We start from the raw sequence: 144,179 nt of genomic DNA on the forward strand, positions 1-144,179 counted from the left end.
TGTGTGACCCTGGGCAAGTCACTTAACCCCAATTGCCTCACTAAAAAAAAAAAAAAAAAGAACTCAATTTAATGGTGTTCTGGCTCAGTTGTAAGCTAGCTAGAGTTGCTTTTAATGCTACTGCATAGTCCAATAGTCTTTCCATGTGTGGCCTAAGGAATATATATTTTACTAAACAATAATGGCTGATATTTCAGAAATTCAAGGGTCTATGGGTTTTTTTGTCCCCATAACTCCTTTATGACTTCATAAATGGTCTTCAGGAGTTATAATTGGTGAAAAGTAAATTATATCAGTGTGGTAGGAGATTGTTTGGCATATCTGTTACTTCATTCATCTTGTTACTGCTTTTGGTGCCTGCATCAGGCATGCATTTTGTATTTGTGGTACTGGGACCCTCATGTCAAACCTGTTGTAGTCTTTTCTTCCTTCCTCTGGCCTATTTGTCTTCCTGTCTCAACAGTACCCACCCCACCTCAATTTGACATATCAAAAAGGACTTGGGAAATGAGGAGGAACTGATTCAAGGCTGGTACTTTAAAGGAAGCTATTTGGATATTTTTACATATAACATATACAGATGAATGAAAATAAGAGTCAGAAATTTCACCCAAACTCTTGCATCCCTTGGGAAAATGCTGAGCTGGTTCTAGAAGAGGAGGAGGAGCAAGATGAGGAGGAAGAGGAAGAGTCAGGAAGGAAGAAAATGAAGTGAAGGAGGAGGGGACAGAGGGGACCAGTGTTTTATTGTCACTTTATTAATCTCTTATTAAATAAAGTTGTTTTGTATTGAATTTTCTAATCAAGGAATGCCTCATTGCATTTTAACCATCAAGTTTGAAATTTCTGGACTTTCCCCGAAATACTTTTTACCTACCTGGTGACGAGTTTCTCTGAACTTAGCCAAGTTAAGGGGTTTCCTTAAGTTCACATATCTAAGTGTCTAAGGCAGGATTTGAAATATGTCTTCCTAACTTTGAGTCTAGTACTCTATCTACTGTTCCACCTTTCTATAACAAAAATAGTGATATGATTCAGTTCCTCCAATATTATGTCCACTTAGTCACTAGATAATGATATCACACTTAAAATTCTCAGAACTTAATTATAAACAAAGTGTGATTCTTAGCACTCCTTGCCTTTTTTCCCCCACTGCTCTGTCACCATGACTTAATAAATAGAAAGGGATCATATAGAGCTGGAGATCATTTTGTATTTTTCTTGATTTCATGGATTGTGATGGTCAAATAGTTTAAACCCAAGTGTCCATCCTACAGGCTGATGCACTTCTCTATACTTATCTTATTTGGTCCTCAGAAGAAAGGACACCCAGTCTATTTTTATGACAAGACATGAAAGCTCTCCAATATTGTAAAACTTGCCACAGCATGGGTTCTACAGTCCTGGCTTTCAAGAAACACACAACAAGAAGAGTTCATAGTGGGACTTTATGAAATCCTGCTTTCTAAAATAACCAGTTTTGAGTAGTAACTTCTTGGCTTCTTGTTAAAATATTCCTCATGGATTCCCCTAGTCAATTACACTGAAAGGACTGACAGAAATAAAAATCAAAACATCACATTCAAATTCCCACACCTATTTTTAAAGCAAATGCATTGAGTTCTACCTTGCTCATGATTATATGACAAGAATTGTTCCCATTTAAGAAGATTTATTTTTTTCTTTGTTTCTCAAATGTCTTTTGAATTTATCAAACTAACTCCCTCAAAAAGAAACCTCTAACAATAGATCATTTAACTAATCAATATTTCTTGAGTTTTTATTATGCAAAAAGCAATATTCTAGAAACCATGGAGGATATAATCAAGTACCATCAGGATCCCTGCTATCCAGAACTTTGCATTTAAAAGCCTAAATTATCTCTAAAAATCACTTTCAATTTTAGCTCCTTGTGACATGTACATAAACAATTACAGTACAAAGCAAATGATGATAAATACCATAGGAATGTTTCAGACAATAAGTGTTCAGAAGAGGGAGAAATGCTCAGGGGTCATGTAACTAGATGATGTTGCTACAAAGGAAGAGTATCAAAAGGAAATAAGAATGATATTGCAATTAAATCCTTTGAAAAATGTATCATAGGTCTTCATATAGACTGCTTTTGACTGAACTATTTGGAAGAGCATATCCTAGTGAAATACAAAACAAAACCAACCCTTTATGAAAAGCATTTTCCTTATTACTCCAGGGTCAAAAAGAAAAAAAACTATTGTAATGAAAATGCATTCATAAGTAGGGAAATCCAGGCTTCCACTCATTCATTCTTTATTTTTACCTTAAAAGATTCGTTGATTTTTTTATATCTGCAGACATTAGTGTGTGTGTGTGTGTGTGTGTGTGTGTGTGTGTGTGTGTGTTAACCTCCCACTGGACACTTGGGATATTAATATTATCCCCTGAAACAATCAGCAGAAGAAATAAAGCATTTACGTAAATACTACAAATTAGATTAAACTGCAGTTCTGATGTAACCCTGTGACATACAGTTTCAAGTGAATTAAATGAAATGTACAAGTATTTAATGACTAATCCTTTTAGGTATTTTAATGCCCAAATGAAGATTTATTGAGGAGAAAAGAAAAGCATATGCAGTTTTCTGTTAGAGCCTGCCTGCAGGCGGAGGATTGAGCAGATTGGCTTTTTTTAATTAATATTTCAGTTCTTTGTGTTTTGGCGGGCCAGTTACACGTGGCTACTTGGTACTGAATGGACAGCTCCTTTCACCTCAGACTGTTTGGTAGGGGAAAGCAGGCTAAAGAGGGCAAAATCAGACCAAGGAGGAAGGGGACAAGGGTGAGGAGGAAGAAAGGAAATGAGACACAAGCGTCCACTCCCTAGGTCCCACGCAGCCGTCAGCTTTCCTCCTCCAGAAATTAACCTACTGATCTTTATTGAGGGAATTAGTCAAACTAGCAGCCTGCTCAATTCAGTCACAGAAGGGGAGGAGAAAGCTTGTCAGACTCTCCCTCCCTCCCAAGGGCTTACTACAAACAACTTTCCTAATGCTGGGGGGAGACCTTTGAAGATGAGAAAGGCGTGTAAGCCTGCATTTTAGGAATCCCTCCTGCAGATCAGTGGGTCCTAAACTAATGAAACCTTCAGGACCATTCTGTTTTTAATGTTATGAATCTTTTTCTTCCTATAGTTACAGATGCCATAGATATGTGCATATGTATATATGAATACATATGCACACATTTGTACACATTCGTGTGCATGCACACACGTGTGTACAAATACGTTTTTCTTTATTCACCAGCCAAAAGTATCAGTGGGCTTCTGAAAAGCTTCATTTCAACTTAATGCAGTTACATAGGGCCTTCCAGCATTTGGAACTTAGTTGTGAAGTTAGTTTCGATCTAAGAAGTAGGCATAAGGGATAACTGGACACCTGGCCCTAAAATATTCTATTTAGAGTGGTTGCAAATGCTAAGTAGTTATTTTAGGGATCTGAAAATGTCAATTTCACTGGGGCATTTTCTACACTACTCTTGAGTTCTAAATACTGATCTGTTTCAGGATATTTTCAGGGGGAAATTCTACCTATACATAAAATGAACTACATGTGTAGCCCCTTCCAAAGCATTTGAATTTAATGTACCCTCAAGAAGGAAAAATTCAAGCAACAGATGGTGTGTATTGTCCTTACTTTGGACATTGCAGAAGGTCTGGAACTGATAACAGTTAAATGACCAGTTTCTCAACCTGGACAAGGAAAAAAAATTATCAGTCAGAAACCTTGATAATGGTGATGAAACATAGGTGTTCCTTTTCTCTCTCATCTGTTCACTACAACATGAAACAATGATTTCCTAGCACAATTATACTTGAGTAAGAGTTGGAAGTTTAAGATTTTTCATTAAGGGCCTTGGTACCCAAGATTCTGGCATAGAGTATACAGATGAAACCTTGCAGCAACTCACTCTATTTATACATTAACTTTTTCCCCCTTTTTCTCTCTAGTGTCTAGTCTAGTAAACATCTCTGTTTAAGGCCTGATTCTGTGAAATGCTAACCTATCTATACAAAGCTAGATTTTATGGTTCTGTCAGAAACCCAATTATTTAACAGTACTCCAATTATTGTCCCACCTAGCCCTCTCCCAGATCACTGAAATAGGTTGAAACCAAATTAACATCTTTGTATCCTAAAAATGAAATATGTCATTCAGCCTGTTTTAGTGTGAGAGACTCTATATGGCTTGATTTTAATGAATTTTTCCTCTTGAACCTTAATGGATAATAGTTTTATTTCTTCATGAGGACTATATAGGAGACTTGATTCCACATTGCCTAAGAATAGTTGATGTACCTTCATCCTGTCAATCAAAAGAAAGAAGAAGGAAAATATGTGACTCGGCCAAGTATTTGGAAATCGCAAGTCATTCTTTGAATCTTAAGTGATTGAGCATCTTACATCCATGCATGGTCATGAAGCAAGTATTTCCCCAAGGTTGTATAATTTATACTTGAAGGGTCCTTTAGAATTCACCTAATCCAGTCTTCTCATTTTACAGAAAACTGAATCACAAAGACGCAAAACAATTTACCCATACAAGTAGTAAGTAGCACAGATTTTTTTTTAATTATCGGATCTGACCTGTGTGTAATTTAAAATTCTAAATGTAGGTTCTAATCTGTTCCCCCAGTTTTGGGGGAAACTGACTAAAATCACTGATAAAATGAGTTTAGATTTTTAAGGGTTTCTTGACATATAGAAAGAGAAAGATTGAGAACAGAATTCTTACAGCTTCACAATCCTATCTTTCCTTAGCTCCTCTCTGTCTTTCCCTGCCATCACCACCAAGTCAGGAACCAAAAAGACAGCGCTCTTCACACAGGCTCCCCTTTCCTCCTTCCTGTCCCCTCCCAGAATGGGGGAGGTTCTTCAAGCTGGTTGGTTGATTGGGCCGGAAGTTCAAAATTTTTTTAGATTCTGAGAACCATGCTCTCTTAAGTACTCTCAAGTACCCACCAAATGTGCTTAGAATCTAGTCAACTACTAATCCAGTCAAATCAGCCAGTAATCCCCTCACGTGGGCTCCTGAGTATCTGCCAAATCTCATCTAACACATTCCATTACTTTGAGGGCAAGACCATGTGTTTTTTCTTTGGCATCAGGAAGTGACGTTTGCTGGTGGGAGGAAGAAGGGGGAGCCTGGTGCTCTTTTTGTGTGGACTCTGGTGGAGAGCAGAGCTAGAAATGCGCTCTCCCTTTAATAGATAGATGAATGTAGGCCTTTCTCTCTCTCTTTACCAAATTCTTATTCTCCTTAATAAATGTTTAAAAGTCTAAATCTTGCTTAAGCTTATAATTTATTGGTGACCACTCATTAGATTTTAGACAGATGAGCTAGAATTTTAGCCTTTAACACCTGCAATCCAAAATTCTTCCATTTATACTATGCTGCCTCTCTTGCATTTCATTCCTGTCTTTCTTTTTGCTAATATGTGTGTTTCCTTATTTGAAGTGCTACCTAACTTGTCAACACAAAGAGTTCTTAAAACAATAATGTCCCCTATCTCATCCATCAGGCCCCCAGATAAGCCAAGCAAAGGTTATCCTCCCCACTCCCTTGCCCCAAGAAAAATTTTAAAAACTGAATGTGTTGGTCAGGCCACCTCCATCAGAGTTGTGTTCAAGGCTCTATCTCTTTCTAAATTGTAAATCAATTATTTTCAGTGAGAGATCCAATCTGAATGCTGCTTCACGGAGGTGGGCCTCCTATATTTAACTAGAGAAAGAAGCTGCTCATTCTAACTGCTAATGCATAAATATATGAAGAGTAGATTGTGTTCAATCATGCTGTATTATTTATTGGAATGTCTGCATTTATTATATATAATTCTAATATAAGGTACATCTTTAATACATCATAGCCTACAGATGTTTCCAGTTTCCTGTACCAGAGAGGTCTCAACACTAAATTCTGTCTCAAATCCAAAAGAGACAGGGAAAGATTTTTTTTCACATCTAAGAAATGCCTGGGAGGGAGGTACACCTCCACACCTCTCTTCTTAAAACAATGACCCAATATGGTCAATTTTATGACCTTAGCATGTTTCTAAAGTATACCCAATTTGAAAGGAGTCTAAAAGGCAACTGGAGGTTCTCTTGAGGGTTCCTGCTTTATTTCTACAGCTCCATGTCTCAGCTCAGGTGCTTCCTTAGTGAGAAAACAAAGATATTTGTTTCATGGAGTTGGAAAGCAGAGAAGAAGCTCACTGAAATAATAATTATAACAATAGCTATCACATGCTTTGAGATTTGCAAATTACTTTATAAACATTATCTTATTTGATCCATGCAACAACCCTGGGAGGTGTTATTAGCATCCTCTTATGGAGATAAGAAAGTGGGCAGATAGAGATTAAGTGACTTTCAAAAGGTCACACAGCAAGTCCTAGGAAGACCTTGAACTCAGATCTTTCTCTCACTCTAGGTCCAGCTCTATTAAATGAGCTACCTAACTGCCTCTGAAAGTTAATGCAGCTACAGAAAGGAGTGAAGGCATTGGGTGATGGAGCTGTTTCCAGAATTCTATCCCCTTTGGCACTTTTTGGGGAGGAAGAAAATGAGAGACAGACAGAGACAGAGACAGAGAAATGTCAGACATTCACCATTTGGGTAGCACTAAAATGAGATAGTGGATACATAATATGAAAGGGAGAGCCAACTAATTTAAAGAAGAAAGACATCTGGTTTGGAGGTCCTTGACATGGGAATCTGCAAGAACACATGTGGCAAGGAAAGAAAGAGTGAGCAAGCTAGCAATAGAAAGCTGCCATGAGGTAATTGCTCCATGCCCACCACAGAGCACTTTTCTTATTGGTTCTTAAAGCTGATGACAATTAGAGGCAGCCTACCAGCTCTGGATTAAACCTCAGAAAATAATAATAATAATGACAACAATAACAATATAAATATGTAGTGATGTTCATTAGGAGATGAGCTTGTTGGCCTCCTAAAGGCTACAACAGGGACCAAATTGTTGGCCTGCTAAAAGGGCCCTCACTATTTAAACAAAAGACAAAGTAGTACAGACAATTGCACTGGGAGTCTAGAGAACTGAGTTCTGGCCCTGAATCTGTCACTAACTGACTGATCTTGGTCAAGTCATTTCATTTGTCTTATTTTATCACAAGCCCAGCAAAATTGAACTAGATGGTATCTAAGACCACTTCCATTTCTAGCATTGTATATGCTCAAGTGGAGAATATTTTAGCAGAGAAGCTGGACAGATATATGAGGTGTGAGATATAATGATACATTACATAAATAAGCATAAGAAGAATGGCTTCAAAAAGATCCAGTGTGTTCAGAGGCATTATGGGTAGTAGACAGAGTGAGAGAGACCTAAAGAAAAATGTTAAAAAGGATGGGCCAGACAATTTCAAAACACAACTATTCAAGGGTAAGAAAGACAGATGTGAAGTCGAAACATCATAGAGAGTAAAGATTTGGCAAGATTACATAATGGAGTCAAGAGAGTGTAGAAGAAAACACCAGCACAGCCAGTTTGAAGAATGAAAAGGTAATTGCACCAGAGATTAAGATTAATAAAATGATAAGATATTATACCAGGACACAAGGAAGAAGAGGACAATGAAAAAATAAAAGGAGCCTCTCAGAAGCTGCTGAGATAACTGGAGAATCAGGAAGAGCATTTCATTTTTTAATTTTTATTTTATTTATTTATTTCCTTTTTATTTTATTCTTTTTTCCTTTGTTTATATTTTCTTTTTTCATTATTTTTCACTTTTTTACAATTCCATGTAAAGTTATTTTTTTTAATGTCTAAATTTTTCTCCCATCCTCCCTTCCTTCCCTCATCCCAAGGACAGCAAAAAAAATTGATATGGGTTATATACTACAATCATGTTAAATATACTTCTACATTTGTCATGTTGTAAGAGAAGAATCATAACAAAAGGGGGAAAGACACAAGAAAAAACAAACAAGGACAAGAACAAAAAAGCAACAACAAAAGTGCATTCAGAATCCATAGTTCTTTTTTCTGAATGTGGAGCACATTTTTCAACAAAAGTCTTTTGGCATTGTCCTGGATCATTGTATTGCTGAGAAGAGTTAAGTCTATCCCAGTTAATAATCAATGTTGTTGATATTATGCATAATGTTCTCATAGTTCTGCTCATTTCACTCAGCATGTATGTATGTCTTTCCAGGTTTTTCTGATATCCATCTGTTTATCATTTCTTAAAACACAATAGTATTCCATTACATTCATATACCACAACTTGTTTAGCCATTCCCCAATTAATGGATACCCCCTCAATTTCAATTCTTTGCCACCACAAAAAGAGCAGCTATAAATATCTTTGTACATGTGAGTCCTTTTCTCTTTTTTTATAATCTCTTTGGGATAAGACCTAGTATTGCTGGATCAAAGGGTATGTACAATTTTAAAGCCTTTTGGGCATGGGTCCAAATCGCTCTTCAGAATGTTTGGATCAGTTCATAGCTCCACCAACAGTACATTAGTGTTCCAACTTTCCGACATCTTCTACAATATCTGTCATTTTCTTTTTTTGTCATATTGGCCAATTGGGTAGGTATGAGATAGTACTTCAGAGTAGTTTTCATTTGCATTTCACTAATCAGTAGTGATTGAGAACAATGTTTGATATGGCTGTGGATAACTTTAATTTTGTCATCTGAAAACTGCCTGTTCATAGCCTTTGACCATTTCTCAATTGCAGAATGACTTGCACTCTGATATATTTTATTCAGCTCTCTATATATTTTAGATATGAGGCCTTTATGAGAAAGACTATCTGTAAAAATTGTTTCCCAGCTTTCTATTTTCCATCTAATCTTGCTTGTATCTTTTGTTTTTGCAAAAACTTTTTAATTTAATGTAGTCAAAATGATCCACTCTGCATTTTTTCATAATGTTCTCTATCTCATCTTTAATCATAAATTCTTCCCCACTCATTAGATCTCACAAGTATACTAATCCTTCCTTTTCTAATTTGCCTGTGGTATCACCCTTTAAGTCTAGATCTTGTACCCATTTTGACTTTACTTTGGTGTATAGTGTAAGATGCTGGTCCATGCCTAGTTTTTGCCATACTATTTTCCAATTTTTCCAGCAATTTTTTGTCAAATATCCCACAATCTGGAGTCTTTGGATTTATCAAACAGGAGATTGCTATATTAATTTACTGCTGTGGTTTGTGTACCTAACCTGTTCCACTGATCCACCACTCTATTTCTTAGCTAGCGCCAAATAGTTTTTATGATTGCTGCTTTATAATATAGTTTTAGATCCACTACTACTAGTCCACATTCCTTTGCATTTTTTTCATTAATTCCCTTGATATTCTTGACCTTTTTTCTTCCATATGAATTTTGTTATTATTTTTTTCTAGTTATATGAAATATTTTTTTGGTAGTTTGATTGGTATATGGTACTGAATAAGTAAATTAATTTAGGTAGAATTATCATTTTTATTATATTAGTATGGCCTACCCATGAGCAATTTATTTTTCCATTTGTTTAGATCTGATTTTATTTGTGTGAAAAGTGTTTTGTAATTGTATTAATATAGTTCCTAGGTTTGCCTTGGCAAGTAGACTTCCAAGTATTTTATATTGTCTACAGTTATTTTAATTTAATTTTTTTTTTGTGGGGCAATGGGGGTTAAGCAACTTGCCCAGGGTCACACAACTAGTAAGTGTCAAGTGTCTGAGGCCAGATTTGAACTCAGGAACTCCTGAATCCAGGGCCAGTGCTTTATCCACTGCGCCACCTAGCTGCCCCGTCTACAGTTATTTAAAATGGAATTTCTCTTTCTATTTCTTGCTGTTGGATTTTATTAATTATATATAGAAATGCTGATGATTTGTGTGGGTTTATTTTATATCCTGCAACTTTGCTAAAGTTGTTAATTTTTTCAATAATTTTTTGTTAATTCTTTAGGATTCTTTAGGTGTAGCATCATATCATCTTCAAAGTGATAGTTTTGCTTCTTCCTTGCCTATTCTAATTCCTACAATTTATTTCTCTTCTTATTTCTAAGGCTTACATTTCTAGTATAATATTGAATAGTAGTGGTGATGATGGACATCCTTGTTTTACCCCTGATGTTACTGAGAATGCCTCTAACTTATCCCCATTGCATATAATGCATATAATGCTTGCAAATTGTTTAAGATAGGTACTGTTTATCACCTTAAGGAAAGCTCCAGTTATTCCTATGCTCTATGAAGCATAATTTATACTGCTCTAGCCTTTTACCTTTACTCTGTGTGTATCTCTCTGCTTCAAATGTGTTTCTTGTAAACAACATATTGTAGGATTCTGATTTTTAATCTACTCTGCTATCTTCTTCTGATTTACAGGAGAATTCATCCCATTTACATTCATAGTTATAACTACTGTGTATTTCCTTGAATCTTATTTTTTCCCTTGTTTTCACTTTTCTGTTTCCCCCTGTCCCTTCCCCTAGTGTTTTGTTTTGGGGCACCTCAGTCTACCCTCCTTTATATCAGCCCTACCTCCTTTTTTTGTCTTTTCCCCTTACCCCTCCTAGTTTTACCCACCCTTCTATCAACACCCTATCTTTTTCTTTCTCCTTTCCCCTTTTACTTCCTTATAGGGTAAAATAAAATTCTATACCCAGTTGAGTGTGTATGTTATTCCCTCTTTGAGTCTATCAGAGGAGAGCAAGGTCAAAACAATGCTCACCCCTCCTTTCTTTACCCCTATTGTAATTAAGTCTTTTGTGCCTCCTCATGTGATGTGATTTCCCCCATTCTGCTTTCCCTTTCATCTTCTCCCAGTATAATCCTTTTAGTTACTCCTTAAGTTTTTGTTGTTTTTTTTTAATATCATCACATCAGAATCAACTTTTACCCACACCTTCTGTCTGTGTGTACTCCTATTTACCTTAATAAAGATACAGTTCTCAAGAGTTACAAGAACCTTCTCATGTAGGGATGCAAACATTTTAAACTTATTTAAACTTTTTTTTTTTACCTTTTCTTGTGTCTCTTCAGTCTTATATTTGTAAATTAATTTGTAAATTGAATTTTCTGTTCAGTTCTGGGCTTTTCATTAAGAGAGATTTAAAGTCCCCTATTTCATTGAATGCCCATCTTTTCCCCTGAAAATTTTGATTTTTGCTGGATAGTAAATTCTTGGTTGTAATCCAAGTTCCTTTGCCCCTTGGAATATCATATTTCAAGTCCTCTGATCCTTTAATGGTGAAGCTGCCAGGTCCTGTGTAATTCTAATTGTTGTTCTTTGATATTTAAATTGTTTCTTTCTGTCTGCTTGCAGTATTTTCTCTTTTACGTGGTAGTTCTGAAATTTAGCTGCAATATTCCTGGGACTTTTCCTTTTGGGGTCTCTTTCAGAAGGTGTTCACTGGATTTTTTCAATGACTAATTTTTCCTCTGGTTGTAAAACATTGGGCCAGTTCTCCTTCATAATGTCATGAAACATGCTGTCTAGGCTTTTTTTTTTTTATCATGGTCCTCAGGTAGTCCAATTATTCATAGGTTGTCCCTCCTGGATCTATTTTCCAGGTCTGTTGTTTTTCTGAAGAGGTATTTTACATTTTCTTTTACTTTTATTTACTTTTGATTCTGCTTTACTTCTTCCTTTTGCCCATTGAGTCTTTAGCTTCCATTTGCCCAATTCTGATTCTTATGGAATTATTTTCCTCAGTCAGCTTCTGCACTTCCTTTTCCAATTTTCCAATTGTATTTTTAAGCCATTATTTTCTTTTTTTCAAGCTATTGACTTTCTCTTATATAACTCTCGTTCCTTTTCCCAATTTTTCTTCTACCTCTATTATTTGGTCTATAAGTCCTTTTTCAGCTGTCCTAGGAGAGCCTTTTGGTCTCAAGACTAATTCTTCTTCCCCTTTAAGGCTTCACATGTGGTCATTTTATTATTGTTGTCCTCCTCTGGGTTTATGTCTTGATCCTATCTGTCACCATAGTAATTGTCAATGGTGGGTGTTCTTTTTTGTTTCTTATTCATATTCATATTTTTATATTTATTTTAGCCTCTTTTGTGCCTTTTAAGGTTGAGTTCTGCTCCTGGGATACAGCATGCACTGTCCCAAGCTTCTTTTACTGGGGGCTGGAGGCCAAGGCAGCAGTTTTCTGCTCTGAAGAGTCAGCAGCTTGCAGCTTGCACACTTCACTAGAGTGACCCAGATTAGTTGGGCCTGTTAAATAGCAGATACTACTGCTGGAAGATTGCCTTCTGTGTTGAGACTGGAGGCCTCAGAACTGGCCTGCTGTGCCACTAGCTTGCTGAGCTAGGATTATGGGTCCTCAGCTGCTTATCTGTGCTGTGTCTAAGAGCCTTTTGCTGGCTTACCCAGACACCCTCCGTGCTGAGCCGTGTTCCCTTTTTACCCAAATGAAACTGACCTTTCCTCAAGATCTTCTAGGTTATCTTAAGTTGGAAGATCATTTCACTCTTTTGTTTGTTTGATTTTTGTAGGTTTTGCAGCTCCAGAATCTGTTGAGAGGCTTAATTTAACATTATTTCTGAGGGAAATTTGGGAGAGCTCAGGCAGCTTCCTGGTTTTATTTACCATCTTGGCTCTACCTCCAGAACTCTTAGGAAGAGCATTTTAAATATCTATATCTATTTACATATATACATGTATACATATATATATTTGAAACATTGGTTGACCCCTGCCCCAGGTCCCCAAAGCAAGAATAACAGAGATTTAGAGACAGGACAAGTTTTAAAGACTATATCAAGGCTTTAATCATAGTTATAAGCTGTTATAGGAATAAACTAAAGAGAAAAGTTTCTGAAGATAAACAAACTTCACATGCATCCCCTTCATGGTTACCTGAGAAACTTCCAGGTGTCCTTGAGCAAAAAAGATGAAGGAAATGGGGGGAAGGAAATCATTTCATCTGATTTAAAGCTCATTCAATATAAGGAAGGAATTCAGCTACTGGAAAAGAGGGGAAGTCACAAGGGAAACCAGTTATTTTACACCTGGTATAGGCTGGAGGAAGTGGGGGAGGGGTATGTGTAAAGGACGTCATGAGGTCTCAGAAACATCATTTCAATGTAGTTCAAATTATAAAATAGACATCTGTTAACTAAATGAGAAGGGGGTGTTTATTAAGTGTATAACTTTCCAAAATGAAGGTAATCACAACTCAAAATCTGTGAAGTAGGTAACTCTCAATAGTTCTGTCAGGTTAGTGATGTGCTTCCAACACTGAGATCAAAAGTTCAGTCCTTAGAAGGACCAATGAGTTTCTTTATAAACCACCAGCTGGGGGCAGCTAGGTGGCACAGTGGATAGAGCACCGGTCCTGGAGTCAGGAGGACCTGAGTTCAAATCCAGCCTCAACAGACACTTAACACTTACTAGCTGTGTGACCCTGGGCAAGTCACTTAACCTTCATTGCCGAACCAAAAATTAAATTAAATTAAATTAAAATAAACCACCAGCTACAGACTGCACTGTTAACTCCACTGAATTTTATATATACATACATGTATGTATACATGGTCTTAATTAGCTCAATCCATTGCCACAGCTGAGGTGAGATCAAAACTCACCTCTTGGTGAAAGGGACCTTAGATTAGAAATCAACCAAATTCAACCTTTTCCTTTTGAAAAGAAGGAAACAGAAGACTAGAGGAGTATGTGAGGTAGCATATAACCTTGGATTTCCAGTTGAGGCTCAGGTTGAAATCCTGCCTCAGACATTTAATAGCTGGTTGACCTTGGGCCACAGTTCCTTCAACTGCAGATGGGAAGGGGAGGAGAGATGAGTGGACTAGATGGACTCTGAGATCCTTTCCAGTTCTAAGTCTATATGTAATCCTAAGATCTATGACCCTATGATGAACAACTTTCTCAGAAATCCTAAGGAGAGAAGCTAGAATTTGAACCCAAGGTCTGCACCCCCTCCCCATCCTCCTTACCACCACCCCCTTCTTAGTGTTCCAAAGAATTACACATTCTAGTTTTCCCTAATGTAGAATTAGGAGTGGAGTGTTGACCCTCCCTGTCTACCATTGTGCTTTACACATGGTGGGCTTTTAATAAATCTCTATCATCTTGAATTCCCTCCCACCTGACCAACCAAGAGGTACAAAGGAAGATCCCTTTATAACTATGGCAATTAAAACTTAACTGATTAAAACCTTCATCAGGTTTGGACATGAAAAAAAGCAGGGTCACAGGGATAAGGCTCTGAAGCCACTTGCTTTCCTCTTAATAGTCATGCTCTGGAAGCAAGAAGAGAGATAAGGCCTGTACCCAGGAGGCTGGATTTGTATAGTATTAGGGGAAAGGATGGAGGAGTCCAGATGGTTCTCAGAGCAAGACTTGGGAGAAGAGACTATCCTGAGTTGTAAATCACCAGAAAGCTGAGGAGGCCTCTTAATATGGAAGGGTTTTAAAGAGAGAGTGACATCAACCAGTGGGCAGAAAGTGCAGTTTTCTAGAGACCAGGGGATGCACTAGCTGACTTCCCTGTGCCCAAGGATCTTCCAGGAGGGCAGATAATTTAAAGAAGGCATAGGAGGAAAGGAAGGAGAATGAGAATCATTAGTGCAAAGTGTCTATTTGCAGAAATATACCCACAAGACTTTCCAATAGAGAACCAACACCCAAGAACCTGGCTGGCCTAACAGGGTTGGAGTTCTAGAAAATAGTTATGGGGCATCACACTCCCAGTCTTTCTTTTAGCCCACACCTTCCCATCTCCCCAGTTAAGCGAGAGTACAGAGTGTGAATGCTGACTGGAAGGGTAAGGAGGTTGGCCACAAGTCCTCTTGGCCTACCTATCACATATGCAGGCCCACCATAGAGCTAGACCCTCCTCTGAGCTAGGCCTGCCCTCTCCCTTTAGAACCAATCAGTTTTGCCCTGGAACCTCAGGCTTATGCTGGGCTTCAGCACCTAAAAGGTCTGCAGTTATCAAAGAAATTATTTCAGACATGAGCCTGTTGCCCCTCTTTAATTTCCTATTAATATATTCGTAGCTCTTTTTAATTGGTTGCAAATGCATTTTCTTTGGACCATTACCGAACCCATGTTGCCTCTCGGCTGCAGTGCTAAAGCGGAATACAGATCTAAGTTAGGCTTCTGACAGCCAGGCTGGAAAGCAGTGTTGGACAGAGCAGGCATGCATTTTTGGAGGGGGAGGCTGTGGGAAAAGACAGTAAAGGGGAATTTTTAAAAAACCAATGACAACTCTTAAACAGAAATGACTGGAGAGTCTGTAAGAAATGTTAATTTGCACTAAATACCCCAAAGCTCTTATTTTTTGGGGGTGAAAGCTATGTTCTTCCATTAGCAGTTAGGTGATGCTGTTTCCCCCAAAAGTTCTTGGTCTGCTGCAAAAGAATCAGAAGGGAGGCTAAAGGGATGTGGCAGGTCACATTACCAATGGAAGATGGGTCATCAACATCCTTTCATACCAGGGAAAGTTGATCATCAAATCAGCCTTTGCTTAGAGTTCCCTGTTGAGAAGAGTGCTGTGTCTTTCTCTAATCCAGGCCATACATATAGAGCATATAAATGTCCACACTTTTTCCTACTCCAAACACCCTGACCCAGATCACTCCCTTCCTTAACTTCTAGATCTGTGGCCCAAATTTACAGATTTCTTGAGTTTACAGCAAAATTCCAGTTCTAAGTAAGATTCAGATATTAGTGTGTTTGACCCCCACAACTATCCAGCCTTGAAGAGCAAATTTAACTACCAACAAAAGGGTTTGGCCTGGGATTGGCGTGGGTGTGGGGATGGGAGTGGGTGGGTAAAGACACTGCCTGTCTATCTAGTTCCCTGAGGGCTGATTTAAATTAAGCGCATGAGTTCCCACCCTTGGAAGAATATTGAGAGCTGTTTGGAGACCTTTGGGAACTCACTTGAAGCCTAGTTGAGGGAGTGGAGAAAGGGAGAGCTGCCTTATAATCATCAAAGGTAATGTTCCATAATTCTTGGATATTATGGTAGCCAAGAAAGTGGGAGGGAAAATATTCCTCTTATTCTGGCTGCAGAAACAAACCTCCCCAAGGATTTCACAACTGATTATCAATTCTCTTTCCTCTAATCTCCTGTTTTGTTTTCACCTCTCCTGCTGGAGTCACCACTTTCAAGCAGAAATTGTATTTATTTGGGCAATTGACTTATTTCTCCTGCCTGACCATAAACTCCTTGAGGGCAGGGTGTGTGTACATTATTCCCCTCAGTAGCTGTCTCAGTGCCTACTACAGTGTCTTTGCAAATAGTAAATTTTGGAATAAATTAGTATGGTTCTTTCTGCATAACATTTTACTAATTTTATATGCTTGCATTTACTATACCTGGATGGATTGTAAGATGTGTTCCAGGGTATGCACACATTGATGAGATCAGAGATCTACTGGAATACATACTTATTTACATAATGTGAAGAGAAAAAAAAAAGATGCTAGAGAAATGTGTTTAGAATCCTATTTGATATGCCTCTTCCTCATTTGATTATGTGAATATGAAAGATCTAGGGCTAATATCCTGAAGTTTATATTTTTAAGGTCTTCCTGGTCTCCTAAAGATGTCACTAATGTAGGGTTTTGGTGGAAAGTTTTGTCTTATTGCTTAAAGTCATGTGTTTAAGCCTGCCTAAATAACCACACATTGCCCCAAATACATTAAATTTTCACAAATGGCAAAAATTGTCCATTCATGTAAAATGAAGGCACACATGGAAATCATCCAAGAGTTCCAAAAGGAATTTTGAGAAGTGTTTTATTCTTTTATTCGGATATTTCAGAGAAGGGTGTAAAGATTGGTGTGGAGGGGGTTGTTTTTCGTGCACTGTCCAAATAATTACCTCAGTTCTCTACTTCATCTTGAATGCTTAATATAACCACAGTCTGTATGAAACATGGGTTTAAACCAAGATGGAAAACATTTGAAGAAGGAAAAGTGCTACTGGTAACTAGGAGGGGAAAAAAAGGCATGTCTAATAGAAGTGACTCGAAAGAAGCAAAATATGTCAATGTGGATGTTACAGCTACTCCTGAATAAGGGTGGCAGGCATTTTTTTTAATAAGGAAGATATGAGTATCTTTAAGACAACATTATGTTTGTCTGAAATGGTTTAGCTATGGTTCTTCCTGGAAGTGTAGAATTGGGCAAAGGACTGAAGCCTTCCTACTTTCTCCAAGTACCTTCTAGGATCAAATCCTATGATTCCCCAAGTGATCAAAATCAGTGGACCTCCAGCTCCATTAACTCTGAGACCTGAAAGTTCTTTAAATAACCTGAACTCCAGCTCTTATGGGAGTTACCCTCCATAGGGAGGTGCTGGTAACAGACCATTTCAAGATAGGAACATCTTCAGCCTAGCTCTTACCACCCCAAGAAAGAGCTACCTGCCACAGCACATGAGTCATTACTCCTGTATTAGCTAAAGGTTAGCCAAGAGAAGAATGTCTGGAGGGGGTATTATCCTTGGGGCCGAAGGCTACCAAATAATTTACCTAGTAAATTCAATTACTCCACGGGTTCCCTCCCATCTGTGTGGCCAATCTCTCACAAATAGTGTGGGGGGGGGGGGGGAAGAGAAATAGGAATTAACTGCTGAAAAGACAGGCCTTTGGATTAATTAATAAGTGCAACCCAGATTGACTCAGGCTATTAAGTAGGGGGGGGGGCCTGAAAGACGCACACACAACTGTCTAGATGCTTTTTTTTTGGGGGGGGGAGGAGACCTAAACAAACATAACGACAGATGGAAAGGAGAACTGACCAGTATGTGCATATGGCATGGCTGATTTCCTCAACTTTGCTTCAGACAGAAACAGCTTTTTTTTTTTTTGGGGGGGGGGGTTGGTATGGAGTGGGGAGGGAGGAGTTGTTGGTGATTAGATCCTGTTTCCTCTCAGTTTCAACCTCCTTTCCATCCTTCTAGAGCTGTCCGGGAAGATGGGGGAAGCTGAGGGAAGTGATGTGTAACTGTACAAATGAATAATGGGTGACCTAGCAAAACGAAGTCCTTATATAACTGTGTCCCTAATTTCAGTTAAAGCTTCAGGATCTCCCTGCCCTTCAAGCCTTCTTTACAGCTTCCCATTCCCAAAGCATGCATCCTCACCATGGTTTATATTCATTTACCTTTAGGAACTCCCAGGACCCCACATTATCCTCCACCCTTTTTTGAAATCAGAGGACTCCAGATACAGAGTCAAAATAGAAAGAGTCCTAAGGGAAGTCTAAAGCCAAGGGATACCATTTGCCTCCCTATCTGAGCACTCATTCAAAAAGTTCCTTTCCCCCCTCAAATTATGCAAATGGGGACAATTTGACTTTATTTTGTCTCCTCTAGCCCAGACAAAAATTTTGAAGATCAGAATTTAATCCCAAGGGTATCAGTAAAAGGTCTGGTTCTTTAGCAGAAGACAAGGATTCAATGTGAGAACATAAGCATTCAATTTATTTGATTCAATTCAATTCAATTCAATTGAATCAAATAAATTGAATCCAGTCAAAAGAGCTCCACATTTCTCAGTTTCTTTTCTATAGTCCTTGGAAGTCTTTCAATGCCAGAGGATTTTATTATAGTGTAAATAGTACTAGACTGAGACACAGCAAACATGGGTCCTAGTACTTATTGTTTCAATAAGTGTGTGGCCATTGCTAAATCACTTCATTTCCTCTTTTGCAAAATGAAGAGTGTTGGGCTAAAGATTTCTTAAGGGTTCTCCCAATCTAAAGTGCTATATGCTAGGGGTAAAATAGTTTGTTGGGACCTTCAGTGGCAGTAAGTCTGAGGAGCAGCCTGATGTACTGTGTTGGATTTGGTGTCAAAAAGCCCTAGTTATACAGGTACTAGCTCAGTGAAACTTGACTCAACCTATCTGAGTCTCAGTTTCATCATCTGTTAGATGGAAATATTTATAATACCTATCACTCAGGATTTGTTGTGAGAATTGAAAAAAAGATAATGATTATAAAGTTCTTTATACAGTCAAGGTATAATTATGTTGGGACTATAGAAATGAAGATGGTCCTAGGAAGAGGGTATACTTTGATTTAATCTGATGACTCTCAGAAAGTTCCCCAAGGGGAAGGATTACATTGTGTTTCTCTTTGAATTTCCAGCAATGACCAGTTATTAGACTCTTAATAAGTGTTTGTTGAATACAATGACATTAACTACCTAGAGATTTATCTTCATGCACCCTAGAAAAAAGGCTAAAAGCCAAGATGCCACATCACTTATCTAGTTATGTCTTTCTACCTTTGGAGAGGAGAATAAGTTAACCAGGACACCTCTTTTAGATGGTTTCAATGGGCTCAGAATTCTCCTGGATGGTCATGGACAAGAGTCTTCATAGAATCTGTTATGCTATTTATTTATTCCTTTGCTTGATGGCTTTGAGTAAGGTATTCATGTGACAACCAAATGTAATCAGCAAAAGAGCTCAGAACCACTCCTGAAGTACAATAAGGCCCTGGCAAACAAAGGCTCCTTTGCAGATATTTCAGAAATCATCTGATCACTGTCTAACTCATAATTCTTACCACCACCCATTCAGTTATTCACCCCCCCTTTCCCTTTTAAAAAATATTCTTCACTCTGCGTTCCCTTTTTTTTTTAAAGATAGGGTTCCTTCCTCTCCCCTCCCCACCCTCCACACACAATTTTGTCTTTATTAGGCCAAAATGAAGTGGAGTGGAGACAGGGAGAGGGAAAGGAAAGAGAAACTCTGCCATGATAAGAGGTAGCAAGTGTTTGCTGCTGACCCCTGTGCATGGCTGGATAATCGCAGTTTTCCATTTCAGACAATGCATTTCAATTCTTGCCGTGTGCCTTTGTCCATCTGTATAAAGAAAGGAGTGCTGAGTGACAGCTCCGGTTAGCCTGCATGAACAGATACCAATAAACCCTCCCAACCTGGACCTTTAAAAAAAAAAAAAAGCCACATGCCTGCTTGCCCGCGGCTTATTATTAAGACACCTTCACAGCTTAAACACTTAAAAGCAAACCAAATTAAATGGCAATTAAGAGAGTGCTAAACCCTTTCATAGCAACCAGATTAGAATTTGGAGATAACTCTTATCAGTTAAACTTGGTCAGAAGAGGCTAAGAGAACTGATTCTCAGTACATAACATGGGTATGGTTCCCCTATGACCGTCTCTTTCCCCATCCCCCACCCCCAGGGGTGCTAGGTAACTCAGTGGAAGAGAAGTTGGGGGGAAGAGAAGACGAGTTTTGAACGAAGTCGAGCTTCAGTGTTGTTTGAAAATAGATAAATCCATCTAGAAGATGGATGTGGACATGTGTTCTCTCCTCCTTGCCCCCTCTTTGAAAAATGTAACTTCCAGAAGCTTAAAGGTTATTTTGGTTAATGGTGTTCACACACCGTGTGTCAGCGCTAAATGGTCTCCACGAACCCCCCCCCAATTCAACGATATTTCAAAAATCAAAAAAAAAAAAAAAAGGAGAACACAAAAGAGAGGGAGAAAATGGGTTGGGTGGGGAGTGGAAGAGAAGGTTTTACCTAAATTCAGGCTCTTGTCATATGTCTCTATTCTGCTTGTATTAAATATATATAGAAAGATCTCACCGGTTACACTATTTCTTTATGATGAGAACTTGGGACTGTCCATCAGGGCTATTTATTTTAAAAGCTACCTCTAAGTGTAAGCCACTGTACCACGTTGCCTTTCAAAAGGGGGGAAACCACCCAAATTCGATGTAAATAAGGAAATACCAACATTGTCTCCACTTAGGCAGAGCCAGCCACCCCAAAGTGTGCAATATTGGTTTGGGTGCAGGTTGAAAAAGAGAGCTTTCCAGCTCCCAAGGAGTATAACCAATCGGAACGAACACTTACCTATGTAAAAGGACGCTTTAATTAATATATATATATATACTTCTATCTCTAATATTCACGTCTCTGGGCTAGATCTCTATCTTCACAATAAAATGTGTGCAAATTCTCTTCGCAGAGATGAGTCCCCACCATAGACTGTATAGAAAAGCATGATAAAGGTTGGAAAAAATGGATAAAAATGTTGAAAGAACCTACAGTTCCTTATTAGGCGAAGATACAATATTTATTCCTTGTCTCCTGGGATAAATCTCTTCTGCCTATTGTCCTCCCAGTACTCAGTGCTGATGCTTAATTTTCAAAACTTCTATATTACCAAGGGACCTACGACATCAGCCAAAGAAATACTCAGCAAGTACAAAATCTGTTCCAGGGAGCTGCTTTTGTGCAGAGGGAAAATTTTGTTCCTACAGGTTTTTAAGTGGGTACAAGGCAAGGAGATATCTGATCCGGGCAAAGCTATTACAATTTAGCTCTCTATCTATAGATCATTTTTTTTCCTTTAAAAAAAAATTGGAAAATACAAGAAGTTTGGATTTTTTTCCTGATTCTTTTTTGTAGGGGGAAATTGCATCGTAAGCTTTCGGAGAAACCCAACATGTCAACTACCTTTCCGGGACTAGTCCACGATGCCGAGGTATTATTACTTTTTTTTTCCCCTCCTTTTGCGCGCGTGTGTGTGGCGGCTGCGGCGGGCGGTGGCAGCGATGGTGGCAGCTTCCCCTGTCTCTAATCTATATTGGACCGTTAAGTTTAATTATAATCTGGCTTTGGGGGTACTTAAAGAAGGAAAGGGGAGAAAGTTCGTTATGACATCTGTCGCCAGGAAGGGCAACTCACGGACACGTTAAGAAACAGTTGCCATAATGAGAAGGAAGGGGGAAAAATAATCCTAATAATAAAAGAACTGGGAGGAGGGGTGGAGAACGAGATAGAGAGAGATAACAGATAGCCAGAAAGGCAAAGTAAAAGAACTGGTAAGGAGAGGGGGGAGGGGGCGGTAGGTGGACAAGGGGTGGGAAGAACGATCCCCTTTGGAATGGGCTTTTTCAAGTAGGGGGAGACAGAAACAAGGGGACTGGTTTTCTCCCCCACTCCGCCAAAAAGGCATAGAAAGTTAAGCTTTTTGCATAGGTTTGTTGCTGTTGTTGCTGTTTTGTTTTTGTGGGGGGGTTGTGTTTTTTAAAGGAGATATATACATAAACGGTAATTTTTGAGTACCACTAGCCAAATGGCCTTGGGGAGGGGGGATGGTGGTCTGCGAAGGTTTTTGTCTTTAGTCTGGTCGGAGCAGGTGAGCTGTTGACTAGATCAGGTCTGTTGGAGCGGGCCAGCCTCTCTTGTCGAGGCCACAGAACTCAGGAGGAATGGACTTGTTCCAGAAGCCCGACTTTGCTGCGCTCGAGGCGGAGCGCGTTTAGAAGGGGCTGAGCGCGTGTGTCACCCGCACCTATATAGGGTGGGGTGTGTGTATGTGTGTGTGTCTGTGTCTGTGTCTGTGTGTGATGTGTGTGTTTTTTTCCTCTCAACTGAGGACGTGGCCGCCCACCCCCAGTTCTCCAGCTTTCGTGGGTTCTGTGGCACAGTCGCCTTGCCCTGGCTCTCCCCCTAATCGTTGGCTAGGTGGCTATATAGATATCTCTCTAGCTCCATAATTACATCTAGATTTAGATGGATGGAGAGCAGGGCTAAGGGAGAGTTGCGCTTTGGTTGAAAATGACAAACCTCAAGTTTTTTTGCTCTCCTTTTTCCCCCTCTTCCTTCCAGATACGTCACGACGGATCAAACAGCTACCGTTTGATGCAGCTCGGGTGTCTGGAGTCCGTAGCCAATTCCACTGTCGCCTATTCCTCCTCCTCTCCTCTAACTTACTCCACTACTGGCACTGAGTTCGCTTCCCCGTACTTCTCCACTAACCACCAGTACACCCCGCTCCACCACCAGTCCTTTCACTACGAGTTCCAGCACAGTCACCCGGCTGTGAACCCCGACGCCTACTCTCTGAATTCGCTCCACCACTCGCAACAGTACTATCAGCAGATCCACCACGGGGAGCCCACCGATTTTATTAATCTGCACAATGCACGGGCCCTCAAGTCCTCTTGCTTGGACGAGCAGAGGAGAGAGCTGGGCTGCCTCGATGCTTACCGCCGCCACGACCTGTCTCTTATGAGCCATGGATCCCAGTATGGGATGCATCCAGATCAAAGACTCCTGCCAGGACCCAGCCTGGGGCTGGCCGCCTCGGGAGCAGACGATTTGCAGGTAAATAAGCATGCAGAGGATTTTTCTTTCCCCTCCCCCCTTACTCCCACCCTCTCCCTACTTCCCCCCCCACCCCGCCCATTGATGCCTCTTCAGTAACATTAGGATCTCTCTCTCTCTCTCTCTCTCTCTCTCTCTCTCTCTCTCTCTCTCTCTCTCTCTCTCTCTCTCTCTCACACACACACACACACACACACACACACACACACTCGCTCGCGCGCGCGCGCACACACACACACACAAACTTATGGAAACTTTTATCCAAACAGTGCTAAAAGAAATAAACCCTTCCAGTTCTCCTCATTGGTCCAAGACATTTCACCTGTGTTTATGTCCAATTGGCCCTGGCCTCCCTTTCAGTAGGAATAGGATGTATTTGTGAAGCTGCGTTTACTCCAAAGTAGGGACAGGGTGAACGAAAAGGTCTCACCTACTTTCCTCCAACAGTACCCAAAGTAAAACTTGATTAATTGACAGCCATCCAAGCCCCAATCAATACCTTGCTCTCTGGGTGTATCAGTGTGTGTAATTGTGTGCCTTACACTAGTCTATTATGAAAGCATTGAGATTTATTTGCAGACCTGAGAGTTATCTGAAAAATATAGGCCAGAAAACAGTATCTATGTTCTATTGTGACCCTCAGCTCTGTTGAAATTTTGGTCAAATGTTCTAAATTGCTCTGAAAACTAAATTTCATTAAGGATAGTACTATAAGGCACAGGACTTTTTAAAAAGTATCACACTAGAACCCTTCACAAGTTTGTGTAGCTATAACTATTCTCTCCATCCAGACACCCGGGAAAGGATTGTTTAGCTGAACTAAATACATAATTATTGGTTTTATTTTTTTCTATGTAGGTGTCAATTTAAATCTAGATATATTGATATCTCTAAGAAAAAAATGTAAGTGTATTGTGTCACTCTAATAGACCATCTCTTCCACTCTTTGTTTTATTCACACTTATATAACATTTGATATTATATTGTATATACATTTGAACGCATGTCATCTATCTAACTACATATGTATATATATTACATGAACATATTAAACCACTCAACAAAAAGAAAGCTACAGTTTCAACATCATTTAGTGGATGCAACTGCTCTCTCTTTTTTCAAGCAACCGATTTGTTTCTTTCGTCCCCACAAAACTCTCCAAGGTTTCCATAATCAGTCTGTGGGCTGAGTGATTGTAAAAGCAGAATTTTGGAGACGTAGGAGATCCCTTGTTACGCACTGAAAAGCTTTTCCCCTCATTTACCTCCGAGCAAGGGAATATTTTAAAATTAAAGAAAAAGCCCTTGCTGTCATAACAAAAGAATGTTAGCCCTAGGATCAGCACAGAGGAGAAAAGATTTGGCTTCATAAACCTTGACTTTCTACATTTAAATTCACTAAATAATTTTATACGCTCAGGGCGTTTTTTACATTTTCCACAAGGATCCCCTTATGTCTCAGGGAGGGAAAAAAAAATCTGCCATTCAATGCTTAGCTCAACTAAAACCTATTTACTTCTTTTTATAATCACGTCTGCTGCTGATTTTTTTGTATCTGTACAAATTTTTTTTCTGTGAGAGGCACAAAGCCTGGCATTTTTCAAAAGAGGGGATTAGAACATTTGCAAGTACCAGACAAAGAACGAATCCTGTGCAAAAGGACACCGTAGTTTATCCAATTTTCGACTTAGTGCCATTCAACTGGTCATTTATGCAATGTCATCCGACCAAACAACATGTTTTACAGGGAGGGGGGGAGTTGGTAAAGCTGAATGATCCACATTCGTTTCTTCTAAGAAAATAAACATCTTAAAAGGCTCTCTTGGAGAGATTCTAGACCCTATTACCTTGTACATTTCATACACTTGGGCATGTCCTCTCCCCCACCCCTTTTTTATATCCTTAATCTCCTTTCCTTCATTTCTACTCCAACTGGGGCAAACACAGAGATACTAAAAGAAGCATAACCTATATTTCCCTGTTCCCATGGAAGCACGTTTGTGCAATCTGTCTCCTTCCTTCCACCCTCTTGGACTCTGTTGACAGAATGGAAAGAGAGAGAGAAAAAGAGTCATAGCTACTTTTAAAAAGGGGGGGGGGGAGACCCAGTCTCTCTCTCCCTCTCTCTCTCTCTCTCTTTAATTCTTCCTTTTTAAAACGTTCATCAGCATATGCCTCATTTCAAATGCAACAAATGTAAATATACTTTTCCCTGAACAGAATTTTAAGTGAAAGTCCAATAGTTTGGAGGGCGGTTTAAGTCTGCCTAACAGATGCAAACAGTCTTGGGGCTTCAGTTCCATCTTTGAGTCCCCTAAAAAGATTTGCTATGGCCAACAAAGGAAACTGTCACACCTTTTCCCATCACCGCTTTAATTTATGCTCAGTCTCCAAGTTTTTTTTTTTTCATATTGATTTGATAATCACTTTAAGGCAGAACATTTAAAATAAGAAAGAGCCCGGCAGTGGGTTGAAAAGGGGGTCTTACAGGCTTGCTTCAATATGGTGAAAATGGGAAGGCAAAGAGGGAGCCAGGACTGTAAAGGTTGTTTTGTAAAGTGGGTTTTTATTATGCACCGACTCTCTCCGCATTTACTTAACTCTTCACGGGCTGTTGGGTAGGTTAACACCCTTCAAGGCCTCTTTCATGTCCAATACCTCGTTTGTTTGTAAAGGAAAATGAGCTTTTAACACATTTCCATTGAGCAAAAGTTTTTATTTTATTCTGAACCTAAAATGAGGGGGGGGAGAAACCCTTTCCTCACTCCCAATGCAAAAGGTTTCTCAATCAGGAAGGGATCCCAAACAAATGGGCAGCTCTGGAGCATGTGTCTGTGCCTTCTTCCAGAGACACACTTCTGTTGCCTCTCAGGGCTTTACTGCCTCTGGGGCGACAGAACCAATATGTTCTGAATGATCTGCATGTGATATTGTCCTTTGAGCCCCCCAATATGGGTGTGTGCTATCAGCACTTGGCATTGCCTGTGCCATTTGCTGAATACAGTAGGTGCTTAACATACAAGTTAATAGGTGTCTGTGTGTGTGATGTATGCATAGCTGGGGCATTTAAATAAAAGAATCCTCAGTATTGAGATAAAAGGAGGTATTGCTCTTACAAGGCTTAACTTAGAATTATGAAATGCATTCCTTGAGATTTACAGAATTGTCAGGTCATTACCACCACCCCCCCTTTAAAACATGCTTGCTGACACTCATGATTTTGCTACTCTTTTGCTGCTACTGTTAAATGTTGCTGTTAAATGTTCTCCCCTCCTCTAGGAGGGGGGAGAACGCTGATTGGTGGGGGATGACGAACCAGTTGTGATACCTATTTGTGTCTGTATTTGATTTCTTTCTCTCTTTTCTTTTCTTTCTTTTTTTTTTTTAAGGGATCAGTGGATGCCCAGTGCGGGCTCGTTCTTAATGGACAAGGTGGAGTGATAAGAAGAGGTAAGAATAAGTCACTCCTTCATGATCTCCGGTTAATTATTTTAAGTGGCTCTTTTATATCAGATTAAATGATTTATTTTTAAGGAAAAAATCCCACTTCTGATTGTTTTATGAGACTAGGAGCCCCCACCTATCTACCCAGAGGCATTAACATTTTTAAAATCTCCCATGTATTTCTTTAAATTTTTTATTTTATTCAATCAGCAAAAATCCTGCTTCCCTCCTTCCCATCCCCAACTCTCCTTCCAACTTGAGAAAAAAATTAAACAAAAATTTTGTTAGTAATATGTATAGTCAAGCAAAACAAATTTCCACATTGGTCATGTCCAAAAAGAGTATGTCTTATTTTGCACTTAATTCTTTACCTCCCTATTAGGAGGTGGGTATACTCCCATAGATTTCAACTGCTTTTCCTCTCTGAAACTAACAGACAGAACACAATCTGCAGGAGGCATATGAAGACTGAGACTGGAAAAGGGGAGGGGGTGATAGAGAAACCCACCATGATGTCCTAATGGTTTGCCAATAATGCATGTCACAATGACAAAAATCGAAGTTCAAGGCGAAAAAACTTCTCACACCCTCCGCCCCTCTGGAATACCACCTCCCCAAGCAGAATTTCGGGTTTCATTTAGTCCCAAATGTGCCAGCCACCGCCTGTAAGATTTCAAGCAATGGTGTTAAGTTGAAGCTTTGAGGGCTTGTATAAAAGGTGTCCAGGAAAGCTTCAGGGGAGGGTAATAAAACGCCAGTATTGTAGCCACCCCTATTTTCCTAAATGTTCTGAACATTTCTTTCTTTAAGGGAGGGAAAAAGGGAGGAGGGGGTGGTGTTAACTGTACCGGATAAAGCTTTCTTGTTCCCATCTGTTAACAAAAACATCTGAATCCAGAGTTACTCAGCTTAGAAAGGAATGGAGTGATGGAGAGGGAGAGAAAAGGAGGGGTAGGATTGAATTGCGCCCTTCATTCATTGTTATGGTTTCATATCTCTCTATCACAACAAAGGGAGTCATATAAACCTGGGTTTCCTTGAGACTCAGGATTTAATAGTCAAAGATCATAGCTGACTGACTGTACTAGTGGTCTAAGCTTATTCTCCCAATGATCTGAATAACCCAAGCCACAGACCAGGGAAGGGGACCAGCTGTTATCCTAACTTCATAAGAATTAATAAGACGTAGTCTATTCACCAAGACTAATTCCGCTTCGTGTTGCAGCTCTCTTTAGTAAACAGAATCGCTATTATGTACTGCCTATGCTGAAGACTAAGTCATTTCTCCAACTGCCATTAAATGTACTTAAGTCACTTACTAACCCTTTAATGCTTGTTGAAAGACCAGGTACTTTTTGTGAAAGGGAAATGAATTAGGAGAAATGAGTAGGGCCTTCAATGTTTGAACTACAGACAGCATAACCGGAATGGGGTAACTCCAAGTAAGAAATTTGGAACTTCATATAGGCCTACACATTCTGTCCAAGGATTGTTTTGTTTTTGTTTTTTAAACCATGCTGTGGTCACTATGCAGAAGGTGTGAGGATAAGAGGTCAAAGGAGCAGGATGTAAGCAATTTAAACACTGATTTGTTATCTAGGCAAACTCTTTTATCAGTGCAGTAGTGCATAAATCTAAAATAGGCATGATGATAATGACAATTTAAAGATATATGTACAAATCTGTAGAATTTAAGGAAAAGCACTACGAAGTAGTGACAGGTAACGTGTTTCGAATGAAGCCAATGGGGACTGTATCATTAAAGGTAAGGCAAGCAGTTCAGAGAGCCAATGGCTTGGAGGGTGCAGATGGTGCTGAAGGACAGCGCCACTAATTAGACGCCTTTACTCTGTTCCTTGGAGGACTTTTTGTCTTTGCTAGTCTAGTATTTGAGTTTCCTTCTCTACTTTTTTTCCCCTAAAAATCATTTTAAAATGCTTTGAATGGGTCGTGCTGAGAGAGATCAACTGATGGAATAGCTAGGAAAAGTTACTGGAAAGAAAAAGTGAGTGAGGAAAGGAATAAGGAAACATAATGGAAATGGCGAGGGGAAAGAATTGTGAGAAAGGTGTATGATTAGTTTGGATTCCATAAGTTTGGATTTAGGGGATCCAAGGTAATCTTCCTAATATAGAATTTGGTGCTTGCAGTAGAGAAGCTGAGCGCTGGGTCCTGAAGCTGTATGAAGAGAAAATGGTTTTCATAGGTGTTTAATTGCTTATCTCCTGTTAGAATGTGGCACTGTTAATTACACCTGGTTAAAGGACGTCAAGTCCGAGATTATTAACTTCGATTTGACCCTCAAGGAAACACTTCAGTCATTAGCAAAGAGAAGAGGAAAATATGTTGGGGTTCTTGCACTTATTAAGATTCATCTTCCAGTTAAGAGAGGTTTCCAAGCTTTCAGTTTTCTCCTAGGGAAGTTGTTGTTGTTGTTGTTGTTGTTGTTTTTCCATCTCTGAAGCTCTGGTTATTGCCATAACCGATTGTAGCCAGGGTGTGCGCGTGAGACTATATGAGTTTTCCTTAAAAGCGATCAAGGTTTTTGAGGATTAAAATATTGGTTACAAAAGAAATACAGCTAAAAAATAAGCAGCTTTCCCTGCTTCATTCAGGTGCAACTACTAGTTTCACTGTAAAGCTATCAATTAAAGTCTAAAATGCAGGAGGTAACGATATAGACATTTTTCCTATTTTCTGAATACGTGTGTATACACATACATATATACATAAGTGTGTATATGTATATGTGTGTATATACACACGTACATGTATATATACATGTATATGTATATGCGCAGCCCTTTCCTCCCGTCATTGAGGCACTGCAGAAGCGCCCCATGTCAAGCATTAGGTTAACTTTTTTCTTCTTCTCATAGATCAGGTGACAGATGCTAACTATAAAGTGAGGGAGACACTCCAGGATTTGGGGACATTTCATATTTAAATTACTCTTACGCCTTTCATCAAATACTTTCGTGTTACTTTACATGTGCAATCCAAGGGTGACATAGAATCGGGCTGCGTAATAATGTGCAACTTTTTTCTGATTCGTCTTCGTAGCCCATTAAGCCCCCCCCCATCATCTGACACTGTTCTTTTCTAAATTAAAGGAATAATAATTTTTTTAAAAAAACCTAGATTTCTTTTCAGAAGACACCAAATATCACTTGACTCTCGGAGTCCAACCTTGTGCCTATTGTTCCTGTAAAACCTCGAAGTGTCATTTCTCTGCTCACCAGATTCAGCAGTAATACTTGGTTTTCCTTTCCGTGCCTGTCTCTGTTTTCTTCTCTGTGTGTGTGTTATCTCTATGTTCATCTCTAAATGTCTTTTTTACTACCTCTTTCTGTCTCTATCCGTCTGTCTTTTTCTCTCTGTGACTGTCTTTATCTCTCTGTCTCTGCCTGTCTTTTTCTCTCTGTCTCTGCCTGTCTTTTTCTCTTTCTCTGTCTTTCTGTCTCTCTGCCTCTGTCTCTTTCTGTCAGTGTCTCTGTGCTTATGTCTGTCTGTCTGTCTGTCTGTCTGTCTGTCTGTCTGTCTGTCTCTCTCTCTCTCTCTCTCTCTCTCTCTCTCTCTCTCTCATTCCCCAAGAAAAGAATGAAAAGAATGACATTTCAGGGTCTAGCTGATACACGGGGCAATTAGTTTGTGTTTGCCTTTAATGAGGGTCGGAAAGTAAAAGAATGTACAAGGAGACAGAGGCAGTAGCGAGGTAATTACTATCTAGATAAAATATTTGCCACGGAATCTGATGCAGCTATCCCTGTGCTATCACTTTCAGTTAATGGTGTGCAAGATTTTGCCCCGAGCTCCGCCATTCTAACCATCACAACCAATAATCTTTACTTTACCCGGGCGCTCTCGTATCGATAGCTTCTCTAGCCTCGGGCGTCTGCTTTGATATGTTAATATTTCTGAGTACCAAACTCTGCAGAGATCATATTAATGTTGTACATACAGAGTGGGGCTTTGCCTTAGTTGAATATTCAGATTCCCAGTTTCAAAAGACAGCTCTTGAAGAAATGAAGCTCCTATTTACAGGAGTCGTCTGTGTTTTTAATCATTAAAAAAAATTCAATCTTTTTTTTTTCCCCAAGAATCTTCTAGGTTTCTCCCTTTCTTTTCTTTGTTAGAAAGTCGCACCTTTCATCCCCCAGTAGACGCATTTAATAATAAAGGAACTATAATAATCCTAACACTAACTGTAGTGATCGTGATGGGTTCTTTCATTTGAATGGTACGGTAAGGGAGCCGCCTTAGTTGGGGAGCTCCTGACTGAAATGGGGATAGTGAGGGGAAATTTAGTCTTACCTATAAATATTTGAATTTATAAAAGCAACAGAATGACATTTGGCCCATGTATCTCTTCATAAAACTCAGCTGGCAAAATCCAAAAAAAAAAATAATAAATAATAAGAGGAGGTGGGGGTGGGGAAAGAGCTCTTGTTTCGCTTTGTGATCCTTCTGCCTTCCTGCCCCAGGCTAATTTCAGCAGCTTAAATACCGCTATAGCCTCTGGGCCACGAAGAGAGAGGGCCCAGGCTACCGGCAATAGCTCTTTCTCGATTGCCCTTGGCAACATAAAATACAAACTACTTTGAATCAAAACATTTTTGGGGAATTAATATGATCTGAACTCTGCACGTTTTAAGAGCTCTTGAGTTTGTCAAATCGCTTAGAGGTGACTGACATGCCAAGGCTGGGGCGTTAATGCTCCGGTACAAACATTGTCAGATCTTATTTAATTAAAAAAAAAAAAGAAAAAAAAACCTTTCTTAAAAGCAGTCCAACATCAGTCGCCAAAAGTCTGCCAATAACGTCGTGGCCCAAGACGCTAGCCTCCTCGGTTCTTTTTAGTGCGTTGGAGCTAGTGGAGCTAAGAAGGATAGGGGGTAGGGAGCGGTGCATAGGTTCCCAGTTTCTAAACCTTCTCTAATTTTGCTTTTGGAAAGCTCTAATCTATGCAACTCCAGACTGGTCGGAAGTGGGGGGAAGAGGTGAGGCTTTTACATACCCCGCGACTGGAGGTAGGGTAAAGAGTACAAAAAGGAGGAAGAAACCTTGCTTTCCCTTTTCCCCTTGCAATATGTATCCCCAGAAATCAGTTAGACTTTGCGAAAAGCATCTCTGCAATAAGTTCCCAGCACATAGCCAAATAAATGCCGTCGATCAAACACAATAAAGGACACAACGAAAGGGGAGAAAATTGTATCTAGATTAGAAATCCACAGGGATGGCTGCTCTTTTCTAAAGCGCCTAATATACGTGATCCAATGGTTCCAATATGCTCTGTTTACCATCTCTTTATCCTAGTGTGAATAATCTCGTTGTGTGACTTTGGGTCATTCACTTCTCTCTCTGGGCCTGTTTTCACACTCGTCCTTTGAGTAGGTTGGATTAGATGATCCCTAAATTCCTTTCTCTCTGAAATTCTAAGACAAATTCTTGCCAGACTTTTTCCGCTCAATTTCCCTGTGCATCAAAAAGCTTCACACCCATAGGTGTGCATAAAGTATGGGCTTTGTGGGCTAAGGTGCGCTGGTACACTCCCTGCCAAGCTTTGTGAACACCTCAGCTCACACCAATGGCAGGATGGACCACATGTTCTCTATTCTGGGGTAGCTTCCAACGGGTGGGGAGATTTCAACATCGACTACACACCCCGCCCCGTAGAGTTCGAGTTAACCTTCCATCTCTGTTTCGCTTCTTTTGTTCTGCCTTTACCCTTTCTCTCTAATGAGGAGGAGCTGGCGTGCGTGCAAACACACAGAGCTCTCCTAATCCCGTAATACCTACATTTGCGCACCCGTCCCAACGTAGCGCAATTAAAAGTGCTGTCGCCTTATCAGGGGCCCATTAGAATCCAATTAAATCCCCCAATTGCTCTTTAATTACAATTAATAACTGCTGCGGTTTCGGGAGGTGGCTGTGTGTGTTTGTGTGTGCGTGTGTGTGTGTGTGTGTGTGTGTGCGTGCGTATGTGTGCGTACGCGCGCGCGCAGGGAGGGACGGTTAGTGGGAGAGGGGAAGAGAGTGAGGTGCTGGAGGGAAAGAGAAAGAGGGAAGAAGCTCATTTGGAGACCCAGCGCATACAGCTGAACCTCCTGCAAATCCAACTGTATAACAAACAGGGACAGGAAACTCCAGTAATCGCTTACACATTTTTAATGTGTCAGAGAAAACGAGCGATCACTGGAGATGAAGGGGGGTGGGGGTGGGGGGGCGAAAATCCCTGCCGTTTGTATTTCTTTCATTTGAATTGTAAACATCTGTTTGGCTGTAAGGCGAACAGAACATTTATTTTGCTCTCAAGATTTTCTCTAATTATGTCAACACCGACGCCACCGCGGCACAGACTGTTGGGAGCGGGGCGCTTTTTCTTTGCAAATGCTTCACGGAGACCCAAGCTCGCTAGAGCTTCGAAGGAAATATTGATCTTGTCTTGGAAAGGGCGAGGAGCGGGGCTATTTGTTAGGAAGTTTTCCTTAGAGGTAGGGAGAACCCAGACGCGTGTAGCCCAGGGGCAGCTTTTGTAGAGCTAGGATCCCACTCCTGGAAGGAAAGGGAAACCTGCGGTTACCTAAACCCTAATTGTTGGGGGGAGGGGAGATTTACAGGACTGTATCAACTTTCCTCTAGGGCCAAAGCTCCAGAAGGTGGGACTGAGGTCGAGACAGAGACTGAAGATACCACAGTTATAATGTAGCACAGAATGTATCTGGCAATACATTCAACCCCATCCTAGCCCCAATTTATATGCCCCCTCTCCTCTAAAAGCGCAACTTTATCTGTACTCCTCCACAGATGACTGGTTTACAATCCCAGATATCTAGCTTTTCCATTTCAAAGACTTATTCACTGTGCTTGTGGACTCTAGACCCCATCTCCCCTAAAGCTGCCTCCAACCTCCAGGGTATTAAGTGGGCTCCTAGGGATCTTAATTCTGGCAGTAGTGTGGGATCTTCGCAGCTTATTCCCTCAGCCCAGGTCCTCTCTCTGCTATTGGAGAGGGTGCATGCAGTGAGTGTATTTCAACTGAGTAAGCAGAACCAGGGAGAATACTATACTAGTCAAGGGGAGGAGAAAGTGAGATTGTGTAACAGGTGGGACTCCCCACAAGATTTGAATACTTTGCCTTTCCTTAAAACTATACTTGAGAGTCTGGAATTCAATTTTAATTATTAAGGGACTATATGGTGTGCAATCAAACTGATCCTTGCTTACAAAGTACACAGTGAAAAGAAAACTGGACTTGGAATTTGGGTCTAAATCTTAATTTTCACTCCATTTGTGAGACACTAGACTGGTAGCTAGTTTATTATCTCTGTGGCACAATTTTCTCATCTGAAAAAAAAAATGAGAATTGAGATTATTTGTATGATTCCTTTCAGTATGAAGTCAACCCCTGTTAGCTTGTTTTCATTTCTGGAAACAATACACTATCTCAGAGGATCTCAAGTAAAGTACTTGAGATGCAGAATAAATGTAAATAGTTATAAGGTATAATGACTCACATTTGCATATCACTTTACAATCAGCAATGCTTTCCTTGAAACAAATCTGTGCCTGTGTAGTAGGTAACGCAAATCCTATTATTTTGGCTTTACAGATGAGGAAACTGAGCCTCGAGAGTATCAATGGTGGGCTTGGCTAGAAAACAGCAGAGCCAGAATGAAAAATCACCTCTAATTACAAGTGCAAGTGATCTTTCCCATGGCCTATACCACTTTACCTCTTCTATGTAGTGTCACATGGGACAGTTGAAATATATGGTCTCTTAGTTCCCTTCATTTATAAATCTATGATCTCCTATTCCTATTTATGTCCATGTTCACTATATTAAGGTTAGCACTGTTGTGTATTACAGTATGCAATGTGAGTCACATGTCTATGTGTGGTCTTTTTAGAAGAGGCAGAGTGAAGTAATGCATAGAGAGCTGGACTCAAAGACAAATAACAACAACAACAACAACAAAACAAAACAAACAAACAAACAAAAACATTGGTTTAGATATTGGTTTGTGACTCTGGGCGATTCACTTAACCCCTCAGTACTCTAAGGCTGTATGTAAGTTGCAGAGACACCAACATCAACTTGAAGAGGTAGAGAGAATTTCCTCACCTTGGAGTTCCCTCTAATAATGAATTTACAAGCCCAGTCCCTATCTGTTATGTTTTAAGGAAGAATGATCATATATAGCCAGAATATAATTATTTCCATCAAAGAATTCATGCTGATGACTCAAGTTTTATGAATTGTGTTGGTTATATAAGCATTGGTCTGCAAATCATTGTTTTAGACTTCCTTTTAGGAAGAATACTCCAACCCCAGGTGTTCCGGATATTACCAAGCCTTAAGACAAGTATTTTCTTTAATCAAACCAACAAGCTATTTTCTTCTAGCACCCTAAAAATTGCTGGAAGGGGAGATTTCAAATTCTCCATGTTGCTGAAAACTCTACAAGTTGCCAAATCTTCACTGGGGGTAGGAGAGCTCCCCAAAGACTGCAAGAGTGCCAAGCTTCAAAGCAACAGGAATTCCCTTTAAAGATGCTGAGACATTAAAAAAATAATAAAATAAAAGAAGCTCAAGTTGATGATAATCCTGAATACAAAGTAAATCCTCAGGCAATATATGTGTGTATAAAAGTATAATCTTAACACAAATATATGGCCCATACAGCCTGCCTAATAAGTACTAGCTTACCATAAAGTAGAATAGAAGCTCTTACACAGTTGGAACTGGTTTTGTCTTTCATCTCCAGGACCTAACACAGTGCCTCTCACATAATAGGTATTTAATAAATACTTGCTGAGCTAAATTGAATTGAATTAATAGTATGCAATCTCAAGTTGTCACTGCAACCAAGTTAGGGAATAGGTAAACATATTATAGAGATATGTGAAATGTTGAGTTTTATAAGCCAAATAAATGCTTAACAGGTATTAGGATTTTTCCTAATAGTGTTTAGGCTAACAAGGCAAATTTCCAGTGGAAATATACACTCTTCACATACAAAAATTAATGGGCTTTTTTTATTTGAAAGGATAGACAAGAGAAGCATTTTACTCTTCCAAAATTGTAGTCATAACCCACAGAAATTTGAAGAAAATGCCTGAGACTTAAAATTTATTTTCTTAAATGGTAGCTGGGAAAGATTCAAAGAATTCACCCGTCCCCAACTCACATTAAACTGAAAAGAATCAGTCTTGTTATTAGTTGTGTTTCACAGCTCTGACATAGATGTAAGCTTCAAAGAGGATGAACATGGGTGTGTGTGTCCATAATATCTTTCTGTATACATGAATTTAGGTTGTGTTTCTATAATTGTGTGATGCTTGTAAATCTATTACAAATTTCAAAGCATGTCAGGCATTGCTGTTATGATATGGAGGAGAAGAGAGAAGAGGAGAGGAAAGAAAAAACGTAGGAAGGAAAGGATCACTGGAGAAAGGAGGGAAGTTGAGGGGAGAGAAAGGGAAGAGAAGGGCGAGAGAGAAAAGAGGAAAAGGTAGGCAAGAGAGAGAGAGAGAAACAGATTGTAATTGTGTTTTTAAGATTATTAAATTTTTTAAACTGGAAAACAGGTCCATTTAATAACTAGCTACTCATCCAAGGATGATTAGAGAGAAGATGTCACAGAATGAATCTCTTTTCGTTTTGACTCTTTCTGTATCACTTGAAAAATTAAACTCACAAAATGCATTTATTGTTGTTCTGTATCGTCAGGGTTGGGTGGGAGTACAAAGTAGAGACTCAAAGAACAAGTTTCTCTCCCAGGAACTTTGGAACAATTTTCCTCCCTTTCCTTGAAGAATACATCGTAGGGAAAGGAGTGAAGACTTTTCCAAGGCAGATAAAAAGATCACTTCATTTTTTAACTTGGTGTTCGACTCTAAATTGGTCTTTGAATCAAAAATATCTAGGCATGAAAACTAAGGGCGGATCTCTCTGGCCGAAACAGGAAGGCTCGTAGGTCCAAGTCTTTTAAGTGGAAATAACAGTACTTCGGCCTGAAGGGGATGTTGCAGTAGGTTCTTAAGGTGCGCCTTCAGACCCTCCTCTTCCAGTGCACCCAGTCCTCTCTCTCCACAGTTATTCTCGGTCCTGGTATCTAAGGATTCCTCAGCTTCCATCTTTTACTAAGGAAACTTCTTGAGCACCTGAGAGGAAGAACATGACCCAGCCCTTTCGTGTCTGAATTCTTGAAAATACAGTCTTTAAGAGCTCCGGAATTCGATTCCTCACTGTCAATACGATTTCTCTGCCCCAGGTTGTAAGGAGGGTAATTCGCTCGTCTAGAAGCCTCTTCTCACTGTCTTTTCCACTTTCTCAATCCCTTACAAGTGTAAGCCTTACATTCTCCTTTATTTACTCATGCGTATTATTGGGGAGGGTTGGGAAGAGAGAGAGACAGACTCAGGGTAGAGGAAAAAAACAAAACAAAACAGTATTTGGAGTTAGAGTACTGTTTCTAACGCCACTCCCGACATTTACTATCTTTGACCTTAGACGAGTCAAATAAACTTTCTGGGTTTCAGATTCTTCTTTCGTAAACTGAAGGGGTTGGACTGAATGACATCTAAGGGCTCTTTCAGTCATAAATCTGTTGTCTTTGTTATCCCTTACAATGTTTTTTTTTCCTCTTGTCCTTCCCATTTTTCTACCTGGTCCCTCTTCTCTTCCCCTTGTCCATCTGAGAAAATGGTTATAGTGTGTTAAGAACCTCATTGCACCCTGAAACCAGACATTGCGTCACGATCTTACATGCAGAATTCGAATGCGAGAAGGAATCCCTAAAATGATTTCAAGTGATAACGTTTCGCTTCGTAAATTTGTAATTAGAGTGACCACGGATCCCAGCAATTGTCCGGGCACTCCGAGATCTTTTTTCTTTGCCTGACCCCACCTTCACCTTAACCTATGAATGGTGTGTGGGCGTCTAGGAAAGGTAAGGTCACCCGGCTTCCCTCCCCGCCCCCCCACAGTGTCTACTGGACGTTTGTCAGTGGCTAGGTATTGCGGTTCGTGGCCAGGGCAAGCTAAGCTAAAGAGCAGGTTTTGTAAACCTAGAAAGAAATCGGGTTCGAATCCAAGGAGGTTCCTTGGACAGGGTTTAGAATTAGTTGCAGTCTCTCTCTCTCTCTCTCTCTCTCTCTCTCTCTCTCTCTCTCTCTCTCTCTCTCTCTCTCTCTCTCTCTCTCCCTCTCTCTCTCTCTCTCTCTCTCTCTCTCTCTCTCTCTCTCTCTCTCTCTCTCTCTCTCTCTCCCTCTCTCTCTCTCTCTCTCTCTCTCTCTCTCTCTCTCTCTCTCTCTCTCTCTCTCTCTCTCTCTCTCTCTCTCGTTCCCTTGCTACCGGAAGTGTGTGTGTGTGTGTGTGTGTGTGTGTGTGTGTGTGTGCGCGCGCGCGCGCCTGCATCTGTGTCCGTGTGTGCGCGCGCGCGCAAGCGCGCGCTAGCTTGCAAACAGATTTTCAGTTTTGATGAGCGCTATGCCTGAAAATGGGCCACTGGTTGGGCAAGAGAACTATAGCCTCGAAGACCTGTAGAGAGCGGGAGGTGGGTCAGTGAGCCAACAAGCATTTATTAAGCTCCTACTATGTGCGAGCTACGGTGCTAAGAAGTGGGGATAAAAAGAAAAGCAAAAGCAAGACCCCCCCAAAAAAAATATTGCTTTCAAGGAGGAGAGAAATAAGCATTTATGTAGAGTCTACTATGTGTCAGACTCTTTTATGAATATTATCTTATTTGAGGTTCACAACAACCCTCTCAGGTAGGTGCTTTTATCCCCATTTTATAGCTGAGGAAACTGAGTTTAAGCGACTTGCCGTGGGTCACACAACTAGTAAGCTTCTGAGGTGATTAGAACTCAGATCTTCCTCACTCAGGGCCCAGAATCCACTAAGCTATCAGCCACCTCAAGGAAGTTTATAGCCTAATGGGGGAGACTTAAAAATAACCATTTAGAATCAAAGTATATACAGGATATGGGGTGTGTGTGTTGGGGCGGGGGGGGGGGGGCGGAGAAGTAGTCTCAGAGGGAAGGCATTACGATTATAGAGGAGTGGGAAAGGTTTCTCAACTAAGGCAAAACTTTAGCTGAGACTTGAAGGAAGTCAGAGGAGGCAGGAGGCAATGAGGAGGGAGGATGGGGAACAGGCAGTGAAAATGCTCACAGTTGGGAGGTGGTAAGTCCTATTAGAGGAACAGTAAAGAGGCCAGTGTTACTGAATGGAAAACTAAACTAGGTGAAGAGGAGTAAGGTGTGCATGTAGTCATTATCTAGGCATGAATTAGAGAGCTGAGATTAACTGGTGGAGTGTTGGGATTTTAATTTTTAAAAATACAAAATGTGCAAATCCAGACTGTGAGCAATGAGCTCTTTCTGTCCAGTTGGGCTCTCCTTGGGATGTTAATTTTGCTAAAAATGAACATTGTAACTTGCAGCTATGACCTCCACTGTGTCTAACAAAAAGTCTGTATGTCACTCATGTGCCCTTCACTTTGTAACTAATACGTAGATTTCTTTCTTTCTTTCTTTCCAAGGTGGAACTTGTGTGGTTAACCCCACAGACTTATTTTGCTCTGTCCCTGGTCGCTTGTCACTACTGAGTTCCACTTCCAAATACAAAGTAACCATAGCAGAGGTCAAGAGGCGCCTCTCACCTCCTGAATGCCTCAATGCTTCCCTCCTGGGAGGTATTTTGAGAAGGTAAGACAAAGTTATTTGGTGGCTTTTTTGTGGTATTCAGGGTCTTCAGCTCCATCTGTCCATTCAACTCCTGTACCTTATGGACATGTGCTGGGCAATATTCCTTCCTAGATAAAATTGTTTGAGATCATTTCTCTCTGTGGATTAACACAGGTGAATTTACAAATATTAGTTTTGTTTTGTTTCCTAACAGAGCAAAATCCAAGAATGGGGGACGATGCTTGAGAGAAAAACTGGATAGGCTGGGCTTGAATTTGCCAGCAGGGAGAAGGAAAGCCGCCAATGTCACCCTCCTAACTTCCTTAGTAGAAGGTAGGCTTTTGGGTCCTGAAAGGTAATAGGGTTCTCTTGAGGGATGGTGGTTGACATGTAATTATGCATTTTTTTTTTGTAGTTTGGGTTGTTTTATTGTTAAGTGACATTTAATTCCATATTCCATTGTCTTTTAACTATGACAGGCGTGAATTTCCTATTTAGGGCTAATGTTTCCTTTCAGTCATTAAGGTGAGAAGACATTTAAAAGGCCAGTGTATACTGAACTCCCTAAATAATTCACTTGGTTGTAGATTATCATTGTTTATTTGATAGCTCAGATAAAACTAATTTTAATTCATTTCCATTAGAAGCAAGCCATTCATATGATAAAAGTATTCCTTCTAAAGGGTTATTAGATTCGTTGTAGAAAGATTTCTCTTAAATTTCAGTAGACATCTCTTGCTGCATAGTTTTATTGAATGACATTGGGGAAGGGCAAAAGGAAATGAGTGTTAAATTAATATAATTCAGTAATAGAATCAGAGAATCCCATATGTCAAATCTTTCAGTACCCCGAGATATCATTTGTTGAGACCTGGTGAATTGATCTCATTGAAGGCAGTTAGGCACTTTCTTACTTGGATTTTCTTTACTTGGGTTTCAATTATCCACTATTTTTATTCCATCTTTTCCAATCAAAAGATCTGCATTATCAGCAGAGAAACCAGAAGCAAACAACAACAACAACAACAGTAACAGAGTAGTTTCTCCCTCATTCCATCATCCAAACACTATCCTGGTCCTTCTGAGCAGCAATCATTTATCTTTTATTATCTTCTTCTTCCTATGGCAGCAGAAAGAAAACATTTTCTTCTTATTACTTTGATCTCTATTCCATTCTCCTAAAAACCATCGAAACCTCTAGAAACAAACAAAAAAGCTTCTTACTCTTGGTGCTGCTTTGGACTTTTAAAGAACAAAATGACCGTAATATAGCATGCTCTTGGTCTATGTTGCAATCTAGAAAGATTACATTTTTATGTATAAGATATAATAGTGGTCTTATTTAAAAAAAAAAAAAAGAAAAGATATAATAGCAGCACCAGTCTTTGCCCCAAATATAATGTGAATTAATTCTTTTTTCTTCCTTTACATTCTAACTAGCTATTGATTCTTCCTATTGGAATTAGTAAATAAGGAAAATGCCAAAATCAATTGTTCACAAACTTTTTTTTTTACTATTAGCACATGAATTTTGGGGGGGGGCAGTGAGGGTTAAGTGACTTGCCCAGGGTCACACAGCTAGTAAGTGTCAAGTGTCTGAGGTCAAATTTGAACTTAGGTCAGGAGAATCCAGGGCCAGTGCTTTGTCCACTGCACCACCTAGCTGGCCCCCTGAAATTCACTTTTTAATGGCATCTTAATTTATTTAGAATGGTAATGGGCAATACTGATCATATTACATAAAAAGAAACAGTTGGCGTACAACCATGATTCCCATTTCTTTGGTGATTTTGTTTTCAGGATCTTTTGCTATCAGGAACATACCCACTGGTATGTTCAGGGATGATATTTTGTGTATGTGTATATATATTGACACTGAAATGGTAAAGATGATTCCTATGCAAGAGGATTTTGGGATGGAAATCAAAGGAGAATCACAGAAATAGTCCATTTGCTTGTTGCTATCCATGACAGGATTATTAGCCATTCTTAGACATGGAAAGGATATTCCACAGCTATTCCTATAAATATAGGTATATGCACATATAGCTATCTATATATGCATATATACAAATTTATGTATATGTCTTTGTATATGGCACTTTTTTTTTTGCCCAGGGTAAAGCTAGTAAGTGTCAAGTATCTGAGGTCACATTTGAACTCAGGTCCTCCTGAATCCAGGGCCAGTGCTTTATCCACTGTGCCACCTAGCTGCCCCTAACATATTCTTTAATGCTGTATTTGTGAAGCATTGGGCTCCTGTACCATCCTAAGCCAAATTAATGTGCAGGCTTTTGCCTTTTCATTCTCCCAACCTCCATTTCAAGGTACTTCAGGTTTCATACTTAGGTCCTGGTCCAAGATTTGTTCTTAGTTATTTATCAAATAAATTTTAGGTGTTAAAGCTCAGGGTAGTGCTCTTCATGGTCCATCATTCAAATGAAAAACTTCGGGATGCAAAAAAGTGAATATTTGATGGTGGGATGTCAGGCATCATGTATGCCAGGATTGTGGAGGAGATATATGATGACAAGGGGATCTTTTTTATTCTTTCCATTATACCCCAAAAGCACTTCATGATTTCTATGGGGCATCTTAGGAAATTGGGAGTGGTTTAACATTTGAAAAGCAAGGAGATGACAAGTAAAAATAGGCTCAAATTTAATAATAGATTGGGGGGAGGATCCTCCTTCATTGTTGTTGACTACACTTTTGGGGAATATTTTTTTAATCTCTGGATTAGGATTCAATTGATAGTGTCAGCTGGTTGCTTCTTTCCAGACAAAGAATCTGTCCCTCCTTCTACCTTATGCTCCTTGCTGTTGTTCAACCATTTCAGCCATGTCCAACTTTTTTTTTTTTTTTTAGTGAGGCAATTGTGACTCGCCCAAGGTCACAGAGCTAGTAAGTGTTAAGTGTCTGAGGCCGGATTTGAACTCAGGTACTCCTGACTCCAGGGCCAGTGCTCTATCCACTGCGCCATCTAGCTGCCCCCATGTCCAACTTTTTAGGACCTCATTTGGGGTTTTCTTGACAAAGATAATAGAGTGGTTTGCATTTCCTTCTCCAAATCATTTTACAGATGAGGAAACTGAGGAAAACAGGTTTAAGTGACTTGCCCAGGATTACATAGCTAGTAACTGTCTGAGACTGTATTTGAACTCAGGTCTTCTTGATCCCAAGCCCAGTGCTCTATCCACTGAAGAGCCTAGCTACCCAACTTTATGCTTACACTATTTAAATTCCTACAGATGACTTTGGACTTATACAAGTTAACGGTTGACTGAATATGATTTACTGATCTTCTAGAAAGGTGGAATTGCCAACCTCCCCGTTATGTGACTTTGAGACCTAGGTTTTTCTGAGATGACAATAGACCTAAATCAGATATCTTTAAATTGTATTTGTTTTATTTTTATCATTTTAAAGCTGTCATACTTGTTGCCTATTTTCACATGCCTCTTTTGAGTGCTAAAGATATCCAAAGACATAACATCTAGAGACATAGCTGTTGCAATTATCTTGGCTTACTTATGATTATATCTCCTTAAAACTGTAATGTCTAAAAAATTCAAGGGAATTGTGGAATCGAATTGGCATTGCTTCCATATCTCTCTGATTATGACCAGGATCTACACATGCCCATATTTAGAAAGCTGCCAAAATTTAATATGTGAGAATATTATGGTGTTTTTTAAGGCCTGGATGGTTTCATTATAATGTGTGTGTGTGTGTGTGTGTGTGTACATACACACACATATAATGTTTTTGAGTACTTGTTTTGGACTTAAGATATCAACTTTCTCTTAACCACTTCTGAAAATCCAATTTTAACAGCATTTGGGGAAATACTTTTTTTGTTTTTGTTTTTCAGTTTGTTTGTTTTGTTTTGTTTTTGCAAGGAGGTTATTAAGCAATCTATTGGCATCATTTTTATCTATAGCAGATCAAAAGAATTCATTATCCTCTTTTAAAAAATGCTTTTGTCTAAGAGAAAACAACGTTGTTATTGTTAAATGGCATCCTCCATGTTTATTTTTCCCTCCTGGCTTTTGCTCAATTTGTGGGAGAAGGAACTGCCTAGTAGCCAATAGATAATAAGTAACTCAAGTTTTCTATATTACTTAGAAGTGAAAGTTATTATCTATGTTTCAAATACTTAATTTCATATGCCCTCCCAACTCTGACTATTTGCTAACTTGAGCCTTTTGTTATCATTCCTGAACATCAATGTTACCTGGCCCCTACCCTTGCCACTATGCTTTTTTGTCCCTCCCTAAGATCATAGTGACCTCCTCTTCCCATTCCATGGGTAAAAATTTGCTACATTTTTATTGTCCTTGCTATTGTGGCAGAACTGCATTATAATATTTATGCATGGATAATAAGGACAGATTTTACTTGGTAGAGTGGGAGAGCTCATCTATGTATGTGTGACACTAAACAAAATCCATAGAATAGTGAAGTACATTATAATGCAAACTCATCAATAACAAAAATTTTTCATCATTTTGCATATCATATGAGAAACTGGGTAGCATAGTAGGGAGAGTAAGGAAGACCTAGGTTCAAGCCCCACCTCTGGCAGACAGTGTGACCCTGGGTAGGTCACTTAACTTTTTCAGTGTCCAAACAACTCTATAAGAGTAAAAATTACAGAAAATATGTTAATTTGCATTGGTGAAGGGTATTTAATTCTCTTATTATAGGACTCTCTAAAAATTAAATCACACAGCTGGTCCAAATCCTTCTTTCCCCAAGCCTAAAACCCAATTCATCTGAACTTGGTCTTAACCCATTAGAGCAATGCAAATCCACTTAGGAAATCTATTGTTGAAAGAACAATTTCCTTAAAAAAAGGAAAGAAAAGAAAAGAAAGAAAAAGCAATTTCCTGATATATAGAAAATAGTAAGTATGTGGAAGCATCACCTAATTATAAACTGGTACCTAAGCATGATAGATCCCCATTTCCATATAATGTCAAATATTCCTAAAACCTTTCTAGTTTCTGAGATAATAAATAGCTTTACTTTAATGTTTTTCAACTTTCACTTTGCTTTAAATTCTCTGTCAGATAAGTAAATATAGTCTTAGTATATCAATTAAGGGGGTTCTTTATCACTAAGTTCTATTCTATTGGTTTTCTTATCAAGTAGCCATATATTTTCCAGTAGTGATTGTTTCCTAAAATACTTTTACGTGCTCAGAAAGCTCTTTTAAAGCATTTTAGAAATAATTCACACTATTTCTATAAAACAAACTGTCCCAAAAATCTCAGCACAGATTTAAGTTTTGTTGAATTAACCTGCACAAAGATGTTTGGGACATCCTGAATAGTTCTGCTGCTCTTCCTAAGCCATAATAAACATTTTGAGTCCAAAGGCTATGTCTTCACATCTACCCAATACCTAGTACACTGATCAGCAAATATTTTATCTGATTCAATTCAATATCTGAATCTGTTAAATTAATTGAATCTGGGGTCTAAAGTATTCCTCACTTAGCTTAAATCTGTGCATATACCCTAAAACATATACACATTTAATTAATAATCATAATGACATGTATTTGTTTAAGATTTGCAAAGTAAGTTACATACATTTCATTTGGTCCTTCCCATAACCTTGTAAGGCAGCTATTATTTTCCCTATGTTATAGATAAGGAAACTGAGGTTGATAGAAGTTATAACTTAATGAGGGTCATACCTACAACAGAATTTGAACTCAGTACTTTCTGATTCCAATGCACAATTCACTACAGTGAACAGTAGCACCTGACTGCCCAGACATGTGGTTGAAAGGGGGGGAAATCTATAAGAACTGCTTTGTAGATTTTGGTACTAAGGCATTGTGGGTTTTTTCCTGTATACTAAAAAATAATTAGTTTTATTTATTTCATGAAATTGTCACGATACTTGACTGAATTGATGAAATAGACTAGTTAGCTTCATAGACAGCATTAGTGAGTCAAGGCAGAGAGAAAAATCAATCAATAAATTAATCAAAAGGCACTTATTAAGCAGCTATTGTCAAGCACTGTGCTAATCACTGGGTCCTAATACCTATAGTTATCTGAATCCTCTTCTAATACTATGCCCTACAGCATTTCCCCCCCTTGTTGACAAACTGATTCTATCTTAAAAACAGTTTCAACACTTGGAACAGTGTTTCAACTACTGGAACAGGGCAGAGAGCACTTTTTAATGATTTTCCTTCTGTAACCCTGAAACTTCTATCATTTGGCCTCTTTCCTACTCCATCATATTCCACTAACTCACTCTTTCCAACCTGGAGACTGAAAGATCAAGAATTGCACTGTCAGAATCAGAGGTAAGGTCAGAAAGCAATTGCAGAGATAGAGAGATAGAAGTAACATAGAACTAAGATATTAACAGTGCTCAAAATTTGAACTTTGAGAAAATGTTTTAATTATGTTTTTTTAAGGGAATAGAGAAGAGATTGGAGAAGTACTTGATTCTTCCACTTGAACAGAACTGATCAGGATCCTTACCCTGAATTCCTCAAGGAAACTATCTATGGGGATCAGGGTCTACTTAGCAACCCCTCCCAACATAGAGAACTTGCATCTCCTTTCCATCCCTGACAGGATTTAAAGCATCTAGATGACACCTGGCCCCTGGTGGTAGTATAGTAGTCCATGTGGTATGATTCTGTTCTGTCGATTTCTGCAATTGCCACCCTCTGATTTGGAATGGTAGAAAAAGCACATGAATTTAGATACACAGGACTTGTGTTCATTTTCTGGCTCTTCGTCTTACTAGCTGTGTGACCTTAAGCAACTCACTTAACTTTAGATTTCAGTTCCCTCATCTGTTTTAAAAAAAGATTAGACTAGATAACCTCTGAGATCCCTTTCAGCTTTAAATCTGTGATCCTATGATCTGTGGTCGCTGATATGATTAACCTTTTTGGAGTTGATTGATGGTTTTTAGAAATGTGACGAGTTCATAGCCAGACATTCTCCTCTGCAGTTCTCCCCTTCCCAACCACCTTTGTTTTCCAGAATAAACATACATAGACACTGAGATAGGTTGAGTGAAAGCTTCAAGAGTGTTTGAAAGAGAAGCCTCTTTCTGAGCCCCTGCCCCCTGGGAAGTATCCAGGAGTGTACTACAGCTAGCTCCAACTAGCTCCAGAGTCCACTGTTAAATTTTAAGTGTGAGGATTTATACCTGGAAAATCAGCAAATGTTACAAATTAGCACTTGATTTATTGTTTTGTTGACTATCTAGACTTAAATAAGTGATGGAGACAATGTCAATAATGCAGATTAAACTTTAAAAAGTATCATACATCTTCTCTCCCCACCTCAGATCCCATTGTTAAACATTTACCGGCACAGCCCTGGAAGTATATGACTGTGGCTAAGAACAAAATTTATAACAACTCTTTTATCAAAGCTCAGACACATTGGTCAACTGAGTGATTCCTTAGACTAAGGACCAAATCCCTCAAAACGCCCTCAGTTAACCTCCCTCCACACCTCCAGGATCTGAAAGTATACCCTCCTCCCCTCTCATTACACTTCCTCCCCACCAAATTTTTGAAGCATAAACTTCTACTAGCTATAATCTTTTTCTCAGAGGAACACAACACAATTTGTTCAGTCAGCTTTCAGTTGGGTTTGACTCTTCATTATCCCATTTGGGGTTTTCTTGACAAAGATACTGGAGTGGTTTGCCATTTCCTTCTCAGGCTCAATTTACAGATGAGCAAACTGGGTTAAGGGATTTGCCCACAGTCACACAACTAGTAAATATCTGAGGCCAGATTTTAACTTGGGCCCTCCTGACTCCAGGGCCAGCACTCTATCCCCTGCACCATGCAGCTGCCCCACTTCTGGATGACTTCAATGCAATACAACAAGCCATTATTAAGTGCCTATTTCGGACTAGGAATTATGTGAAGTGCTAGAGATGAAAAAAAATATTAAAATTTGGAGGGTACATGTCCTTCGGGAAATAAAAGTCAAAAGGGGGAAAGAGACAAAGGAGATATTCTAAGTCCTATTAGAAAAATTTGAGAGAAAACAGTAAAAACAAAACAAAACTTCAGATTAAGGGATTGTCAAAAGAACCAATCAACATGAATTTGATTACGGACCTATTCTGAGTCAGGCACTGAGCTAAGCTTTGGGTATACAATGCCAAACATGAAATAGTCTGTTCTCTCAAGGAGTTTACATTCTCTCAGTGCAGGGAACACATATTCACGTAAATACATACAAAACAGCTGAATGGTTATCTGGTCTTGTTGGTGGTGGTCCTTCATTCTTGAAAAGGACTATGACATCAGGGTGATGTCTTGACTTGCACTGAATTGGATTTTAAGTCAGGGAGGGCTGTGATATGTCACCCACCTCATTCTCTCCTCCAGAGCCATGCAGTAGCATGGTAGGGGGTGGGAAAAGAGTTAAGAAAAGTTTCACTGGGAATTGACCCTTGAAACTGAGCTTGAGGAAAAAAAGAGGTCATTTTCACCTGGGCTGGAATGGTGGTCAGGGAAAGCTTCTTGGAGTAAGTCGCAACTGACAAGCATTAGTGGTATTTGCTTAAAAATAACATCTCTAGATGACAGCATATTAGCATTTCTTGGCTGCAGAATCTGATCAAGGGAAAAACTAGGTGGGGCAGGGAGGGAGGAAGAGGCTAGTGCTTGAGCTATAATCTCTGCCTTTATTCTGGATCACACTTTACCATCAGGAAACTCAAAAGAGCTTTAGGTGGTTTTTTGCTCCTGCCAGCAAAAGGCTGTCTAGGTAAGCAGTCTGCTTTGTTCAGTGGGTCTCTCCAGGTCTCCATCCAGTCAGTCAGTCCCAGCCACTGTCCCTTTCAATCAAGCCAAGTGGCTCAGTCAGTTCTCAGACACTGCCAGGAAGGGAGAGCAGTCATTCATCCCTGTTTGTTCTGCTTCAAAAGCCTTACCTGGTAAGCTGAGCTTTAGGTTATAAGGGGAGAAGAAAAAATAACTTCAAACCTTTCCTCTCTCCTCCAGATCCGAAATTAGATAGATTTGGAATTAAATGAAGCAGGAAATTTATGTTTATGCAAATTAATAGTTATAGGTGTCACTATTCTGAACATTTTAATTAACAAGTTGCTATTTATTATTACAAAATTATCTTAAAATGTTTATTATTTTTAAATTTATCTTAAAATTATTTTTTAAATGCTTACTATTTTAAAAACTATCTCATCTGAGTCTCACAATAACCTCACTAGAGAAGTAAAACAGATAATCACTATTTCCATTTTGCAGATGAAGAAACTAAGTGACTCCGCTAAAAAAAAGCATCAGACTTTAACCCAAGGTCTTCCTCCTTCTGGCTTCAACCTTTTACCTACTTCCCCTAGGCTACCCCTCTAAATGTCACTCATTGATTGGCTATGGTCTTCATTATTTCTATAAAATCTCCTTTTTAAAAAACATAACTAGTAATAGATTTAAAAGAAAATTATTTGACACAGAATTAATTTATTTTCTAATAGGCCTCTTTTTCCCTCCCAAGGTTTCTAGAGGTTAAAAAAAATGACATTAAATTTTATGTTGAAAATATGACAACTAACAAGAAAATACATGATATCAATAGCCTATGAACCCTGTGAACTCAAGTAGAAATGAGGACCATCAAATAATACATGAGACCAAATAATGACATAGAAGATGTCATATTAACATCATCTATGTTCTGTTCAATTTTTATATTTATTTTGTTAAGTAGATCCCAATTACATTTTAATCTAGTTGAGGTCCACCCAAGTGCTGTGGATCAGGTTGCAGCCCAAGAGCTATTTGACAACTTTTCTATATGTGACTAGTATTCTACATGCTCAAGATATCTTCCATGCATAAGCAACACTTCCTTTGGAGTACTACAATCAATCAGTCAACAAGTATTAAGTGGCCACTATATGGCCCCCACTGTGGCAGGTGCTACAGATCCAAAATCTGTAGTGAAACAGAGCCTTTCTTCAAGGAGCTTACAAGGACCTTAGTCTTTCCTATGTTTATAAGAAGGAATACAGGGTATTTTGAAGGGACAGCACTAGCATTTGAGGGAATCAGGAAAAGATTTCCATAGAAGTTAATGCCTGAGCTGGCCTAAAAAGGCAACCAAGGATTCTAAGAGGTGGAAATGAGGAGGAAGTATATTTCAGGAATAGGAAACAGCCAGTGCAAAGGAAGACATGAGAAATGCAGTATGGTGGACAAGGAGCAGTAGGCCAACGTGACTGGGCAGTAGAGTTAGTGATGTAGAGAAATGTCTATATGAAGACTAGAGAGGCAGAAAGTGGCCACATTGTAAAAGGTCTTCAAATACTCTAGGTTTATGCTTAGAATGACTTGATAGCTAATGAGGCATCTAAGTGATGTTGAGGAAAGAGAGCTCTGCACCTGCCTTAAGGATAATCCAAATTCAAATCCAACCTCAAGTACTTCCTAGCCATGTGAACCCTGGGCAATCAACTTTCTGTCTGCCTCATTTTTTCTCATCTTTGAAATAGGGATAATACCTTACCACCCAGGTACATGCTACAAATCCTAGTGTCCACAAATCTCAACTCCCCTCACTCCCATCCTCCAGTTTCTGAAGCTCTTACCTTAATAAACACATTAAAGTTCTCTTAAAATAAAGGTACTGTGTATATATTTGGGGAATAAAACAGAGAACCATTGTCACCCAATGTACCAATATACCTTCTACATCAAGACTTTTCCCATTTCAGTTTCTATATCTCTAGGGTCAACATATAAAATTAAATGGGAATTTTTAGGAGAGATTTGCAGAAGCTGCAGATGATACAAGAAAAAGCTGATGACACAGAAAAAGTTTAGAAACTCAGCAATGCATATATATATATATAGTAGTGTATAATTAAGCATATTTTATATTTTAATACCACGATCATTCAGACTTCTTTTCTGGTATGAAGGGAGGGCCAAAACATTTTACTCAGATTATTCATTTTGAGGAAATGCCATGTCCCTAACTCCCTCTGTATGGAAGGGATAACTGTAGTTAGTTTTTCACTTTAGCAGGTTTTCTTGGAGGATTCTGAGAGAATGGAATGAGCTGATAATTACTTATTGGGTGCAGGACAGTATGTGGTCCAGGAGGAAAGACTTGAATGATGTACCTGATGTGGGTGTCAGCTCTCTGAGAAGCACTAAGGTGTGATGAACTTTATTTAAATTGCCTGGAGCCAGCCTTGCCTGGGGTAAAAGAGCTACCCTCTTCTAATTCTAAGATGCATCTTTTCTGACCTGTGACTACCTGTTTTTTTTTTTTTGTTTGTTTGTTTCCTAGGAGACAGCTATATATGTGCTTGCCTAGAGTAGGCCTAGGTGCTGATCTCCTCTGGAGTGCCTAGGAACCTGGCACAAAAGCTATTTAAACACTCCTATTCACTCCTTGTTTTGATGCAAGGCTACTTAGGATTGGAGAACTAGAGCTGAAAGGGATCTGAGAAATCAGCTAGAGAATTTCATTTTATGAAAGAGGGAGCTAAAAAGGTGGAGGTTGGAGGAGGTGAAGAGACTTGTCCAAGGTTATACATGTCATAAGCATCAGAGATGGGCTTTGAACACAGGTCCTGTTCCCACCCCACCCCCAACCTGGTAGAGACTGGTTATTAAACATTTCCCATCACCCTCCTGTATTGTTCTATATATACATTTTGCTTAAGCTCAGCAGGTATAGATAGAAGGAATGAAGTCATCATCAGATTAGAGGCCTGGTGGAATTAGGCTGATTACAACCACAGCAACTTTGCATTTACATTGTTATTTATGGTTTGCAAAATTCTTTGTATCTATTCTCTCACTTGAGCCTTACAGTGCCTCAGTATTTAGTGCAAAATAGGGTGGTTACATGCCTTTGGGGTTTTAGGGAGCATCCATCTTATTGTTCCAAGGCAAAGTCATGTTATGTTTTTCTGTCTAGGCAGAGTGTACTCTGTGATGCCACACTTTGTAAAGTGTGGCATCACAGGAAAAGCACTGACTCTGGAGTTAGAAAATCTGTGTTCAGCTCCAGACCAAAAAAGGAAATTATTTTTGTCATTAATAATAATCCATTTATAAAATGGTGTCCTCAGGGGCAGGTAGGTGGCACCTTGGATTCAGGAGGACCTGAGTTCAAATCCTGCCTCAGACACTTGACACTTAGTAGCTGTGTGACCCTGGGCAAGTCACTTAACCCCAATTGCCTCACCAAAAACCAAAAACCAAAACAAACAAAAAAAGAAAATGGTGTCCTCAATTTTAAGTGAAAATATGCAGGTAGGTGGCCCAGTGAATAAAGTACTGGGCCTGGAGGCAGGAAAACTCAACTTCCTGAATTCAAATCTGGCCTCAGACATTTACTAGCTGTGTGACCCTGGGTAAGTCACTTAACTCTATTTGCTTCAGTTTTTCATCTGTAAAAATGAACTGGAGAAGGAAAGGACAAATCACTACCTTTGTCAAGAAGATCACAGATAGTGAAAAACAACTGAACAACAACAGCAAAAGCAAAAATATGAACATTTTTTATTATTTTTATTTATTTGTTTTATTATTAAGAAAGCAACTAACAGGGATTAGATGACTCACCTAAGTTCATGCATTCAGTATGTACAAGAATCAAGACTGAAATCCATGTCTTCTGACTTCTTATCTACCTTCATTCATTACATTCTTTCTACTCTTGGACTTTTGAGTAGGGTGAAAATTGAGAAAATCTGACTTAGTGATTTTATCTCCATGTTTTGCCTGCATAAAATGCTTTTCTAATATATCATGGAATATGTTTTCACAATGCCCTCAAGAGATGGCTTATGTCCACTGTATTATGGACACAAATAGATGTTATTTGGGGGCATCCCATAATTACTCTTTTTATTTGCTTTCTCTCCTCCCTGCCCTTCTCCAATATGATCTTTCTTTATTGATTTTTTACCTTCTTACCAGTTAAGGGGTTGAAAGAGCTATGAAAATATGGCAGGAAGAAAGACTTTGAAATAAAATCCTAACCTTTATTTCCAGTTTTATATTTTCCAGACAGGTTGGGCTACCTGTCAAAACCAGTTGCTGACAGAAACTCTCCTAAGTCTTCTTATCTACCATAACTTGTCTGTGACTTTCCACAAATTCTTCATAAGGAAGCCAACAAAATTGGGGGTCTTCCTCTAGCTCTTTTGACATTTGTTGAGTACAAGGACATTATTTGGGTTGTTCATCAATATATCACTGCCTGAATTTTCTGTTTCCATGTTTTTGCTCATTTAAAATTCATGAGCATATCATGATCTAAAATCTTACCTCCATGAATTACTTTATTCTTTTTTTGGAGCGAGATGGGGGTAGGAATCCTGTTCTACAATTTCAGTGGCAAAAGATATTTCCTTAAAGAAAAACAAACGAACAAACAAAAAACCCTCCCTCTACTATAGATCAGCTACTAAAATGAGACTTATAGTCTTATCAAGTTGTCTGGGCCATTGAGAGGCTAAGTGACCTAACCATGATCACGTAGTTGCTATTTACATATAGCCAATTTTATACAGCTAATATTTATAAAGTACTTTAATATTTGCAAAGTGTTTTATCCATATTACCTCATTTTATCCTCAATAACTTTATAAGGGAGTTTGCTACTATTATCCCATTTTTCAAATAATGAGAGTCAACCTCAATCACTCTCTCAGGGTCAGTCAATCAATAAGTATTAATATTAAGTGCTTACTCTGTGACAGGATCACATAACTAGTAAATATCTAAGGGAGGAATTGAACTCAAGTTTTAATGACTCCAAGTCCTCCTATATCAACTAGCTGTGTAAGGTGGGATTTGGGAGGTGATCCTGACTCTAAGACCTTTTCTCCATCAATCATACCACTTTGCAGTTTTATACTTGACCATTACTTACATTAGTCTTCACAATGCTCTCATCTCTGTCACCTAAAAGCCACCTCATCCGTGACTCCTCACTGATTCCTCCAGCCAGGTTTAGCCTCTCCAACCTTCAGACTCCAATGGTATATGCCTGTATGGTATTTGACCACATTCTATTTGACAATAGTTGTTTTTTTTTTCTTTTGTACAAATCTAGAAGTTCCTCAGAGCACTTACGTAGCACAATAGATAGGGAGCCAGGCTTGAGGTCAAGAAGACCTGAGTTCTCAAATCTGGCCTCATACACTTGACACTTACTAGCTGTATGACCCTGGGCAAGTCACTTAACCCCAATTGCCACACACACATACACACACAAAAGACCTGAGTTCAAAACCAGTCTCAAATATTTACTACCTGTGTGACCCTGGGCAAGTAACTTAATCCTGTTTACCTCAGTTTCCTCATCTGTAAAATAAGCTGGAGAAGGAAATGACAAACCATTCCAGTATCTTTGCTAAGAAAGCCCCAAATGGGGTTGCAAAGAGTAAGACACAACTAAAACTATTGAACAGGAACAAAAATATAAGAGTTCCTCAGGTACAGAAATCATATTTTATACATCTTTTTTTTTTCTCCAGCAGTACCTTGCAGATAGTAGTAGTTGCTCAATAAATGAGCAGTTTATTAAATCCTTAGTTTTTGCCAAATAAATCAGTGTTCATAGGATCATGGATCTAGAGCCAGAAGGTAGCTGAGAAGCCCTCTAGTCCAACTTCCTTATGTTATAGTTGAAGAAACTGAGATCCAGAAAGGTTTAATCACTTGTCCAAGGTCACCTAGGTAGTGTCAAAGATGATATTATAAATAAAAATATATAAATATGCATAGATATAAGTGATTATATATATGATCATTTAACACAGCAATAGAACAAGGACTAACACATTGGGAACTATTGTTCCTAGTACATTGCCGATCATTAAAGGCTACTGAGTTATTTATTATAAAGTAATCTACAAAACATGTCTTCTTTGCTCTTCTGGGGACAAAGATGCTTCAATTTTGATTAATTCTCTTCATTTACCATTTATGCTTCAACAAATCTACATCCTAAACAAATTCGTTGTTGTTGTTCAGTTGTTTTCAGTCTTGTCTAACTCTTTGTGACCTCATTTGGGGCAAAGATATTGGAGTGGTTTGCCATTTCCTTCTCCAGTTCATCTACACTCAGGAAGATGTCCTCCTAATTCTAGGCCCAGTCCTCTATCCACTGTGCCACCTAGCTGCTTAGAAAGATTTAGGTCCTGCTTTTCTCAATTTTTGAAATGTCTAGGTTTAGCAGAAAAATAATAGACAAAAGTATTTTAATTCCTCATATCAAATATGTAGCACCGTGTATGGAGTGCTGGGCCTAAAGTCAGAGGAAGACCTTAGTTCAAATCTTGCTTCACATACTTGCTTACATGTATGACCCTTGGCAATTGACTCAACCTGTATCAGCCCCATTTTTCACCTCTGTAAAAATGTGGATGATGTGATTATCTTCATAAATATTAAATAAAAAATATTTATTTACAGGATAAATAAATAAAATATAGGACCCGCCTCCCGGGGTTGTGAGGACATAATCAGATAATATTTGAGAAGTGCTTTGCAAAATCTTATAGTATAATATAAATGCTGGCTGCTAATATATTATTTATTACTGTTATTATCATCTTTAACTAAACAACAATAGAAATCACTTTATTCCACAATCCTTTTGCTTATATTAAGCATTTAAAATTATAATCAAATCTCTAAATCAGTTGGGGAAATATTATAGCTTATATTCCTAGTTATTACCACTTTTTTTTTTACATTTCATATCTGTCAGTACCTCTCTAAATTTTTCTAAAATTTTACCCTGCTTTAGGGCCCCAGAAATATAGTATATTAAACAAAACCAACAGAGCATCAACTCATAAATCCTAGTTCTAAAAATAGATTTCCTTAACACAGGGGTCATGAGAGGTCACCTAAAAGTTCTGAGAATTAAATTTTTTTTTAATTAAGAATCCTCTTTTCTATGCAGGAGGAACTAAGAAATAACTAGATTGGAGTGATTAGTGAAGCTTGATAAATACTGCAATGGTAAAGGCAAGGAGATTGGAGAACCCCTTTCACTAAAGGCATTTAATAAAGTAGGATCCATTCTTATGTGCCTGGGATAGAGTCGATATAATTTTGTCAGAGGATCAGAGAATCACAAAGTTACCCAGGAAACTGTCCTTGGTTCTATGCTATTTAAGAGTTTTGTTGATGACTCAGACAAAGGCATAGATGATGTCCCTATCATACTTGCAGATAACAAAAAGTTGAAAGGGATAGTTAATACAGTGGCTATCATAGCAAAATTTAAAAAGACCTCAAAAGGCTAGAAGGTTAGACGAAATGAAACAAGCTTAAATTAAATAGGGATAAATGTAAATCTTGTTACTTTTGTTAAGTTGGGTCTGATTCTTTGCGACCCTGTTTGAGTTTTTTTTGACAAAGATATTAGAGTGGTTTGCCATTTCATTCTCCAGCTCATTTTAAAGATGTGTAAACTAAAACAAACAGGCTTAAGTGACTTACCCAGGGTCACACAGCTAGAAAGTGTCTGAGACCAGATTTGAACTCAGGAAGATGAGTTTTCCTAACTACAGGTCCAGTGTTCTATCTACTGGAGAATGTAAACATTGCACTTGTATTAAAAATTGACTTCACCATTACAAAATGAAGGAGTAAGTCTAAATAAAAGTTAATCTGAAAAAGGCCTAGGAGTCTTAATGGACTGCAAGCTCAATATGAATCACAAACATGATACCCATCCAACAGATATGGAATCATATAAATGAAAGCAGATAGCAACTCTCCCTCACTTTCTGATCCAGCCATGACTCCGGTCCATTTCCTTCTACAGATTTTTCATACGGAATTCACAAAAGCATCTTCCTCTAGGCCTCCTTTTGGCATTGCATAGGTACTGGTATAATATTTGGTTTGTCCACTGATATATGACAAGACCACTTCTTTTTCTGCATCTCTTTAATGATGTCTTTTATGCCACTTATTGAGCATAATTTGTCATTGGTTACTTGGTACAGCATATTTACAACTACAATACATTTATCTACTGCCCTTTGGGTGATTGACAATTTTGAATCTTTTGAAGATTGTTGATTTCATGATTCATAGTCATAGAGCATCCCCAGGAGAAGGTTAGTGTTAATAAAATGAGGTTTGGTTTCAAAGGGAAGCTTGGGATTATTGAAAGTGCTGCCTAATTTCCCAAATGAGATCTAATTCCCTCTTCTCTTTAATTCTGGACTCATCTTATTGTCTTCTTGCAGTATCTATCAATGAACCAAGTCAATGGACTGTCTATCTAACTGCATGTAATAGTCTGGATTCTGGGGTGGTTTTGAGTCTCTTTAAGGAGTCTCTTGCCTTCTAGAGCTGGATGCAATCCACGCAAAGTCAATCAGGAGCATCTATAGAGAATCAATTTTGACTCTGTATTGAATATTCCCTATGAAAGGGCTTCTTAATTTTTTCCTTGCATGACCCCTTTTCACCCAAGAAATTTGTATGTAGCTCCAGGTATATAGGTATATAAAATAATAATACATAACCTTTTACTGTTGATAAACTTTTTGTGACACCCCCCTCATTCAGTTACGTAACCCTACATACATGACCCACAATTTAAGAAGCTTTGCTCTATGACATTGACAAATTGTGATGCAGCAATCAGAGAAGGTAAAACAATCTTAGTTTGAGTTAGGAGGGGAAAAGTGTCTAGAATGATGGAGATAATGGTCTCACTATACTTAGCTTTGTTCAGAATACATGTGGAGTATTATGTTTGGTACAGAGAACTACAGTTCAGGAAAGACATTGACAAGTTGGAAAAGTGGGTGACCAAGATTTTGAAGAGCTTTGATATAATGTCATGCAAGAAAAAAAAAGGCAGCAGCTACAGCAGCTGCACCTAGGGATTTTAAGGCTAGAGGAGAGAACATAGAAACCTGAAGGCTTGTTGGACTCATTCCCAGAAGGCAGAAATAAGAGTAGTAGGTAGAAGTTGTAGAGAGGTAGATTCAGGGAAAACTTGCTAATGGAGAAAAGTAGAATGGGTTTCCTCAGGATGCAGTGGGTTCTCCCTCATTAGGAGTCTTCAGGAAAAAGTTGAATGACCTCTTGAAGATGTTACCAAGATGGTTTTTGTTAAGGTATGAATTGGAATAAATGGTCTCAGAGGTCCCTTCTAATTTTTAGACTATGTTCTGTGAACAAGAGTATTCAAATTAATGACTAACATTTATTTTGAATGCTTGGAAGTATGAATAGCTATTATTTTGATAAATAATGTATGAATCTAGCTCAGATAAATATAGTATTGTGAAGCACTTCAATATAACAGATTGGATTATGATAATTCTTCAATATAGTGATATAGTCTTTTATACAAGCTTTCTGAGTTGACAAGATATTGACCTTATACCCACAGCATTATTGTTAAAGTAAGGTCTTTCCACATTCTACAAGCTGTCATTTTAATATAACTCATTCAAGATAATAGCCTATTAAGGGTAAGAATTTGCTTACAATTCTGGTTTCTGATTGTATACTTGAGGAAGAACCAGTTACATAACTATGAATTATTTCTCATGTAGGTCTTCAAAGTCAAAGTCAAGAACATGTGATTTTTAGAACAAACATTTAAATGAATTCAGGTATTTTAAGCACATATTAATTTGTACTAATATTCTTTGGTAGCAGTGGAAAATTGCTAAAATTTTCTTCATGAGGTAATATCATTACTATGACAATTGGCAATTATCCGATAATTGTTGCTACAGAGACACCCTCATAGTGGAAGTGACCTTGGGGTCATCTAGTCAAACTGACTCTTTTTACAGATGAAGAAACTGAGGACTAATTTGGTTAAGTGATTTGTCCAAGTTTATACAGATGGCAATTAATGGGGCCTTCTGATGTATATGATAAGTTTGATTAGGAAGCATTCATGCAAGTCTTTTCTCCCAGCTCGTAGTATAAAGTATAAAAACAACACACTCTTCTTTAAAAAATGACTAAAATTTTGACAATCAAATAAAACTATTATAATTTAGTCAGTGAAATAATATAAAGATATGTGATCTCAGGATAATGTATTCCAATTCCTTGCCTCTTTTTCTTTCCATCTTACTATAATATCTTAATTTCTAATTAAAATGAGAAATTTTAATTTCTACAAGCAGTCATTTACCCAAACTCCTCCCGTTGGATTCTAGGATATACAATAAGAAGGCCTATAGCTCCAGAAAGAGGATAAAACTTTCTATTTTATACCTTTCCACATACTTTACACTGACTGGGATTCTGCTGATTCTGCATACTGAATACAGTAAGATAATGTGTGTAAAGTTCTTTGAAAAAAATTTCTGAGTATTACATAAATGCCAGCTATTATTGAAAGACAGCATATTCTAATATCTAGAGCCCTAGAAGGGGCAGCAAGATGGTGCAGTGGATACAGTGGAGGCCTGGAGTCAGGAAGACTCCTCTTCCCAAGTTCAGATCCAGAGTCAGACACTTACTTACTAAGCTGTATGACCTTGAGCAAGTCACTTAACCCTGTTTGCCTTAGTTTCCTCATCTGTAAAATGAGCTAGAGAAGGAAATGGCAAACCACTCTTAGTCAGGAAAACTCCAAGTGGAGTCACAAAGAATCAGACTAGACTAAACAATAATGAGCCCTAGAACTGTAGCTAAGAGACATGGGTTGGAATCCCCTCTCAGTGCCTTACCAGCCCTGTAACCAAGCCACTTAACCCCTTAGAGGTTGATTCCTCATCCCTAAAATGAGGCTCAATTATACTTCCACTACCTGCCTCACAGGTTTTGAGGAAAATGCTCTGGAAAATTTATTATTCAATCATTTCAATCATGTCTAATTGAATGGATAGGAACTTAAGTCTTCCTGCCTCCAGTCCTGGGACTCCATTCACTGCACCACCTAGTCCAAAACTTAAAGTGCTTACAAAATATCCATCACTTACCTGAAATCACAGGCATCTGTAGCTGCTGAAAATTTTGCCCTCAGTGACCTCCACTGTCATTTAGGGAAGACTTAGAGTGGGTTCATTGAACTTGCAGCTGTGTGGCCAAAAGAATATGTAGCTTTGCATACATCTACTTATTCTGCCTCCCTAATGCCAGCATTTGAAATGAGTAAAAAGGAAATAAGCTGAATTGTATACTGCATCAGTAGAGGATATTAGAATGTGAGATGGCTTATCATTTGGCAGAAGGTTGTTTTTTGTTTGTTTGCTTGTTTGTTTGAGCAAGCAACAAGTACTATTAACCTTTCCTAATAAGTCAGAGTGACACCACTCCTCATCTCTTCCAAACTAGTCTATGCATCCAAACTTATTTCCTTGAGCAAATCTAAAGGGAAACATTCTCTCCCCTCCATGCAAATAAGCATATTTTCCTTCTTAGGAGGCAGCTAGATAGCATAGAGTGATGTGGATAGAATGCTGGACCTGGAATGAATCAGGAAGACCTAAGTTAATATCCAGTTTCAAACACTAGCTGTGTGACCCTGGGCAAGTCACTTAATGTGTCTACCTCAGATTTCCAAACTGTAAAATGGGAATATTAATAGCAGCCAGATCTCAGGTCTGTTTTGAGGATTAAATGGATAATATTAGTAAGTAGTTTAGCATAGTGCCCGGCACATTGTAGTTACTTAATAAATACTTGTTTCATTCATTCCTCCTTTATTGCTGTTTATTCTTTACTAATGGACTTAGCTCATTTTATCCCATAAGATTATGAGATAACTAAGACACAAGTTCTCCGCATTATCATACAAGTCAACTCTTCCATCACCTTGTTCGAAGGACCATTTTTTAAATTTTATCTTCAAACTTTTTAAAATGACAGCAAATGGTTTAATCATACTTAGTCCTGAATATCATGGATGGTTTTCATTCATTCATTCATTCATTCATTCATTCATTCATTCATTCATTCATTCATCTATTCTTCCATCACTCCTTCCCTCTTTCCCCCCCCTCCCTCCATTCATCCCTGGGCCTTTATACCCAAAGCTTATATGGTTTGATATATACACATTCTAACTATATATCAGCGTGTCTTCACTTGCCATTCCATTTGATGCAGGATTTCTGAACATCCTATAACAATGTTATCTCACAAGCACGGAAAGCAGTAAACATAATTGGGGGAGGGAAGGATCTGGCTGTCAGTGTAAATGTAAATAGCAGCTGTTCTGTTCAAACTGTTTTAAGAGCTACCGCACGGTGACATTGTTGCATAAAATAGACCAGAACTCCAGGAAGCAGATTTTAGCATGAAATTTAATAAAAATGCTGCTATCCTCCTGTTTGCACAATTTTTCCTTTTCTCACTGTTGAACAAATCAGAATAGAACTAGAGAAAAATCTAATAGTCCTGCAATCCCCCCCAACAACTTAAAATCTTTGTTCTCATGTAACTAATGTGATACATAGTTATGCATATGGGAATAATTGAATTTAGTACCAAAAGATAAGAATACTGATAGAGGTACTGTGTGACCCAAAAGACCAGTGTGAGACTTGAAGTTCACCTGAGTTCCAAGAGCAATTTGTCTTCTAGGTTAAATAGGATCATCATTTTAGAGTTGGTTAGGATCTTAGACATTGGGCAGTCCCAAACCCTCATTTTATACATAAGGAAATAAGACCTGGAGATGTTAAGTCCCATAAGTACCAAATGGAAGAATCTGGATTTGAATCCAGAATATCTCACTCCAAATCCACCACCCTTTCCATTGTTTGGCATCCCCAATCTGTCAACAGGAATTTATTAAGTACCTACTAGGTTAGGGCAGCTGAGTGGTGCAACAGATAAGAGCACCAGTCCTGGAGTCAAGAAGACTCATCTTCATGAGTTCAAATCTGACCTCAGACACTTACTTAGCTGTGTGACCCTAGGCAAGTCATTTAACCCTGATTGTCTCAGTTTCCTCATCTGCAAAATGAGCTGGAGAAGGAAATGAGAAGCCACTCCAGTATCTTTTCCAAGAAAATCCCAGAAGGGGTCACAAAAAGTTGGACATGGTGGAAATGACTGAGCAACAATACTATGTTTCAGGCAATGTGCTAAATTCTAAGCAAACAAAGGGGGAAAATAGTCTCTTAACTCAAAGAGCTTATTGTCTAATGGGGGAGGCAGCATCCTAACAACTCCATATGAATAAGAGATCTATATCTATATCATCTCTCTCTCTGTGTCTCTGTCTCTGTCTCTATCTCTTTCTCTCTATCTCTATATAAATGACTGGAAAAACACTCAGAGGGAAAGCATTAACATTGAGAGATGGTTAAAACTGCTTGTAGAAGGAGGGATGTTAGTTGGGATTTAAAGGAAGCCAGGAGGCAGAAGTGGGGGGGGGGAGAGAGAGAGAGAGAGAGAGAGAGAGAGAGAGAGAGAGAGAGAGAGAGAGAGAGAGAGAGAGAGAGAGAATGAGAGAGAGAGAGAACATACTGCATTGGAGAAAACTACTGAAAATACCTAGAGTCAGGAGATGGAATGACTTGTTTGAAGAACAGAAAGGAAGACAGTAAGACAGTGTAACTAGATCAAAGAATGTATGGAAGGAAGTAAAGACTGGAAAGGTAGGAAGTGCCAAGGTTATGAAGGGATTTAAAAGCCAAGCAGAGTATTTTCTATTTGATCCTGGAAGTAATAGAGAGCCACTGGAGTTTGTTGAATAGGGGAAAGACATATGGTCAGACCTGTGCTTTAGGAAGATCAGTTTGACAGTCAAGTAGAAGATGCTCAGAAAAGAACTGAATGTCTTAGAACTATGGAGAGTTTAAGAAAGATTTTTAGTCCATGACTGTCGCTTTTTTATGAACTTGTAATTTATGTTTCTTCCTCTTTTCCTTAGAAGCTGCCAATCATCTTGGCTTACATTAAGCTAGTCTCTTTCCAATGGCCCTGTACAAGAATAATCTTGTTTTGTGCCACTGCCCAGCATTGATACCTACCCACACATGGATTCTAATTGTGTTTAGTAGTGGCTTTGCATTATTCATTCTGCCAGGTATATTCTAATACATTTTAATTCTGAAACAGTGTTATAAGATTCTGGGGAAAGTAGTTTCTTTTTAAATCAGTATAACAAAATGGCAGCTTTATCACAAAGTTATTTTTAAGTTAGTTGATTAACTTATCTTAAGCTAATTTATTATAGATAATTCCATTTGCCATATCATTTTTTTAGGTAAAATGAGAGGGGGGAGATCATATCATATAATATGTATATATGTTATTTATTACCTCTAAAGACATACTGTTAATTCCCAGTCTGAAAGAATAATTAGCAAATCTACAAATTAGGGTCTATTTAATACCATTATTTCCATTTATCTGCTTATATTCAGGTGTGGGGTTTTTTTTTGCCATATTGAACTTGTGTGAATTTGTATAAATAAGTTTAAATTTTATTCTCAAACTTTGCCCCAAGGAGTCAAGTTCAGTTATCAATTTCACATACTTAAACATCAAATCTAACTTATAAACAGAACAAAATATTATTTTAAGTTAGAATAATTGTTGTTCTTGGTACAATGATAAAGAGAAAGAAAAAAACAATGATAAAGAGAATGCAAGTTCACAAACTTTCAGAAAATTTTTTCTGTAGGAATTAGTCATACAAGGTACAAATATGATATAGAAATAATAATAATTTATAATTATTTTTGCTCACAAGATTTGTGAATTATCATTTCCATTTTACATATGGGGAAACCAACATTCAGGAAAGTAAAGTGACAACAGTCTCACAAGATAATTTCAGAGCCAAGTCTTAAATCCATATCCTCTGACTAAATGCAGTTCAGTTTCCACATGAATTAATAAAGGACTCAGCTCAAGTGCTGATAACACAGCTATTTTGAATACACAACAGAAAAAATATTTAAATTGGGCTAAAATTACAAGGAAATTATTTTTAAAATGTTAAGACTTAAGCTGTGGAAAAGGAAATGAGATAATCAAGGGCATTTAAAGGGAAAAATCTACTTCCAAATTATCTTTTCTTGGATCCTAAGTTGTTTTTTTCATTTGGTGTTTTCTGTAATTAACTTCATCATTCTGCATATAAATTTATCAAATACTACTCATCTTAGTCTGAAACTGTGAGATTTTGGTTTGGTTGTTCACTTGTTTATGAAGTTTATTCCAAAATTTGTTTGTTTTTTTTTTTTTTTTTTGCAGGGCAATAGGGTTAAGTGACTTGCCCAGGGTCACACAGCTAGTAAGTGTCAAGTATCTGAGGCTGGATTTGAACTCAGGTACTCCTGAATCCAGGGCCGGTGCTTTATCCACTGCGCCACCTAACCGCCCCCAAAATTTGTTTTAAAACATTCACTCTTCTGTAATATCTCTCACCTCTCCTATCCTATAATTCCCTCTTCTTCCTATTTGTATCACTAGGTATTCTCTATTTCATATCTGAAATCACTCCTTATCTCAATTTATCTTTAAAAAAGGAAATAATTTTTAAAATTCCATTGTGTGTGATGGACAACCAACAATTGATTTGTTTACATGTAATTGATTAGTTTTGGCTGTTAGTCATGATGCAGCTATTTGCTTTTCTTAATAATCAAATCTGGTTGATCATGTGATTATATGAAGAGCTCACAAGCCCATAGTGATAACATCTTTCCTAATTCTTTTAACCCAAACTTTCTGCACTATTCTTCTCTTATCTTATGGTTATTTATTTTTTCATGTGATTGTCAATCACGAATAAGCTTATATAGACACTAAGGTTCTTGTAGTCAAGGATGGTGATACTTGTATCACCCATAGTGTCAAGTACTGATTTTTCAGCTTACATTATCAGAAAATGGTTCATTTGATCATATTTTATAGACATAATCTCTGTCTTTTAGAGGTGTCCCCTTTTATTCATATTGTATCCTTTTGACATTTTATTCTAATCTTATTTTTAAAAGGATAATTTTATATTTTTAGTATTTTAGATTTGTAATAAACTCAGTAAGAGGTTTCATAATTCACTGAAGCTTTCTTGAAAAAATGTACATACACACATATATTAAGTCATGTTGTTTATTTAACAATGAAATATCATCATATTGAAAATAATATAATTTATTATGCTTTCCAAAGTACATAAAATTCTTCTGAAAGTACATATATCAAACATCATTAAAGACTATGTGTTGGGCAGCTATGTGGAGCAGTGGTTAAAGCACCAGCCCTGGATTCAGGAGGACTTGAGTTCAAATCTGCTCTCAGACACTTGACACTTACTAGCTGTGTGACCTTGGGCAAGTCACTTAACCCTCATTTCTCAGGGGAAAAAAAGAGGAAAAAAAGACTATGTGTTGATACTACTTGGAAATATTAGCCATTTGGGAGTCTAGGGGGAAAGTGAGGTTCAAAATGGATCTAAATGGAATCCAAGTAAAGTAAACAATCTGTAGACCCTCTCCCCAGGGTGTTCACATGTTGTACTTCAGTTGAACACATCAGGAAGGTAATCTGGTCTAGTGGCTAGAACATTCGATGGGAAATTGAGAATTCTGCTTTCTATTCTTGGCTCGTTTACCATTCTTCTGAGTAAATAGGCAAATGAGACAACTAGACAGTGTGGTAGATAGAACTCTGGGCCTGAAGTCAGAAAAATCTGAGTTAGAATCCAGCCTCAGACACTTAGTAGCTGTGTGACACTGGGCAAGTCAGTTAACTTAAGTTTCCTCATTTGTAAAGTGAAGATAAGAATAGCATCTATTTCCCAGGGTTGTTGTGAGGATCAAGTGAGATAAGAATTATAAAGTGCTTAGCACATTGAAAGTGTTATATAAATGTTAGCTATTATTATTTTCTGTTTCCAAATTAAAATATAATATCTCCCCCTCCTCCCATAAAAGGTTTATGGGAACGAATGGGAGAAGGTCCACCTGGGCATACCTCAAGATGCATAGTATTTTAAAAAATAAATGATTTTTTGTTGAGAATATATTTATATGAGGATTGATTTTCCCCCCCTGTTAACAGGAGAAGCTTTACATTTGGCTCGGGATTTTGGCTACACTTGTGAAACAGAGTTTCCAGCCAAGGCAGTAGGAGAACATCTTGCCAGACAGCATATGGAACAGAAAGAACAGACAGCAAGGAAAAAGATGATTCTAGCTACAAAGTAAGTTGAATGGGGGGAGACACCTGGCATTTTCCTACTCAGTATTTTAGTATATTTGAATGAGGGAAAACACACTAGAGATGCATCAACTATTTTGAAAGAGATCTTTGTGGGATCAAGTGGAGGCTGAAAAGCAGCATTCAAGCATAAAAGACAGGGAAGATAAAAGAGAGAAATGTCCCCTTGACAACATAGACAATATAGCAGCATTATGAACCTCTTTCAGTGAGCTGCAGAACTACCATTACCTTGGATGGAAGTTTCAGGAATGATGGTTCTTAAGCATGCAGGAAGTGTTGAAGGAAGATTTTAGGAGAGCTATATACAGATAACTATGCCACTATGTGCTGTATTATTCAGCCAGAGACATTCTTTAATAAATTCTGATGTGACTCTCAAAGATTTTTGAAGGTGATCAGGACCTAGACACATTGTGGTAAAATGGAAAGAGCACCCCATGAGGAGTCAAGTCAATAAGCATTTATTAAGCACCTACTATGTGCTAGACCAAAACTTCTTCTTTTTTTCAAGGCAATGAGGGTTAAATGACTTGCCCAGGGTCACACAGCTAGTAAGTGTCAAGTGTCTGGGGCAAGATTTGAACTCAGGTCTTCCTGAATCCAGGGCTAGTGCTTCATCCACTGCTTCACCTAGCTGCCCCCTAGACCACAGCTTCTTAAACTATGGGTCATGACCCCATATGTTGTCACAATATAGCTGAATGTGGGGGTTGCAAAAATTTGGCAACAGTAAAATGTTATGTATACCTATTTATATACTTATATACCTGGGGTCACGTAAAAATTTCTTGGGTGAAAAGTGTTGTAAGTTGAAAAAGTTTTAAGAAACCCTACGCTAGACAATGTGGTAAATGCTGGAAGTATAAAGAAAAGGAAAAAAAAAGCCCTTGCTCTCAAGGAGCTCACAGTCTAATGGGGGAGATAATACGCAAACAGCTAGGCAGCTAGGTGGCACATTGGATAGACCTGAATTCAGGAAAATCTTAGTTTGAATCCTTCTTCAGGCAATTTCTAGCTATATGCCCTTGGGCAAGTCACAACCTCTCTGCTCCAGTTTTTTTTTTCTCCTTCTACAAAATAGAGATCATAATAATATCAACTTCTCAAGGTATATATATATATATATATATATACATACACACACACATATACACATGAAAACACTTGGATGGAAAAATGTTATACTAAGGCAAAATTTTGTAATTTGACTTGCTCTTCTCAATTTAGAATAAAAATATTATGAAAGTAAAAGTTCTAATCAGTGGTGTTCTAATTCATTGAATGACAGCCTGGGAGAGCCAGTAATGTTATTGACCATTAGAGAATAAGAAGATGTAAAGATAGGTGCTTCAGATTCAAGTCCTTCTCTTTCTATTTTGAAATATGATGGTGCCATCTATAGGTATCCAATAACATTCAAACCAATTTCCTCTTTTTTATTTGGCTCACCATGACTTAATTAGTACTTAAAAATGAGTTTCTCTAGTTTAAAATCAAAGGGAGAAAATATAAAAATGAATATGGGTTACTTAATAATTTCTAATGCGCACACATATTTGGTCAGTATTTACATTAAGCTTCAATATGTTTCTGAATACGAATAATGTCCCTCACTTAAAATAGTTTGGGTCCATAATGTAGATGAAAATGTTGTCCCTCAAAAAGAATTGCAGCTCTTCCTCAAATAATGTTTTAAATAGTCATAAGGACAATTATAGGGGTGACCCTGAAGATCTGACCATCATACATAAAAGAAACTCAAAGTTGCTTTAAAGGAGGCACTTTTAAAAGACTACCAGGTGGGGGCAGCTAGATGGCGCAGTGGTTAAAGCACTGGCCCTGGATTCAGAAGTACCTGAGTTCAAATCCAGCCTCAGACACTTGACACTTTCTAGTTGTGTGACCCTGGGCAAGTCATGTAACTCCCATTGCCTGCAAAAACAAACAAACAAAAAACAAAACAAAACAAAAAGACTACCAGGTCCAACTTCCTCATTTTATTGATGAGAAAACAGGGGCCCAGAAAGTTTAAATAGCTTGCATTTATACACACACATATTATACAGAGACATATACATATACATACATACATACATATATATGTATGCATATATGTGTGATATACAATCTAGTAAGTAGCATCTCAGTCATGGTCTCTTGCATTCAAAGTATGTTCTTTTCCCCACTTCCTTGCTGGTATATATAATGTTTACAGACTTGGCACTGCTCAGATGGAGGATCTATTGTTGATTGCATGTACATGGAAGACATTTTTCATCTAACCAAACTTCCATCTCATCTCAGAGAGAAGCAAAAAGAAAACAGGAGCCACAAGATAGAAGATGAGGAATGGGAATAAAGGGCAATAGTACCAGCTTGATGAGAAGTAGAAAAAGAAAAGGGAAAAGACAAGAAAGGAAGAGGAAAGATATAATATCTGAGCTTATATTGTTGCCACAAAATTATTGTTATTAAAGCTTCTGAAAATGTACTAAGCCAAAGGATCTAAATTTTTCCTTAGCAAAGATCCATTAAATAGCTTGAATATTGTGTAACAACACCACCCCTTGCCTTAATTCTGCTCCATTCCTTTTCTCATTAAAAAAAAAAAAAAAGAATCTTCCTATCTTCCCCAGGTTGGAAATGCAGAAGCTATTGAAGGACTGATCTACTGATCAGTAGGGCAGCTTTGACTTGCTCCACTTCAGACCTGAGCTGGTTCACCTCTCTGTAAACAACCTGGTGCTCTTCCCAACCTGCTTCCATGGGCCCCCTTATTAATGCAAAACTTAGTATAGATATCCAGTTAGCCTATTCTGTGAAAGCTGAGAACTCCCAAACTCAAGCAACCCAACATTCTCAGTCTCTCCAGTAGCTAGGTTTACAGGTGTGTACCACTACATAGCCCACCACCATGTCTATCTTTCTCTTATCTTTTAAACAATCCTTTCTGGTCTTCTACTTGGAGAAATCATCAAAGACTACATTTTAGCTTCTTTCAGGAACTAAGCATGTGTGCAAGTGATTTAAATGTTCATAACATCACTAGAAAAGAAATAGCAGGTACTGATATCCTACATTCAAGAGAAGGGAGCACAATGCATCTAAGTAGTTTACCAAAGATCCTAAAAGGAAATCATTGATCAAGCAAGAGGAAAAATCCAGATCTAACACCCACTCCCATGTGAAATCTATTATGCTAACTTTCCTCCCAATGGAATTTTAAAAAATGATCTGGAGCAGAATCCAAGTCACCCAAGAATAGTATGGCCTATGAAGCATAATAATGCCCAGTTGTCTCCTAACTCTCATTCTAAGGTTACCATCAGGAGGTATTCTCTGGACTAAGGTTACTTATCAACCCACAGGAGCCCTACAGAAGTATGAGGTGTGATTCTCTATAACTGCCTGACTCCTACAAGAAGTTCCAGTTCTAAAAAATTTGATGGGGAAGAGATGTTATGAGTACTCTGCCAGTCCATTTGACTTCTTTCCTTCTTAAATATGACCCTCTGTATCACTTAGGAGTTGATCAGAACTCCTAAGAGGAACTTTAAAGTGTCTTTATTTCCTAAGATTGCTCAAAATCTCAGGGTTAACCAGAAAAAAAGAGTGAAAACACTTGGATGATCCCAAGTTGAGGAAAATCTCCCTGATTTTTAGAATAATCCTCAAACCCAAGAAGAATACCCTAGTGTTCACAGGTACAGGCCTGAAATATATAGTCTAAGTTGGGTTGTTCTGTGTCCAAATGGCCTGTAGGCACTTGGAGTGCAGCCAATTGGTTATATGCCAGGCTTCATTATTGCATTGCTGGGCATTAGATAACCCAATCCAACAGGTGAATTAAATCAAAAACACAAAGCTTTAAGCAACACTGAGTTTTGCTGTTGTAAAGCCCCTCCCTGGATTCTCCTAGTCCTGGAATTCTGTGATTTCTTTCATAAGCCATTGGTCTTTTTCAGATTTTCATTTCTAGGTGAATTTTTATGACCATTGAATATTGGATTTTTAGCATTATGACTGGTCACATCATTACAAAAGTTTACATGAAATTATACAAATAATTGTTCAGTGATATTAAGATACAAAGAAATTTGTACTCCAAATCATAAAGGGAGGAAGTGATAATATTAAATTATTAGGGGCACTGTGTATGGGCCATTTGAAGTAAAATCCACATCAGATTGTGTGTCTCTGTGTATAGAAATACATGCACATACATATATACATAACTGTGTATGTATATATGTAATAAAAAGTGATTTGATTTACATTGTATAGTTGATTACTTCATATTATATATGAATAGAGATAACTAGTGAGGGAAACAGCTCCATAGCCAATGGATTTTTCTTTGTGACTATTACTTAATATTTTGAGAGCCAACAAAGTGTAGAATGTTAAAAAATGTGGTGTTTCTAGAGCCCTGCCCAAAATTTAGAAAGACTTAGACATTTTAAAGAGGAAAAGAGAATTTAGATTTGGAGGTAGAAGGGACCTCGGAGATTATTTAGCTCATCTCTATTTTACAGATTAAGAAACTGATGACCAGTGAGGTAAAAGGACTTGCTCAAAATCACAGGCAGAGATGGGATTTAAACACTGGTCCTTGGATTATAATCCATTACTCTTTCCACTGTACTACTGTATCTGCACTATGCCTTTTAATCCCAACACACAGATATGAAGACTATGAGCAATCAGGCTAAAAACGATTAAATACCTAGGCTCTGCTTATACAGACACTTAGTTCCCTGGATGTTTCCTAAAGGAAACAAGGATGGGCCACCAGTCAAAATCCTCTCAAAACATGTGACAGAGAACAGACAGAGCAAAAGGCTAAACAAGAGGGCAAAGCCTAATTCCACTTTGGTGGAACATCTGAAATGAGTAAAGCACATTAGTAACTCACTGATTCCCAGAGTACTTCCCTAGTTTTATTTAGCTCAGTCTCTACTGAAGTACTATATAAAGTAGAACTCTATTCCAAACATTCTAATCCATTTAAGAAAGATGAATCCACTCTATATGTATATAAATAGATTTCTTCATGTATATAAGGGAAAGGGGAGTGATGACAATTTGTTGATAAAGAGTCATTGAGTCCATTCAGATTGATTTTTAAAAAGTCATTATAGGACAAGTAGGACAAGTTAAAGAAGATGAGAGACGTTTTTTTCAAGAAATTGGCAAAGATGTACAGGGTAAATTAACTTAGGATAGATATATCTAACAGTAGAAAGATATATAAGATATATATATATATATATGAAAGGAAGAGGAAAGATATAATATCTGAGCTTATATTGTTGCCACAAAATTATTGTTATTAAAGCTTCTGAAAATGTACTAAGCCTTAGCAAAGATCCATTAAATAGCTTGAATATTGTGTAACAACACCACCCCTTGCCTTAATTCTGCTCCATTCCTTTTCTCCTTCTTCCTTTCAAACCTTTCAAACCTTTCAAACATGGTATAGTAAGCTCTGGTTTAATTAAATATGCAAGAATATATAATTTTATGGTCTTCAATCCCAACCCAGGTCGGAATTTTTCTTAAGAGGAAATTTTAATTTGGACATCATAACTTAAGAGATTGAAGAAGATTTTGCAAAGTTCCTTTCTTATCCATTTAGAAAGGTACACACAGATTCCTGTAGACCACAGTGATAAAAGGTATTGAAAATATAGAAGGTCCACATATAAGATCTGAGCCTATATTTATGGGATAAAATTAACACTGCCAAATTTTCTGAATACTGTTGGAGGAAAGGACCCAAACTATTCTTTACTAAAGATCCATTGAATAGTTTACCTCTTGTGTCTTCCACCCCTATCCAAGTTCCTTCTCTCATTTTTAAAAAATCTCAGGTATCTTAAAGGGGTCATTACAAACCGAGTCTCATATTCTCCCAGGAATTAAGCATGCATGCATGTGATTTGAACGTTCACAATGAGACTAGAAGGGAAATAGGAGATAAAGCAGTCATAGCATCATAGGTCATCCATTCAATATAGACAATCAATATAAACTGTATAATGCAATCAATAGAAATACACAATAAATTTATGAAAGCATAAAAGTAACATGCATTTTTGCAACATATGAATTGATAACATTCATATACCCAGCATGTGTTCTCTGAAACACTCTATTATAAATAGTTTGCAAAGTCTCTCAAAGGTAGAAAAACTGGATATTTTGCCATTTCAGATACTCAAAGTTGAACTCAGGGGTTTTCGAACTCCAGCAGTTTTCTCACCTGCATTTGTAAGATTAGGGCATTCCAAAGAATCATCTCCCAAATTCATTGGATTGCAGATTCAACTACTGATTTGCATTGGTAGCAGATTGGATCGCATATTTATTTTTCACCTCAGTGAATAGCAGATTCAGTTTTATACAGTTACATTGCCAAGTATATGATTGTATTTAAGGCCCATCGATTGGTGCAGTTAGTCTTGTATTTCCATTTTGTTTCTAGTGTGTTGTTGATGAAATAAATATTTTGGTGTAATTAAGACACATTTTTAGGAGGGAAATAGAAACTGAGCTTTTTTTTTTTCAATTCTCAAAATGCTCCTAAGAAAGAATTTATATACCAAATTGCATGGGAGCTCAATTTAGACTGTGTCACAGTGTGAAGATGCAACTATGTGTTAGGAGCAGGAATAGTCTTCATTTAGGCCATTTTGATTTAGTTCTTTAAAGAAAAGTAAACTGAAGTAATTACATTGTACTCATGGCCCTTCATTCAATGATAATATGTTATTGAGGACCAAAGGAACAGATCAAATTTTTAATTCAAACATCATCTAGAAACCAGCTCAAAGATGTATTTGTTATGTAATCTTAAGATTCTTTTTTGCCTGAAATATTTTTATCCATAAAGACAGAGTTCCAAAGAGTAACATATAAATTTGTAATTCTGCAAAGATTATATTTAGCCACAATATTTCATCATTTTATCTAGACAAAAAAGAGGGATTTCACATAATGTCAATATAAATCTGACAATTGTCAATTGATAATTATCAATGATTCTTTAAATACTACAGAAAAGTCATGATAACTTCATTTTTCGTGTGAGGCAATGAGGGTTAAGTGACTTGCCCAGGGTCACACAGGTAGTGTCAAGTATCTGAGGCTGGATTTAAACTCAGGTCCTCCTGAATCCAAGGCCGATGCTTTATCGACTGTGCCACCTAGCTGCCCATGATAACTTCTTAAGGAAGTTGCTGTGTAGTCAAGGTAAGAAAAGGACATAATTCAATAGATTAGTATCAAATGAAGGCATCAAAAGTGGCATCGAGGTGGCATAGTGGACATTGTGTTGGGCATAGTGTCAGGAAGACATGAGTTCAAATCTGACCTCAGATAATTACTAGCTGTGTGACTCTTTTAGTCTAAATTTTCTTATTTGTAAAAATCAGCTAGAGAAGGAAATGGGAAAACACCCTAGTATCTTTGCCAAGAAAATCCTGAATGGGGTCACAAAGAGTTGGACATGAATGAACAATAACTTACCCCATTCTAGCTTCTTGTGAATCATGGGTAAATTTCTTAGAATTATCAGTTGGGCTCTCTTTATGTTTTTTTTCCCCAAAATATGCCCTTTGTAAAATACCTTGAGATCTGAAGGCAATAAAATCTGAACTTAAAACAAAATTTGCAGATTAAAATAAAGGATTTGATTGAAGGCTTGTATTAGTCGGTTATCAAATGTCCACTTGACTTTCTGACTCTAACCAATGTCAGGAATAGGGTACTGTTGCCTTCTGGTAGTTTGCATTAGTAGCCTGAAAGATGATAAGTATAAATTTTGAGGGTCAGGTTTTTCATTTTCATCACAATTCTCTGTTGCTCAGAGGCTAACTTCTTGTTGGCCATGGTTTTGAGGACATGCAATAATCATTTAACTTGCTGAATTAACACATGCAAAACAACTGGAAATTTTTTTAGTTTTTATAATATTCCAAAATGTTAGGTTTAAATTCCACTTTGTCAATAAGAGTAATGTAAAGACTTAATTTAAAATTGGGACCTACCAGGAAAAATAACTATCTTCATTTCCAGGAAACATGAATTTAGACATGAAAATGTAGCAAGATAAGCAGATGTTTGGCAAGGGAAAACATTTTAAAGGACAAGAAGATCTCATTTCCTTTATAACAGACAAGGACTAATTTGTTCATTTCTCTTACTTGTATTTACCACCACCACAACTGTCCCCCAAGGGAACTGGACTGAAGATTGTGTGATTGCCCCAAATTTAAATGCTCTCACTGATTATAGTATGCAAGGATGTTGATTATATCCAGGTTCTTTATCTGTAAAGTATATCACAAAAGGTCTTCAAGAGAATATTAGCTTTAAAGAACCTAATAATGGACTTGGCCTATTTTTTTTAACTTCACTAGAAAACATTTGCATTTAATGATGCTCAATAGCTGGTTAGCTCCTTGATACATGAATAAAAATATTGTTTCACTTTAAAATGGTGACTTTAATTCACAGCCATATCCAGGTCTACATAGTACTACTTGTTTATAGTGATTTGCCCTGTTCTTTAATTGCTTTTCACACTGTACAGTATTGATGATAGCTGTCGACTCTTTTAAATGAATCACATTTCAGAAACCTATATATTTTTATTATCTCTAAGTGTTTTAGTGACTGTCTAGTAGTGTTCCAGACCTAAATATTACCATAGTTGTAAGTCAAATCAGCTATAAGAATAGAAAATAAGATTTAGTTCATAGACATAGCTTAGATTTCTTGTAGATTGAATGTCAATATAGAAATGATTTACAGAAGCCAAGCTTTCTACTTAATATTCCATTGGGTAACACGTGATAGTATATGTATGAAAATCAAAGAATTCATAGAATTAATGTGATGTGAATTCTAATGTCCAATTCTTGCTCTTTTTATTTTAGACAAATTTGTAAAGAATTCCAGGACCTTTTGAGCCAAGATAGATCACCACTTGGATCATCCAGACCTACTCCAATATTAGACCTCGATATCCAGAGACATTTAACACACTTCAGGTATGATCTTATTTTCTTTTCCATTTCAATGACAATGTTGGTGCAATTGGATATTCTTTAAGTGCCTTTCTAAATTGTTAATTTCTTCTTACTAACTCATCAAATGATTTGCTGTTGATGATAAAATCAGGCAATCCCATTTTGCTAGGTACTTTGGCTTTGGATATGCCACTTTTTCCTTGACACAAGGACTACATTTAAAATTTATATTTGTCTAAGATTGAATTGGGAGCATAACTAATAAGATAATGCACTAGATGAAAATGTGAAAATCACTCCATTCTGGACTTTAGCATCACTGGTGATGATTATGTTCATGAAAGTTAATATAAAAATTTCAAATAACACTTAGCACCTTTTTTTGAGCACCTTTCTATTTATGTTCTCAGATCGTTTAACAAACTATCTCCATTTGTTGTTGTTGTTGATGATGAATGACAAAAACAGAAAAGCACTCTGACTTCAGTTAAGTTATAGTCTTACAGGATATTTAAGACCCTAAGACTCCAAAAAACATCTTCATTATTCTCACCCAATGGTATGGTCACAAAGAACCATAGTGTATTCATGCATCAAAGGCAATGTATGCATCAGAGGGTATTAGCTTAGACACCAAAAATATTTTCCTGGCAATTAGACTTTATAGACCCTGATATAGTTTATTCGAAGAATTTTAGTGTCTTTTTATTAAGATTGATATGGAAAAAAAATAGGATTATTTTCTCTGCCCCCCCCATCAATTTAGGTGAGTTCCAGTCTCATAATGGGTGATCTTGATTTCTCAAGGCAATTTCCAAGGTTAACGAATCTAATATCTTAATGGTTCTTATCAACTGAAGAAACAACTGCCCCATCATGACATTAATTTTAACAATTGTCTTTTGGTAAAAATTAATTTATCGGGAGAGCTTTCCATTCTGCTTGGTAATCTATGAAGTAGGTGGGCAATATATACCATTTTGTAAAATGAGAATGATACTAGGACTTAGTTTCCCCATTCCAGATGGTGTTATGAAGAGATGGAGCAATAAGTTAGAATCTTCCATGAGAGGTGATGAAATTTAATGGAAAAAACACCAGACTTGATTTCACTTACCCTCTCCGAGTTTCATTTTCCTCATTTTATAAAATGAGGTAATAGTGCTTTCACTACCTACCAGGGTTGTAAAGGAAGTACTTTCTATGCTTTAAAGTACTATATAAACAAATCAGAGGTATTATTATTATCATTTTCTAATGGGTCACATAGTGAATAATGCTTCTCATGATATTTGTCAGATTGTGAAATTTAGACCTGGGGACTGAATTTTAAAAAAAATTCTATCAAGAAATCAGGAGAAGATAGGAACACTGAATGTTGCTTTTGATAACAAATAAGGTAAATAATAATGATGAATACTCATAAGATTATAGATCAAGAGCTTGAATGAAGTTGAGAGATCAGATATAGTCCAATTTCTTTGTTTTACAAATAAAAAACACTGAGACTCAGAAAGATTAAATATCTTGTATATGTAACACACCTCTGATAAGTGGCAAAGCCTTTGAACCCAGGGTCCCCGACTATAAAGCTACTTCTGTATCCATTGGCCAATTCATTGTGGTTGGTTTTGAGATAGTTGATGGAGCCACAAATAATGATTATTGATATCCATTACCAGTCTACATTTATATTAGAACCAATAAGCTAAAATTGACATTCAAGTTGGACATACATTTTGTTTGCACATTCATGATAGACATTTTACACAAATTATAATTGACAAATTTCAGTTAAAAAATGGACTGGAGGAATTTTGAAATTAAGTTGTGGAGTCATGCATAAAACATAACCTGGCTAATAATTGCAGAATTTGGATGGCATGTGTCACATGTTTGTCCTTGCTGTTGCCAGCCAGGAGACCAGCTTCTTTCAATCATAAAGGGTATAATGCTATCATTAGACAATGAGCAACACTTTGTCAGACTGAATTAGGGAGCTCTTGGAAAGAATAACTGATTAGTTAAGTACAACAGCAGCTTGTTCAGTATAGGCCCAACTCAAGGATTTGTTACAATAAATGGACATTTCATTCTTGTCCTTAGGGATTATTTTATATCTCCTGAAAAAAAATGTTCTAATAAAGAGGCATGTGATGTATAGCAAAGCTTCTTTAACTGTAGGTCATGACTCCATATGATGGGGTTGCATAACTGAATGTGGGGTTTATGAAAAATTTGGCCACAGTAAAATGTTATGTTTGCCCATTTTACGTATCTATATACTATATACCTATTTACTCAGGGCTGTGTAAAAATTTCTCAGGAAAAAAGGGGTTCCAAGTGGAAAAAGTTTAAGAAGCTTAGGCTAACTGGTTCTTCCCATTGTCCCCTACCCCTTTACCCCCGGCTCATCATACTCATACCAAACGGTGCTAAACATTCAATTGGCATAGTGCACTGCAACTCAGAACTCGACCTCAAGAGATCTACCAATGTCTGTCTCCCTGGCAGCTGGGATTCCAAGTGTGGGCCTCAGCTTTCTGGCACTAATCCTGTTTAATAGAGAGAGGCAACTAACTCATTTGGGAGTCCTCTGTATCAATGAAATCACAAGTCAGGTCCCACCCACCCTCTCACCCCATGACATTCCTAGATTTCTAGTTGCTTTGAAATTTCCAGAAGAAAAAATGCCATTTTTTTAAGGTAGAATTTTATGCTTTAAAAAACTTTAGCACCGAAATTCTTTCTACTTTGAACATAGTGTCAAAAAGAAATACTCACATGTTGCCAATAATTTAGGCAAAGAGGGCAGCTAAGTGGCACAGTGAATAGTGTGCTGGGCCTGGAGTCAGGAAAACTCCTATTCCTGAGTTGAAATATAGTCTCAGACACTTATTAGCAGTGTGACCCTGGACAAGTCACTTAACCCTGTTTTCCTCAGTTTCCACATCTATAGAATGAGCTAGAGTAGGAAATGACAAACCACTCCAGTATCTTTGCCAAGAAAATCCCAAATGGGAACACAGAGAGTCAGACATGACTGAACAACAACACAGGTTATGCTGACCAGCAACTTTTAAAAAAATAAATTAAGTTCTTGAGGGTTAAGAGTTAGAGGAGAATAAACAGGTTTTATCATTGTCTTAGCTTAAAGATTTTCTAATTTTTCAGAATCTCAATTTTTCAGAATTTTCAGGGTTTTTTTTTTAAGGTATGGGGAGGAAAAACAGTGGAAAGCTCAGGGGAAAGAGGCCTAAAATGAAATGAACCTGAGCTTGTCCTTCATTCAAGCAGTAGTTTCTCCATTAACTGCTCCTTCATTTTGATTGCTGGGGCCTAGAAGTAGGTTACAGGATTATAGATTTAGAGCTGGAAGATCCTTAGAGATCACCAAGTCCAATGGCCCCATCTTATAGATAAGTAAACTGAGGCTCAGAAAGAATACAATCTGCCCAACATCACATAGGTACTGATAAAGCCAGGATTTTAATGAATACCAGAGAACTTTCCACTGTACCGCACTATCTTCATTTGGATTTGTTTTGTTGTTCAGTTGTTTTTCATTCGTGTCCAACTCTTCAGGGTCCCATTTCAGTTTTTCTTAGCAAAGATACTGGAGTGATTTGTTGGTTTTTTCTCCAGCTCATTTTACAGATAAGGAAATTGAGACAAACAGGGTGAAGTGACTTGGTGTCACACAACTAGTAAGTGTCTGAGGCTGGATTTGAACTCAGGTTTTCCTGACTCCAGGCCCAGTCCTCTAGCCATTGTGCCACTTCACTGTCCTAGATTTGTTTACCTAGGACATTCTTCAAGTCGGGGAGGTCAGTATTTTGAAAGACTATAAAGAACAATGACTCAAAATACTGAATGACTCTAAAGAAAAAAGATTTAATAGTAGTAGTAATATTGCAATGAGAATAGGGAAAGAAGATAGTGAATGAATGGACCTGGGATTTTATTGGTGTAAGGAACTCCCAGACAAGGACACTTCCTAGCTGTAAGTTGCAGAGCAGTAATTAGCATGCATTGGTAATTAACAAGATCATAGAGGTTGAAGGGACCTGAGTGGACACTGTGTCTGGGTCCAACCCTCTCATTTTACTGATGAGGAAAATGAGACTGAGAGAAATTTTAACAGACTTGCTCAGGGTCATAGGCAGGAAGTGAACCCAGGCTTCCTGACTTCAAAGCTAGCTCTTTATCCACTATGACATTTTGTTTCTCTAGTTCTGCCACACACATGCACACACACACAGAGTCCCAAAAGTATTAGTGCAGTTTAAGGATCTATCAACAAGAATTTATTAAACACAAGTTATCAATGTCTCAGGAACTATACTACCCCCCCAGATATACAGTAATATTGTAAGAGATGATATTTATATAATGTAATATTATAGAGGATAGGGACTAGACCTTTGCATTCATTGGTATAGAGAACTCCTAGAAGAGGAAACTCCCTCTACCCAAGCAGATTCTGCAATTTATAATCTTATAGAGTTTCCTAGGACTCAGAAACGATTTAACTGGGGACTTATAGAAAGTAGGTGTCAGAAACAGGACCTGAATCTGTCTTAGTAGCTTTGAAACCAACTCTCTACCCACTCTGCCATGATGCTTCAGTGTAATATTACATAGTAGATGAAATAGTAATGATTTTGTTATCATAATAGGTGACATTTAAATGGGACTTAATAGCATTTATCTAGAGTTGTAAAGTTTGTAAAAAAAAGCTCTTTACACAAATTATCTCATTTGACTGGCATGGCCACCCTGGGAGGTAGGCTCATAACATCAAAGACTTATAGGTGGGAGGAACCTTAGGAGTCATTTTAGTCCTATTCCCTCCCTTCTTAAATATCTGAGAAAACTGAGGCCCAGGGAGTTGAAGTGACTTGCCAGAGTCATGGAGGGATTAAATAGCAAATGCAGGATCTGAATCCAGTTTCTCTGCCTCCATATCTCGGACTCTTTTTCATTGTACCAGGAACAAATATCATTATTCAAATTTTATAAATAAGGAAATTGAGATTTTATTTTCCCCAAAGCCAGACCACTAGATACATGGAATAGAGCACTAGATTTGGATTTAGGAAAACCTGAGTTTAAATAAATATAATAAAAATAAAAAGGAAGGAAGGAAGGGAAAAAGAGAGAAAGAGAAAAAGAAAAAAAACCTGTGACTTATGTCATAGGGTTTTTGTGAGGGTCAAATGAGATAGTATTTGTAAAGCATTTAGCACAGTGCCTGGTATATAATAGGTACTCAATAAATGCTTGTTTCCTTTTGTCACTCCTTCCATGAAACCACTAAATGGCCCTACCAGTATAACACGCCAGATATTCTAATTCCAAATACATGACTTAGATCACTACACCCTGTGGTTTCACAGCTTAAAAAAGATTGGGTCTGACAAGCCACCAATTTTACTTCCAGTTGGGCATGCCAGTTGCCATCACAGGGTGCTAACGGAAATAATATGTATCACAGCGAACCCCTGATGATCCATAGATAACACAAAAAGCTGCTTATCTCAATCAAAATGACAAGAAACAGATCTTCATTATTTATGATTTGCTGAGCATGGTCAAAAAAATACATATTGCTCTACAAAATGCAGCAGATCACATCTACCCAAAAGGAAATTGACTGGATTGAAATATGCAGAAAATTTCACGGGCTTCAAAATCTCAGGAACAATAGTACACATTAGATGGAGACAATACTGGAACACCCAAAATCAGAACAGACTCACAGAGGGACCACAAAGCCTTTATTTTCTGCATATAACTTTTGAAAATTTCACAAGATCATCCCAATTATTCCATCATCACCCCCATCCATTTTCTCCAATCTCCTGCAGACAAGTTGACTGAGAAACCACATGGTGAAGAGGACAGAGTGTTAAACTGGAATATTGGAAAGCCTAGGTTTGAATGCTGCCTTAAACCCTGTCTAGCTGAGCATATTACTTGATCTTCCTGAGCCTCAGTTTTCTCATCTGAAAAATGAGGATAATATTAGCACTCAGCCTCACGGGATTGTTTTGAAGATGAAATAAGGTGACCTGGGTAAAGTGCTTTGCAAACCTTCAAGTTCTATATACATGTGAGCTATTACCATTATGGCTCATAGTCTCTCTTCTCTCTTGGAGGGACAGAACAAATACAGTTAGGTAGAAGGGAGTGTGGCATGGAGAAAAGTACATTGGCTCTGGACTCAGATGACCTGAGTTCAAATTGTCTCTCTGACATCAACTGTGATATTTTGAAAGTCACCAAACTTTCTTGGGCCCCAGTTTCCTCATCTATAAAATGGAAGAGTTAGACTTAATGGTTTCTAAGATTCCTTCCAAATATATGTTCAGAACTAGCGAGTAAGATGAGTTAAAGCAGTCTTAAGAAGACAGCTGGGAATTCTAAACTTGGTTATCTCTCCCTTGATAAGAAAGAATATTAAAACTGACATTTATGTAGTGTCCCAAAAGTCTTAAAGTCTTAGTGCAGGATTAAGCCACTAGAGTTTAAAACTATTTGGGGGGGGGGGTAGCTAGGTGGCACAGTGGATAGAGCACCAGCCCTTGATTCAGGAGCACCTGAGTTCAAATCCGGCCTCAGATACTTGACACTTACTAGCTGTGTGACCCTGGGCAAGTCACTTAACCCCAATTGCCTCACCAAAAAACAAAACAAAACAAAACTATTTGGGGGTGGGGTGGGGCAGTGAGGCTTAAGTGACTTGCCCAGGGTCACACATCTAGTAAATGTCAAGTGTCTAAGGCTGTATTTGAACCTGAATCCAGGGCCGGTGCTCTATCCTCTGTGCCACCTAGTGGCCCCAGTTTAAAACTATTTTTAGTATTTAACTGCTAAACTTTTCCTTAAACTATTATTAAAACTAGTTATAGGAGTAATAGATTGAAATTACTTTAAAAACTAGCTTTCAACTACTAGAGATTAAAACTACATTAAAACCTTTGGGGCACCTTTTATAGCACTTCCACCACAGTAGGGCAGTTGGGTGGTATAGTGGATAGAACATTGGACTTTGAAACAGGAAGACTCATCTTCATCAGTTCAAATCTGGCCTCAGACACTTACTAGCTGTCTAACCCTGGGCAAGTCACTTTACTTGGTTTGCCTCAATTCCTCGTCTGTAAACTGAGTATCTTTGCCAAGAAAACTCCAAAATGGGTTCACCAAGAGTCAAAGAGAACTGAAATGACTGAACAACAACAAAAAGGTTTGTGAAGCACTTTCAGACATTAAACATTTTATTTGTCACAAAAAATCCTAGAAGTTCCAGGCTATCGGCAATATTAATTTCATTCTACAGGTAAGAAATGGAGGTTCAGTGATGATAAACAACCTACTCAAAGTCACTCAGCTAACATCAGAGGTGGAAATTATACCTAAGTCTTCTGGGATTAAAGACTAGGAGTGAATCAGCTACAACAGGTTGATGCTAAAATAGACTAACAGAAATTCATAACAGAATTCTTTCACTTTAGGTGCAATAGCTATACTCTGCAGTCTTTCTGTGCTTATAGTCACAGATCTGTACAACTTCTGGTGCTTAATAAGGAAGGAGTAGGGTAGAGGGAAAGGAAAGAGTTAACTGATGTGTCCAGTTTCTCTTTTTTTTTTTTTTTTGTGGGCCAATGGGGGTTAAATGACTTGCCCAGGGTCACATAGCTAGCATCAAGTGTCTGAGGCTGGATTTGAACACAAGTACTCCTAAATCCAGGACCTGTGCTTTATTCACTGCACCACCTAGATTCCCCCCAGTTTCTTTTTTTAAATAAGGGAAATTATAATCTCTATGCTTTCATCATAAAAAAGGGGAGAAAATTTCCCTTTAGCTAAATCATCTTTCAGGACTGGGGAATACTCAGACTATCCCAAACAGATTGATTGGCTGCCAAACAAGAAAACTACCTATCATCTTCACCTAAAAGAGAGAGCAGTTGTATCTTTCTAAGAAATTTAATGTGGGTTCCCTTATTTTCTTAGAGTACTTTGTAATTTCCTTATACTTTTCTCACACTCTAATTTCTATTTTAGTTGTTTGTATGCAAATATTATTTCCCTTATTAGATTATAGATCTTTGGGGGTTATAGACTGTGTCTTCATTTTATCTGAATCTCTGGGCAGCTTGGCTAGTGGACAGTTAGCTTGATTCAAAGTTAGGAAGACTTCCAAGTCAGTTCTGCCTCTGACATATGGCCTGCATGACTCTGGCCAACCCATTTAATTTATTTCTTTTCTTTTCTTTCCTTTCCTTTCCTTTCCTTTCCTTTCCTTTCCTTTCCTTTCCTTTCCTTTCCTTTCCTTTCCTTTCCTTTCCTTTCCTTTCCTTTCCTTTCCTTTCCTTTCCTTTCCTTTCCTTTCCTTTCCTTTCCTTTCCTTTCCTTTCCTTTCCTTTCCTTTCCTTTCCTTTCCTTTCCTTTTCTTTTCTTTTCTTTTCTTTTCTTTTCTTTTCTTTTCTTTTTTTGTAGGGCAATGAGGGTTAAGTGACTTGCCCAGGGTCACACAGCTAGTGTCAAGTGTCTGAGGCTGAATTTGAACTCAGGTACTTCTGAATCCAGGGCCGGTGCTTTATCCATTGTGCCACCTAGCTGTCCCCCCAACCCATTTAATTTCTCAGAGCTCCAGGTAGCTCCCTCAAACTGTTACAAAAAAGGTAATAAACTACATTGGTAGAGGTTTTTATCTCACCTGGGAATTCCTTATACCAATGTAATCATAGCTCCAGTACCAATAGTTCTTCCTAATGCCTCTGATTTATATTGAATATAGGATTGGATTTAAAGTAGAAAGACAGTTGATTACATTTTATCTCTGACATGTACAAGCTGTGAGACAATGGACAAGTCACATGAATCAATCATTCAACAAGTCTTTATTAAGCACATATTATTGCCAGGCACTCTGCATACAAACACACACACACACACATGCCCAATAGGAGCTTACAGTGAGCTTATGTTGAAATGGAGGAGATAACAAGTATGTTTGAAACATGTAAGGCATACATAGAAAGTCAATAAATACAAAGTAGTTTGGGTGTGAGAACACTAGGAGTTGGAGAGATCAGGAAACACTTCAGGCTCCCAAGAAATTCTCTAACCCTATAAGTTAAAAAGCAGTAGCTTACTGACTTCAAGGAAGAGGATTTCTACACTTGGAAGGTCCACTTGTGCATGAAGTAAAAAATCCAGATAACCATTCCACAACTTCCCTCTCCCCCCAAAAAACCTCCAGCTCCTAGCTTAGTGCCTTATACAGAATGGATGCTTAACAAATATTTATTGAATGAATGAATGAATGAATGAATGAATGAATGAATGAATGAATGAATGAATGAGGAAAGTCCATTGAGAACAAGGATCATTTGATTTTGTCTTTGTGTCCCTAGCATAGAACATTTAGCCTGGTGCATAGTGGTACTTAATAAATCTTTGTTGGCTGGTTGTTTCATTGATTTATTGAACAGGGGGGAAAATCACTATCACCATTCATGTCAGGCCATTTTAGGGTGATATAATCTGTAGAATATCATAGCAGAAGGAATGGCATCTTTACAATGACCCAATGATATCCCCCCAGTAGAAATCAGCTAAAGGTTGAACACCTTTATTAAGTGCTTTCTAGATTCTAACTCAGGTCTTAATCACATTAAATGATAAAGCTGTGTCAATATTGCATTGGACAGGACATCATCAGATGCCAACCCAGCCTGAGGAAATAAAAAAGGAATATTCCATTGATGCTGGTCTTAAGAGGGTGTTTCAGCTGTCAGAGGCAGTACACCTGCTATTCCCTTTATTGGTGAATCTGAAATAACATTTTGCTGCCTTTCCTGGGAATTAGTTTTCTGAAATATACCTAATTACCTAGTATGAACTGCCATTTAACTTTGGCCTAATTAGATAGGTAACTATGGTTAGCCAAATGAATCTCCTTAAGAAAATCATAGTACAATAGACCTGGAAATGGACTTTGAGATTATCCAGAAAAAGTCCCTCATTTAACAGAAAAGGAACAATGACCTAGAAAGGTTACATGATTACTCAAGTATTCTACATTAAGGTAGTAGCAAAGTTGGATCTAGAATCTTGACATCCTGACTTCCTGCACTATTAACTTTCTACTATAATAGAAACTGCTCCTTGTTTATTTGGGTTTTTTAAAATTGGTTTTGTTTTGTTTTTCTGAAATAAGAGAAGTGAGGCAAAGGGTAAAGTGAGCCAGCCTTGAAGTCAGGAAGATTGGGTTCAAGTCATGCCTCTGGTTATATGACCCTGGGCAAGCAAATTAGCAACTCAGTGTCCCCAAATAAGTCCCTATAACTAGAAATTGTTGGGCAGTTACCAATCAACATTGGTAGAGGGAATGTCCTCACCAAGTACCCTACATCATCGAAATCACAGACCTAGACTCCACCACACACTCTTCTCCTTCGCTCCCCTCTCCAAATAATAATATCTTCCACATTTGTACATAAAACTCAGTGAAGGTTATTAAAAATGGACATATTTTTCTAGTGCAAAACAAATAGAAGATCCCATTTCAGGTGAAGGGAACTATTCTATTTTCTATGAAAACATAAGTTCTTTGAAGAAAGGAATAATGTTTTATCTAAATTTTAATGCCCCCACCCCCAGGATTACTATTGTGTTCTACACTCAGCTACCTCTAAGGCAATCTTTATTTTATTGAATTTTTCTTTTAAAAATTTTCCATTTATTTCTTGTTGGCTCCCAACTTTTTTTCAGATGTAGTTCATGTCACAGATTCATCATATTTGGAGCTGAAAGGGACCATTGAAATCATTTCATCCAACCTCTTAATTTTACCCATAAGGAGTCTGAAGCTAAGAGAATTTAAGTGACACGAAGTGTTCAAAAAGGAAATATACTGTCTGGTTCATAATAAGTGGTTAAAATGCTTGTTGATGTACTGATAGTAAGTGACAGGGCTGAGATTCAATCCCAGTTCTGCTGACTCTAAATCAAGTGTACTTTCTCACTACATCATAGCTGATATGTTACTGAATACTTATCTAATGTTCAACTCTTTGTGACCTCATTTGGTGTTTTCTTGGCAAAGATAATGGAATGGTTTGCCATTTCCTTCTCCAGCTCAGATGAGGAGGAAACTGAGGCAAAGAGGGTTAAGTGACTTACCCAGGTCATACAACTAGTAAATGTCTGAGACTGGATTTGAACGCAAAAAGTCTTCCTGACTCCAGGCCCAGCACTGTGCGCTGAGACACTAGCTGCTCCATACTTATCTATAGGCCTTATATATGATTTTATTTGCTAATTACTTCAAATGAAAGTTCTTTGAGAGGAGGTATTGTTTCATTCTTTGTGTTTGTATAGCTCAGTGCCTAGAACATAGCATGCGATTAATAAATGTTTAATGGTTTGCTGGAGGTATGGGTAAGTCCTGATTAAAACAGCAACAAAAAAACTCACAGTGGCTACTGTTCTTCAACTTATTATCTTAGCTGACTAGTGGCATTAAGAAGTTAACTGACTGGAGTCACTAAGGCAGTATGTGTCAGTGGTGGCACTTAAAGACACATCTTTTTGACTCTAAGGCTATCCACTTCCACACTCTCTTTAACTATTAGTTGTACACTGGTTAATTTTCATCTTCCCTCCTAAGTATTTCCCAACCAATTACTTGATAACTTGTCCTGTGCCTCCATGTGAATCTGACAGGCTTTATAATTTCATAGGAAAATTCCAAGAAGGGGCAGAGGATCCCTCAGAAATACTTCTATCCTGCAGGTGTTTGATATAGGGAAAATCTTTAGAGTGGTCCTAAATACCCACAAGTCTGCCTTCCCTTTCTCTGCCCCACCCCCACCCCTATTTCAGAGTAGTGAGCTAGACTTGGTAAGAGACAGTTTTTATTGGACTCTCAGCCACACACATATAACCAGATATACTACACCACAGGGACCATTTATCTACAGGTTCCTGCTCCAACTGGAATCCAATATGTTAAATTAAAAAAAAAAAGAATGGAGTTATTAGTGCAAAAACATGGGTGTATAAAAGTAAAGGACTCTATATGACCCTTTCAGAACACACTCAAACAAACACAGAGAGAGACAGACAGACAGGGAAAGACAGAGAGAGAAAGAGAAAGAGCAACAGAGAGACAAAGACAGACACAAACAGACACAGGCACAGACAGACACAGACACAGTCTACAGTACAATACTGTAGACAATAACACCTCTAAATTTACCAGACTAGCATTCAAACCTCAGATTGAGCCTATAAAACCAGTTCAAGTACCAGAGCTCTGAAAATCTATTCGGGATTTATTGAATTTATTAATCTCATGAAGGCTTGTTGTAGCAGTCAAAAGAGAATTAGAGATTTAAATATCACTAGAGAAAACAAATTCTCTTCAATTTTATTGGGTGATAACTACACAGTAAACCAGGATAAACAAATAAGAAATAAAGATTTGGGACCCCCTTTAGTATCGTCTTCCAGGTAAAAGGGCATTTCTAAATATATTTCCTTTTTGCTGTTTAAAAATGGATCAGAAGAGGGGCAATATGACATATCAGGGAGAAAGCTGTCCTTGGGGTCAGGAAGAAATTAATACATAACCTGCCTCATCCACATAATATCTATGGGAGCTTGGGCAAATTATTTTAATATTTTAATGTTCCTAGAAACACTTTAAGTCACAATGGTTCTTAACATGGTTTCTATGAACACATAAACACATCTGTGTATATACCTAAATAGGTAGACATATACACAGAAATATCTCTATCATCTATCTATCTGTCTAAAAGTAAATATATACATATATATCTATGTGTATATAAATTATACATATATGTTTAATATGAATATGTATGAAGCTGTAATAGCTTTAACCCGCACTGAGACTTTTGGAACACCCTGTATAAACACACACATATATGTATATATACACTATATGTTTAATATTTACATATATACACGTGTTTATAGATACACACATATATGTATGTGTGCACATAAAGCATGTATGTCTCCATATACTTATATAGATAGGGACAGATAAGGCTTATAAGTGATTGTTCTATCCAAATACAAAAATAAGATCATTTCTCAAAACAATGATGTAAAAAAAATATGACCATCGTTAGGCTTATAGCCAATGGCTTATCTGAGAGAAATATTTTGTCAATAAGAATAAGGAACACTCCCCACTTTTAAATTATATCTTAACACGATCAAAGAATATGATGAGAAGGAATTCAAGGCAGTAAGTAAAATATTGAGCAATTGTTACATGCATGAGATGCAGCAGGGACTGGGGAAAATACAACAGAAATAAGGTATTCCCCTCAGCGTAACCCCCATTTATAGGTTTCGATTTGTAAGGTCGCCCTCAAGAGGCTCTTTTAACTCAAAAGACCTAAACCTGGTGGCGACTTTGCCTAACTCCAGGCTGCAAATCTAAACCTATAAAATGTTGACATGCTTCACACCTTGTTATAACTAGACATATGAAATTTTTATTTTATGAAATGTATAAAGTGGTACAGAGTTGGCTAATAATTCTTTTACATAATTTTCATGTTTCCTCCACTTTGTATTCGAGTAAAGGTACTTAGGGAGCAGTTTAGTACAGAGGGACAAATACTGGCCTGGGAGTTTAGAAAGAGAGATCCAATCAATTTACAAGCATTTATTAGGTGCCTACCATGAACCAGGCTCTGTGCTAGGTTCCCTTTATACAACAAAAATTAAATTATTCCAGTCCTCAAGGAGCCTATATTCTAAAAGGAAAAATATTATGAATTAGGGTAAATTACACTGGCTCTTGAGACAAAAGACATGAGTTCATATCTCCTATTTACCCTTACATGTCTCTGAACCTCAATTTTTCCCTCTGTAAAATGAGTAGGTTAGAGAAGACAATCTCTAGAAGTGACTCAATTTCCTTATTTTTTCATTTACTAAAGGATTTTGAAGGTGTCTGTGCTGTCTTTTTTCTTTTGTGACCATAATATTTTCATTTTAAGGAGACAAAACCTTCTAAAAATAACCAGAAACAAAACATCTGAACAGAGATGCTATTGAAAATATAAGGCTTTCTTTTTTTCACACGGCTAAGTGGAGCAGTGGATAAAGTACCAGTCCTGGATTCAGGAGGACCTGAGTTCAAATCTGGCTTCAGATACTTGACACTTACTAGCTGTGTGACCTTGGGCAAGTCAATTAACCCTCATTGCCCCTCCTCCCAAAAAGATATAAGGCTTTCTTTTTTCAGTTGCAATTGGTGTCAACAAGAATACCAATTTTCGGGGCAGCTAGGTGGAGCAGTGGATAAAGCAACGGCCCTGGATTCAGGTATACCTGAGTTCAAATCCAGCCTCAGACACTTGACACTTACTAGCTGTGTGACCCTGGACAAGTCACTTAACCCCCATTGACCCGCGGGGGGGAAAAAAAAAGAATACCAATTTTCCTACATTGTTCCTACTGCTGAAGAAAGTAACAACAACAACAATAATCTAGCAATTAAATAGTGACTTAAGGTTTAGAATTTCTATAAATTATCTAATAAATTGCTTACCACCCCCCTCAAAATGAGGGAGGACTCCTTTCCATAAGTATATGAATTAGACATTAAAATTAAATCAATACATTAAAAAAGATAAGTTACAGTCCTTGAATTCAAAGCAACAAATATTAGACAAAGAGATAGGAACCAGACCTGTGATTTCTTTGACATAGGGAACTCCCAGATGAAGAAAATCTCTTTACCAATGCAGATTGACACTTTTTCTGAATTTTTAGTCTTAAAGTGTCTTTATCAAGCAATTTATTTGTATTTCTGAAAAAAAAAAATTTCATGAAAAAATTGGGGGCAGCTAGATAAAGTAAAGTGGTAAAGTACCGGCCCTGGATTCAGGAGTACCTGAGTTCAAATCCGGCCTCGGACACTTGACACTTACTAGCTGTGTGACCCTGGGCAAGTCACTTAACCCTCATTGCCCTGCAAAAAAAAAAAAAAAAAAAGATTTCATGTATTTCTGTATTTATGTGAATACAGAAATGAAAAAATGGCATAGCCCTCAGGTAATTTAAAATCTACTGGAGTAATAAGATGTATTTAAAAAATAAGAACAATACAAGGCAGAATATGAAAATGGTAAAGGGCAAAGTGGTATAGACAAAGTTTAATACAAAATATAAGAATGACGAAGTCGCCTTCAGAGAAAAGGAACATGAAAGGTTTCAAGGAGGTGCTAGACCTTTAAGGAATAGAATCATTTCAAGAGGTAGAAATGTGGGGTTGACTGTGTCCTAGTCCAGTGCACAGAGATGGTAGAGGGCAGAATGAGATCAGGGAAGAGCTAGTAGTCCATTTTCACTGGGACAGAGAGAACATGAAGGGAAATAGAATGAAATAAAAGTACGAAGATAGTTAGAGACAGATTTTGGAAATCCTAGAAGGCTTGGCTAAGGGTTTTGTATTTGGTACTGTAGGCAATGGATAGCTGATGAAAGTTTTTGAGCAGGTTGGTAATCCATTGACACCCAGGGATTAGGAAGATTGCTTTGTTAGCTCTGTCATAGATGGATTAGAGATGGGAAAGTCTAAAAGCAGGAAAATCAGTGAGGAAACTATTGTCACCGCACAGGCAAAGGGGTGATAAGGACCTGGACTACTGTTAGTGGCAGGTAGAGAAGAAGAGATAACTACAAACTATATAGTTATCCCTTCCACATTGTAAGGGTTAGGGACATGGCAGCTGTGCCATTTGGGAAAGCTGTGTAAAATTTTGGGGCCCTCCCTTCATACCAGAAAAGTCTGATTTTTTTCTTTTTCTTTTATGGGGTGTTTAGAGAGTAGCTTTAGTGTCAAATTTGGGTTAAGTATTTGATCATAACATCTGTATTGTCTGCTGGCCTTCATGTGTCATCAGTGGCTTCCACAAAACTCCAACAAAATGCCCATTTCATTTCTTATGCCAACCCAAGATATACAGAAACCCAGATGGGGAAAGTTGCAGTGTGGGAAGGATAACTGTATAATGGAGATGGAATAAATAAGACCTGACAGCTACTTTGATGGGGATGGACAGAGGAAGAGAAAAGAGTCAGAGATGACTCCAAAGATTTGAGACTAGATGACTGACTCTATAGTCGTGCCATCAAAAAATAGGGAACTTGAGAGAAGTAGAAAAATGATGAACTCCATTTTAAATATGTTGAATTTGAGATTGTAAGGGATACTCAAGTGAAGATGTCCAACAAACAGGCAGGAGAAAGGGGAGGCACTCTGGATAGTGATTAGGGGTGGAACTATAGATTACAACAGTTATCATGTAAATTTTATTTTTTCCCTTTTTTTTAATTCCCTCCCCCCAAGAAATGGCTACCATTAGACACACACACATATATATGTATATATACCTATATCTGTGTACATATACATATATATGCATATATAGAGAGATCTATACATCTATATATGTGTATGTAAATTTACTCTATGCATACTTCTCTTTATCAGTTCTTTCTTTGAATGCAGATAGTGTCTTTCTTCATTTGTCCTTTATTTTTAATTTGTGTATTTTATAATAGTCAAAATGACTAGATTGTGAGTCAAGTGCATAGAGATAATTGAAGCTGAGGGAGTAGATGAGATCATCGAAAGAGAGTATATATATATATATATATATATATATATATATATATATATCGAAAGAGAGTATATATATATATATATATAGTTAAGGAGTAGGCCAAGGACAACGCTTCAGTGAATAACTTTGCTCAGTATGCAAGAGAAGGAAGATTTAATTAGTAAAAGGAGTCACTGAGGAGAAGCAGTCACTCAGAGAAGAGAACAAGTAGAAGCTAAGGGAGGAGGGGTTATTATGGAAGTAAGGGTGGTCAACAGTAAGTCACTTTCTTCAGAAAGTCAGAGGATGAGAATTGAGAAAAGGACACTTGATGTGGCAATTACAAGATTAATGAAGTATCTAGTTGGGAAATGATCTTAAGAGAATCAGATTGGGTCAGAGAATAGGTTCTATATATAGGACCTAAATCTGGGGACTGACTTATTTTTTTTTTCTTTTCCTTTTTTTTGAATGGGGCAATTGGGGTTTAGTGACTTGCCCAGTGTCACACAGCTAGTAAGTGTTAAGTGTCTGAGGCAAGATTTGAACTCAGGTACTCCTGAATCCAGGGCTGGTGCTCTATTCACTGTGCCGCCTAGCCACCCTCCCCCCCCCCCCCCCCCCGCCCCGAGTATTTATTCTTTTTTTTTTTTTTTTTAGTGAGGCAATTGGGGTTAAGTGACTTGCCCACGGTCACAGAGCTAGTAAGTGTTAAGTGTCTGAGGCCGGATTTGAACTCAGGTACTCCTGACTCCAGGGCCGGTGCTCTATCCACTGCGCCACCTAGCCGCCCCTAGTATTTATTCTTAAGATTCCAATGCTTTATTGTAAAATTGGGACTCAGAAGTCAGGGATAGTAAGCCAGTAATTGGAAAAGGACTTCGATTAAGTTAACTTTTATCTTCCCTGGCTTAATAAAATAATTGTATTACTTACCTAATTAAATAAGAAATGACCTAATGGGATCTTAGATCCTGCACTCTTTGGTAGGGTGCAGGGAGAGGAGGTGTGGAGGCAGCGCCACAGAGGGAAAAGTACTGGTAAAGAGGCAGAATGGACTGGGAAAATTGGCTTAAATCGGCATTAATGAAAACAGATTTATTAGCTTTCATTTTGACTTTGATCATTAAAGCCCCATACTTAGGTGATGTGAATATGTGTAGAGTGGATACAGTACTGCCTTTGGAATCAGTGTCTTTAGTTCAGATCTCACAACTGATACTTACTGTGTCCTTGGTCAAGTCATTTAATTTTAATGTCCCTGGCTCTCAGCTTCCTGTCTGTATAAAAAAATGTTGCGCTAGATGGATGAAGCAAACACGTGAACTGGTATTCGAACCCAGGTCCTCTAACTTCTGATCCAGTCTATTTTCTGCTAGCCACATCGTGCTTCCTTCTTGCATTGGCTATGGTAATGTCTAGTCATTTTTTGTAGGTAGATGAGACTGCTACTTAAGTTTCCCAGTGGGATTATAAAGGAATGGAAAGAAAAATAAAACCTGTCCCTATGGGAGAAGGGAACCAATAATGCAGGTTTAAATGTGCATAGAGTATACTCACCCTGGGGTGAGCATAACCACTGTCCCTTCTCCCTGAGGGAACAGGAAATTACTGGGCCTTAAAGGAACAGCTTCCAAATCTGTAAAATGAAGGGATTAGATTTCACAAAATGGCCTTTGACATCCTATCTACCTCTAAATCTTTGGCTCTATGAACTTAATTAGGCACTGTTTTTTATAATAAACCAAGGGTGGCTTTGGAATTGTGAAATCTGTTGTTGCTCAGTTTTTTTTCAGTCATGTCCCACTCTTTGTGACTCCTTTTGGGGTTTTCTTGGAAGACATTCTGGAGTGGTTTGCCATTTCCCCCTCCATCTCATTTTACAGATGAGGAAACTGAGGATTAAGTGACTTGCCCAGGGTCACAATAGCTAGTGAGTGTCTGAATCAGGATTTGAACTCATGAAGAGGAATCTTCCTTATTCAACACCCAGCACTCTACCCACTGTGATACCTAGCTGTCCTCATAGAAATCTGTAAGCTTTACTTAACTCACTTTCTCTTTGCCTCACTTTTCTCCCTTCCCCTACACAATCTACCAGCATAGACCTATCATAATAGGGCTGGGGGAGTAGCAGGGAAGGAGGGCAGACCTTTTTACTATATTCCACAGGAAAGAGAACATGCCTTGCTGACTTGTCGCTAAGTACTGTGCATCTTCTCAGTGATGAGGGGCCTAAATAAATCCCCATTCTATAGTTTCTAAAAGAGCTTGGTCTGATAGGAGCTACTGTGTGCATTCCCCCAGGCATTCCCAGGGCACCTGCCACAGCTTTCTTTCTTTGCGTGCCACTGCATTGTTTGTTTGTTTGTTTTTTCTTCTTCTTTCCCTTGAATTTTGTGGTAAACATTTTGCTGACAGTTACTTAAAGTTGTGTGGCTTGAGCCTCCAGGTACAGATGGACATATGACTATCCAATCCATCAGGGAAATAGAGGATGGCTCTCCTGGTACTGCATCATTGGGTAGTTCTTGCAAGTGAGACATAGTCAGGGACAAAAACTCATTAGACTGATGCAAAAATAACCAGAATACTATATTAGGATGTTATTGCTGCATGTTAGTTTCATTAAAAAAGAGATTTTTTAGCTCAATGACCAACAGCAAGTGGAGATTTTACAAGATAAATGGTTTGCTATACATGTAAAAAATGAACCACCCACTCTGAATTTTTCTCTATTTTGTAACCATTTTTTTTCTCATTAACACCACTACCTCCAAAAGAGGGTCTAAAAAAATCCACCCTGATTTGGCAAATATAGCTATGTGATACAACATCTAGTGGAAAGCACAGGGAGAACTTTCTTTTTTAATGGATATTAAATTATTAATATATTCATTAGGACATGGCAAAGGGACAATGCACCTCTGCCAGATTAGTGTGAAAGAAATGCAGGTGTTCTGGGGAACTGCAGGAATTTGCTGGCTGACACGTTGCAGAAAGTTAATCCAATAGTTCTAATAATTTAATTTAAAGAGCTAATAGACAATTCACTTGGGTGAATAATAAAACTTGCCCAACAAGGAAAAGCAGCAATATGTTTGAAACAGCTTTTAGCAGCATGCCATGATCCCATAACAAAGGTCATTAAATGGAAAAAAAAAGTATAGAATAGGGAAAAGGAACAATAATTGTGGCCTTTTCTGTCAAAGGGAAAACCCTTTCATTATATAAGATGAATTATGTACTGAATAGCAGGTTTGGGTTTATATTTAAACATAAGTTCTGGATTTCAGACTATCAAGTTTTTGAGTAATTAGGCATCTAGGTGGCAAAGTGGATAAAACACTGGCCCTGTATTCAGGAGGACCTGAATTCAAATTTGACATCAGACACTTGACACTTGCCACTTACTATCTGTGTTACCCTCATTGCCCTGTGGAAAAAAAAGAAAGTAGGAGCTCCCAGAAAACCTACATTGTCAAAAATTGTAAATTTTTTTTAAGTTTAAGTTTGAAAATATGACAGACCAAATTAAGGTATGCTATAAAAGCACAGGTACTTTGCTCATAACCTAGTGTCTGAATTTAAAGAATACAATTACAGGGGCAGCTAGGTGGCATAAAGGATAGAGCACCGGCCCTGGAGTCAGGAGGACCTGAGTTCAAATCCGGCCTCAGACACTTAACACTTACTAGCTGTGTGACCCTGGACAAGTCACTTAACCCCAATTGCCTCACCAGAAAGAAAAAAAGAATACAGTTACAGAACTCTGACTTGAAATAACTTATAGATAAAAGTGGAAAGGGACCTACATTCATGGCTGTGCATAGAGTGAGGATCAGATATGCCACCATTCCCTGGAGCATTACCATTTGCCTTTTTTCTTCTTGGATGGAAAGTTGTTCTATATCAAGGATTCTTAACCATAGGTACATAGAACCCCAAGGGGTTGATGGATAGATTTCCATAAATTTGGGTAGAAAATTACATCTTTATATTCAATAATCTCTAATTGAAATTTGGTATTTCCATCAATTGTGAATGTAGGCAACAATCTGAGAAGGGGGCCATAGATTTCATGACATCCCCAAAAGTTTAAGACTTCTTGTTCTATGTAGATCATTTTAACTCACTGTTCCAAAGTTGTGCTATTATTGCCTTACATATGATAAAAGCAGTGCCTAATTAAGGTTCACAGGATTATAGATTTAGAGTTGGAAGGGACATCAAAGGTCACCTAGTCCAACCTCCTCATTTTATAGATAAGAAAACCATTCTTTTAGAGCCATCTTCTGCACCCATCTTCCTTTCAAGGGAATAGGAATGTTTTTCTCAGGATTTGTTGACACAGCAGGGCACAGTCTCTTCAAAGTCTATTGCACAATTGTATGTCATTAATAGTTTCTTCCTCCTGCAGGTATAGACTTCCTCTTTCCATTCTTTTCTAATTCCACTGAGAATCTGAGGTCACAGTTGCATCCACATGATCAATATGGTCAAAAGTATTTTTAAGAACAGACTCGTTTTTCTTGAATGCAAAGTACCAGTCAAAAGCACCCTTATCAGATGGCTAATACAAGAATCATTCGTATCGGTTATAATTCAATGTAGCACACATGTGTATACTGCTTTAGCAATTTTCAAAGTACCGTGTCCATGAACGAAGTGTCAAATCAGCTCTCCTTACTCCAATACCAATTCAAAGAGGCTATATAGTATAGCTGGCAGAAAACAATGAATTTGCTGTAGAAGGATCTAGCTTCAAATCCCAGCTGCCACTTGTCTCCTGTATTAACTTGCTACTTGTATAAACACATTTCTTCCCCACTCTGGACCTCAGTTTGCTTTTCTGTAAAATAAGGAGATTAACAAGTTGATCTGGAAGGACCCTCCTACAAGCTTTAGAATTATGGTTCTATGAATTCACTGTGGTAACTCCATCTAAATAGGTGACAAGGTTCATTATTCAGTTCTTAAAGATGAGATTCAGCCACCAAAGTGACCAAACGCTTGCTTCATTCAGCTCATCAATGTAATATTCACATATAGACCTAGATAGAACAGAGACAGCTATTTCCAGCCTCTCAAAAATTATAAAGGGATCACTCTTTTTAAAAGTTCTTTTTCAAATGTTTTAAAAATATTCCTGCTTTCCTTGAATCCAAAGTAAAAGTCAACAGTACTGTTGTGTGATGGATAATAAATACCTTAATCATTCAAATTGGATATTACCCAATGTAGTACTTATACAGTTTCAAAATACTTTAAACATGAAGACAATTTGACAAAGTGGCTGGATCTCCTAATTGCAAAGCCAAAGGCCTTTTCACTACAGGAAGTATAGTCACAGGTTCTCTTAACTTAAATTTCTGTGCATTCATTTACTTTCACATAATACATGCTGATGAAAGGCATCATAACACCAGATATACTTTATATATTTTGTACCTTTATGAAAATTTACCTTAAAAAAGTCAAAAGCATGATGACTATTACTTTAATCAATTTAACTGGTCCAAAAGAGGTTAGAAATTCTTTTCACACGTGCAAAAAAGAAATGCCTTAAGGGTTAAAAAACAAACAAACAAAGAAGAGAGCACAGTTGCATAGTAATTTAGACAGAAGCTCCTAATTTGGTCATCTCCCTCTAACATTATTCTCCTCAGCAACTTAGAAAAAGGTGCACTCTGCCTTCCCCAAACAACACATAAATTAGGAGAACCCCCCCTTAATTCTAGAATAGGTTCATACTATTTTTGAACACAGCCCATGAAGCACAAAATAAAAGGTATTTAGGGAATCAAAATTAAATGGCAAAGTACTATAATAGTCATAAAAGCAATGACTAAAAAAAAAGATTAATGCTATATGTAAACCATATTTTCTGTAAAAATTATCAGATGTCATAAAGTATGGTTCATCTGGAATTTCTCAGCAGGTGATTTTATGACTTGCCATTATTTGTCAGAGCTTTTTTACTCCTTGGTGAGACATTAATAATAAGAAAATGAAATCAATGAGCTGGAATTCAGAGACACAGAGAGAGACCAGAAAGGAAAATTAAGGGCAATGCTTTTTTGTATTAAAAGCAAAAAGCAGATCTACCTTCTAGACTTGACTAACATTAAACATTGCTTAGTTTAACCAAATCTCACAAATATGTTGATACTGAATTATATATATATATATATATATATATATATATATATATATATATATATATATATATATGCTACTTGGCCTTGTTCAATCATGCCCAATTCTTCATGATCCCATTTGGAGTTTTCTTGGAAGAGATGCTAGAGTGGTTTGCCATTTCCTTCTCCAGTTAATTTTACAGATGAGGAAACTGAGGCAAACAGGGTTAAGTGACTTGTCCAGGGTCACACAGCTAGTAAAGATCTGAGACCAGATTTGAACTTAGGAAGATGAGTCTTCCTGACTCCAGGCCCAGCACTTTTTCTACTGTGCCACCTAGCTGCCTGTACACCTTGGTCTACACTATTGTTATCAGTTTCATCATTTATCAGAGCTACAATCAAAATAGTGTCTTCTTTGTACCACTTATGTGTTACTGAGTTAGTCTGCTCATTTCTCTGGACCTCAATGCTTAACTTGGGTTGGGAAGGACAATAACCTATTTAGTTCTAAGTACCTATTTTGTGGATTTCTATGCGAAACTCAACATCCCAGGTTGGTTCCTAAGCCTTGCTACTGACCACATTCAAGGAATATAAACTGCTTTTATTATTAATCTATAAAATTAATGCAGTGTGGTTAGTCTCTGAGGTCCCTTCTAGCTAAAAGTCTGTGATTCTAGTAAGGAAAATTGATCATATTAAAATCATTTGGGAATTTTCCATTGTTTAATAAGATCATGTGGGATATGTGTGTATATATATATAATATTTCTATAAAGAGACATAATACATAATAGACATATATAATTCTCACTTTATATAAATTTGAATTATGCAAATTGAACTGTATGTAGAGAATTTTGAAAATATTTGAATTCCAAAAAACCTCAACCTATGTTAACTTTACTGTACTCTCTCTCTCATTCTCTCTCTCTCTCTCTTTCCCTCCCTCCCTTTCCTTTCTCTCCTCTCACTCTTCTCTCCTCTCTCTCTCTTTCTGTGCTTCTCCCCTCAACTAGGTGCTCTGCAATCTCCCACCCCACCCGACCAAAAAAAAAAAAAAAAGACCTCCCTATAAATAAAAGCAGAAAACTAGACTGGGTGAGATACTATGTCACCTGGGGATGGGAGCTCTGAGAGAGGAAACATTTGCTCCACTGTGTCTACCTAGTTACCTGTCAGGCCCCTATAGGTCTGTCTTCCCTCAGCTTAGTTTGGGTATTTGTCTTCTGGCCCCCATGTGTTCCTACTTCTGCTCTTTTTATCCCTGGTCCCCACATGTCCTTGAACCATGTACCAACCCCCTCCCTCCCTCCCTCCTTCCCTTCCCCCATATCCAAGGGTAAATTCACATTTTGGAAAAATTGCTTTAAGTAGAGGTCTGTAGAATGGTCTGCTTACATGAAGTAAGAACTGTCTGTAGAGAGACAGACAAACACAGATATAGACACAGAGACAGACAGAGAGAGAGAGAGAGATAGAGACAGAGAAAAGAAAGACAGAAAGAGAAATAGTGTGAGAGGCTGAGATAGAGAGAGGGACAAAGAGAGATCTGGAATGTAATTAAGAGGCAATCTCATACAATCCCCTCAATTCTACAAATGAGAAAACTGAGCTCCAGAGATATGGATATTGAAGTAACTTGTTCAAGGTCACTGAGGTAGTAAATAGTAGAGATGGGAGTGAGATTATCTATGCTAACATTCACTTAAATTCATGGGAATGTTCAATAGCTGGTTTTATTTTAGAAGTTAGTAGATGCTTATACAAGCTATCCTCTGCCTAAGACGGTAATTCTCTTCCTTTGTTTCAGTATATTTGGTTTTGTTTAATTTTAGACAGAGAAGACACAAAAGAATCTTATATACTCATATGTGGTTTCTTCACCTGTAAAATGAGGGGACCTGAGATTTCTAAGGTCCTTTCCAGCTCTTGATTGATCTATGATCCTGACTCCAAGCACAGTGCTCTATTCACCATACCATATTCACTCTCTTCAACACTGCATGCCATCATCCCTCTAAGTCTTGCTGAGCAATGTGACTAGATAATTCATTTCCCCCTTAGACAATTTTCTGAGGATGATCATTTCCAAATGATTTTGGAAATGTGATGATTCCCCAAATCATCAAAGTGTAAATCATCTAACAGAAACAGAGACCATCATTGGAACTGGACCTGGGCTTGAAGTTTTAAGTCCTGCCAGAACTAGCACTCTGCTCACATATCCTTGTAGAAACCAGAACCACCTTCAGGCCCCAACGAGACATCAAAGTAGATGACATAAGTAAGCTAAGAATAGAAAATTAGCTGAAACCATGTAACAGTGTATTTCAAATGCAACTGCCTTATAAGAAGTAGTGTGGCATAAAGGATAAAGAGCTTTCCTCAGAACCAGGATATCCTGACTTCAATCCCTGCCCCTGGAACATCTTTCTTGTGTGACCCTGGGCAAATCCCACAATCTGTCAGTGAACAAGGCAACTCTTTAAGAATATGAGTTGCAGGAAAGGTGTCAACTTCCATCAGTAAGGGAATTTCGTTGTGAGGATTTTCCATGTCAATAAAACCACAGGCCCAACCCCTGCCCCTACAGACTCAAAGATAATAATACTGCTAAGTCTGAATCCTGTGCAGAATATTTCATGGTCAGCTGAACTTTCTTTGATCTAAACCTGTGATCTCTTTACTGTCAGAAAACCCCAGCAAGGAAGTCCCCCTTGTCAAAAAAGATCAACAACTCTTCTGTAACTTAAATTCTTAGGAATATAATTCTTTAACTTAATTAAATTCTTAGGGCATTGCAAAATTAAGAGGTTTGCCCATGATGACATGCCCAATATATGTTGAGTCAGAATATGACTCCAGGTCTTTCTCACTCCAAGGCCAGGTAAAATTCTCTGTACCTAAACTCATGCTATATCTTAGTTGTTTAATAAATCCATGATAAAGCCTCTCTGTAGAGCTAGGCTGTGTTTGGAAATCCATATAGCCTTGTGTCCATTACTCATGTCCATGAAGTTTAAAAAAATGTGTCTGCTACCCTGTCTAATTTCATAGAATCTTAGTGATGGTGTGTTTATAACTAATCTGGTTCAACTCATCTTGCTTTTGTCTTCTCCATCATTCAGCCAATAAACATTTATTTAGCACCCACTACATGCCAGGCATTGTGCTAAGTGCTAGGAATACAAAATCATGTGAAAGACAGCCCCTATCTCAAAGCTAATGACTATCAGCCTAAAAAGGGTAGGACAAAGATAATTAAGAGGGGACTGAAATCCAAGGTGGGTGAGGAAAAGGGAAGAGAGAATTTAGCTCCTCAAAATGAGTTCCTCACCTGACTGTGATGGATTACATTCTAGTGTACTAAAAAACAGACTGATATTATTTATGAAACTGTTGATATTTTTTTAGGAAGGAACAGGAGAGGTGTCAGAAGACTGAAGACAAGCAAATGTACTGATTAATATGGGGTTCAAAAGCTCGATATACATTCCCTATTATTAAAACTTCCTAGTTAAAGGGAAAAAAAATGGTTATCATTCCAGGACGCAACATTGGTTGATTAAAAAACATCATGTTAAACTAACTTAAATTCCTTTTTTGATAATACTACTAGATTAGTATTAGACCAGAGAAATGTTGTAGACATCATATGTCTTAGTTTCGTTGAGGATCACAGCAGTTTTGTGAAGATGTATGTGTATTTATATGTACATAGGTGCGTATGTGTTTATATATGTGTGTGTATGTATGTATATATGCATATGTATATGCAGCTTGGTGTCTTGCCAGGCCTGGAATTAGGAAGACCCGATTTGAAATTCAGCCTAGATACTTACTAGTTCTGTGACCCTGCTCAAGTCACAACCCTATTTGCCTAAGTTCCTCATTTGTAAAATGAGTTGGAGAAGGAAATGACAAATCAGTCCAGTATCTTTGCCAAGAAAATCTCAGTGGGGTCCTGAAAAGTTGGACACAACTGAAATGAATCAGTAACAACTAGATATAGATATAGATATAGATATAGATATAGATATAGATATAGATATAGATATAGATATAGATATAGATATAGATATAGATATAGATATAGATATAGATATAGATATAGATATAGATATAGATATAGATATAGATATAGATATAGATATAGATATAGATATAGATATAGATATAGATGCACAATACATGTATACACACATGTACATGCACATACATTCACGTATGTATGAAAATGTATGCATCGTGTGCATGCATACACACAATACATACATGCACATGCATATATACATGTGTATGCATACATATATGTGTATGTGTACATGTGTATATGAGACAGAAATTTGCTACTGATCAAATGATCAAACCCAAAGATTAATGGATTGATATAAATCTGCAAGGAAGTCTTTATTAAAATTGGGATTTTAATATTTTAACCTTGAAAGGGAGCTCAGCAACTATCTAATCCAACCCTTGACTGTTCACATAAGGAAGCTGGGGCCTACCAAGGAGGCTAAGAAATTTGTCCAATGTCACACACAGCCAGCTAGACATGGCCTAGATTCAAATCAATTTTTGGCACTGAATCTATTGTTTGTCTGTTTTTTTCTTCTATATACTATGCTACCTTCCTTCCCTGACTAGAGCTGTCTTTTGGCCTATTCTTTTCAACTTTTTTTTTAAATCAGAAACTTGGGCAGACTTAACTAAACTTTGGATAAGAGAAAACCAGGAAGGATACATTGGATGACAAAGTGAAGATCCTAGAATATCTGAACTGAAATTACGAAATCAATCTAGCAGGATAAAATCTAAAGCAGTTGAATGTAAAGTCCTATGCCCAGATTAAAAAAAAAAAAAACACCTTCCAATGAAGAAGTACAAGATCAGGAAATCATAACTTGGCAATAATTCATGTGAAAGAGCCACATGGCTCTTCCTTTAGCCATTGTAATTGGCTATAAGGTCAATGCAGGCACAACAGTGTGTTGTAGCAATCAAAGGAAACTAAGGCAAACTTTTGCTTTTACTTTTGTTTTCTTCTGAACGTTTTAAAATTAAAAAAGCATTTTTCAAAACTCCATCTCACCATTTCTCCTATTGAGAAGGGAAAAAATGCCCAAGTAACAAAGGTGCATAATATTCAAGTAAAGTAAATTTCCTCATTGTGCCTATCTCAAAATGTCTGTCACATTCTATTTCTTAGTCCATCACTTCTCTTCCAGGAGCAGGGTAGCTTCCTTATTAGTCTTCTGGAATCACGGGCAGTTATTGAATGGGTCAGAGTTCTTTAAACGTGGGTTGTTTTTCAATGTTGTTCTTATTGTAGAAATTGTTCTCCTGACTCTGCTCACTTTATGCTGCATCCTTGAGCTCTATTAATAGAAGCAAAGTGTCCAGAGCAAAGGACAAATAGACCCATTGTTCTTCATAGACTTCTCAAAATTTTCTTCCAGTACTATGATCAATTCTGGGTCCTGCATTTTAGCAGGGACAAACTGAAATGTGTTAAGAAAATGGAGATTAGGAATAGGAGAGAGTCAAAGCCATTGTATATGAGTATTAACTGAAAAGAACTCATTATCTTTAGCTTGGAAAAGAGAAGATTTAGTGGGGATGTATAAGAATACCTTATAATCAAAACACAAGCCCACATTTCTAAAGTACTTACAGCCCATAAAAGACTGTCCTTCCCATGGCTCTGTGAGATACATAGTGCATTTGTTGACTCCACTTTACAAGTAAGGAAACCATGGGGCAGAGAGAACCTACTGATTTGCCCAGAGTCATGTGAATAGGAAGTATCAGCAGGGACACAAGACTATCATCTTAAAATATCTGGAAAGCTGTCAAGAACAATAAGATTTTTGCCCCAATAACTCCTGAGAGGAAAGCCTGAACTACATGGAAGTTACAGAGAAGTGAGTTTCAGTTCAATATAAATTCCTAATAATTTTACTTGTGTAACAATAGAATGAGTTGCTTTTGTAGATAGTGAAGTTTCCAATCATTGGAGGTATATAAGTGGAGGCTGGCTGATCCTTCAGCAGCAAAGGTATTTCCTTTTATTTAGTTTTTTTTCAGGACCAATTATTTCATTGGTATGGTTAACTTCCAGTGTGGTAACTCCCCCTACCAATGGAAATCAGCAACTGCTCTGGAACCTAAAATCTTAGGGAGGGTGTTACCTGGAGCACTGAGAGGTGGTGACCTGCCTGGGTTCATATATGTGTCACAAGTGGGACTTGAACCCAGGTTATCCTGATGCTGAGGACATATAATTAATAAAGAGTACCTACCTGAGGGGCAGCTAGGTGGCACAGTGGATAGAGCATCGGCCTCGGACTCAGGAGTACCTGAGTTCAAATCCGGCCTCAGACACTTAACACTTACTAGCTGTGTGACCCTGGGCAAGTCACTTAACCCTAATTGCCTCACTAAACAAAAACAAAAAAAAAAGAGTACCTACCTGAAGTCTCAATGTAAAAATGTCAATGGAGCCTCTAACTTGGTAGTATGACATTCATGAGTGGAATATGACAAAAGAAAGATTTATCTTTTCAAAAGGAACAGATTAGAAAGGAGTTTAATTGTACAGATGAGGAAACTGAGGCCCAAGTGTGTGAAATGGATTGTCCCCCTTCCATCGGCAGCAGTATAGAGAATAAAAGCCAGCTTCCAAGCCATTGTGATAGTGACAAATACAGGATAGCACATGTCATTAATTTGGCAACTATAAATCTATCAGTAATCATGCCTTCTACCTGTCAAGATTTGCCCATCTGAAAGCAAAGTTGTATTTTAAGGTCAGACCCACAACATTAAAATGAAATGGAGGAATGGGTCAAAATCGTGTGAACTCTTGATTACAAGCCGTGCTCCTTATTAGGTCCTGGATTCCAAGATATCAGTAATATTCATCAATAAGTCCAGTATGATGCCAGAACCCCATACACAGGGAAAAGGGAAGCATGATGTAGTGGTCAGAGAACAGGTCTTGGATTCAGGAATACCCCAGTTGAAGTACCACCTCTGACCAATATGGGCTGCCCAGAACTGAACATGTGACTTGGCACTGCTTCCTGGCAAATCTCTAATAAAATAAGTTGAAAAGCAGGTTCAGTTCCGTATTGATGAAGGGAGTCCCTTGCCAGTAGCTTCCACACCAATTATATAACAATTTTGCACCCTCCCCAAAGTTACACTAATCCTTAGAGTCTGTCCTCAGAACCAGGTTAAATCAATAGAGCCAGATGGAAATTACTGTCTGAGAGGATTGCAAGGTGGTTCTGGGAAGAGGCAGGAGAACAGCAGGGCAGAGGGGGAGATGACAATGCTATGTAAAAAATTCCTTACTTTAAGGAAAATAAAATGAAAATATAAACAAGAAGCACTAATGAGTAAGAGGAATAATCTTTGAAGTGAAATTTGGTGTTCCACCAGTAAAATGGGAAGGGATTACCATGATGATGACAATGAGGAAGAAAAAGAAGACTATGATGATAATAATAATGGTGATAGTCAATATTTATATGGCACTTACTATATGCCAGGCACTGTAGTAAATGATTTAGAATTTTTATCTCATTTCATTCCCACAATAACCCTGGGAGGTAGGTGCTATTATTATCCTCATTTTTTACACATGATATAACAAAAGCAGATAGAGGTTAAGCAACTGGCCTAGGGTGACACAGTTACTAAGGATCTGAGGATGGATTTGAATCCAAGGCTTTCTAACTACAGGTCTAGTGCTATAGGCACTATGCCACCTAGAAGGAAATAAAATTCATGACAATAGCAAAAGAGGCAGCTTGATGATATACTGACTGGAGCACTGAATTTGGAGATGGGAACACTTGATTTCAAAGCCTGCTTCAGACACTTAATTAGTTGTATAGCACTGGCCAAGTCATTTAAACTCCCTCTGCTTCATTTGTAAAATGGGGATATTAATAGCACCTACCTCAGAAGGTTGTTGTAAGAATCAAATGAGGCAACATATGTAAAAGGGCTTTGCCAACCTTAAAGCGCTATATGCCACCATCACACAGCATCCTCTCTTGAATGAACGAATAGATGAATGAAAAATATTTATTAAACACTGTGTGCCAGGCCCTGTCCTAAGCATTGGGGGGGGGGGGGGGGGGCAGTGTTACAAATAAAATCAAAACAGTCCCTGTCCTCAAGGAGCTTATATTCTATTAATAAAAGGTTCTTAAATTGGGTTCCATGGACCATGGATAGATTTCAGAGAGGTCTGGGAATGTAGATGGGAAAATAATAGCATTTCATTCACTAATCTTTTACTTCAATATCGCATTGCCTTTAATTATTTACAAAACATTATTTGGAGAAGGGATCTATTTCTTCATCAGACTGACAACATAAAAAGACTAAAAACCTTCATAATAGAGCAAGACAACACATATGGAGGAGTGTTGATCAGGGAGGAGTGTTTTGGCCTGAGAAGTCACAGAGATGGTTGAATGGAACCAAAGAACAATTGGCTGACTTTCACTTCCCAGTATTGGTGGTATTGATTACTGTTTTGCATCTAGAAGAAGACAGGGGGAAGCAGAAGAGAAGGAGGAAGAAGAGAAATAAACATGTCCAGAGAGTAGCATTTTGATTCTTGGTTGGATTAGATGTTGAGGAACAAGATCTAAAGCTGAGGGGCAGCTAGGTGGCGCAGTAGATAAAGCACTGGTCTTGGATTCAGGAGGACCTGAGTTCAAATCCAGCTTCAGACACTTGACACTAGCTGTGTGACCCTGAGCAAGTCATTTAACCCTCGTTGCCCAACGAAGAAGAAGAAGAAGAAGAGGAAGAAGAAAGTATTGGGGGCAGCTAGGTGGCACAGTGGATAAAGCACTGGCCCTGGATTCAGGAGGACCTGAGTTCAAAATCTGACCTCAGACACTTGACACTTACTAGCTGTGTGACCCTGGGCAAGTCACTTAACCCTCATTGTCCTGCCAAAAAAAAAAAAAAGATCTAAAGCTAAGGGTGGAACCAGATAGCATATCATGAAAGTGTCTTCCTTTGAAATTCATGACATCTGACTAATCTATTTTGTATCTAGGTTCTCCACCTACTATATTAGGGATTCTATACTCATTATCCCAAACTGGAAATGTGGCTGAGACCAGTTCCTCTACATTCTGAAGGGCATGTTTGTTCATCTCTGAATGACCCTGAGGGACAAAGCTACGGATATAGTCCAGCTAGTTAGTTTTTCATTAACATTGGCTCTATGCAGCCCCAAATATGTGACCATCTTTGTTTTCTGGAAAAAAATGGGAATAATACAACTATGGCATCCTTGCTTTATGGTAATGGGAGGTTATGCAGGTATCTATGTGTTGAATAAGCATGTTCTAGAATAGATTCACAGAAGGCCCAAAGCACAGACTGCCACCTATGCGGTGTGCGTTTGTGTGTGGGTCTTAGAGATGGGAGGAATTCCAAAAGATGTCCTGACCAAAAATATCTTATCTACCAGGCTGTCAAGGTGGTTAAAAGTTCTAGCTTTAGGGCTTCTCCTTAAAGAACTGATTTTAAATTATTTAAGGTGCCTAGTCACAAAGGGAAAGTAGAAACAAGCTAGATAAATACTTGTTACATTAGAAAGGGACTAGACTATCTCATTAAAACCACTGTGGTTGCTGTGACTTAACAGATAAATTATGCCCTAGAGCACAAGGCAAGTAAGGTTAGATCAGTTAGTCAACAATTAATCAGGGAAAGGGAGAAAAAGAATTTATTTTACTGTTTTGGTTCACTCCTGTCCAACTCTTTGTCACCCCATTTGGAGTTTTTTTGACCAAGATACTAGAGTGGTTTTCCATTTCCTTCTCCATCTCATTTTTATAGATGAAGAAACTGAGACAAACAAGGTTAAGTGAATTGCCCAGGCTCACATAGATAGTAAGTGTCTGAGACCAGATTTTAATTCAGGAACATGAGTCTTCCTGACTTCAGGCCCAGCAGTCTATCCACTGTACCACCTCACTGTCCAAGAATTTATTAAGCACCTACTAAATACTAGTTACTAGCCCGAGAGCTTTACAAATACCACCTCATTTAATCCTCCCCAAAACCCTAACTGGTAGGTGCTATTATTAACCTTATTTAAAATTCAAGAAAACTGAGGCAGGCAGGCCTTATCTGACTTGCCCAAAGTCGCAACTTTAGCAATCATCTGAGGCTGAATTGAACTTAGGTCTTCCTGCCTTCAGGCCCATTCCTCTAACCCATGGACCACCTAGCTTCCTCAATGCTCAACAAGTATATAGTAAGCACTTAGTCCGTGCCAGACACCTTGCCAAGCATTGGGGATCTAAAGAAAGGCAGAAACAGGGACTCTGTCTTCAAGGAGCTTACATTGTAATGGGGGGCTGCTAAGATATTACAACAGGAAGCCCAAAGCAACCAAAGAGAGGGTGGTAGGAGCTGAAGGAGAGAAATGACCAGAAAAAGCAGACATATGAACAAAGAAAGAATGAGCATCAAAGACAGATGTTACCTATTTTGCGATTTGGCCTAGAATCCTTATAAGCAAACTAGAAATCAATTTTGGAAGTAGTGGACTAGCTCTTCAGTGCCACCACCTACTATGTGAAAATAGATTAGAATATATAACTTCTCTGTATTTCAGGTTCCTAAATTGAAAAAGGAATCCAACATTAATAAGGAATATGCTCCCCACCATGAACCCCACCCCCCCACACACACATGCATACAAATATATGCACACATGTATACATTTTTTTGTTTGTTGTTGAGTTGTTTTCCAGTTATGTCTGACTCTTTGTGATCCTATTTGGGGTTTTCTTGGCAAAGAGACAGGAGTAGTTTGCCATTTCCTTTTCCAGCTCATTTTGCAAATGAGGGACTGAAGCAAACAGGGTTAAGTGACTTGCCCAGGGTCACATAGCCAATGAGTTTCAGAGGCCGGATTTGAACTCATGAAGAAGAGGAGTTTTCCTGACTCCTGGCCCAGTGTTCTATTCAATACATCACCTAGCTGTCCCATATATACATATACATAGTTTTAAATATGTGTACACAAATATATATACATATATGTGTGCATATAGATGTATATAACACATCTATATACACACACAACCATATCTGCATCCATATACTTCGGTGCATCCAAATTCTTCTCAGTGTGGATAGTCCCTTCACCACAGCAGACTGCAATGTATCCATACTTTAACCAGTATGATTTTTGTTTTATGCTTCCATAAATCCTCCATAGAATGTCCACTAATGGTTTCTAACATTTTGTAGCTATTATGTGTGTGTTATGTATGTAAGTATTATTCATCTAGAAGAACTCAAGGGATACTTTAAGGGATATTTTTCACTTTTTCCATGTCTGAGGAGATTTTTTTTGTTTGTTAAGTTTCTTTTCAAATGAAAAAGGGATAAACATGTGGTTGGACAAATTGCATTTTTGTGTCAAATACAGCTGACCATCTGTTTTCTAAATAGATCATAAACTTCTCAGGAACAAGGTGCATGTCTTAAGTCTTTTTTATTTACCACAGTAACTGACAAAGTGCTAAAAAGCAAAATGATCAATACATACTTATTGATTTCGATGTGCTAAATTGAAAAGGGGGACCTACTTGTCCACCCTATGGATGCAAAATTCATATACCTAACCTCCTCTTCCCTTTTTTGTCATTTCTAGCTTGATCACTCATGGCTTTGGGACTCCAGCAATATGTGCAGCCCTAAGCACTTTCCAAACTGTCCTTAGTGAAATGCTGAACTACTTGGAAAAACACACGGCACACAAAAACGGTGGAGCAGCGGATTCTGGCCAAGGACATGCCAACTCGGAGAAAGCCCCCCTGCGGAAAACTTCAGAGGCTGCCGTGAAAGAGGGCAAAACAGAAAAGACAGACTAGCTACATCAAACAGAATCTATTTCCAGAGAGTCTTGCTGCTGATATTTTTTTCTAATATATATATCATTGAGGGTGACTAATCTTCAGTGGACCAAATCTCTTCCCTCCCTTACCCCTCTGAAAAAAAAAGGAAATGAAACAAAAAAAGGACAAAACAAAACAAAACATACAAAAAAAAAAAAAGGAAAACAGCAGTGTAATTGTGTGATGAAATTGTCACCTTTTTTTTTTAATTTTATGTTGCGATAAACTCCTTTTGTGCACGTATTTTATTGTTCCAAATTATCCTCATCACAGTTTTAAGCACTTCTGGACTTTGGAGAGGCAACACGCGCTTTTTCACAAGCTAACTGATGCACTTTCTCAACCAAACGTGTAGTTAGGGATCAGGAAGCATGTCCAAAATGGGAACCACCACCAGCTTTTATGGCTCCAGCAGTTCTCTTGACTTTAACCTTGTAACAAAAGAGTGCCTCTTTCCACTAAACAAACCAAGCCAGCAATCAATCCATCAATAAATGTTTTGGAAACCTGAAAAAGGAAAGTCATGCTGTTTTCTGTCCTGTGTAATAATAGCACATCTTCTGAAAGTGTGATCACCTCTAGCAATCAGTGCCTTGGTGGTATTTTTAAAATTTCAGAGATCTAGGTCCCTTTTACCTCTTGCCTCAAAGCCAGGTTGAGTTTCCAGTAGCTTAAGATGAGAACCATACAACGCAACACTGAAGTGAGAAGGAACCTCTCTCCCCAACTATTCACATCGTAAGTCAATAAAATACCCCACGGTTAATAGGATTGGGGTAACGAATAAGGATAAGGTAAACTCCCTATATCCAAGAGTTAATATACAATAAAGTGGAAAGTTGTGGCATCCCCTTCTCTGGAAGTGTTCGGGAATGTGATAGGCAATAAAAGAAACATGCAGAGACAGCTATTAAGAGATAGGGGAATGAATGCAGGTGAGAGAAGGTAGACTCTGGACATACCTTTGAGCCCAGTAACTTAAAATTGTACAATGAAGATGAGAGCTCATCTCTTTCTAACCTTTGCCCTTCTGTGTCCATCCCAATATTTGAGTTCCAACATTGCAGCAAAACTTTCATAGGAACAAAAGTAATCAGGTCAGGCCTGTGTTCAGAAAAGTGAGAAACTAAATCGTTGAAGAAACCTTTTGCTTCTAAGATGCCTCCCTTTTTTCACAGCTTGTTCCTAAATCTTCATTGTCTTTCTGGTAAAACAAACAAAAAGAGCAAAAACAACAAACAAAACTCATAACAGATTCCTCAGCCAATCCCACAACAAAAGGCAGTGAAAGGATCTGTCAGCTAATAGAAAGTCTGGCCTAGAAAAGCCCAGGTTTTTAGAAAAATATGATTGATAATATATTAACCCTTTTGCTGTGAACATTTTGTAGATCCAGTCTAATGAACATGGAGGACATTCTTTATGTTAACAAATACATGTATCTAATATTTCCAAAATATAAAAAAACCCCAACAGTAGTTTAGCCTGAACATTCACTTCCCTTAAGAATATCTTTTAAGTGGTAAAAAAAAAAAAATAGCTTGCATTTAAACAACACCAAGGTTACAAAGTGCTTGATATTATCTCACTTGATTTTCTCAACAATCATGTCAGGTAGGTAATAAAAGTATTATACCCACAAGATTAAGTGATTTACCGTAGGTAAGCTTACAAAGGGAACATTTGCTCTTAGCCAAACAAAAAGAATGGACTCAGACACCAGAAGACAAATGTATCTTTAATAGAACAGAGAGAAGACTTAGAAACATAAATTAATCAGCTGTGAGACTCAAGGGGAACTATTTTATCAAGGCCAGATAACTAGTTAGTGACAGGCAAGGCTCAAATTCAGGGAAGGGGAACAAGAATTCCATTAAAGACCCAGTATGTGCCAGGCACAGTGCTACTTGATTTATAAATATCAGGGCTTATAATTTCAAGGCCAGAGCCCTTTCTATTCCACCACACCCACATCCCATGTTTCCTCTAAAAGTTCATGCTCTATTACCACACCCATGGTTCTTGATATAATCTAGCAAAAGATCGATCAACATTTTGAACATCAGGAACACATACAAATATCTCTTAAAGCCATTTAGCCCTTTACAATTCTAGCCTTGCATTGAAAGTAGGCCACACAACCAAGTGAAACTATATTTCCCAGTTGCCCAAAGAGCCAAAGTGGGGAGTTTGAAATAGAGAAATATTCAAACAAACATTTGTGACTCCATCGTATATGATTCTATCTTGTAAAGACAAGATAGAATCCTTTCTCCGGCCTCACTCCCACCTTTTTCTTTAATTTCTGGCTTTAAAAAAAGTAATGGCTTTTAAAATAATTGATTATTTTTCCAACTAAATGGAAAAAAACAAACATTCTACTTCTATCATTTTTTTCTCATTCAGAAAAGACATTCCAAGAATTTACAATTCCCACATGAAGCAAAAATGATAAATGATTCAGTATAATAAATGACTATAAAATACATGTATAATGTAGATTACTAAGTATTGCTATATACTTTAATGTCCTCTTCCTGCTAACTCTTAAAATTTTATATTACAACATTTCATATGCATTTGACATGAAAAATAACAATGCATAGGCCTATCATGTCAAAAAATCCACCAATTATACATTAACAGACAACAAATTAACAGATTATACTTGTGTTAGTGCTTCTGTTTTCAATCTAATGTTTTCTTTAGTGAATAGTTAATCTTAGCATATCAAAGCACTAAAAAGTATAAGCTTTGGGTACAAAAGAATGAATATAAATATAGGTCTAGCTGCCAGATATTTTTCCTTAAAATCCCTAATGGGGACAGGAGTTGTCAATTACCTGCACAAACCAGTAGGACATGTTGTTTCATGAATTTGGGCCCTGATGTTTTCAGGTATTCACTCTTTAAAAAAAATTTAGGAATCGTTTTATTATATTCTCACCCAACTACAACCAAAGGATTCTTTATAAGTTTTTATAGGTTTGATATATCTGATCTGCTTATTCCATTATATTCAATTTTTTTCCTCAATAAGGAAATATTATAGCACACATTGCAAATAGACGCACTTCAAGGTAGACCTACAAAAAGAAATATACACACACACAAATATACACACAGATACCAGCAGAGGTAAAAGAACAGATTCTGGCACTAGGCTACAAATGTATATTTAATAGAAAAGGAAGGTGATTTAGAAATATAAATTTAAATTCTACTTGTAGCTACATTGGACAGCTTTTAAATCAATAAGTAATATAAATATTTTTAAAATCATCCAAATGTCATCTATCCTTTGCTCATCAAAATGATATCTACTCATATTTACACAAACTTAATACAGAAAAATGAGTATCACTTCATTTAAATTCCTTATTTCCAAGGTAAAAAAATATTCATTAGTTATAAGCCTACATATAGGAATATCTGTGGTGGTGGCTTATTAAGAATACTTCAGTGCTTGTTTTAGAAATCACTGTTCCGGCTACTCTGCATTGATACATTTTGACATGCTTGGTGAAGGGAAAGTAAACCCAAACTTTTAAATTACTCAATATTTGTTCTTGGTTGGGAAAGAGCAAGGGTCTAGAAAGAGGACCAGTCTACACACCTCCCTTCCTTTCAAATGCCTTAAAAAAATATAAAGCCAATTTCGCCTGGCTTCCTGATTCCTTTTCCCCTTTTCTTCTCCTTTAGGAATAGGTTTTCTTCACCAGCCTGGACTGGAGCTTTTGTCTCATTAGAAGCAGTAAGATTTCTGCTCAAGGTGTGAAACTGACTGTTTGTCACCTGGATGTTTGAAGGTCAAATGGTCATGTACATTTGTATCAATAATAATCATTATTATGAATAATTAAATTAATAAAATGTTTCCCCAAATTCTTTCCTCCCATTTATTGACTCCTTAGAATTGTGATGATTAAAATCTAATGTGTAGTTGCCTTATTCTTGTCCCAAGTGTAGGAAGAACTAGCTAGAGTTTACTTATAAATTAGAAGCTTCAGCACCAAGTTTGGCTTTAAGCATTTATTAGTAAAAAAAGAGAACACCTGGGACAGAGAGCCAGGAAAAGACCAACCAACAGCCTGAATTGGTTCTTCTCCCAAATTTCCTGCTACCACTTTGGAGTTCCAGCCACAAAAAAAAGAAGTTCCTATGCCTGTGAGAGAGGAAGCTCCCTGTGGTCCAGAAGAGAGTTGGTCCCCACACACAGCTCCAAGCTAATTGGCTGGTAGTATTCAAGTCCATTGATTGACATGACTTGAAGGTGGTCTTAACTTCCTTTAGTTAGTTAGGAGTTCTGTGTGTGAGTATGTGTGTGTGTGGGGGGGGGGGGGGGCGGGCAGGCGGTGTCTCTGAGTCTACAGCTTCTGAGAACAATACTCTTGAGGGCCAGGCAGGTGTGGCTTCAATCAAGTCAACTTTAAATAAGTTAATCAGCAAAGTCGATCACTCTCATTCAATTCAATAAATCCAAATCAATCTCCTCCAGGTGGGGCCTTTGGGCATTGGCAAATCCCATTATTTTCTCACATAATCTTTTAAGATTAAAAACAAAATCCTGAAATATAACCAACGGATTCAACACTTGCCCATTTGTCTTTCCTTTGTACTTGCTTAATTTTTTATTGAAAAAATTAATTCCTAGAACCCTCAAGGTATCATATTCACTTTCAAGTTTACCTACAGATGACAAAACTAATTATCACTTCCACAGAGAAAAATACTACATATTATACACATAGATTTGTGTGTGTGTGTGTGTGTGTGTGTGTGTATACACACACGTGTATGTACAGGATGGGCCAAAAGTCACAAAGAGTTTCAATATTTAATAATTCCTTTATTTTTTTGTTTTTTGTTTTTAGTTTATAATACCATAGCATCATATACAGTATATGTAGGAAATGAATTTACATTATGTTTGAAAAATCAAATCTCATAAATGGTGAAAAATAAGGAAAAAATAATTTTCAAAAAGTTTTTAAAACCGTGACTTTTGGTCCATCCTATATATATCTAATATCTATATCATATACCTATATCTATGTCTATATTCATGTAGATATGTTTAAGACTAGGAGTTCTTAGATTACACAAGATGAAGTGCAGGGTTACTCTTGGTAATTAGTAATGGTAGTTATTAATGGTATTCCCATTGCTGATTGGAACAGAAGCTTTGGCCTACTCCATTTCTAATGTCAGCCCATTTAGCACTCCCTAGGCAACCTGGTATCATCCCACCCTCACCCCACTTGTCTCCAGAGTCACACCATATTGATGCCAAACTTAGTATGAATACCCAATAAGTTTAGCCAAGTACTTCTCAGAAGTCCCAAGCTCAATACATCCCCAGTTTCAGGCATGTGTCTCCACACTCTGACTTTCATGACTATATTTTAAAATAGGTTTATCAGATATGACTGATGCTTAATAATTCAATCTAACCAAGCATAAAGAAGTTCAGGGCTTGCTCAGAAATTAGGCAAACTACTTTTACCTATAAATCACTTCTTGGTTTTTTCCATACTTTCTCTTCTCTTGAACAGAAAATATTTTGATTGCATCTCAACTCCTTACCACTGACTTCAAAGTGAAATTTGCAAGACCAAGATATTCATTAAAATGAGGAAGCAACTGATCAAAAAAGAAAAAAAGTAGAGATTATTGAAATAAAAATTTCACTGCCAAATGATGGTTATTTCAAACTGAAGTTAGGTTATTTCATATTTCAGGCCTGTTAGCATGTTATCATGACTTTCCTGTGATTATCTCTTGCACATTAAGAGTCCTGTGTTTGAGGGCATCTAGGTGGCACAGTGAATAAAGCACCGGCCCTAGATTCAGGAGGACCTGAGTTCAAATTCGGCCTCAGACACTTGACATTTACTAGCTGTGTGACCCTGAGAAAGTCACTTAACCCTCATTGACCTGCCCCCTCCCAAAAAAAAAAGTCCTGTGTTTGTTAGAAATTCTATGAGTGTTTTTAAGGCTTTTTGTAAGAAAGGAAGAAGTAACAGGATGAAGTTTCCTACATTGACATAGAAAACCTTTAGAAATTTGATCCCCAGTGCATATCTGTTGAATAAATTACTAAACAATGGCATTGTACATACACACATGAAATGTTGTCCTTCCTTTATTTTCAGAGAGAATCAATGATACCACAGTGTGGTCTTGATTTGAGTATTAAGTGAGACAGAGTAGTACAAAGTCATCAACCTCACTCTCTATTCAGAGTCATTGGTGGCCAGTGACAAGACAAAAGACAAGATAACTGATAATGGCCTGGGATGCGGTAGATGACATTGTCATCTTTATGATGACCAAACTCTAAGCCCTCCACAGCACATGTTTTGGCCACCTCTGTGGCCTTTGGAAAATTGTTCTCATTTTTCCATTCCACCAGAGAAAGTCTTCACATTCTTGGAGTAGGCATCCCCCTAACTCACTGACAGATTGGAGACTTGTCAGTTACCCTCAACCTGGTTTTATCCATCTGCTGAGACAGTTTTACTGGGGTGTGGCCTCTGTGTATGATATAGCTTCTTGGAGCCACAGGTGAAAGATGGGTAATAGCTTGGACACGAAAGGTAGATGAGCAGCCCTGAAGGGGGTTCAACAATCCTTCACACCAAAGTCTTCCCTTAATACCCCATACACACATATATGTAATTGGAGAGTAAAATAGATTGTGCAACTCCTAGTCTTTAGACTAGAAACCAACTTTATAGATTCTGTTAAACAAGATTTTTCTCAATTCAAGTTGGTAATTTCATCACGGAGAGCTCCAAGTGTCTCCACTCACCTGACATTTGCAGATTGTTAATTCTCTCTAGCTTAGACAGTTTCCTTTAGAACAAGGTACTGACTGAGAGGCTAAATGACTTGCATCTGGTCACATCCATGACCAGCATATGTCAGAGGCAGGATGTGAAGCTCTCCCTGACTACAATGATTGACACCCCCTATATTCCTACTATTCAATAAGATACAGACAACTACATCAGCAAGTGCGCTAACTAGAACACTGAAATGAATGTGAATGTTCTTACTGTTAATATTTCTTCCTTTGAATTCTATTCATAAACAGCAAAAGTCAGCACTTTTCTAAGCATAATGCCCAAACTAGTAGCAATACACTTTCCCTCCTTTCCTTCCTTCCTTCTTTCCTCCCTCCCTCCCTCATTCTCTCTCTCTGTCCTTTTCAGTCTCTGTATCTCTGCATCTCTTTGTGTGTGTGTCTCTGTCTCTGTCTTTGTCTCAGTGTCTCTCTGTGTGTATCTCTGTCTGTTTCTTTGTCTCTATCTCTGTCTCTGTCTCTGTTTCCCCCCACCCCCAAGCTGTGATTCATTGCTACAGGGAATTCCTCTAAAAGTAACTGCTTCTGCTAATTCAGATCAGGGACTCTTCTACAACTTATAGTCTTGAGAGAATTGTTTAGAGCAGGGCTTCTTAAAGTCTTTCCACTCACCACCCCTTTTTGCTGGAGAAATTTTTCTACAACCCCAGTTATATAGGTATATAAAATAGGTATACATAACCTTTTACTGTTGCCAGTTTTTTTGTGACTCTCATATGAGGTGTCAAAAATTAAATACAGTTTTTATTCGTCTGTCTCCTACAAAAAAATCATAAGCAGATCAGAGAAATGAAATTTTAATGTCTCCTTCAGTTTGTTTCCATACCTGTTCTCCTACCAAAAAAAAAAAAAAACAGATCAGAGAACATAATGTCCTACAAGAAGACCCAGATTAGAGACAGATGAGAAAAACATAGTACCCATTTATTTGTCCCAAGAAGAAACAGCATGAATCATGCAGAGACCCCTTCCTAAGGAGGGAGCTCAGAGAATCCCTCTTTCTGAGGGTATATAAGGGTTTGTTGTTGGTTGTCCCCCCCCCATAGGGTGTTGTCAGTTTCATTAGCATGATACAAATCAACCTAAAAGCAAATACTATGACATGAATGGATGTAATGCAAAGCAGTTTTAACAATTTCAGTTAGTAAAAGTATGGAGGAAATATAGAAGCACCATGATAAGATTACAGGATTCCAAAAAGGAGTTTGCCAGAGGTGAACTAACCCAGATGTCGGCATAAGATAGGGACTTATCCTGAGGAAAGAAGTCACCATGTAGGGATTTTTATCTGCTAGCTATCTGGGTTCAGTTTGGGGTTCAGTTGAAGGACATTTTGCTCCTATTAACATGAGGTTTCATAAAAAATACTTTTGGATAATAAGACACCTTCATCAAATCCAGGTAATCCATACATTTGTTTTAACAGAGGTTTAAAACCCACAGTTTAAGAAGCTAGGGCTTAGAACATTGAGGAGTACAAACGTTTTTAGCAACCTTTAAATTTCTGCACTCTGGAACGAGACCTTGGTCACCCTATTCCAGTATTAGTTCTCCCTAATAGCAGAAAGACTTCAAATTGAAAGCAGCCCCTAGAAAATTTATTCACAGAATTATTCTGGAAAGAAGATACCTCCTAGGATACTCTCTTAAAAACAAACAAACAAAAAAAGGTACAGATTACAAAATTACAATCTATATGGAATACTTTCTGGGAGTGTTTTTATAGCCAAAACAATCCAAACTCTTGAAATTCACTTTTTTGAAGGAAAAGTACTATGCAATATCATGTTAAAGGCTCAGGTCAGAGGAATATCTTACATCAAAATCTTACTCAGAGCACTTATTAATACTTGTTTTAATCTTGGACTCATCCTGAGTTCCAGCCCTTTTCAGTCCTTTCTGTCAATCGCTCCTTCCTGTTCCACACCCCCCTATGACCCCCAACATCTCCTATACTTTCTCTAAGACCTGAAAGTACCTGAGTGCTGGTAGCCAGTATTCTGTCTGTCTGACAGACTGCTGCTTCCTGACCATATCAAAGAAGGACTTTAGTGGGTAACAAAACTGGATTAAAAATTAAAAAGAATAATTCAAGGAGGTGTGATCTGATACAAAGTGAAGTAAAACTATATACACAAAGAAAATTTATATACACAAAGACTACAGTGAAAATGGAAAGATCAACAATAATTTTTTTTTTTTTTTTTTTGCGGGGCAGTGGGGGTTAAGTGACTTGCCCAAGGTCACACAGCTAGTAAGTGTCAAGTGTCTGAGGCCGGATTTGAACTCAGGAATTCCTGAATCCAGGGCTGGTGCTTTATCCACTGCGCCACCTAGCCGCCCCCAACAATAATTTTTAAAATTTTAAATTGAATGCTCTGCAATTATACTTTGTCCAAATGATGGATGAGGCTAAAAAGGGGTAAAAGATAGCCTATCAATAGTACCTAAAAGGGTTAACAGAGAAAGTAAGGTTTGAGTTTTTCTATCAACACTTTCAACAGAAGCTTAGGGAAGGTAACCAGGGACCATTAACCATTAATAAGTATTAATATTCGGGGGCAGCTAGATGGCGCAGTGGTTAAAGCGCTGGCCCTGGATTCAGGAGTACCTGAGTTCAAATCCAGCCTCAGACACTTAACACTTACTAGCTGTGTGACCCTGGGCAAGTCACTTAACCCCCATTGCCCCGCAAAAAAAAAAACAAAAAAAAAACAAAAAAAAAAAAAAGTATTAATATTCCTAGATGACAGGACACCTAGAAACCAAATCTTAAAATAAAGAGATATCATAAACAGAGAGACCCTCTGCGTCTGACAAGTTTAAGCATGTAGAAAGACTAAATGTGCCCTTAAGTTCACCTTATGATATGTAAAGCCCAGAAACACACCACTAGGGAAAAAAAGGTGCCCACCTTGGAGGACATCTTAGGACCCCAGGAAATCCAAAATAGGATATGAACCTCCCTAAGGAGGAGTTTAGAATAGTGAGGAGATAACCTACTTTTCTCACTATAAATATGACTATTTTTCCTCTTCCTATTCGAGACACCTATCTCCTTTGGGAAACAGAGTCACTGAGTCTTGTAATTCTTCGGGATGCCTTACAATCAATTTGATCAATTAAATTCATCCCCCTACATCACCAATATAGTGGCATCAGCCTGGGTCTTCTTTTCTAAGAAGCCGGTGGAGCCCCACTTGATAACTTATTTCTCTACCACAACTCTCAGTCCTACCTTCTCTCTCTCTCTCTCTCTCTCTCTCTCTCTCTCTCTCTCTCTCTCTCTCTCTCTCTCTCTCTGCCTGTCTCTCTCTGTCTCTGTCTCTGTCTCTCCCTCTGTCTCTGTGTGTGTGTGTGTGTGTCTCTCATAGTTTCTCCTCGGCTTCTTCTTTTAACTCACTTACTGACCCTTGGAAACTATCTGGTTCTGTGATTGCTCTTCCATTTTATAGAAATTTCTTAAGAGCATGACCAAGTCTCTCACTGAAGCACTTTGATTGATTTAAGGAGGTCTATAGACCCTCATTCACACTTGGTTTTGATAAATTCAATCAATGTAGAAAATGTTCTTATCTAACAAAGGTAATTCCTTTTAAATGGGTGGAATAATCAATGGAGCCTCCAGGCAAAACCTTCAGTACTTAGTCTTTAATGAATCTTCCTTGAATTGAATGACTGGTTGAGAGAATAGGGAGTTAAAATAATTCTTTAAATGTCCTGATGAGTCTATAAAGATGTCATATTATTGGGAATATTGAGAAATAGTGCTTTACTGGCACTAGACCCAATTTTAGTCCTATCATTCCATTCCTAGCCAGGCAAAAAGGAAATCCCTTTTGCTCTGCTCTCATCTAACAAGTGTTTTAAAGCTGAAGAAAGATTATAATTCAATTCACCAGGCATTTATTAAACATCTACTGTGTGCCATGGCCTGCACTCTGCATTTGGGAACACAGAAACTAAAAATAATTAATTAATATTTATTTTTTCTTCCTTCCTTTTCTTTCTTTTTCTTTCTTTCCTTTTTCCTTTCTTTTCTCCTATCAAATTAGCCATTTACTTTGGGGAAAACCCTAAAATGTCAAATGTTGCCACTCCAAATAGGAATCCAAATAAACAGATTTCTCCTAAAAAAAAAAAAAAGACCAGTAACTACTCAGAGTTATATCATCATTTAGTGGACAAGGATATGTTGAAGGACTTGGGAATGGTTAGCTTTGGTAGGAAAAAAAACCATGGCTAGAGAATTGGAGGGAAATGGGAGAATTCGAGAATGGTATATACATCATCCTTATTTTCAAATATACAAAGGGCTGTCATATGGAAGAGCAGTTAGACTTATCTAGTTTGGCCCCAGAGGATGAAACTAGGACAGAAGGTTATAGCTATAGGTGAAAAGATTCCATATGAGAAAAAATTACAAACAATTAGAGTGATACAAAATATTGAACTTTCTCAAGGAATAGTGAGGTCCCCAACATAGGAGATCTTTAAGCATAGTATAGCTGAACATTTCTTATGGTACTTGGCACATAGTATTTAATAATGCTTTTCATTCATTCTTTCGTGTTGTAAAGAAATTTGTTCTTCACTTACCATTAAAATCTAAGGCTTCAACATTCTATATTACCTTTTTCAGAAACCTCAGAGAGATTTCCTTTCAAGATGTGAGATGTGTAACAAGTGAAATTTGTAACAAGTTGGTCAATAACAATGTGTATTCTACTGCCCTCTACTGGAATATTATGAATATCAGACCAACTTATCTAAGGAATTCTTCAGTAGCAAGTTTAAAAAAAATGCTACTACAGATCTTCTCTGAAGAAGGTACTGTATAGTAAGCATGGGCCTTTCATTGACGGGGGGGGGGGGGGGGGGGGGGGGGGGGGGGGCACTCAGTATCTTCAACTCAAATCATGATGTTGTATTTTTACATATTAGAAAGCTGTCTGAAGTTTAATTCATTTATCGAGTTGCAAGATAGGAACTAATTACAAAGGTAACTTAATTTTTCCCGGAACTGAAAATAGAATTATAATAAATAGCAATGTATACTTCCCTTTCATGTACCACTCCCCAACCTCTGTATTTCTGTTTCTCTCAATGTCTCTATCTCAGTCTGTTTCTGTCTCTGTCTTTCCATCTCTTTCTGTCTGTCTCTTTTCCTCTCTCTCTCTCTCTCTCTCCCTCCCTCCTTCCCTCCCTCCTCTCTCCTTTCTCCTTTGCTCTCCTCTCCCCTCCTCTCTTCTCTTATTTTCTTTTCTCTCTCTCATTGCTGGCCTTGGAGTCAGGAGACCTGAATTCAAGTACCTTCTCTAACAAATAGTGGCTGTAAGATCCTGGGCAAGTCACTTAAACTCTCAGTACTATATATAACTCTCTAAGAGTTGCAGAGAAGATGCTCATAAGCATTAGTTAAGGGACTTTTCACATCTAGGAGTTCCTGCATATATCAGTGAAATCATAGGTCTGGTCACTATCACTATCCTCAAACTACATAGAAAGATGGAAGCCACACACTTTAGCATAAAGAGAAGGCAAGAAAGCTGGTGGCTAGTTCCTAAATGCAATATTAAGTAAATAATTCCATGGATCTGTGCCTCAGCTTTCCAACTGATAAAGTGAAAATTCCTATTTCTCTAGAGAGAAATTCCTGGAGAATAATGGGGAAATAAATGTAACTCTGGAGTTTCTTAAAATGTGAGATCTCAGGAGCAGCTAGGTGGCACAGTGGATAAAGCACTGGCCCTGGATTCAGGAGTACCTGAGTTCAAATCTGGCCTCAGGCACTTGATACTTACTAGCTGTGTGACCCTGGGCAAGTCACTTAATCCCCCATTGCCCCACAAAAAAAATGTGAGATCTCTATATGATTTTACATCATCCTATTTAGATGATGAATTTAGCCTCCGGTTTGTGAATATTTTCTATAAAATGTGAATGACTTAAAATGTGAGATTGTTCTGTTTATACCATGCCAGCTATTGGTTTACCATGTGATTGTGGTCTTAATTTTTTTATTGGTATGTCTTCCTTTTGCATCATCTTCATTTCCAAATATATTTCTCCCTACTTCATTATTCACCAAACTAGCCTTGCAAAATAACTTTTTAAAAAAGAGACAGAGACAGAGACAGAGAGACATAAAGAGAGAGTAGTTCCACAAAACTAAGACACACATTAACTAAATCTGACAGGATCCCCCACACCCATAGTTTCTCTACTTTACCAAAGGAAGAAAAGACATTATGTCGCTCTTATGGGTCTCTGGGTACCACAAAAGTTTTCTGGGGTACATCAAAGAACCTTCTCCTTGAGAAACTAAACCAAATTTCAGACACACCTAAAGAGATAGTGGCAATGGATCCGGACTGAGTTAGCCCCAGGACCACCACCCTTCATTCCAGTCTCCCCCATCCCTCGGGGAGATAAGATTAGGTGTGGCTGCTGCCTTTGTGGCATGAAGAGGACAGAGATGGCTTGAAAGATCCAGAGCCACCCCTCACCCAACTTCCCCCAGCCACCACCAGTGGGGTATGGTCCTCCCCCAATAAGGGAACTTTCCACAGTCAGATGATCATCCCCCATCAGTCTTCTATAAAAGGATTTCCCTGTCTCCTGCATGAGGAGAAAGGTATCTCAGAGAGCCACACCTCAGTACCATGCCTTCTCCCCATGAGAAGTCCAAGGACTTCTCTCTTGGTTTCCTTTCCCTAGCACCTAAATAAACTATTATTTTATTCCAAATGAATTTGTGTGCAAGAGGGTGTAATTCTTTAAAGAGGAATTCCTAAGAGCCCTTTATAAACCCCCACCCAATTTCCCCCTTAACAGCTGTCAAATTCATTTTTTCAGAATGTCACTATTCTAAAGATAGCCTTTCTCAACAGTACTTGCTTCTCCAGTTTGTGAGTCAAGTGCCAAGAACTTCATTCACTGTTCAGTAAATTCCCATCCCCAAACAAGATGCCTCATTCTCACACAACAATAACAAAGCCTTAGAGGAAAAAAAGAAACCTCCATCTTGGGTTTTCAACAAATGTGAGTATCAAGAGAATTATATTCTTTTAATTTTATTGTACCTCAAAGCCAGATAAGCACAAGAAGTTTCCTATTTCCTTTCTTCACCCAATTACCTTGGACATTTCTTGGTTTCCAATTTCTAAGAGGTAATAACTTGTTTTTCACTCTCCTATGATATTTTTGAAGAAAACTACCCTGAAACTGAGAGCAAAGAACACAGTTGGATAGATGGGAATAAAGGACAATTCTAAAACCAGTATTCCCAGTGAATATTGTGTTTCTCCAGTTTATCCTTATCTGTATCTTCCTCCAATTCCTTCTCTGATCTCTCTTCTCTCTCTCTTCTCTTCTCTTTCTCTCTTTCTCTCTCCCTACTAATTTTTCTTTCCTCCATTTCTTTCAATATAGATATTTTTACCTTCATTTTGTAGTAATAGTTCTAGAGTTTTTATGTTTATATGTTTTTATATATTGCTATGTAATCTTTTTAAGAAACAGTGAATCATTCAGCTTCCTTAATTTGGGACATGACATTTTAGAGTCCCAGTTTGTAATTCCTGCCTGGACTGAAGGTAAAAAGATCTCCATGGAAACATCAGGTTTTTTCCTGATTAGTAATACTCATTTCCTCTACTAACATCCTCCTAGAATGTCTCATGCTGGCATAGAGGTGATGCTAGGTTCTTGGAGGTTTTGCCAGCAAAGCATAAATCCTGGCAGATACTATCAAGCTGTAAAGGTTTCAAATAAAGACCAATGATGGCCTGACTGTTTCTTGTTCAAGGACCAAGCTATAGTAGCTAAATACAATGGAGTGTGCTACACTGGAAAGACAAATGGGTCTACAATCAGAGAACCTAAGATGAAATATGACTTCTTGTGCTTATTAGCTGTATGATTCTGGACAAACTGTTTAACCGTACTGGGCCTCTTTTTCTTTTTCTATAAAACAAAATGTGTTATATTATATGACCTCTAAGATCTATTCCAACTTGAGAGCCATAATTTGTTTTTGGCAGAGCAGCTCTTAAAGGACCTTATCCTTAGAACATTTAAGTAAACAAACTGGCACCAGTAAAAGAGGGTAAAGTCATTAAGAGACTTTGTAGGGACTTGGAAAAAGACACCCCCACCGCTAGCCAATGCTCTTTAAGAAATGAAGGGGGTGGGGATAAGCAAGGAAACATGGACAGTCTTGTCTCAAACATCACTCTAGAGAGAATAGGGCCTGGAGGCAAAGTAGAAGAAGTGACATAGCTAGGAAAGAATGGAGCCCCATGGTGGGGGAGGGGAAGGACCAAGTAATTAGGTGGATTCTCAATAGGCTTCCCTTCCCAAGCCCGAGTTGAAACTGTAGGCAAAGGAATTGCAGTAAGATTCTCTTCCTTCCTGAGAAAAATTATTATTTGTCTCTTATATTAACAACCAATGAATTGGGGGGGGGGAGAGGAGGGTGTTGGGATTCAGGTGTTTTTTTTTCCTTTCTAGTTCCTCATTCTAAGTCTAGTTTCTCAAAGATGTTTCTAACCTTGCCCCAGAATTTATCCCATCCAGACCATCTTATCTACATGGAATTCTTATCCCACTACTGTTCAATGACTGGGTAGAGATAGTCTCTTTGTCCAAGAATGACGTAATCAAAGTTACATCCCAGCTCCTCATTAGAATAAACCTACCTCTCATTATAATATTCATTCTCTTATTATTTGTTAACCAATCAGAGTTGATTTCCACCCGTTGGGACACACACTCTTCTAAGGGTATATAAGTATTGATGACCTCCATGATTCTTCTTGGTTTATGAGAGAAAACCAAATGATCATCCTTTTATTAATTTTTTGCTAGGTATAATTAATAAAATTATAGATTACCCAGAAATTATTTCTCTGACTTTTTATTTGTCACATTCCAAAATGGAACAAAAAATCTAATGATTTCAATCCAGAAGCAACCTCAATGAAGATATGACAAGCTTCTCATTTTACAGATGATGAACCTCCATCCTAGAAAGGGGAAAGCCATGTACACACATAAATAAATGACACTGGCAGCCAAAAGGAAAAAGAAGAACATCAATTTTGTACCAACTTCTACCTGTTTTCAATTCAATAAACATTTAAGTTCCTACTATGTGCCAGGCACTGTGCTGAGTTAGATTCTGTGCTTAGTACTTCCCAATTTATGAGACCAGGAGAAATGATATTTGTATAGTGGCAAGAGCATTGAATTTGTAGTCAGAGGCTCTGAGTTCAAATTCCAGGTCTCCCACCTACTATTTATGAGATCTTGGACAAGTCACTTCATCTTTCTAGGCCTCAGTTTCTTCATCTGTAAAATATAACCTAGATCTAAATGCGTGATTGAAAGATAATTGTTTTGACTCAATCATAGTTTCACTGGTCCTTAATTACATGGAGAATAGAATCATGGGATTTTATATTTAAGATCATCCTCTTTTGCAGTCCATAATTTATTTCATTTCCCATCAGCTTCCCTGTTTGGTTTCCACTCCAGAAAGACATCATGACTTCCCCAGGATAAGCTCATCACCTAAAGTATCATCATACTGGAGACTGATTCATCAGTCCCTTAGCTTCTTTTTCCCTCTAACTGGAGGGCTAGAGTGCGGAGCAATGAATTCCTCCCAAAGCCTCATTTTATACAAGGGGAAGAATTTTCCAGATTGTACTGTATCACCTATATCAGATTGTCTGCTATCTTAGGGAGGGGGGAGGGAAGGGAGAGAGGGAGCAAAATTCGGAACTCAAAATATTACAAAACCTCAATGTTGCAAACTATATTTACACATAATTGGAAAAAATACTATTAAGTTGAAAGACAATTAAGGAAATAGCTAATACCTCAGGAAAAAGGGAAGTATGGAAGATAGCCGTCCTTTCAAAACTTTCTGAATCATAAATCTCCTTCTGTAAGGACTAGCTTTTATCTGGTTATTACTTGGGGAAAGAATTAATACCCTCATTAAACTAAAGAAAGTTTTTGCTGATTCATGTCAGACTCTTAATGACCCCATTTGAGGTTTTCTTGGCAAAGTTACTAGAATGGTTTGCCATTTATTTCTCCAGCTCATTTTTACAGATGAAGAAACTGAGGCAGACAGGGTTAAGTGACTTGCCCAAGGTCACACAGTTTAGTGAGTATTTGAGGTCAGATTTGAGAGTAGGTCCTCCTGACTCTAGTCCCAGCTCTCTATCCAAAATGTGAATTAGCTACCCCTAAACTAAGGAATACATAGGTTCATAACAGAAGTATAAGGGACTGCAGAGACCATCTGGTCCATCCTACTAATTTTATAGATAAGGAAACTGAGGCCCAGGGAGATTAGTAAGCAAGGCCCTCCATTGTGCATGCCTGAAAACAAGTGATCATCAAGCACCCATTTGCTCCCAGGATTAGACCCTCATTGGCATGTCTCCCATTATAGAAGGCTTAATTTTTCTTTCTTTCCTTCCTTCCTTCCTTCCTTCCTTCCTTCCTTCCTTCCTTCCTTCCTTCCTTCCTTCCTTCCTTCCTTCCTTCCTTCCTTCCTTCCTTCCTTCTTTTCTTCTTTCTTTCAAAGCAGAAAGGATAGAGATTTCAGAACATAGTGATGGGGTTGCCCCCCCCCCCATCAAAATGGAACAAAATAAAAGAGGGTCATTGATACTTTTTTTGCAGGGCAATGAGGGTTAAGTGACTTGCCCAGGGTTACATCTAGTAAGTGTCAAGTGTCTGAGGTCAGATTTGAACTCAGGCCCTTCCAAATCCAGGGCCAATGCTTTATCCATTGCACCACGTAGCTGTCCCAATACATATTTTAAAATCATAAAAGAGAAGAGAATATCATAAAGCAATAGAGAAGCAAGACAATTTTGAAAGTTATATATTTAATTTTTATATGCTTTATTTATTTTATAGGCATTTATTATAGTTTCCTCCCACTGAATTCCCTATTTAATAATAATAATAACCCTCATAATAAATATTCATAATACAGCAAAACAAATTGCCCCATTATCCAGATCCAAGAATTTATGTTTTATCTTACATTTTCTCTGGCAAGAGATGAGTGGCATGTTTCATCTCTAGTCGTTTGCATTGATCAGAATTCTAAAGTCTTTCAAAGTTGTTTTTCTCTACAATACTGTTATAACATAAATTGTTCTAGCTCTGCTTGGTTTGCTCATTAGTTTGTAGAGGTCTTTCCAGTTTCCTTTGTAATTGTACATCTTGTCATTTATTTTGGCATAATGATATTCTATTACATTCATATACACTAATTGTTTAGCCAGTCATCACTAAAGGTGGGGAGCAATAGAGGTGCTTCTCCTTTAGTTTCCAATTTTGACTACTATGAAAAAGGTTGCTATGAATATTGTTCTACAAATAGACCCTTTTCCCTCTTTCTTTGATGTCTTTGAGGTGTACTCATAAAATAATGGTATGGCTGAATCATTTACTATATACTGAAAAATGAAAAGCAAGATACATAATAATGATTCATGGTTTCATGTAAAATCCCTTTTTTCCATGCTTTTTGTACATAGAAATGATAATTTAATTTGGTGTTTAATAAGTTCAGAATTTTTTAAAAAATGAAATCTATCCCTTGAAAGACTCAGTGATAAGCAGAATATATATTACATTGTTTCACTTGTTTTCCACAGTTCTCATTGCTTTTTATTTCACCATTGAATTTCAGAATAAATAGAAACCTCTAAACATAAAAAAGGGGGGAAGCTATTTTACTCAGTTGGAAATGTTTGTAGCTGACTCATGGAGCGTTCTCAGAAAGTAACTGCCTCCTGGCTTTCTCAACAGTTTGAGGGACTAGGAATATATCCCTAGAACTGAAATGGACATTTAAGGTCATTGAGACTAGTCACTTTAGATAAAGAAACTGAGGCCTAGAGAGGTTAAGTGACTTGCACAAGGTTATCATGGCTGAGATCTGAATCTATGTCCTTCATCTCCAAATTAAAAACTCTTTCTACTGATCCTGCAATAAGAAAGTTTTCAAAATGTTTCATGTAGTTGTCTCAGCAACTCTATGAATTAGATTCCACTAGTGTTATTATCCTCATTTGACACATTTCACACTTGAGGAAAGAGAGTTATATCAATATTGCCTAGGGTCATCATTTAGCAGGGGTCTAAGAGGAGATTCAAATCCAGATTTTCCTAACTCCAAATCCAGTACAACAATGATGTCAAACTCAAAAATGGGACCCTGTAAACTGTACCTATGGATTCTCAAAGGCTGCATAGACTTACCATATATTAGCATCATCTATGTTTTTATGTAAAAAATTGTTTTGTTAAATATTTCCCAATTACATTTTAATTTGGTTGGAGCAGCATTCTGTAATGTTGTGAAGTGCATATTTTGGGCCATATGTCTGACACTTCTACAGTACAATAGTCATTCAGCTGATCTAAAATCCCTCTGTCCCATTGTTTTCCCCATTCTTTACCTCCTTCCAACTACTTTACTGAGTTGTGAGCAGTGTTTGAGCTGATCAGAAGAAATCTTGGGTAAATCCCCACATACTAAAGAGGAGGAAGCTAATGAGAAGTGTCAAATGCTCACAACCCCACATAATACTGCTCCTCACATAATACAATCTCATCTGAAGACAAGGAAGTGAGGTCAAACAAGGTAGTGCCACTACCCAACTTCCAGTTCATCTGTCTTAATCCTTTCTATGTCCTTGATGCTTCACCAGAAGACTGCCCTGAGAAGATGTCCGCAGACTGCCCATGAATGTTCTATGTACAGAAAGAGACCAGATGCAAAAAAGGAGTCAGACCTCAAAGTGGAATAAAAAACAGAAGAGAAATTGAAATTTCAGAAGGACCATTAATGAGACTCTAGTTCCTAGTTCAAGCATCTCTGATCATCTCAGGGAAATTTTTGATATAATGTGCAATATTTGGAATCGAGTTACTTGTTTCTCTCTCTGTCTCTCTTTTTCTCTCTGTCTCTCTCAATCTCTCTCTCCCTTCCTCTCCTCCCTCCCTCCCTCCCTTCCTTCTGTTTCATTAATTCAAGAAAATTTACCACAGTTTTAAACTTATGATTAATAACTATTTGCAAGAAGGTAGTTGGTAACTACCTTCTGTGATATACAACCTAAAGATTTTTCAGATTTCCACTTAAAGGTTCAAGACAAGCTAAATATGAACATTTTCTCACCAGTTGAAACTGGAGGGCAAGGGGTAGAGGGGTGAAGAGAAGAAATATAAATTTAGTTCCTTTTGCTACAGCCATTTCCATTACTTCTGAACTTTCTGTTCTAATATTTTTACTACAACATTTTCTTCTATAGAATGTTTACATCTTTGGTTGTAGCCACCATTTAATGTAGCCCTACAAAAGAATATGTTTGTGTGTATGTATATGTGTATATGTGTACATATGGATATTTGCATATATGGATAGATATTGTTAGAGATAGAGATAGAGATAGATGATATAGATTTCTCTTTAGCTGTTTCCCTTGGAATCTTTTTTTTTTTTTTAGGGAGGCAATTGGGGTTAAGTGACTTGCCCAGGGTCACACAGCTAGTAAGTGTTAAGTGTCTGAGGCCAGATTTGAACTCAGGTACTCCTGACTCCAGGGCTGATGCTCTATCCACTGGGCCATCTACCTGCCCCCCTTGCAATCTTTTGATCCATGCTGTCTGAGCAAAAATCAGTCCTCTTACCACCCAGCCCCCCAAATCCCCAATTTTCAGAGGAAAACATTTTTAGTATCCTTTACTTGTGAGCCATAAAATTTTATGGTATATGGTTGAACTCACTGGTGACTCATTTCTAACACTAAATTGAAATATAAAAGAATTTCCATTCACTTTAAAAATCTATAATCCTATGAAGTTTGGCTGAATTTCTATGGAAAGAGTTATATTATTCAGCTTGATATTCTAACTTCATTTGACACTCCCTGTTCAAAACAAAACAAAAACTATAGGAAAAGGAAAAACAGTTAATCGAAATTGTATGCCTCGAGGATTTATTTCAAATTGATCAGTTCATCTTTTCTTCCTATCATACATCCCTGATGATGACTTTTACTTTTGTTCTTTGAAGATCCTCATTATTTACATTCTATGGCCTACTTGTATTCACCATATATATTTTATTGCCTGTTGATGATATTCATTTTTAATTCTTTGAATATTATTTTGTTTAATGTCTCAAAGCCATGCAACAACAGTCAGTAAATAGCAGTATTAAGAGAAGATAGATTCAGGGGGAAAAAAGGATCCCAGAAAAACTTCAGGTTATTAAAGGGAGATTTGCCATTTTGGGAGGTAATCCATCCTACTCTCATTCTGTTTAATTCTGGGCCCTTGTATACATTTCTCTCATTATACACCCATATACACATGTGTATAGATTACAAACACACATGCACATACATGTGTACATATTTGTATATATACACTGATAGATAAACTATTGGTTGTCCATTCAAATGCATGTCGTGATCTGAGGTATAGATACTTTCCATCTACATGGCCTTTTCTGTGTGAAGTTTGAAGCCATTTAAAACATTTTAATGGCTAAAATTTGTTGATGTTGTCATTTTTACATAATAAATATTTACAAATTACTTTTACTTCAAAAGAAGTTTTGGGGAACAAAGTGAAGCTGTTAAGTAAGACTAATAAGATAATGATCTCATCTGGAAGTATAAACAACATTTCACATCTGTAGTACCTTCCATTTCTCTAGTTTTACACACATACATAGATATATACACATACATTTATTTGCTCTCCTTCCCAACTCTCACCTCTTTTAAAAAAAGATTTTCTCTTTCTTTTTTATACACATTACTAAGCCAAACAAATTCCCTCAATCATACAAAAATATTATGTATAAAATAGCTATATCTCATTCTGCAATCCCAAATGTGTAATCTCTCTGTAATGGATAGCACATTTCACCATCAGTACTCTAGAATAATGAATAGTCATTGTATTAATCATACTTCTAACTACTTTCAAGGTTGATTCTTTTTGTAATGTTGCTAATACATAAATGGTTCTCCAGGTTCTGTTTGTTTCATTCTTCAATAGCTTATAAAAGGCCTCTAACTTGTTCACTTAAAATATTGATGTTCTAGTATAAATTGCTCTGGTTCTGTTTCCTTCTACATAAGTTCACATAAGTCTTTTTATGTCTTTTTGAAATCATCTATTCCCTCATTTCTTATAGCACAACAATATTCTATCACATTGATACAAGTTATTTGGCCATTCTTCAATTGATGGGCTTCACTTTAGTTTCCAGGGTGTGGTGGGTTACAACCATAAAAAAGAGATGTTGTAAATATTTTTTATACAAAAAAAGACTTTTTCCTCTTTCTTTCTTGGGTCTAGACCTACTAATGGTATGGCTGGATCAAAGGGCATACACTATTTAGAAACTTTTAATGTAAAATTCCAAATAGATTTCTAGAATGATTATACCCATTCACAAGTCCGCAATTAATACAACAATACGCCTGCTTTTTCATAGCCCCTGAACATTTATCAGTTTCCTTTTTTTGTCATCATTGCTACTCTTACAGTTGTGAGATAGAATTTTAGAATTACTTCAGTGTGTATTTCTCAAATTCATAGTGATTTGGAGCATTCTTTCATACATGTAATAGATAGTCTGGATTTTTTTTTCCCTTGAGAACTATCTTTTTGTATCTTTATACCATCCATCAAATGGGAGATAGTTACAGATATCTTCGAGGAGATTCTCCAGTGACCTAAGGTTTGATTCAACCAGAATAATGTCATCTACTAACATGATTATCTGAAGGAACTCAGTCCAAAAGAAATACCTCTTTAACTTGCTTCGTCTTTGCACTAGGTATTCATCACAGTGTTGAATAACTTTGATGAGACTATTTTATGCCTTGACTGATAGTTATGACCATAAAGTCAATGAACAAAATTACTTCTATTATTGCACATTTCATGAAATCTTGAACACTTTGGTGTGTGAATAGGAGGCACCTTTTTGGAAGAGACCCTTTAAGGTGAGGTTTTGCTGTGCTGAATTAAATGCTTTTTTTTAACAATCAAGAAAGAATAAGCACATTGTGATTTTGTTTTCTCTGCATCTTTTAACAAATTGCATAACAGTAAATATGTTCTTAGTTTTAAAGAATTATTTCTAAAAGCCTGTTGTGCCTGTTCCCTATCCTGCATTAAGCATGTCCCCAATGCATATAATATTTTGTATAGATGGAAAAGTAGATGTGTAGTTGTAGATGTCATTTCTATTTATCTATCTATCTATCTATCTATCTATCTATCTATCTATCTATCTATCTATCTATTTATTTATTTGTTTGTTTTTTTAGTGAGGCAATTGGAGTTAAGTGACTTGCCCAGGGTCACACAACTAGTAAGTGTTAAGTGTCTGAGGCCGGATCTGAACTCATGTACTCCTGAATCTAGGGCCGGTGCTCTCTCTACTGTGCCATCTAGCTGCCCCTCTATTTATTTTTTAAAGTATTATTATGGAATGAGATGTTTTCCCAGCTTTGGAATATACTACTCCTTCAGCAGCCTCTGTAAATTTGTTCCTTAAAACCCTTATAATTCTTCTGCAAAACATAATTATTTATATCCTCTTTTAATATTTGATTCAATCCAGATATTTTATAATCACTTTATAATCATTTCCAGATCATAATGCCTGCTTTCCAGCCATCTTCATTTTTCTTCAACCATGGCCCACAACAACCTTGGATTCTGCTTCTGGATTCTTCCTCCTTCCTTATAGGTAACATTCTTATTTTGTCCAGAACTAGGCTGCCATCTCGATTGCCAGCCACCAGCACCTAACCATGATGCTAGATGCAGAATCGCTGCATTTTCCAGCTCCTTTTTATGTGTTGTCTTCTCTCATTGGAATGTAAGTCCCTTGAGGAACAGGGACTGCCTTCTTTATTTGTATCCGTATCCTAGCTCTGGGTGCAGCTAGGTTATATGGATAGAGTATTGGGCCTGGAGTCAGGAAGACTCCTCTTGATGAGCTCAAATTCAGCCTCAGACACTTACTAGTTGTGTGACCCTGGGCAAGTCACTTAAACCCTCTTTGCCCCCTGAGCAGGAGAAGGAAATGACAAACCACTTGAGTCACAAAGAGTTGGACATGACTGAAACTACTGAAGAACAACAACAAATTTTTCAGACTTATTGCAGTGACTGGCACATAGTACATAGTTAATAAGTTTTTTATCTCTGTCTCTTCCTGTCTCTCTCATTCTCCCTTCCATAATCACATCAAAAACTGTTGTTTCCTGCCTTTTTCATCCTGAAATGCCATTGTGTATGTATGTGAGTATATGTGTATGGATATGAGAGTGTGTACCCATCTGTGAAAGAATTTTGTAATGAATAGAGAACCACCCTCAAAGTCAAGGTTCAAGTCCTACATCCGATGTATACTGACTATAGGAAGGTACACAAGTAATTTGATTTCTTAGTGTGCTAGGCAGATCCCTAAGACTACTAGTTGCCAATCTGCATTATTAGAATGAATGGCCTCCCTAATAAGGGTTCTTGACCTGGAGACCCTGGAGCAATTTTTAAAAAGAGAGAGAGAGAGAGAGAGAGAGAGAGAGAGAGAGAGAGAGAGATCTGAATTGCAATATAATTGGTTTCCTTTGTAGATGTATGTATTTTATTTTATGGACTATAAACCATTATTCTGAGAGAGGACACCTAGGCTTCACCAAAGTGCCATAGGAGTCTCTGATGCAACAAAAGCTTAATAACCCCTGTTCTACACATGAGATCATAGGTCCAGATACACTGACATAGAGAAAGGGAGGTGAGACATAAGCATAAGAGATATGCTAGTGCTATTGGTATAGATATGTAGATACTTTATGTATATGTGTGTCTATATGTATATATGTGTATGTGTTCTCACTATCCCACCTTCCTCTAAATTAGTACAATGTAAACTCCTTGAGGGCAGGTCTGTTTCAGTTTTGTCTTTGAATTCTCATTACCTGGAACATAGTAGGTGCCCAACAAGTGCTTGCTGAATTGAAATAAAAAAGGAAATTGATAGAGGAACCAGAAAACTTAAATTCTATTCCTAACAAGCATTCACTGCCTGATTTCACATAGTCAAATCATTTAATTAGTTTGTGCTTCTCAATTTTCATTTGTTTAAAATGAGTACTCATAAATCTTGTCCTGACCTACATTTGTTATAAGTTTTTAATTTTGATGACATATCAGCAGTACATGAAAGCTCTCATGTCCTTAGAATAAAGGTGTGTCATAACCCTAAAGTTAATTAGTCTATTTCTCTAATATGTGAGTTAGAGAATGGTCTCCTATAAGCCTACAGATGGTAATCAAAGACTCATAAATTGTCACTATTAGAAAGGACCTTAGAGAACATCTAGGATCAAAAGATCTTAGATTTAGACATAAAAGAAATGTTATAGGCCAGTTAGTCCAACTCCTTTATTTTACACATTGGGAGAGAGGGTATCTGTTTAAGAGTAATAATGTGAAGAATCAATCAATACATATTATTAAGCAGCTACTTACTATGTTCCAAGTCATGCATTAAATGCTATAGGACAATATAGAAAAGAATATAAGATATTTTAGTTCTCAAAGAGATTACAGCCTTGTTGGGGAGATAAATATCACATATCGAATATAGGAAATAATTAAAGAAAATTAAGTGCTAAACCTATGGTACTTGCCATAAATTTAATAGGAGGACAGTGAAGGGAGATATCAGTATGGACCAGATTCATCAGGCAAAGATTCAAGGAGAAAGTAGAATTTGAGTTAGGCCTTGAGTGATAGATGGGATTTGGATAAAGAAGAAGAACATTCCAAGTGGAGCAAAGCCCTGGAAGTAAGAATTAGTATTCAGGGGGTTAGGAATGATGATGACATAGGGATAACAATAAAGAACATTAATAGTTTTATACATGATCATAACTGGAAAGAACCTTGGAGAACATGAAATCCAACCTCCTCATTTGGAGGCTAGAGTAGAGGGAGCCTTTGGGGAACTAATGGGAATTAAGACTGAAAAGTTTGTTCCCCAATTGACAAATAGTCAAAAGATATGAATAGACAGCTCTCAGAAGAAATCAAAGCTATCTATAGTCACATAAAAATGCTCTAAATCACAATTGATTAGAGAAATGTAAATTAAAACAACTCTGAGATACCATCTCACACCTATCAGGGTGGTTAATATGACAAAAAAGGAAAATAATGAATATTGGAGGGGATGTGGGAAAACTGGGACACTAGCACACTATTGGTAGAGTTGTGAACTGATCCAACCATTCTAGAGAGCAATTTGGAACTATGGACAAAGGGCTATAAACGTTTTGACCCAGCAATACCACTACTAGGTCTATATCCCAAAGAGATCAAAGAGAAAGGAAAAAGACAAATGCACACAAACACACACACAAAATCATTTATAGGAGCTATTTTTGTGGTGGCAAAGAAATGGAAATTGAGGGGATGCCTATCAATTGAGGAATGGTTGAAAAAGTTAAAGCATATAATTGCAATGTCATACTATTGTGCTGTTAGAAATGATAAGCAGTATGCTTACTACATGGGAAGATTTATATGAACTGATTCAAAGGGAAATAAGCAGAACCAGGGGAACATTGTACATAACAACAACAATATTGTACCATGATCAGCTGTATATGACTTAGCTTTTCTGTACAATACAATGATCCAAGACAATTCTGAAGGACTTAGGATGAAAAATGCTATCTACCTCCAGAGAAAGAACTGAGAGTGTATGAATGTAGATTGAAGAATTTTTTACTTTCTATATTATTCTTGGTTTTTTTGTTCTGTGTGTTCTTCTGAAATATGGCTAATATAGAATTGTTTTGCATAACTACACATGTATAATAATATATATAAGTGCTCACTTTCTCAAGGAAGGAATGTAAAAAGGGAGAAAACTTGGAAATCAATTTTTTTTAAAAAACAATTTTTTGTTTATATGTAATTAATCGAGAAAAAATTAAAATTAATTAAAATTAAAAGCTGACTAGCTTGGTAGAGAAAGAGCCAATTATAGAAACTTAAAGAGAAAGATAGGGAAGTTTAGATTTGATGCAATAATAAACCAGCTTTGGTTCCTCAGCAGAGGAGATATTATAAAAAGGGTATTTTAGGAATATTGAATTCTCATAATGGGAAAGAAGTTGAATTATCTGCTACTTTGAACCAGGAGAACAGTTTATACAAGAAGCACAACATTGTAAAGTAAAATAATTTTGAAAGATTTAAGAACTCTGATCAATGATATCACTATGTCAATAGTTCCTAACAAAGAGATGATGGGGTCAAGTTATAGAGACATCCATTTTTCAAATTTCCTACTGTGTGGGTTTATTTTGCTTGACCATGTTTATTTGTTATAAAATTTTTGTTGCTGGGTTCCCCCTCCCGCCCCCGCCATATTAACTGGGAAGTGGTCATGCAGAGGGGAAAAGGAGTTAGCAATGGTAATGCCAATAAAAAGAAAAAGAAGAGGTTATTGTAACATTTCTTTTTTAAGGCACAGATAATAAGAAAGGGAAGTTTAGAAAGAAACACAGGTAAGAATGATGGTTTTGAAAGTAACATAGAGGGGCAGCTAGATGGCATAGTGGATAGAGCACCAGCCCTGGAGTCAGGAGTACCTGAATTCAAATCAGGCCTCAGGCACTTAACACTCTACTAGCTATGTGACCCTGTGCAAGTCACTTAACCCCAATTGACTCACTAAAAAAAAAAAAAGAAAGAAAGAAAAAACGTAACATAGAAATCATTATATACTTTAAAAATAACAAATGCTATGAAATGGAGATTCATTATTTCATACAGAATCTTTTTTTTTCCTTCTGGGGGTGTTTGGAAATACCCCTGCCCCCCTTTTTTGGTGTTTAAGTTCAGAATAAAAAAATTAAAGAATTATCTGCTTTTCTACTTCAATTTCCTGTTAAGATGGCACATGCCCCTAGCATGGTAGGTCTTTTCTCATCTGTGCCTTTCCTCTTCCTAGCTTGCTTCTCCTCCCACCCTCAGAGGAGGAATTGAGGCTCAAAGATATTCCTTCTGAGTTCCTCAGAGAGAGTTGTAACAAACTAGAATTATTCTGCCTCCTAAATAGTTTGAGAAATATTTTTTACATTCAAGGCATTTTCCTGATCACTATCCCTAAAAGAGAGGCATAGTTTATATCTGAAGAATTAGTTCCTTCCCACCCAATGCTAGTCACAGAAAAAAAAAATTACCACAAATAGTAAATAAAATAAACCTATTTATCTAAGCTGATGGCCAATAGAAAACAGAGAAGTTATAAAAACTAGAATAAAATATATCAGTCAATATAGAGAGTAAATGAATATCAATGAGAGATACAGACAGACAGACAGGGACAGACAGAGAGACAGAGACAGACTCAGAGACAGAGACGGAGACAAAAAACAGAAAAAGAATCTTCTATGTCACCCAAGGTGAAATTCCTTACTGTTTCTAGGAAGGCAAGCTGGAAATTGGGGACATATTGTGTCATTGACTCCTTTATGTTTCTGCAGCTTCCCAAGGTCTTAAAAAAAAAATCTCTCTCCAGGTTTCTCCACAAAGATGGTCTGGCATCACATATCTCTTTTAAAGCAGGAAACGAGAAGGTTTTATTTATCCCAAGTTTTGATACTAATTCAACCTTCACATAAGCACAGAGCATAAAGTCTTCATACTGTCCTTCAATGAGGAGGGTCTTATACAAATGATCTAAGCATGAACTCCAGGTCATATACACATACCTTATTAAATTATGACTAGCTTGCTTTCAGTGTCATTTGGAATGGATTCACTATGGTAGTCTTGCTCTTGTTTAGTTTGATAAATCACTTAATCTATACCTTGTTTTCATCATATGGTATTCCCAACAGTGTATGCTTTTGATTTTTACATTCTCTCCAATCACATTCTATATTTTGAATTTCAAGTATAATTATTTTAAAGGTTTCAGTTCTTGTAAAAGGTACTTGATTTTCAGCTCTTTTTGTGGTGGCAAAGAATTGGAAATTGAAGGTATTCCCATCAACTGGATAATAGTAGAACAAGTTGTGCTATATGATTGTGATGGGATACTATTGTGCTATAAGAAATGATGAAGGGGAAATCTGGGAAGACTTTTAAGTGCAGATGCTAAGTGAAATGAGAAGAACCAGGAGAATATGGTACATGATGATATTATGATGGTAACATTAATGACAAAAACTATGAAAGACTTAGCTACTCTGATCAATACAATGATTCAAAATAATTCCAAAGAACTCATGATAAAAAATGTTATCTACCTCTGGAAAGAGAACTGGTGAACTCTGTGTGCAGACTGAAGCATTTTTTTCACTTTTTTTCTTTCTTTTTTTGGCAACATGGAAATTTATTTTACATGATTTCACATATATAATAGGTATCATATTGCTTGCCTTCTCAATGGGTTGGAGAGGGACTGGAGGAAGGGATAAAATTTGGAACTCAAAGTTTAAAAATGAATGTTTACAAATAAAAAGGTATTTGCTTTTTCATTTAAAAAGGGAGATATATTTATATGGGAGTTATGCTTGAAAATGTACACTGACCTGTTAGCTCAGGTGTGAATGTGGTACATTCACCAATGGTTCAGATATAAACCTAGAGTTACTTCACGCCTTGATAAGACATCAGAGTAGGACTTATAAAGAATCTAAATTGGGGCAGCTAGGTGGCGCAGTGGATAGAGCACCGGCCCTGGAGTCAGGAGTACCTGGGTTCAAATCCGGCCTCAGACACTTACTAGCTATGTGACCCTGGGCAAGTCACTTAACCCCAATTGCCTCACTAAAAAAAAAAAAGAAGAATCTAAAATCATATGAAATTTAAATGAAGGGGAAAATATAATTATTACATTCTCAGTTTATCAAGTCAGTTAGTATCCCAACTAATTTACTCAAAATTATACTTGTCCTAAATTAGTTACTACCCAGTGTTCCTTTTAATGTGCCCACTACAATTTATAGGATCATAGATTTGGAGGTCAAAGAGACCTTGAAGGTTAACTAGTTCAATTCCCTCTTTTTACAGATAAGGAAATAAAGGTTCAGAGAGAAGAAGGACTTTGCCCAAGATCATACAGCAAAATGGTCTCACTCGCGTCTTTCCTGCATCCTTTATTTTTTATTCTTTGTGGGTGAATGAGGGTTAAGTGACTTGCCCAGGGTCACACAGCTAGTAAGTGTTAAGTGTCTGAGGTCGGATTTGAGCTCAGGTCCTCCTGAATCCAGGGCCTATGCTTTATCCACTACACCACCTAGCTGCCTCCATCCATCCACCCATCTATCCATTCATTCATTCATTCATTCATTCATTCATTCATTCATTTATTGTGGGGCAATGAGGGTTAAGTGATTTGCCCAGGGTCACACAGCTAGTTAGTATCATGTGTATGAATCTGGATTTGAACTCAGGTCCTCCTGAATCCAAGGCCAGTGCTTTATCCACTGTTCCACCTAGCTGCCCCTCCCCATCCATTTATTTTTGTTTGTTTGTTTGTTTGGGGTGAGGCAATTGGGGTTAAGTGACTTGCCCAAGGTCACACAGCCAGTAAGTGTTAAGTGTCTGAGGTTGGATTTGAACTCAGGTCCTCCTGACTCCAGGGCTGGTGCTCTATCTACTGTGCCACCTAGCTGCCCCTCCATTTATTTATTTATTTATTTATTTATTTTTTCAGGGCAATTGGGGTTAAGTGACTTGCCCAGGGTCACACAGCTCGTAAGTGTTAAATATGTGAGGCCGTATTTGAACTCAGGTCCTCCTGAATCCAGGGCCAGTGCTCTATCTACTGAGCCACCTAGCTGACCCTCCATTTATTTTTAATAAATAATAATATACCACCTAGGAAGTTACTATAAATATTGAATTCAACAATCTGTATTTCTTCTGCTGTCTTAAATATCTATATATTCTACTGGAAACAGAGAATACATGAAAGTGTCCACATCTTCATCCATCAATCTTATAGGCCTCATAAGTCCTTATGACTCCTTGGAATATATGTAATAATTATTTCATTAAATCCTCCAGAACAAATTCTTTAAGGAAGAAACTATTCTCTAAGAGAGGATTTGGCTTCTCACTACTCCTCGAAGGTATGTAAGTTTGTGACTTCTTCATCTCAAAAGAGAGAGCTAACATAACTGTGGTTACTAATATAAGTTTATCTTTCAATCAAACCAAAAAGGAAAAAAGTTATTCGTGGTCAATGTTTAAAGAGATATATTATATGTTTCTTTCCCTCTGAGTCTCTAGAATATATTATTGATACTGTATGCCACTGCAATATTATTATCTATATTATTATTATAATCCTATATCTAGTTCTTTGCATTCTTTGTTCTTTTTAGGTTTTTTTTTAATTGTCTGATAGTAATTTAGGCCAAAATTGAAACTATATGAACCATAAAAGGTATCATTTCTGGTGAAACCCAAGCTCTTGTGTATGTGTGTACATACATATACACATACACATACATGTACATATACATATACATAGGTATGTGTGTATATGTGTGTGCACAGATACATACACATAACACAGAAATGTATTGTGTATCCATACATGTGAAAATAAATAAAACTGTGTACTTGTTTAAAATTTTTTAAACTTAAAAAATCCTATTGTTTACATTTATAATGAACAATATCACATACTTCACTTAAACTTTAAAATGAATTTAAAATTTTTTATTTACTAAATGAAAAAGCACCCTCTACCTCCTACCTTCTTTCCATTCTTCCCATATTCAGAAAGAAAAAACAAAACTCCTGTTGCATTTACTGACAAGCCAAACAAATTACCACAATGTCCATATCTAAAATACATCCGTACATATATACATACATACTTCTCAATATGGCCCTAAGCCATTATCAGGAAGTGAGCAGCATGTTTCATTATGAGTCCTATAAAATGATGATTTCTCATGATAGTTCCTACAGATTTTAAAACTAAATTGAGAATTATTGTTTTGCAAATGCTTGTAAAGTTTTTTTTGCATCTTCATTCTCTATTTGAAGTGTTAGTATAAAAAACAAATAACATGTTATTATAATTGTTATCATCATCATTATGCTATTATTATTATTTTCACCATTATATAGGTTACTATACAACTTCAATATGTTTTATTTATTTATTCATTCATTCATTTGTTAATTTGTTCAAATAAACTGGCTGGAAGTACAGGTGGTACTTACCAATAGGTTGGTAATATTTAATAACTGGTTCTCTGAAAAACAAAAATATGCACTCGATATGCTTTTAAGTTTAATCTGTATTATTAACATTTTCCTCCATAATTTCTTAAGTATAGATAATCAATATCACAATAAACCAAGCCATAATCTGTGGTGTTCACCAATTTCTGAGGTGCAAATAAATGCTCACATTGAAAATGTAATGATCGGTGCTTTCCAATAATGGGGAACTGGCTCTAGCATTGATCAGCATTGGAGCTTTGTCTTCCTCTTTTTCTGACCTGCACCAGTTTGCCCCTCCTTAGGCAACCTAGTGGATTCCACTTCAGGGGCTCACCATATTAACTCCTAACTTAGTGCATACATCTGATTGCATAGCTCACTGCAGCTCAGGATTCCTAAACTCAAAAGATCTCCCAGCCTCAGCCTCTCTGGTACCTGCAATTACAGGTGTGCACCATTACACTTGGCTTGAACACATTTTACACCCCAAAATGCATACATAGTACTTTCATTAGCAAAACCTTATAGGTAGTTATTACTAGTGTTATCATAACCATTTTACAGATCAGGAAACAACCTCAGAGAGATTAAGTAATGTGCCCAGGGACTACACAATTAATAAGTGGACCACACCCTGAAACACTATCCAAACCGGAACCCAGGGCTCTACTCCTCCTGCTAACCCATGGTGTTTCTATATATGCTAAAACTTATCACTTGACTATTAATTACACAATTCTATTTATCAACCTAGTACTTCAGGGAGTTGTACTGCTTTATATTGTTCTTGTCATTCTTGACTCTCTCCAGGATTATGCCTAACCAGAGGCATAAATCATTATGGTCAGGAAGCAGATTACTTACTCCCCTAAACAGTCACCAGGTGGATGGAAGAATGCATTCATTTCAATTAAAGTTTATTTTCCTGTGGTTTGATGAATGCAGCATCCCAATTTGACAGTTATATTCTGGGAAGCTGCTTTTCATTTCAATCTTGGCTAATATTCCATTATGGGTTCCTATAAAAAGATGTTTTAGATCACAGAGAGGTCATATATACCAGGTGTAGGGGTTGTGGGAAGTAAAGAGTAATTCATAAAAGGAAAGTAAGCAGAACTAATTAAATTATCTTCCTATTCCTTAGTTGACTTCAGAAATAGAGCTTCTAATGTAACTAAGGAAAAAATTCAAATACAGAAACATGTATCATGGTATCAATAATATGGTATCTCAACTCACTGAATCACAAAATTCCAGAATTGGGAAGGACCAAAGGAAGGTGGCAATCTCATCCAAAACATACTTGAAGAAAAAAAAACCTTTATGATGTGACCAACAATTAGTTTTCCTTTGCTCCAGTCATAGGTGAACCACTACCCAAAGGGAGCCAGGTGGAAGAGTGGATAGAAAGCTACACAGGGAGTTAGAATCAGGATCAACTCACAGACACTTAATAGTTATGAGATCCTGGTCAAGTCATTTAACATCTCTGACCCTCAGTTTCTTCATCTGGATAATAATAGCATCTACTTCACAGAATTACAAGGACTCAATCAAGACAATAAAATTAATACATTCTGAAAACCTTTAAGTGCTTTGTAATTAATATTACTATTACCTCCTGGGGAAGCCAATTCCACTGTGGTATAGCTTTAATTGTTAGAAAGTTTTTCTTAACATCATTCATAAATTCTCCTCTTTGTAACAATAATGATAACAATTCACAGTATCATGACTTTGGAGTTGAAAGAAACTTTATAGGTCATCTAGTCCAAAGGAGTCAAATTCACTCCCCATAGGCTGCAAGAAACTGCAAAACTTGTTAGTCCAACAAACTAGATGAAAATGTAATTGGGAAATCTTTAACAGAATAAATAAAAATGAAATACACCATAGCTAATGCTAATTTGTGGTTTTCTGAGTCAATATGCCTCAGTAGAGATCCTTATGTAAGATTTAGTGGTCCTGTTTCTATTTAAATTTGACAGCACTGATCTAATCATTTTCATAGATGAGACAGCTGAAGCCCTCAAAGCTTAAATGAACACCAAGGTCACACAGGTAATGCATCATAAATAAGAATTTGAAATCAATCCCTTTTCCTGAGTTCAATGTTATGTCCATTGCTTTTTTTTTTTTTTTTTGGTGAGGCAATTGGGGTTAAGTGACTTGCCCAGGGTCACACAGCTAGTAAGCATTAAGTGTCCGAGGTCAGATTTGAACTCAGGTTCTCCTGACTCCAGGGCCAGTGCTCTATCCACTGCACCACCTAGCGGCCCCATGTCCATTGCTTTTAATTCTATTCTTTGGGACAGGGTGTAGGGGGTGTTCAGGTAGAACAAGCATCTCTATTGTGAGGGCTTGCCCAACCCTTTTCAGAGCTGCTTCTCTACCTTCGATGTCCATCTTTCACCCAACTCTCACCTGTGACTCCAAGAAGCTGTACCATTTGCAGCAGCCACATTCTGGTAAAACCATCTCAGCAGACAGGCTAAACCAGGTAGAGGCTAACCAACTGGTCTCAAACCTGTGGATAAGTTAAAGGGATGTCTACTCCAAGACCGTGAAGACTTCTCCGGGTGGAATGGGTAAATGAGAACAATTCATTCCAACAGATATGAAGGTGGCTGAAGAAGGCCTTGTGAAATGCTTAGAGCTTGATCCGGCACCAAAGA

General features: G+C 37.6%; 1 protein-coding gene across 6 annotated transcripts; it reads left to right on the forward strand.

Moving 5' to 3' along the window:
* Positions 1-21,318: 21,318 nt before the first annotated feature.
* TFAP2D (transcription factor AP-2 delta) lies at positions 21,319-113,089 on the forward strand. 6 transcript variants are annotated; one of them, XM_044000049.1, is made up of 8 exons: positions 21,319-21,517; positions 22,648-23,145; positions 26,534-26,594; positions 39,137-39,302; positions 39,496-39,614; positions 65,317-65,458; positions 74,421-74,534; positions 109,043-113,089. In XM_044000049.1, exons 1-8 carry the CDS (start codon positions 21,479-21,481, stop codon positions 109,260-109,262), a joined length of 1,359 nt encoding a protein of 452 aa, XP_043855984.1. In that variant the 5' UTR covers positions 21,319-21,478; the 3' UTR covers positions 109,263-113,089. The 6 variants fall into 6 exon arrangements, 5 of the variants coding, with proteins under 5 accessions (XP_043855984.1, XP_043855985.1, XP_043855986.1 ...); XM_044000050.1 differs by lacking the exon at positions 21,319-21,517 and adding an exon at positions 21,577-21,626; XM_044000051.1 differs by lacking the exon at positions 21,319-21,517 and adding an exon at positions 21,592-21,857.
* Positions 113,090-144,179: the final 31,090 nt, after the last annotated feature.

Source organism: Dromiciops gliroides, chromosome 4, assembly GCF_019393635.1.
Source record: "Dromiciops gliroides isolate mDroGli1 chromosome 4, mDroGli1.pri, whole genome shotgun sequence".
Lineage (NCBI taxonomy): Eukaryota > Metazoa > Chordata > Mammalia > Microbiotheria > Microbiotheriidae > Dromiciops > Dromiciops gliroides.

Bases quoted from the DNA above. Each gene is read 5' to 3' on its own strand.
- TFAP2D (XM_044000048.1), top strand. From the start codon at position 22,597: ATGACAAACCTCAAGTTTTTTTGCTCTCCTTTTTCCCCCTCTTCCTTC. The intron at 39,615-65,316 runs GTAGGCTTTTGG...CCCTGTTAACAG, and splicing joins CCTAACTTCCTTAGTAGAAG to GAGAAGCTTTACATTTGGCT. The intron at 65,459-74,420 runs GTAAGTTGAATG...TTTTTATTTTAG, and splicing joins AAGATGATTCTAGCTACAAA to ACAAATTTGTAAAGAATTCC.